This window comes from Notamacropus eugenii, chromosome 1 (assembly GCF_028372415.1).
Source record: "Notamacropus eugenii isolate mMacEug1 chromosome 1, mMacEug1.pri_v2, whole genome shotgun sequence".
NCBI classification, from domain to species: Eukaryota; Metazoa; Chordata; class Mammalia; order Diprotodontia; family Macropodidae; genus Notamacropus; species Notamacropus eugenii.
In genome coordinates, this window is record NC_092872.1 from 362664625 (window position 1) to 362808803 (window position 144179).

Consider the following 144179-nt stretch of genomic DNA (forward strand, 5'->3'; position numbering starts at 1 on the left):
ATAGCACAATAGTAATCCATCACAATCATATGCTACAATTTGTTCAACCATTCCCCAGTTGATAAACATCCCTTCAATTTTCAATTCTTTACTAACACAAAGGTGTTAAAAGTAATTTTTTACATGTAGGTCTTTTTCTTTATTTTTCAAAATATATTTGGGATACAGACCTAATAGTGACTTTGCTGGGCCAAAAGGTATGCAGTTCTATATACCTTTGGGCATAATTTCCAATTCCAGAAAGGTTGGAACATTCCACAGCCCCAACAGTAGTGCATTAATGTTCCATTTTCCCCCACATCATCTCCAGTGTTGGTCATTTTCCTTTTCTGCCATATTAGTCATTCTAATAGGCATGAAGTGCTACTTCAGTTATTTTAATTTGTATTTATCTAATCAATAGTAATTTAGAGAACTTTTTCATATGACTTTAGACAGCTTTGATTTCTTTGTCTGAAAACTGCCTGTTCATATTCTTTAACTACTTATCAATTAAGGGATAAATTATGTTCTTAGAATTTTAGCTCAGTTCTCTCTAGATTTGAAATATGTGGCCTTTATCAGAGAAACTTGCTGTAAAATTTTTTCTCCAGTTTTCTGCCTTCTTTCTAATCTTGGCAGCATTGTTTTTGTTTGTGCAAAACCTTTTAAATTTAATGTAATGAAAATTATTCGTTTTACATCCTGTAATGCTCTCTAGCTTTTGTTTAGTCATAAATTATTCCCTTATCTATAGATCTGAAAGGTAACTCTTTTATGGTCCACAATTTATTTATGGTGTCATCTTTATTTTTCAAGTATGTAACTGTTTTGACCTTATCTTGGTATATGGTCTGAGATGTTTATCTGTATCTAGGTTAAGTGTTTTCCAATTTTCCTAGCATATTTTTTGTCAAATCATGAGTTCTTAGTTCTTTAACCCTCCCAGAAATAACTGATTATCAAAAATAGGATGTATGAATTCAAATCAATATGCAAGAAATGCCATGTCAGGCAATGAAACAAAAAAACAGTCAACAATGTAGTGGTGGAAGGCATTTTGGGCAGAGTTAAGGGAGACAACATATAGGAAAATGAAAAAATCTAGTTCTTTTCCCAAATGTTTGTGCTGGTGCATTTATCAAGATGGTCATCTTTAATGTTGATTTGCTACTCTATTTCTTAGCTAGTCCTAAATTTTTTTTATGATAATCACTTTCTTTATTCAAAATTATTATTTATTTTTAGTTTTCAACATTCACTTCCATAAGATTTAGAGTTCCTAATTTTCTCCCCATCTCTCCCCTCTTCCCACCTCAAGATGGCATGTAATTTGATATAGGATCTACATACACATTCATATTGAATGTATGATTACCACTTTCTAATACAGATCTGGCATAGCCAGGTCACTTCACATTTTTTTTATTCATTAATTTCCTTGATATTCTTGACATTTCATTCTTCCATATAAATTTTGTTATTTTTTCTAGCTCTATAAAATAATTTTTGGTAGTTTTATCAGTATGATATTGAATAAGTAAATTAATTTAGGTAGAATTGTCATTTTATTTTATTGGCCTAACCTACCCAGGAGCAATAGATATATTTCCCATTGTTTGGATCTGACTTTGTTTATGTGAAAAGTGTTTTATAATTCTGTTTGTAGAGTTCCTAGGTTTGTCTTGGCAAGTAGATTCACAAGTATTTTTTTTTTTTATTGTCTATAGCTATTTTAAATGGAATTTCTCTATCTCTTTCTACCACTTTTTAAAATAATATATAGAAAAACTAATGATATCTTTAGGTTTATTGTGCATCCTGGGAGCTAGGTGGCTCAATGGATAGATTGCTGGTCCTGAAATTAAGAAAACCTGAGTTCAAATCCAGCCTCAGAAACTATCCATGTGATCCCAGGCTAGTCATTCAACCATGTTTGTCTCCGTTCATCATCTGTAAAATGCACAGAAGGAAGTGGCAAACAACTCTAGTATCTTTGCCAAGGAAACCCTAAAGGGCATCACAAAGAGTCAGATGTGAATGAAATTACTCAAGAACAAAAATTTTACATCCTATAAACTGAAGTTGTTAATTATTTCAACTAGATTTTAGTTGGTCCTCTGGGATTCTCTGAGTATGCTATTATATCGTTTGTAAAGAAAGAAAGTTTTGTTTCCTCATTGTCTATTCATTCCTTCATTTTTTCCCTTTCCTATTCCTACAACTAGCATTTCTGGTACAATATTGCATGACAGTGATGATAATGGGCATCTTTACTTCACCCTTTATTTTATTGGGAAGTAGTTTATGCCTACTACAGAGAATGCCTGCTGATGGCTTTATGTAGATATTGCTTATCATTTTTAAGGACAGTTCCTTTTATTCCTGTGCTAGTTTCTAGTGATTTTTAATAAAATGAGTGTTGTATTTTGCCAACAGTTTTTTTTCTGCATTTATTCACATAACCACATGATTTCTGTTGTTTTTACTATTGATATGGTCAGTTATACTGATAGTTTTTCTAATATTGACCAAACCCTACATTCTTGGAATAAATCCCACCTGTTCATAGTGTCTGATCTTTGTGATATGTTATTATTAAGATCTTCATCCTAGAATTTTAGTTTAAATTTTTGCATTATATTAGGGAAATTAGTCTATAGTTTTCTTTCTCTGTTTTTGCTTTTCCTGGCTTGGGTGTCAGCATCATGTTTGTGTCATAAAAAGAATTCGGTAGAACTCCTTTAACTATTTTTCAAATAGTTTATATAATGTTGGAATTAATTGTTGTTCAATTGTTTGGCAGAATTTGTTGTGAATCCATCTGGTCCAGGGTTTCTTCAATTTCTTTTTTCTATGAAAATGTTGCTTAATTATTCTATTTCCTCTTCTGGTAATCTGGGCAATTTATATTTCTGTAAATATTCATCTATTTTACTTTTATTGTCAAGTTTATTGGTATGAAATTGGGTAAAACAACTCCCAGAATTGCATTAATTTCATTTTCACTGATAGCGAATTCTTCTTTTTCAGTTTTGATACTGGATATCTGGTTTTCTTTTTAAAAAAATCAAATTAACTAATGGTTTATCTATTTTTTCATAAAACCAATGCCTCATTTTATTAATTAATGCAATGCTTTTCTTATTTTCAATTTTATTAATCTCTGATTTTTCAGAATTTCCAATTTGATATTTAATTGAAAATTTTCATTTTTTTCTACAATTTTTTAGTTGAGTGTCCACTTCTCTTCTTTCTCTATTTTACTTATGAATATTTTGATATATGTGTTTAGATACTGCATCCTGTGTCATCTTCAGTCATCTTGATGAATATTAGGCCACTGGACCCAGATGGCTCTGGACAAGAAAGTGAGATGGGTGACCTTCCGCTGCCTTCCCTCCCTCCCTCAAATCAAAGTCAATTGCAAGTCATGTAATCATCTTGATTTCATGGTCCTCTTCAAGAATGAAGGACAAACACAGCTGCAAAAAAGTATTCCTCTGTTACTTTGACTGCATACCATAAATTTGCTATTTTGTTTCATTATTGTCATTCATTTTATTTAAATTATTGTTTATTTCTACAATTTGTTCATTCACTCATTAAAATTTGATTATTTACTTTCCAATTAATTTTAATATGTTCCCATGTCAGATTATTAAATGTAATTGTTATTGCATTATAATCTTAGAAGGATGAATTTAATATTTTTGCTTTCTACATTTGCTTGTGAGGATTTTATATCTTAATATATGGTCACTTTTCATGTAGGTACTGTATACCGTCGAGAACAATGTATTTTCCTTTCTATTCCCATTCAATTTTTCCTACAGGTCTATCATATCTAAGTCTTCTAAAATTCTATTCCTCTCCTTAATTTTTTTGGTTATTTTTGGCTAGATTTACCTAAGTCAAAGAGGGGAAAGCAGAGCTCCTCCAGTAGTGTAGTTTTACTATTTCCTCCTGTAATCCATTAAACACTCATTTTAAGAATCTGGATGCTATACCATTTGTTGCATTTATGTATAGCATTGATATTAGTTCACTGTCATCAGTCAATTAGTTCATTTTAACAAAATATCCTTTCCTTATTTCCTTTAATTAGATCTACTTTTGCTTTTGTTTTGTCTGAGATTATGATGATTATTCCTGCATTTTTTTTAACTTCAGCTGATGCATAATAGATCCTGCTTCAGCCCTCTATCTTTACTCCATGTGTCTCTCTACTTCAAGTGTGTTTAATGTAAACAACATATTGTATGATTGTGGTTTTTAATCCACTCTGCTTTCTGCTGCTATTTTGTGGATGAGTTCATCCTATTCACATTCACAGTTATGGTTACTAATACTGTATTTCACTTCACACTGCTTTACTCTTTATTTGTCCTTCTCTTGATCTTCTTTACTTTATAGTACCTTAAAAGTGTTTTGCTTCAGACCATTGCCTCCAAGTTTTTATCCCTTCTTCTGCTACTTCTTACAGGAAAAGATAGATTTCTATATCCAACTGAGAATGTTCTTCCCTCTTCCAGACAATCCTAATGAGAGTAAGGTTCAAGCATTGCTTTCCACCTCCATTTTCCTCTCAAAAGTTCTTTCAAATCTCTTTTATGTGAGATAATTTAATCATTTTACCTCTTCCTTCCTCTTTCTCCCATTGAACTGTTCTTTGCTTTCATTTTTTTATATTATTCCATGATAACTCACCTCCCTGTCCTGCTTATATGTATGTGTATACACACACATACATGTATATATATATATATACACACATGCATATGTATGTATATATGCTCCATATATGTGTATATATTACAGATAGATAGATACATACACATATTCCTAACTGTCCTGATTATGGGAAAGTTGTTGGAATTCCAAGTATTATCTTCCCATGTAGGAATGTAAGCATTTTAATGTATTAAATGCATCATGCTTTCTATTTTCTGTTTACCTTTTGGTGCTTCTCTTGAGTCTTGTATTTGGAAATCACATTTTCTATTAATTAAATTTTTCTTTCATCAGGAATGCTTGAAGGTCCATTATTCCATTATACATCTGTTTTTCCCATGAAGGATTACACTGCTTTGCTGGGTTGGTGATTCTTGATTGTAATCCTAGATCCTCTGCGTCTGGGATACCATATTCCAAGTACTCTGATCCTTAACTGTAGAAGCTATTAACTCTTGTGTGATTCTGAATTTGAATTATTTCTTTCTGGCTGCTTGCATTATTTTCTCCTTAATCTGCGAGTACAGCAATTTGGCTATAATATTCCAGGGAGTTTTCTTTTTCAGTTATATTTCAGGAAGAGATCAGTAGATTCTTTCAATTCATATTTTACTCTCTGGTTCTAGAATATGAGGACAGTTTTCTTTGATAATTTCTTGAAATATGATGTCTAGTTTTTATTTGATCATAGATTTTATGAAGTCCAATATTTCTTAAATTACTTCTTTTTAATGTTTATTTTTAGTTTTCAACATTCATTTCCATAAAATTTTGAGTTCCAAATTTTCTCCCCATTTCTCCTCTTCCCCAACCCCCAAATGCCATGCATTCTGATTATCTCTTCCCCCAACCTGCCCTCCCTTCTATCACACCTCTCCCTTCCCTTATTCCCATCTTCTCTCTTTTCTTGTAGGGCAAGATATATTTCTAAACCCTATTACCTGTATTTCTTATTTCCCAGTTACATGCAAAAACAATTCTCAACATCGGTTTCTAAAACTTTGAGTTCCAGCTTCTTTCCCTTCCCCCTTTCCCACCCATCCCCACTGAGAAGGCAAGCAATTCAATACAGACTGTATATGTGCAGTTTTGCAAATGACTTCCATAATAGTCATGTTGTGTAAGACTAACTATATTTCCCCCATCCTATCCTGTCCCTCTATTTATTCCATTCTCTCTTTTGACCTTGTCCCTTCCCAAAAGTGTTTACTTCTAATTACTGCCTCTTCCCATTTGCCCTCCCTTTTATCATACCCCCACCCCACTTGTCCCCTTCTCCCCTATTTTCCTGTAGTGTAAGATAGGTTTCCATGCCAAATTGAGTATGCATATTATTCCCTTCTGAAGCCAAATTCAATGAAAGTAACCTTCATTTTTTCCCTCTTACCACCCCTTTCCCCCTCCATTGTAAAAACCTTTTTCTTGCCTCTTTTATGAGAGATAATTTTCCCCTTTCCATTTCTCCCTTTCTCCTCCCAATATATTCCTCTCTCACCCTTTAATTTCATTTTTTTAGATATCATCCCTTTCTATTCAACTCTCCCTGTGCTCTCTGCATATATACATATATATGTATATATGTATATGTATATGTATATATATATATATATATATACACATGTGTGTGTGTATAATTCCTCCAAGTACCCAAATACTGAGAAAAGTTTCAAGATTTACAAACATTATCTTTCCATGTAAGAATGCAAACAGTTCAACTTTAGTGTGTCCCTTATGATTTCTCTTTCCTGTTTACCTTTTTATGCTTCTCTTCATTCTTGTGCTTGAAAGTCAAATTTTCCATTTAACTCTGGTCTTTTCATAATGCTAGAAAGTTCTTTATTTCATTGAATGACCATTTTTCCCCCTGAAGTATTATACTCAGTTTTGCTGGGTAGGTGATTCTTGGTTTTAATTCTAGTTCCTTTGACTTCTGGAATTTCATATTCCAAGTTCTTCAGTCCCTTAATGTAGGAACTGCTAGATCTCGTGTTATCCTGATTGTATTTCTGCAGTACTTGAATTGTTTCTTTCTAGCTGCTTGCAATGTTTTCTCCTTGACCTGGGAACTCTGAAATTTGGCTGCAATATTCTTAGGAGTTTTGCTTTTCAGATCCCTTTCAGTAGGTGATCGGTGGATTCTTTCAATATTTATTTTGCCCTCTGGTTCTAGAATATCAGGGCAGTTTTCCTTGATAATTTCATGACAAATAATGTCTAGGTTCCTTTTTTTCATCGTGGCTTTCAGGTAGTCCCATAATTTTTATATTGTCTCTCCTGGATCTATTTTCTGTGTCAGTTGTTTTTCCAATGAGATATTTCACATTATCGTCTATTTTTTCATTCTTTTGGTTTTGTTTTGTAATTTCTTGGTTTCTCATAAAGTCATTAGCTTCCATATATTGCCTTCTAATTTCTAAAGAACTGTTTTATTCAGTGAGCTTTTGAACTTCCTTTTTCATATGACTAATTCTGCTTTTTAAAGCACTGTTTTCCTCATTAACTTTTTGGACCTCTTTTGCAAATTGAGTTGGTCTATTTTTAAAGGTGCTATTTTCTTCAGCATTTTTTGGGGGTCTCCTTTAGCAAGCTGTTGACTTGCTTTTCATGCTTTTCTTGCATCTCTCTCATTTCTCTTCCCAGTTTTTCCTCCACCTCTCTTACTTGATTTTCAAAATCCTTTTTGAGCTCTTCCATGGCCTGAGACCATTGAATATTTTGGATGTTTGGGATACAGAAGCCTTGACTTTTATGTCTTTCTTTGCAGGTAAGCATTGTTCTTCCTCATCAGAAAGGATGAGAGAAGATATCTGTTCACCAGGAAAGTAACCTTCTACACTTTTATTTTATTTATTTAATTTTTTTACCCCTTTTTTGGGCATTTTCCCAACCACTTACTTGACTTGTGGGTCCTTTGTCAAGAGTAGGGCATACTCTGGGAATCTGTAAGATCTCAGTTCCTCCAAGGTGGCACAATCAAGCGTGTACACTGGTCTGGGAGCAGGGAGAGATTTTTGTGGCCAGAATCTTAGCAGAGTTTCCTCTCCACAGCCACCTGGCCTCTAGTTCTGCCAAGCCAGCCCTGCAGGCTGAGATTCAGATAAGCTGCATGGGCAGATCACCATTCAGTGTGAGTTAAAGATCAGCTCCCTCAGGGCCTCTACACAGGGTTGAGGTAAGAATGGGCTGTTCAGTGCCCCCAGGGCTTTACTATCCAACAATGGCTACTGGCTGCTGTAGGGGCTGCTGTGGGAACTGCTATCACCTCCTCAACGCGGCCTCTGTGGCCACTGCTTAAGGCCAGAGCTATGGGGAGGCCATTCTCCCTTCCCAGCCAGCTGAAAACCCCTGTCACAGACCTTTGGTGCCTGTGGGTTGAGGTATATGTGAACTACTGTGACTGGAGATTCTGCCACCAAAGGCTATTCACCAGCCAAGTGCCCAAGACTGGGATCTGCTCTGTGTCCAGTGCAACAGACATTTCCTGTGGGCCTTTCAGATCACCCTGGGCTGGAAATCTCTTCCACTCTGTTGTTCTCCACTTCTGCTGCTCCAAAATTTGTTGAGAGTCCCCCTCTACAGGTATTTTATGGGCTGTGTGGGAAGAGCCAGCATATGTGTGTCTTCATACTCCCTAAAATGGATTTTTTAACCCAGGTGCAAGACTTCACATTTATCCCTATTAAATTTTATCTTACTAGATACGTGAGAATACTGTGGCTGGTCAACAACAATGGCTAGCATTTATATATTTACTGCTTTAAGCATTGCAAAGCACTTTGTATATATTAACTCATTTGATCTTCACAACAGCCTCGTTAGGTAGGTGCTATTTTGCTGGACCTCACTGTGTCATCCAGCATGTTAGTTATCCTTTCCAGTTCATGACATCTGAAAATCTGATGACTGAATCATTAAGAAAAATGTTAAATGACAAATAATTACACACAGATCACAGTGGTACTCCACTGAAGACTTCCTGCTGCTTTAATACTGAACAATTAACAATTGTTTGTTGAGTCTGGCTATCTAATCAATTCAAAATTCCAATGTGTTCCACATCCCTCTGTTTTCTCCATAAGAACTGCCAAGATACCTCATCAAGTGTTTTGTGAGGATCAAGATAAAATATACTTCCCTCATGTACTAGTTTAGAAATTCCAGCAAAAAAGGAAATAACATTAGATTTATATGAATTGCTCTTCATGAAACTATGCTGCTTCTTTGCAATCACCACTTACCCATGCAGATGCTCAACAGTAAGTAATCCCATTAATGATCCCTTCTTGAATTCCCCAGATTTCAAAGTCAAGGCTTATGGATTACAAATTCTGCTTTTCTTTAGAAAAAAATCAAACTAGTAACCCTTCTCCAATCTCATTTTCAACAATCTTTCAAATATCACTGTTTGTGAGGTCAGTAACCATGTCTGCCAGTTCTTTCAGTACCAGAGAAGGAAGTTCTTTTGGATCAAATGATTTGAATTTATCAAGGGAAATTCATTGCTCTTCTGCTTTCTCTTCACTTATCCTTAGCATCCATTAATCATTTTTGTTCTGTCATTTTCAGTGCTAAGACAATTTTCTTTGACAGATAATATAAACAAAATAGTAATTCAGCATCTCTGCTTTTTCTTCGTTTTCAGCTATCATCAGCCTTGGGAAAAAAGTTCCCATTCCTTATTTGAACCTCATTTTTCTCCCCACATCACTTTAAAAAGTCTACCTCTTCTTCTTGTCCTTTACTTTCCTCAACAGCCTCAGCTCATTCTGAGATATGGCATTCTATTTTTACAGAGCCTGGCTCAATCTTGCACCTGTTTTCTTGTGTTAATTATGTTTTTTTTTTTTTTTATTTTCAGTTTCAAATTCTCTCCCCACTTCTACCCCTGTCTTCCACCCATTGAGAAGTCAGGAAATATAGTACTCATTGAATCTATGTCACACAAACACATTCCTGTATTACCCATGTTGCAAAAAAGCAAGAAAAATAAAGTGAAAAAAATGCTTCAATTTGTGCTTGGAATTCATCAGCTCTCTCTCTACAGTCAGATAGCATTTTTCATCACGAGTCCTTTGGGATTGTTAAGAATTATTATACTAATCAGAGTAACTAATTCTTTCAGAGTTTGTTATCTTCACAACATTGCTCTTACTGTGTACAGTGTTCTGGTTTTGCTCACTTCACTTTGTATCTGCTCATAGAAGTCTTTCCTGATACTCAATTTGTTCATTGACCTCTTTTCAATTTTCTATACTTTAAAAAAATCTGTACATTTCTTTTAAAATCTAATTTGGTTGGTGAGTTCCTTATGCATTTATATCAGTATCCTAAGACATAACCCATTGTTTTTCCTCATGGAAGCTGTTTCCCTCTGGGACTTCAGAATTTCATTCTTGAGCATCTCCCATCCACCCTGGGCTGAATTCTCCTGAAGCATTTGCCTATCTTTCTTCTTAATTCTTTGAAATCTGATTTTAAAAAATCTAAGATGCATGTGTGACTATGCCTATGTAGCTGGAATTGCAATGAACATGTACAGAATTGCTCCTTCTGCTTCCAAATGGCCACATGTGCATGACTCAGTGCCAAAATGACTCTTGGGCTATAGGAATATTCTTCTCATTGATTACTGAGCTGAAAAATCCATTGATGCAAAGGACTCAAAGGTGAGTGACTCCATTTCCCTTCTTTTATATATTATTTCTCCCTATTAAAAATGTGAAATCTATGAGAATTTTTCTATTTATATTCCCAGTACTTAGCATAATAATTTGCAAATAGTGAGCACTTATTAAATGCTTTTATCTTATCTTAAAATTATCTCTAAGGTATTTATTCACTCATCATCTTTTGAGTTCAAGAGGCTCAGAAATACTGGGATCTTTAGTTAGAGGTGACTGTCTGAAAGGAAAGGAGTCTGACTTTTAAAGTAAGTCTTTGGGAGTACTCTTGGAGATGATAACTACTGGTCACAATTCTTGGCCTGAATTTCCAAAAAACATGAGGGAAAGTGAGGTTGTACAGAATACAGGAAAAATGTGAAATACACAATCAACATTCACAAAAGAAAATGAATCATGTTCAGATGGCATCAACCTCTTGGCAGATATAATAGAGGTTAGAATTGTAGTTTACTTCATGGAAATATTTGTTTATCAATGTGACCTTGGATTTTATGTTAAGCCATTCTATTATGGTTAGGAAATGAATGTCTGTCTGATATCTGATTCATATTGTATAGTAAGTACCCTTTCTATTCCTCCCCTTTAGGAACACCCTAGACCTGGACCATAACCTAAACTTCAACCAATTGTTTCCAAGATTTTTAATGAGCTAATGAGGGTGACAAAAGGAAGCCCACATCTTTCAGTTTCCAGGAGTGAACCCAGTTCAATTAGGCCTTGAAATATATACTTGAGTATGGAATCAACCTTGGACAGTGAGTGACCTTTTCCCTTCTTCCCACATCTCCAGGCCTTAGGAGTCTGACTCCATCACAGTAGAACAGTTCTCCTCTGTCATCAGCTCCTACTCCACCATAAGATATTCAATAAACATGACACTTTTCTTAGACAAAGACTTGAAGTTTGCTTGGGAAAGTGGTTCTTAGCAGGGTTATAGGATTCTCACTCTTTCTTGGGGAAGGAAGTGTATACAAGCAAACTAAAATTTGCATTGTGTTCAAATTATTCTTGGAACAAATTTATGTTTTCAAAGCAAGCACTGTAAACAGAACTGGCTGTATTTTGACTTATCATGTTCTTCCAGTCTTTTCTAGGAATGTGTTTTGTTTATATAGAGATCATTTGTTCTTTTAATGTTGTTGTTTTTGCTCCTCTTCTTTCAGTTAAACTCCTACTTAGAATATTTTGCACTCTCAATCTGTTCTCTCTTTTAATTTTTAGAGAGATGCATTTACATGGATTTAAGTTTTTCTATCCTCCTAATTGTTTCTGCTGTGCAGAGCATAAATTCTGTCATTTGCTCCTTCCTAACTTGACTCAAGGTTCTGATTTCTATCTTGAACTGTTCTGGAAAATCTTTCTGTAGCTATATTATGCTCCAATGTGAATTCACTGGGTTCCAGATCTTCTCTTTTTATCTATTTTTACTCAAGGTTTTTGCTTGAGTTTTATAACTTTTGAGATCTTTGGTGACTTTAGTGTCTTTCCCCCTCTTATTCCCTCCTTTTGCCAAGTTTTTGATTCTCTTCTCTTTCCCCTTGGTTTCATCTTGAGATTGGATCTCAAAACTGTCTCAGTTTCTGTCCACATTGGGTCATTTTCTTTTCATTTCTCTATTTCCTTTTTTTAATTTAGTATTTTATTTTCCCCAAGTTACACGCAAAAACATTTTTCAACATTATCTTTGAAAACCTTGAATTCCAAACTGTCTTCCTTCCTTCCTCCTCACCCCCCCGCCATTGAGAAGACAATCAACTTGACACAGGTTATACATGTGTAGTCATGGAAAACACATCCTCAGTAGTTATGTTGTGAAAGAAAACAGAGAAAAAAACAAAAGAAAGTAAAAAAATTATGCCTCAATGTGTATTGAGACATCATCAATTTTTTTCTCTGGGGACAGATAATATTTTTCATTTTAAGTCCTTTAAATTATCTTGGATCATTTTATTGTTGAGTAAAACAAAATCTTTAATAGATGATCATCTTACAATATTGCCATTACTTTGCACACAGTACATTTCACTTCACATCAGCCCATACAAGTTTTTCCAGGTTTTTCTGAGAGTATCCTGCTCATCATTTCTTACAGTTCAAAAATATTCCATCATAATCACATAGCACAACTTGTTCAACAATTTCCCAATTGCTGGGCACCCCTTCAATTTCTAATTCTTTGCCCCCAGAAGAGATGCTATAAATACTTTTGTACGTATAGGTCTTTTTCCTTTTTGTTTTTTTTTGTTTTTATCTCTTTTGGGATAGAGACCTAGTAGTGGTATTGGTAGGTCAAAGGGTATGTATGGTTTTATAGCCCTTTGGGCATAGTTCCAAATTGATCTACAGATGTTTGAATCAGTTCACAACTCCATCAATAATGAATTAATGTTTAATTTTTCCCACATCCCCTCCAATATTTATCACTTACCCATTCTGTCCTATTAGTCAATCTAAGAGGTATGAAGTAGTATCTCAGAATTGTGTGAGAGCATTTTTTCACATGCTTATGAGATAATTTTGATTGCTTGTATTGCTTGTATTTCATCTGAAAACTGTTCATGTCTTTGATCATTTATCAATTGGAGAATGGCTCTTAATTTTATAAATTTGACTCATTTCTCTATACGTTTGACAAATGAGGCCTTTAACAGAGAAACTTGCTTCAAAATTTTTTCCAGTTACTATTGCCAACTGCATTTCCCTCCATCATGTTCCCCCTATTTATTCTATTCTTTCTCTCCTTTCACCATACCCCTCCCAACAGTGTTTGCTTCTGACTCCCACATCCCCCAGTCTGCCCTACCTTCTATCAACACTCCCCTTCTCTTATCTCCTTCCCCTCCTACTTTCTTATAAGATAGATTTCTATACCCAATTGAGTGTATATGTTATTCATTCTTTGAGGGAACTCTGATGACAGTAAGACTCACTCACTCCCCTTCACCTCTTCTCTTTTCCCTTCCATTGTAAAAAATTCTTCTTGCCTCTTTTACTTGAGATAATTCACCCCATTCTACTTCTCTTTTCTCTTTCTCCCAGTACATTCTTCCCTCTCACTTCTTAATTTTATTTTTTAGATATCATCATATTCATATTCAACTCACACCTGTACCCTCTATATGTACTCCTTCTAACTATTCTAATAATGAGAGAAGTCTTAAGAGTTACAAATATTGTCTTCCCATGTAGGAATGTAAACATTTTAACCTTAAGTCCTTTATGATTTCTCTTTCCTTTTTACTTTTTTTTGTTTCTCTTGAGCCTTGCATTTGACGGTCAAATTTTCTATTTAACTCTGATCTTTTAACTAAGAATGCTTGCAAGTTATCTATCTCATTGAATGTCTATTTTTTCCTCTTGAAGGATTAAACTCAGTTTTGCTGGGTATTAGATTCTTGGTTATAATCCCCTAGCTCCTATGCCCTCCAAAATATCATATTCCAAGCCCTTCAATTTTTTAATGTAGAAGATGCTAAATCTTTTGTTATTCTCACTGTGGCTCCATGATACTTGAATTGTTTCTTTCTGACTGCTTGCAATATTTTTCCCTTGATCTAAGAGGTCTGGTCTTTGGCTATGATATTCCTGGCAGTTTTCATTTTGGGATCTCTTTTAGTAGATGATTTATGGATTCTTTTGATTTCTATTTTACCCTCTAGTTCTAGAATATCAAGGCAGTTTTCCTTGATCATTTCTTGAAAGACCATGTCTAGGCTCTTATTTTGATCATGGTTTTCAGGTACTCCAATGATTTTTAAATTTTCTCTCCTGGTTCTGTTTTTCAGGTCAGTTGTTTTTTTAGTGAGATATTTTGTGGTTTCTTCTATTCTCTCATTCTTTTGGTTTTGTTTTATTGTTTCTTGATTTCTCATGAAATCATTAGCTTCTATTTGCTCCACACTGATTTTTAAGGAATCATTTCCTTTAGTGAGTTTTGTATCTCTATTTCCACTTGGCAGTTCTGCTTTTTAAGACATTCTTCTCATCAATGACTTTTTGGACATCTTTTACCATTTGGAGTAGTGTTATTTAAGGTGTTATTTTCCTCAGTATTTGTTTTGTCCATCCTTTAGCAAGCTGTTGACTTATTTTTCATGATTTTCTTGCATCACTCTCATTTCTCTTCCCAATTTTTCCTCTGCCTCCCTTACTTGATTTTCAAAATCTTTTTTGAACTTTTCCGTGGTCTGAGACCAGTTCCTATTTTTCTTTGAAGCTTTTATATGTATGAGTTTTGACTTTGCTATCTTCTGAGGGTATTTTGTTCTTCCTTCTCAGCATAATAATTTTCCACAGTCAGAGGGGTTTTTTTTTCTGTTTTCCCATTTTCCCAGTCTATTACTTGACTTTTAACTCTTTGTTAAAGTAGGGCGCTGCTTCCAGGGTGGAGGGCACACTGTCCAAACTTCAAGAGATTTGTGTAACTGTTTTCAGAGATACTTCTAAGGACTTAAAAGTTTTCTGTTCTTCCAAGTGGTATGAGATAAGGTCTGTGCTATAGTCTGTGAGTGACCACAAAGACTCTTTTCTGTGAGGAGGGTCCTGCCTCCACTGTGACCACAAGCACTACTATGCTAGTGCTCCTTCTTACCCTGGGACTGCCACCCAGGACTGTGACCTGGTTCCAAGGATATGAAAAGCAACAAAGTCTTGCCTCAATGCTAGCAAAAAGACCCTTGTATTCTCTTTCTTACTAGTTATTTGATCCCTTTACTGTTTGTTGGTTGGGAGTTCTGGAAGCAGCCACTGTGACAGCTGCAGTCACCTGCATAGCCTTCTCTTGGTTTGCTGTGGTCAGGTATGTACTGACATGGCCTGAACTAGCCTCTGGTCCACTTTTACCCAGGTGGGACAGTACTTTCCTGTTCTTCTTCTAAGCTGTCCTTGGTATCTGTGGGCTGAGAGGTCTGGAAACTGCCACCGCCACCAGTGAATAAGTCACCCTGATTCATGTTCCTGGTTTGCTGGGGGCCCGGTTTGTGCTACTCATTGCCTCTAAATGGCCTGCATTCCTCTCTCACTCTGGTTCAACAGATTTTTCCTGTCAACTTTCCAAGTTGTCCTGTGAAGAAAATTTTTTTCACTCCTTTTTATGGGTTCTGCTACTCTAGAATTTGTTTAGAGTCATTTGAAAGGTATTTGAAGGGGTTTGAGAGACAGTTCAGATGAGTCTGTGCTTTTACTCTGCCATCTTGGCTCCTCCTTGGGATATTTTCTTTTCACCAGTCATTGTCTCTGTCCCAAGTAGCTTTTGGTCAGAGAGGTACAGACCTGGATCCAACTGAATTCTGGCCCCATCTCCTCAAGGTTCACTCCTGGCTCATTCACTGATTCTACTTCCCTCAATTTCATTTTCTGGTTGGGTTAAATCATTATCTGCTATGGTTTTTGCAGGTTTGATCTAGGGCAGAGTGTATATTTTGGATAAGGTTTCTGCCACCTTGAGGTTTCCTATCCTAGGGACCATAATAAATTTTCTCCAGAGATTCAATACTTGACAACAGGAGGTTAGAGGAAAGCATGCGGTGGGAAGTGTATAGGTAGAGACTGAAGAAGGAAGGAATTCTTGGTTAGATTCCAAAGCACAAATCCACAGGTTAGTTTGTGTAATCTGATAAAATGGACAGTAGAGACTGATGGCTAAAGATGGTGCTGTGAGTGGTGAAGTTTATCGTATTTTTAATTCATAAGACTGTTATCTTCTTGGACTTTTTACTTCCTTTTCATGTGAGAATAACTAGTTGCTCTATCTATATCAAAATATTCTCTTTTTTGATAATTAGTGAAGACTGGAGAAAACATCTAATCTTCCATGATTTTTTGTCACATTAGTCTCTCAAATGCATTCTTTATAGCAATTGTTAGGCACCATTTCCTTTCTGACCAGAAATTTGTAGTTACTATATTTTAAACTGAGGTCCAGAAGTACATATCTCATTCTCATATACTATCTTCTTAGCAGCTGTCCATTTCTCTAGTTAATTTTTCTTTTCTGCAGCACTTAGCTTCAATGGAAAACAGGAAGGAAAACCAAACTTCTGCATCCTTGGTCTTTAGTTTCTTGCCCAAGATTTCATAATGGTTGGTAATATTTTTGGGGTTCCTTTTGACGGCATCATTTGTGCTGAGAATCACCAGAAGTTGGCAGTTGTTACTCATTTTGATAGGTCTTCAAAAGTTGTGATCTGATGAATAGAAACTTCTTATTGTCTCTGCTAGTTTGTGAATTATGAGGGTGACTTGGCACAATGCTCATTACAAGGAAGAGAACTTGCCAATAAGAGACTAGGGAAAAGCAGAAGATGAAAGGTGAGCAATACAAGATCCTTTCTTTGCTTTAAGGGCATACTGGCTTATTGCATGTATGTCTCAAATCTACAGATTCTTAGATAAATGAAATTTTACACTTAGAATGACAATAAAATACAGTTCCCTTTGTGGGACCTTTGTTCTAAAAGAAATTATTTACCTTGCCTTAGAATAAAAGAAGTGGAACTAGAAGCTATTAAACTAATGCTTCCCTCAGACCATTGCTTGTTTGATATTTAGAAAAAATTGTGATTTGTTGTTTAATTTTTTTATATTGGCAAGAATAGTAACTACATCATGTGTTGACATATAAAAGAATGTGTCTTTCTTAGCAAGATATTGTATACCTATATCCCTGACCAAATTGCAAATGCCCAAGATTCCTTAAGACACATTAGATTAATTATGTAGAGAAAAGAATTTTAAATTGACTTCTATTTCTGTGATTAATTTCTATTTGGAATCTTTGGTCTTTATGTTATATGTAGACTCTCTACATTACTTGTATGCTTTGTAATTTGTATGATAGTAACAGTTCTCTAGTGTTGCCTTTTCCTAGAAGTAAGAAAGGAAGTGCACAGTATCTATACTGCAGGTATCTCAGGTAAAGAGTATAAGGAAATAGAAATATGGGCCTCAATTTATCCTTAATACTTGTAGCTAGCATTAAATAGTGTTTTAGGATTTGAAAAACACTTTCCAAATATTAATCCATTTGACTCTCACAATAACCCTGGGAGGTATATATTATTATTATCCAGATTTTACAGATGAAGAAACTGAGGAAGGTTAAATGATTTGCCCGGAGTTATGCAGCCAGTAAGAGTCTGAGGCCAGGATTGAACTGAGGACTACTTGACTTCAAGTCTAGTACCATTTAGCTGGTTATACACCATGAGGTTGAAAAAAATTATTTTCAGTCATAACATTTTTGGCATTCATATTATCAAAGTATCTATTTTTAGATACTTCAAAATACAACTACTTTTTTATTTGTTCCCTTGTATTACTGAATTAACATATAATCTAAATGGAGATTACTGAATCTTTGAATTATAGCTTTATAAGTATTACACTTAATTTTTATTATTTTCTTAATGCTATGACAGAAATTGTAGAATTATTGGCATTCTCTAAATCCCCCTACTTGCACTATATAATAGTCCTATAATATTTGGAAATACTAGAGAATAATGAAATAAGAGACTGCCATTATGTCTTTGTGTATTATGAGTTTTCAATTTCTATGAAACATGAATGCTTAGTGTTAAGGACCAGAATATCTATTCCAGGCCATTGAAAAGAGAAATCATACAGAATCTTTCTGGCAAAGACCTCCAACAGGTATCTTAGATCCAGATGACCAACATTGATGTTGAATTTAGAACCTTCAACCTTGAGTCAAGGGTATCATTTTAAAGACTCTTTTCCCTCTAGAGGTTAATATTACAACAGAAAAGCAGGATGCTTATGCTGATAATCACTTCTCTGTCTGAGAATAGAAAAAAAAATGCAACCCTTGCAACCTCAGAGACATTGAGCCATGTTGCTAATCTTAACCAGCACTTTTTTGTTTCTTTTGAATGAACCTCCATCATTTTATAAAAGCTCATAATATTGTTTTATTTTCTGATTATTTTTTAAATTCATATTTGCTTGAAAATACATTACAAAGGAGCAACATATAAGCAATTAAAATATAGGTTAGGAGTAGTAATACTGAGGAACAGGGGTTAAAGTGTGCAAATCATATTATATGTGCTAAGTGGATACAAATATGCTTTCAATATTATATTTTCATGTATTGTCTTATAATTGTAAAGCACTCCCCATACCTTGTGTTATTAATGCTAATACAGGAATAACTATATTTAAGTTGTAAGCAGTACTACTTGCAGTGTGAAATAGAACATATTGGCACTATTTTTTATTATTTAGCAATGTCCCTCTTCCCCTCTTAGTATAAATTCCTTTGACCAGTGAATGTTTTATGATGTTTCAATGTCACTACATATTCCTGAATTTCTAACAAACAAATTTTTTCTTGTAAAATGAGTCATTTTCTTAGTTATTTTATTTACCAATATTTAAAGTGATTCCACATGCCCAAGGATATTGATATGGTACATAAAGCTCATTTAAAGAAAATAGCATGTGAGTCTCAGTCCATGAACAAGTTCAGAGGAAATTAATAAATTATCTCTTTCTCTTAGAATATCAACCTCTAGCCAGTGTCAGAGGTGGAAAAATAGTAGTTTAAATCTTTTTTTTCTTTCAGGGACCTGGTTACTCCCCTTAATGTTGCATCCAAGAACTGATATGCTAAACTTAAAAATTAATTATTTTTAATAACATAAAATTGAAGGCAAAGATACACATAAAACTTCAACACATGGGCCTTAGTCACTAAGAGAAGAGAGACTGTGGGGGGAGCTGTGAAATCAGGAAGTTGTTAAAGAAACAAGGGAAGTTCCCCTTTGTGTCATCAAAGAGCTTAATAAAGGCTTGTAATTTTTTTTTCTTTAAGGTCCAGGGCAATTGATCTCATGGGTTCTCATTAGACCTTTCCCTTTGCTAATTTTGGGAATCTAGTTATGTCAAATATTTCTGGAACTTAGAAAGTTCAGAATCCTCCCTAGTCACATAGAAGAGATTGGCCTAACTGCCCTCTAGAAAATCTCCACTAGTCACTCAATTTCTTTCTCTTACCCATTCTTCTAGTTAGCTAATTTTACCCAGAAATAAAACCCATTGTAAAAGTGTAATCAGCAAATAAACAGAGCTAAGAAAAACAATGAACTTTAAAGTGCTGTTGGTTTACAAGGTAGGGGAAGTGGATGAGAGTGAAGAGTAGATAAATTCACCAGGTCCCAGATATATTATAAGGCAAGAACATTCAGGCATGCAGCAAGTTCAGATAGATCACTCCTTAAGTTGATCAGCAAGCTAGATAAAGCTCACCTTTCATTTTTAATGTGCTCTCACTGGTCATATATATCTATACCCTGCAACTCTCTTCACTGAGCTCCCATATTCCTGCATCTCCTATATCTTATGATCTTCCAGTTTCTCCTTTAAGCTACAAAACTACAATTCTCGGTAGCTCTTGTTCCCAATACAGGGCTAGATTAGGCAATGAGGAAGTATAATGTGAATTATAATGCCATAATGCTGTGGATTATAATGAAGTTCCTTAGCGATAGACGTCCATATTTCTACTCATCTCAGGATCACACACCAGTAATTCATCTTGCACTACTCCACTCTGATTATCTCTGCTGGCTTCTGCTCTTCACTACTCTTTCTCAAAAGGTTTGAAAAACTATACCCTGCTCACTATTTCTATGTGACCATCTCAAATCTCTCCAGTCCCAACCTTCCATTTTCCATCTCACACTCCATAAAGTTGTCTTCTTTTCTCCAAGAGCTCTGCTATTCTCTTCTAAACCTCCAAGAATTAGAAACAGATGAAAGCTTCCATCTCCAGACAATCAATTCCCACTAGTCTAGGGATAAAGGTGTAATATTCACATGCTACTTTTCTACCATCTGATTTTGCCCAGATATACCACTGGTGCTGATAGAGGACTAATTAATCTGATATTGTGAACTGAAGGTTGAGAGCTTTCTCTGAGAGACAGAAAAGCCTGTTTGTAGAGTATATTGATTTGCTGTGGTGAATTAGCTAAAATCTATATCTTCTTGAAAATTATCATAAACTGGGCCTCTGTGGTATATACCTATATTCAACAGCCATCCATTAGTTACCTGACACAGGCAGAGAACTATGCTAGATGATGGGGATACAAAGATAAATAAGATACAGAGCATGAAATCCTGGAATTTATAATTGAATCAGATAATAAGATCGATACAAAAGTGAGAATATAAAATAAAATATGTCAAGATCATAAAAGGACTAGAAAATTATATATACTAGGAAATGATATAGCAACTTTATTTTATTTTTCTATAGCACTTTATGGTTTACAAGTACTTTCTTCACAAAAATACTGCGAAATATCCTCATTTTACTTTAAAGTGAGATTTGGGGCTTGGCCAAAAATACAACATCTAAGCAAGAGGGAGTCACTGCTGACAATAGATATGCTTAATAAAGTCAAAATAGGCTAAGTAGGTAGAGAACAATGACCTTGCCCCTTTAGCTGATCTTTTGTTCTATCTCAAATTTATTTGTATACTAATCCAGAGAGGAGCTTGGGGATCTCAAACCCTTAGTTAGACAGTTATCTTCAGCCAAGAGCTCTAAAATACGTGGAGGTTTAAAAGAAAAAAACAATCTCAGCCTGGAGGCTATTTGGTTTCTGGCTCTTTTCTTTTTGTTAGCTGTCTTCAGAAGCTATGACTAAAGTTTTCAGCTGACTGGTGCTGATATCAGCAGAGCAATGCCTAGGTGAGAACATGTGTTCAACATTTACCGAGTCATCATGAGACCCATAGAGACTAGTACAGTGATGCTCCCAGTGGGGATGTCATACCCGAAAGAAATCAGGTCTAATGAGAAGGGAGTATTAATAGTAATATTAATATAATTAAAGACATAGATAATCCTGCAATGTCAGATATATGTGTTGTTGCTACATATATGTGTCCTGACCATAGCTATCTCCTATGTGTGCACACTTCACGAGTGATTTCTACTCCTGTACACTCTCCCCACTGATGGCAGATATGTATGTGGGAGTTTTTCCTGAATTTATGGAGAGAATGTTCTATTGTAACTTTTCTTATGCTATTTCATTAAATGCCTTTGCCTTGAACCAATTATTTTCCGACTGTCTAAAACTGTTATGGCATTCCCTGGGAGTATCATTGGAGCTTTCACGAAGGAGGGAGCATTAAATAGGATTATAGAATTCAGAACCAAATCTCTAGAGGTCTATCCAACTTCTTCCTTTACAGATGACAAAAATGAAGCTAGAGAAGTGAGGTGAGTTACTCAAAACCACATAGGAGGTAAACATAGGAGCTAGATTTCAAACTTAGAATTTTTGTTTTCAGATTCAATCCGATTCTGAATTTTATGCTTCTTTTACTAACCAACACTGGCTTTGAACTGGGTTGTATTCAATCAGTAGGGGAAATCAGTAGGAGAGATAGTTCCTATAAAGGAGCAGAGAAAAGAAAGGCACAGTAGCAAGAAGGTAGGAGACATGTTTAGAATTCTTTTTGGCTGCAAGATAAAAGGAGATAAAGTCAGGAAAGGCTGCTTGGGGCTGTATTATAAAAGACTTTGGAGAAAAAAATGGATTTTTATTTTAGAGAAGAGGAAGTACATGGAATGTTCTTAAGCAGGTGGAGAGACATGAAGGGTGCTAAGTGGATTCTTTTGATAGTTATAGTTATACTACTATCCTTTTATTTGAGAATAGGGTAAGATGGGAAAAGAATCCTTTAAGGGCAGGTATAGCCCCATTAGTAGCCACATAACCTCTTTCTTACCTGTTTTTGACTTATTTCCTACAATGTGATGATGATGATGATGATGATGATGATGATGATGATGATGATGATGATGATAAAAGCATAAAAGGGTTAGATCCCAGCCCAACTCTAACTAATGTAACTACTGAGATGCTCTAAGCCCTGAAAACTTTGTTTGAATATATCAGGGTATTTATACCTCTTTGAGTTACAGGGAAAAAAATCAATCACAAGAGTAAGATAAGCAGAAATAATTCCTAGGTACCCCATTGGACCAATCAGTTAACCAATCCAAGGCATAAACTAAGTGGAAAAACACCCTGGTTTATTAATTTAGGAAGTAGTGAAGGGTTTGAAGCCATAGGCTAAAATCAAATAATGGAATGTATTGAGAATCATTGAAAGAATTACTTATACTTCTGGTGCATTGTATATAAGAGGAAATTCCAGCAACAGTAACACTCCTAGTGGTAAAAGGCCTTGCTGGGATCTTCTAACTTCATCCTGTGTTCTTTCAACTTATCAACACTGCTTTCCACAGGCCTCTGATAAGTCCCTGAGGTGAGTATGACTGTTTCTTCAGTCTACTAGCTGAAGGATCATGGAATGGCTGGAGTACCCTATTCACAAAAATAAGACAGAGATCTAAAGCTATGATTTTTGATGCAGTTTTTTTTAATAAACTGTTGTTTGTATTTGAGCATAGCATAACTAGTCCATTAAAGTGAACAGAGAAGTTTCATAGATACACCTACACTTGTATCTGTGGCTAATGACACTGTTGTGAGACATTCCAAATTATTAGTGAAACTTCAGCACATTTGGCCATCATAGCCCATAGCTATTTTTTCATGGGTAGCTTGTCCCTTTAAAACTGCTCTGGCTTCAAGGTGGAGATAGAAGGAGAGCTATTGCTGGATTTGAAAATAAGCAGCAAGCTCCCAACTCCCCAAAGAATGTCCTTGATGAAAAAATCTCTTATTTGCTGTACCAGATAAATGAAAAGTCCAGGCTCCTCCCTAGCCTAGACTAGAGACAAAGTTGTATAATATGGTGGGAAACAAGCATTACCTTTAGGGAGAAAGGGCCCCAACATAAGCTCAATACATGACCTTAGAGAAGTCACTTACCTTTTCTGGGCCTCAACTTCTTCATCTGTAAAATAAAGATGATAGAAATACTTGCACTACTTACCTGTCAGGAGTGTTGTGAGGAAAATGTTCTGTAGGTCTTCAAAAATGTAATTAAAATGCAAGTTGTTAATAACAATAAATAAGTTTCTTAAGAAGAGAATGTCAACCAGGGTGGCTGGTTTGCATTAAATATTACTACAGTTAAGGATATGATGTAAAAATATATGTGTATGAAGGGTGGAGACTTCATATAGAAAGAGATCAAGGACTTTAGTCTCATTTCTTAATATTGGTGAAATGTTGGGGAACTTACTTTTCCTCTGTAAATGTCAATTTCTTTTTCTGTTGAATGGAAATAATAAAATTTATACCCTCAAAGGGTGGTTGTGAAGAAAGTGTTTTATGAAATGGAAATCACCATAAATATGATCAATTGTTATAGAAAACTGAATTCTGAGCATTCCCTTGTAACTCGTCAGCACTCCAGGTAGAACAAACAATCTCTTTATCATAGACTCTTCACACAGAAGTAGTACTTTCCTGATTTAAAAAGAAAAACTAAAACAAAAACAAAAACAAATTGAAGTTCATTGAGACTTAAATTCTTCCTGTTCTGACTGAGGTGAACAGAAAGATGCCTCATCTGCTCCTCCACTTAGGAAAAAAAGGTTCACACTCAGTTAATAGTTGACATTTTCAAGAGAAAAAGGAAAATTGGAACCCATTTGAGAATGTGTGTTGAAACAGAAAATCATTATTAAATCAGTAGCAAAGATTATCTAGTCCAAATTATCTAGTAGAGATTATCTAGTCCAAACCCATCCCCCTCCTCATTTGAGATGGGATTTTCTTCTACAGTAGCCCTAATACAGCTGATCTGGCTTCAAAATATCTCATGAGAGTTGTGTTGAAAAAAAAATCGTGATATGCATATTGTTATTTTTTCCCATTGCACCTTTATTTATTTATTTTTACTGTAGTTTGCTGTTCAGCATTTTTACATAGACTTTCCATAATCATATTACATGTCCCTCCTCTTCTCATTCAGTCCTATTCCTAATCACTGTTTATGGATTACTGCTGCTGATTTTCATGCTATTCTTTCAACATTTGTACTGTTCCCTGGATTTGGGTTGGAGGTTTGGGGTAAGGAGAGTCAGCCCTTGGTAAAACTGTGAAGTAAGTGAAGTTTGTCTTTTAAGCCTGTCACATCCCCTTTCTGAGTCTTTTCCTCTACTAGTTACTGGAGGTTGGACTTTTTGTTATTGTTGCTATTTGTTTGGTTTTTGTCTTTTTTGTTTGTTTTATATCACCCAGGCACTTGTTAGGAGAAAAGCCACTAACACCTTAGTATGAATTAATTGAAGACTGAATCACAGTCTTAGAGTGAGTGATTATTTAGTTCAATCCCTTCCATGTGTCAAAATTCCAAGAGCATTTGCATTAAAGAAAAAATCTAGCTGGGAAAGAATCCAAAGGAAAAAAACATCTCTTATGGCAAAATAGCAGGTATGTCCCATGCGCTAGATGAGTTATTTTTGGGTAGAAGGACTTCTTTGCTCCCTAAAAATTTGACTGTGTAAGTGATTGCCAATTTCACTGACATGGAAGGTCAACCTTAAGTGAGGGTGAGGTGTCATTCTTAGGAAAATATTTAAATACTAGGAGAGATTGATTAATTAGTGTAAATACATCTAAATTCTGTTCGAGAACAAGCTTTTGGGGTGTGAAATCAGGCATTTTACAAGTGTATGTTAGGGCATTAGTGGGTACCATTTAATGTGATGGAGGAGTCATTTATGTAAATGGTCCCCTGAGTGAGTTAATATATGCCCCATGGTGCGCAGAGACCTCTCAGGGAGATTATTGGCAGGTTCTGGCTGACTACCTTTATTTAAAATTTTTTGCCATTTTTTCATATATGTTCCTGATACATCCGACTGACTTATCTCAATACATTTGTAATTTAAATCATGATATGTTAAACTGATTGTTGCAATGATGGAATTGTAAATTATTAAGAACTGGATATTCTATGTGGGTACTCTCTCTTTTTTAAAAAATGTTCAATTAAAGATCTCCAAACAATCATGTCTCTCCAACCAATCTTCAGTGTTTGTCTCTGATTGACACAGGCCTTGTTCATGCATAATCCTCAGTCAAGATAGCATGCATCTCAGGTCTGCATGCCCATGATATTTGGATATTTCTGACAGTTCCACAAAAAACCTCACCATAGACAGTTTCATCTGAAGTCATGCACTAACCAAGGCTGAGGTTGATACTGTTTAAAAGTGGTTTGGAACAGAAGTAAAAGATTAAAGAGGAAATAAATAGTCATAACTTTTAGAGGAAGGGACACTTATCATCAAGTGATCTTTTCAGAAAACCAAATCAAGCTTTGGACATCCAAGGGAACCTCTCCAGATATTTGGTCCATGCTAAAAAAAAATAACACATTTATTAAAAATAGAGATTTGTAAACACCAGCATGAACTGATACATATGTCAGGCCAATGAAAAAAAGAAAAATAAATTTTTCCCCCCTCCTCTCAGTATCAAAGACTGAGACACATGGTATTAATGGGATTGTTGATAAATAATTGCTCCAAATTTATCCTCACTATATGGGCTCTTCAGTTATGGGGCAAAGAAGCTCAAAAAGTTTGACTGGTGATGAAGACAATGTTGATTTTTGAGAGGATACAATCTATGTTCACATAGTCATATGTTGGATATGTTCTTCTTTTTTTCTGCTTTGTTAATGAACTGTTCTGCTTGACACCATTAATCCCACGAGACTTCTGCTATGGCCCATCCTCACACACAAGTTTTTCTTGATGCTGCTCAGACAAGTTTTACTGAATTCATTGTGCTTTTGTGTCTGCTGTTTGCAGATTGGTGTATTTTGTTGATAACCTGTTTGAAGAGTTCAAAGGGCCATCTGATCTTGCAGGATGTGGACAGGTATGTTGCTTAGACTTCACTTAATAGCCAATTTCTTTCCCTGCAGGAGTCTGTGGTGTCTCAGCAGAAAGATTCCCTCTCTGCTCTGCCCTTCACAAAGTTGTGTAAATATACACAAAAATGATGACAATGAGGTTTAGGATGGTCCCAATAATTCCTAGCATGGCTAGGATACTTTCTTCTTTGTTTTCCTTTTCTTGGCTGCCTCTGTCTTCTTCATTACCACTAGTGATTACCATCTTGGCGGCCAATGTCTTTATCCTCCTCCTTAGGCTAACCTGGAATCAAAGAAACATCAAAGGATATCACTCTTTCGCAAAGGCTTTTACTTGGCTAAAAATACTGCATAATTATGGTCAGTTCATGGAAGGACATTGGATAGAAAGATGTATAGAGTAGCTGGGCAGAGGAAATGAGTCAATTTGGGATGGAAGACATAACCAAATATTGACCAATTTGGGGGACACACATTTTTTGACCACACAGATACCACACACACACACACACACACACACACACACACACACACACACAAACACGGGGGTGGGGTGAGCACTGGACTGATGGATTCCTTGGTATACAAAAGTCTCACTGAGAATGCAGATTAGCTGTATTTCTTGGATTTGAGAATTGAACACATGTCCTTGATTTGGAGGTCAGCCATCTATCTATTATTCCATATACCACCTTTCATAATGGCATATAATGATAAACATAGGATAACAAACTTAGAAGCATATTAAAAATTACATATAATTACTAATCAAACACTGATTCTATTACTTCATTGTTCATATGACTATGAACAAGTCACACGTGTTATGAACCTCTTTTAACCTCAATTTTGTCATACCTAAAATGAGAAGGCTCTAAATGCTATAACACTGTGAGTTAGATACTCCTCTAAAGTTATTTTCTCAGGAGCTATGAACTTAAGAGGGATGCGTAGGCCCTTCTTTATGTGTCCCTGTAGAAGTCATACTTGCTGGGCTATCCTTTAAAGTGTCGTGGCCACAGAAAATGCTGAAAATTTGGGCATTGGTGACTCTAGTCATTATGTCATTGACAGTTTCAAACTGGAACCTCCATCAATTTTCTTGGGAGTACCTCCAGCAGAGATAGTGGGACCTTGGCAATAAGACTGTTTATACAATATGTTACTCCAATAACTAAAGAAAAGAATGAAAAGTGGTTTGTGTCTGAAAATATTTTCAATTTACTAAACTGAATTTAGTCTATTGGAAGTATTTGTTCAGAATTCTCAATATTATGCTTTGATGGAGGAAGATCAGGTCACTGTTACTAAGAAATTTAAGAAGTATGAGTCATATCTACTTTCTAAGTAATTTCTTCAGAACCTAGACATTTACAAAGATATATAACTAATTCAGGGTAAGAGCTCTGTCATAATCATTACCTAGCAGATACAAAATATATCCCAAGGTCGTAGAAATCATAGGCTTCAAAAGCTGAGAAAGACCTTGGAATCATGTTATAGAATTTTAGAAGTCAGAAAGGACCCTAAACATCATTTGACATAGAATTTTAAAGAGAAGTAAATGAAGCACAGATGGGAAATGACTTGTCCAAGGTTTCACAAAAAGTACAGTACTTGGGACTAAGACTTTAATGCCCTGCCTCCTAGGTCAGCATTCTTTCTTCTATATTAGAGGGACATAAATATACTCAAGTCTATCCTATTTAGTATGCATCTCCAACTAAAGAAGCTTTATTTGTTAGGATGAAGGCTTTACTCCTCATACATGCTTATTTTTCTGCAGTTATTGCCTCATTCTTTTTGCCTGAATGCCAGCCACATTCAGAGTTCCATATCACCCAGCTATTTTTTTCTATACATTGCTCAAAACTTCCCCTTGAAACCCTGAGTCCTTGAGCTTAATTCTTTTTCTTCCTTCTCTGTTGCCTTTCCTATCAATCAGGTTGATTGATAGAACTAGATCTAAAAGAAACCTCAGTGGTCATATAATCCAACCCCCTCCCCAGTTTTTAGGTGAGAAATGACCGATTTTATAAAGAATAACAGATTGAGAAGGTTGACCTTTTGACCAATATCTGAAAGGTTAAGCAAACTCTACACTAAATATTTAATTAATTAATAAATATTTATCAAGCTCCTACTATGTGCCAGGCATTGTGTTAAGTGCTGGACATCCAAAAAAGCCAAAATTATTCCACACTCAAGAAGCTAACAGTCTGGTATCTACATGGTACAATGGATACAGCATTAGCCCTGGAGTCAAGAGGACTTAAGTTCAAATCCAGCCCCAGGCACTTACTAACTGCGTGACCCTGGGCAAGTTGATTTACTCCAATTGCCTCCAAAAAAAAAAAAAAACAAGCAAAAACAGACACTAACAATCTAATGAAAGAGACAATGTGCAAATTAGTATATACAAAACAAGCTATATACAGGATAAATAAGAAACAATTAACTGAGGAAAGGCACTAGAATTACAAGGGGGTTAGGGAAGGCTTCCAGTAAAAGAAGAAATTTTAGTTGGGATTTAAAGGAATCTGGGGAAGTCAGTAGGCACAGGGGAGGAAGGAGAGCATTTCAATCATGGGAGATAACCAGAACAAAAAGTCAGAGATTATAATGAAAAAGTGAAGGTCTTTAGCAGTACTTATATGTTTTCAAAATTGCCCCCAAAGGGTCAGAATGATGTATACTCTTTTACATTATTCCTGTTGAGAAAGTGACTTCCATTCCAAGTACATATTATCTTGACGATGCTATTTTTTATTCAATTACTCTAAAGCTTTGCAAGTGAAAACAGGAAATTATGAATAAATTCCTTTTCAACTCCATTTAAGTCTTACTCTGATGCCTCATTGGCATGGAGGTGACCCTGATATTTCAAAGGCTAAGCCAGCAGGGTTTAAGAAGCTTCCACCACACAACAAAGCTTCAAGTACAGTTCTTGTGATAGCATCTGATGTCTGAGGGCGCAGTAGCACGAGGCCAAGCCCTAAGTGATAAATTCACCAAAGTCCACAAAGCAAGTAAAAATATAAGCTGGCCCTTAGACCTCTGTAAGGACATCAGTAGCCTACTGGACCACTAATGGAAGAAGCCAGATAAGTCCAAATCCCCTGTTTGAGGCTTGAAGGAATGACCTGAAGCCCTGTTTTCCTTACAGTGATGAGTTTTAATATCAACTGGCCCAGCATAAATCAGCAGCAGTCCCTGAACTTTGACCTGCCCAAAATATCCAGGATTCTCACTCCTGTATCTTAAGGTCTGATCCTGCTTGACCCTGATAAGAATCTTATCAAATCAAAGCAAGTTCTATTTTACCAGGAATCCCAGGGGACCTGACCTGTTTCTATGCACCCTGATTGTTTTTCTCATACTGTGAGTATTTTCCCCTCAAGTTATCATCTTTCTTGTTCTCTGTTCTGTTGTGGAATGCTCCACCTCCCCATAGGTCAGCGTTCTTATTGAGAAGCATCTGCTGTTGTCCAGAGTTGGAAATAATGGTCTTGGAAATGTTCCCTCTTTCCCAAGCTCAGGCAGATCTGGGAACTCTGTGCCCCAACAATAGGATCTACCCCCTTCTCCCTGAGATGAAAGTTGTGACTGGGGGTCAGCCTAGAACCACTTACAGCAGGGTCTCTTCCCCTGACAACCTGAGGGGCAATTAATGGAAACGGCTGATGCTCTTTTTTTTTTTTTTAATTAACTGTACCTTGAAATCCCTAATCTCTCTCAAGCTGCATTAAGAATTCTTTTCTCTTATGAAAGGACACGGTAGCATGGTAGCAAAGGATGCTAACAATCAGTTCCATCTGTAGACATCGACTTAAATGATGATACCCTTGATGTGAAACTTTTAGTCTAATGACTAAAAAGGGACATACTACTCAAGAACTTTGATCATACTAATGTTGACAGAAGCATGAAACCAAGAGATGGAAGGAAGTTGCTGCTAACTGGAAGGGAGGCAAACACGTGCTCCTTGGAGAGACAAATAATAGAGTTGATTTTATTTTTTGTGAAAAGGCACCCATCCTTTAAAAGAGATAGCACTTTAGCATTGGATCTATAGGCCCCCAAGGAGTCTGTGAATAGAATTCAAAAGGTCCGTGAACTTAGATGGGGAAAATATTAGATTTTTATTTTCACTAACTTTGAACTGAAATCTGAAAGTTAGCATTTCCTTCAAATATTTACTCAGGGATGGAGTGCTTAGGCTTTACCAGACTGCCCAAAGGGTCCACACCATACAAAGTTAATTATTTCTGCTTTAAAAGCTATTTCAAATTCTGCTTTCCTTGATTCCCCAATTTGGTAACAACCTTTAGTTTGAATCTCGAATAACACTTCTTTGTGTAGTTCTCAAATTCACTTATTATGCTGCATATTTATAGAGATCAGGTGAGATTATTTTCTCACCCTAATAGTCTATAAACTCCTTGAGAGCAGAAACTTCACTTTATCTAAACTAGGTATAGTAAATAACACTATGCTCTAGAGGCAATTGAAACTTGTCAAATATTTGTTGTTTTGTACGGAAATTTACATGATGCAACAATAAGTAGTGCCGAGGTAAATGAAACAAAAGGAGCCACTTCATTATGTTTTGATGAGGCCTAAAGTCTTCCTAGAGAAATATACTTGTTACTAGTTAAGTTACTAAATCCTTTTAAAATGATTTTGTATATGCATATATTGTCACAGGACTTTTCAAGAATTAGCATTGCTGCCTTGCAAGAACAAATGACATTCCCTACTTGATTTATATTATGCACTGGATCCCTCTCTTTTCAAAATTCCCCCCCTTTCAGGATCTCTCCATAGATTTTTGAGCCATAATTATTACTGTATTTAGCAACTTTCTCTGAGACTGCAGAAATGAGGGCTATGTGTTGATGACTGTGAGAACGGAGAGACCAATATCCTGAGGAGAGGTCGAACTTTTCCAAACTTGAATCTGACTAAACTAAAATTTCTGGGTAAATGTCTTATCTTTCTTTGGTATCATCTCCTACTCCTCCTCCTTCTTCTCCTCCTCCTTCTCCTCTAGATACCTTGCATACTGATCCTTCCAAGTCCTAATTATGGTATTGCCTCCAGCACCAATCTATTCTCTGCATACTTCATCTAATTTGGCTGCCTTCTCCACATTTGTTTCCTTTATTACTATTTCTTTCTTCTGTAAGTTCTTCAGAGACTGTGATGTTAGGATTCAAGTAATTTCACTATCCTTGATAGAAACCTGTGATACTAAATTTATAAATTAATATCATTTCTATTGTATTGACTTGATCACTTTGTACATTCTAGAATTATAGATCTGGAGGTGGAAGGACCTTAGAGGCCATCTAGTTTAGTCCTCCTCCAATTTCATAGATCAAGAAACTAATGGGAGGACTAACCCAGGGTCAGAAAGATAGGAATTGTCAGAGGTTTTTGACTCCAGCAATCATAATCTTTCAATATTACACTGAGTACCTATAGACTACCTACACCTATATTTAAGCACAGTACTGGGACACATAGAAGGCATTTAATAAATGCTTGCTGATGGTCCAACCATGGACAGTGAATATTTTTCCAATTGTTTAAATGTTCCTTTTTTTTCTGTAAATGTAAGAATATTTTGTATTTGAACATATTCTATTAAATGTTTTTGTATTCACGTAAGTTTTGAGTATGTCTTAGTAGGCTAATTTTCAAATACTGATGCATCTTATAGTTATTTTGAATGGAATTTATTTTTTTTATATCTCCTCCAACTGGATTTTGCTAATAATAGATAGGAATAGAGACTGAACCTGTGATTTCATTAGTTTAGGGACTATCTGGATGAGTAAGCTCCCCCTATCAATTCAGGTCACCTTCTTTTTTGCAATTTAGTGTCTTAGAGAGGTGTGAGAGTCATTATGTGTCAGAAACAGGACTTCATCATCACCATCATCATAACAAACACTTATCTGGCACTTTAACGTTCATAATGCGCCTAATATATTTCATTTCAATTTATAATCAATTTTATTTCAATTGATCCTCACCACAATTCTTTGAGGCAGGTATAATTATTATTCCCATTTTATAGATAGGGAACTGAGGCTGAAAGAGGTTTGCCTAATTCACCCAAACAGATAGTCAATTTCTCAGATGAGACTCAAACTCTAAATCTTGATTTAGTTTTCTCGATTCCAAGTCCAACACTCTATTCACTCCACCAGGCTGCTTCCTATTATACATAAAGATCAATTTTTGTTATTTTTCTACTATTCTATATTAACTCAGAAGCACTGAACTTGAGCTGACATTCTTGTGCTTGGCACAAAACTCTCTATACAAGAGACATTTACTAAATGCTTTCTATTGTTCTGATCTTATTTAGTTTAAATATGAAAGAGGACAAACCACTTCTCCATCTGAGGATCCATTCTGTTATATTTAAAGCATTATAAGGAAGTTGTGTTTAATATTTCAGAGAAAATGAATGCACACTGCAAGCCATGATGTTCTTACTCAGATTCCAAATTCTCTTCTAAATCTATTATCCAAAGATTCTGTGATTTTCATCTATAAAATAAGGTGCAGGGGGGTGGAGGAGGGTGGTAAGACTAGATGGCTACCAAGATTCTTTCCAGGATCATAGATTTTAAACTGCAAAGGGCAATGATCATTCCAACTTCTTCATTTTAAAAAATGAGGAAAAGTGAGGTCTAGAGAAGGGAAGTAGATAGTTCTCAGAGTCAGGAAGACCTGGGTCTTCTGATATAATACCTATGTGAATCTGGGCAAGTGACTTAGCTTCTCACTGCTCTAGGAAACTATGATTATAAGGTCCCTGAAATGCATTAAAATTGTTCCCTCATCTAGGGATACCAACATTCAGTTTCTATCTTTAGGCCCATTAAAGATACATAAGGAACTGACACAAATATATAAAAACACCAAAAGTCATTGCTCAGTAATAAATGACAAAGGATGCAAATTCTTTTTTAAGGAGCATTGCAAATTAAATTTAAATAATTTTGAGTTTTCACCTTCTATCATGAAAATTAACAAAGATTAATACACAATATACATCTCAGTGAAAACCCAAGAATCATCAATGTTAGAGGCATTGTAAAAGCAAACACCCTGACACACCCTGACCTGCTATCACAGGTTCTTTGATTTGCTTTTCTAAAAGGAAAGGCAACTTTTGAGGGGTCAACAATCACTTGAATCAAGCACGTATAAATTATTCACTTAGTTCAGGGGGGAAAGTCAGCGCCCTGAACTTCAGAGAAAATACAAAGCAATAACAATCAACAGACAGGGCTTCCAGCTGCCTGACCATAAGTACTACATATATCATAGATCAACAGACCAATCCAACTGTCTGACCATACATACATAGTTATCAGAGAGAGAAGCACCAACATCTGGGTTTTTAAAGTCAGGGGGCTCCTTTGCAGCTGTCCAGAGTCTCATCTGGCCAAACAAACATTTTCAATGAGTAAGCCCCAAAGTAATACCTCACCTCAGAGTATTTATACACTTTTCAGAGTGAGAGGGCATCACAACCCTTAAGAACTAGTGTCTCATTTAACAAAAGCTGTGGACCTTCCTAAAATCTCCCTTAATCAAATCAAAGATCTTCCCCCACCCATTAATGCGGCATTAATGGGTGGGGGAAGATCTTTAATCTCATTAGCATTACAGGCAGCTATGAGAAAAGATATAGAATAATACATTGATTGTGGAACTGTGAATTGATCTATTTATTCTGTATACCATTTTGACATTATTCAAGAAAAGTCACTAAATTGTTAATGCCCTTTGATTTAATAATCTCAAAACTAGGCACTGATCTATAGAGAGTCAATACCGAGACAAAGGTCTAATAATTACACAATATATAGCAATCTATTAGACAATATATAACAATTGTTATGTAAGCAAATAACTAAAGATAAAGTAGGTACTCATCAACTGGAGAAGAGTTTAAAAAAATCCCTTTAGTATGTGAAAGTAATGTAATATATTTATCCTGTAAGTAATGACCAATATAAGAAATTCAGAGGAAAAAAATGAGAAATTTGTAAGAACTGATGCAGAAAAATTTACCAGAACCTCCTCCCCCAAAACAATAGTCTAGGCATTGACTATGACATTAAAAATGAAAAGGAAAAAAAAGAATGAAGGCTCAGAAGAACAGATCTCTCTTCTCATTGAGAGAGGTATTGGACTACCAGGACAGAAAGGTATAGATGTTATTAGATTAGATATTTTAACTTTCTTTCTTTGTCACAAAGAAGACTCAATCTGGAGAGTGGAGATGTGCTCTCTTCTCCCTCAAGTACTGGCATATACAGCCAAAATATATTTTTTACAAAGAGGTGGAAAATATGCTAGGAAATGTAGGTGACATAAAAATAAAATATCAATAATTTTTTAAAGGAGTTTGTAAAAGAAGAAGAAAAAAAGCCTACAGATCTTAGCTTCATTAGAGCTATGCAATTAGCCAGCTGGTTATGATCAACTCAGTTAACCTAACCAAGCCTCAGTGTCCTAATCTATAAATTGAGGAAGTTGAAGTAGATGATCTCTACAGTCCCATATATTACAAATTTCTCTGAATCTGATGTCACGTTTCTTAGCTATATTATAAAATATGATAGTGGTGATGATAATAATAATAACACCTTCAAAATCCAACTTAAGCAAATTATTTATTTTCTTCCTGGAGCTACTTTGACTTTTGGCATTAACCTTAATCTACTAATACTGATTTTTTTTTCCTGCCAATTGGTGATTAATAGAATTTAGAATTTCTAATGTTTTTATTTTCCAGATTTGTTTCCCCAGGTTTCTTTTTTGGGGACTTTGATAAATAGTTCTTTGTTTTCAACTTTGCGTTACAGTTAGATATTGATGTAGTCTTTCACTGACTTTACATAGATCATCAATATGTCTCACATTACTTCTGTCATACTGAAGTATGATTCCTGACTTTATTGATATTTCTTGAAAATTCTACTTTTTCTCCTATTTTACTTACCCTAGCATGGCGATTAAATATACTGTTATATGTCAGTCATGATACTGTTCACACTTTTTGTCAAAAAATGTAGAAGAGTATATTTTTTCACAATAATTCCATGCAGACCTCAAAATATCTGGGGAAAATTAACTAACAAAGTGCACTGACCTCACTATTATTTAGACTGAACTATAGTTATTGCCTATAATCATTCAGACATAATATTTATCCATAAAAACTTAAGAAGAATATTTAAAAAGATAATGACATGGATCACAACTAAATGTGGCAAGTTCTCAAAGGGATGGGAGTAGCAGATTACTTTCTCCTGAAGAACCTGAATGTGAGGCAAGAAATAACAGAACTGAACATGGAACAACTGATTGGTTTAAGATGGAGAAAAGAGTATGAAAAGGCTATACATTGTCAACTTATTTATTTAACTTACATGCAGAATATATCATGCAAAATGCCAGACTGGACAAAGCAAAAGCTGGAATTAAAGTTTCTGGGAGAATTATCAACAATCTCAGGTATGTGGATGATACCATTCGGATGTCAGAAAGTGAAGAAGAATTAAGCAATCTCCTGATGATGATGAAAGAGGAGAGTATAAAGGCTATCTTGAAGCTTAACATAAAAAAAAAACAAACAAACCTAAGATCCTGGCAATTAGTCCCATCACTTCCTGGCAAATATAAGAAGAGATGTAAGCATTGCCAGATTTTATATTCTTGGACTCAAAAATCACTGCAGATGGCTATTGCAGCCATGCATTAAAAAATGCTTGCTCCTTAGAAGGAAAGCTATGGCAAATCTGGACAGCATGCTAAAAATCAGAGACATCACCTTGTCAACCAAGGTCCATATAGTTAAAGCTGTGGTTTTTTTTTCAAGTAGTAATGTATGGCTGTAAGAACTAGACTTTAAGGAAAGGTGAGCGCCACAAAATCAAAGCTTTCAAACTGTGGTGCTGAAAAAGACTTTTGAGAGTCCCTTGGATAGGAAGTGGCTCATCAGTCATTACTTAATTCAGATTATTTATTGAAACAATAAATACTAAAGATAAAGCTCAAATAATATGGCCACATAATGAAGAAAAATACTCATTGTAAAAGATCCTGATATTGGAAAAGTCTGGGAAAAAAGGAAAATGGGATGGCAGAGGATGAGATGGCTAGCTATTGTCATGGAAACAATAAATGTGAGCTGGGATAGACTTCAGGAGACAATGAAGGATAGAAGGGCCTGATGTGCTCTGGTTCATGGGTTCATGAAGAATCAGACAGAACTGAAAAAATGAACAACAAAAAACAACATACCAATTACTCATAATCTCCAAGCTATGTGGAATCAAATGTTTTCAAAATGTAAACACCCAGCAGAGGAGATCAAAATCATGAAGCATCTATGGTGGTGCAGTGAATAGAGTAGAGTTAGGAAGACCTGAGTTCAAATCCAGCCTCAGATACTTACTAGCTGTGCCACTCAGGGCAGGCCACTTAAGTCATGAAGACACTTAAGTTTAACACTTAGAACAATGCCTGGCACCTAGTAAGTGCTGTATAAATATTTATTGAATGACTTAATGACTGACTTAATCACTGTCTATATCAGTTTCCTCAACTTTAAAACAAATAGTAATCACACCTATTTCATAGGGATGAGATAATATTTGTAAAGTGCTTAGCACAGTGCCTGGAATCTAGTAGGTGCTTAGTAAATGCTTTAAATGTGAGAACAGATGGAATTATCTGTCTAGAACTAAGGGACTCATCTCTATGGCCATGGACTTTGAGTGGTGAATGTTCACCTTCATATGCCTGGTCTTAAGCCCAACATCCCACTTATCAGCTCTCTGCATGTCACATTATGAAATACTTTTTCATTCATTCATTCACTTATTCCTTCATGAGGGACGTATCATCTCTGTCTGCTACTAGAAATGTAGCAATAATGCTTTCAAGAATGAAAAATGTAGTCATTTTATCCAGTTGCATAACAGTCCTTAGAACAGTTAGCCATGGTGGTTCATACCTCTAAGCCAAGTAACTAGGGAAGTTGAGGCTGGTTGATCTCTTAAGCTCAGGAGTTCTGAGCTGCAGTGGGCTATGTTCATGAAGAGTTTTCACTAATAATAATTTTGACATTATTATGGTGGGCTTCTGGGTTTATAAGAAGGAGTGGATCATTTCAGGTTCAAAATAGGTTAAAACTTCTCATGCCAATAAATAATGGCATTGGGCTTATGTTTAGCTCCTGAATATCCAGCCTTATCAAGTTGAAGACACTTAGATTTTGAAAAAAAATTCCTTTTTAAATTTAGAACATTATGTCTAAAAGAAAAATAGCTGGATAATAACTTACCCTAGAACTATTTCTAACCATACCCTCCCCAAAAAGATGGAAAATGAGATAATAATATTAATAATTATATATGATTACATACAGTTATATAGTTAGTTACATATGCTAAAGGATAATTGTTAATAATAATTTAGTGTTTTAAAGATCTGTAAAACGTTTTACATATGGTATCTCATTTGAACCTTACAACAGCCTTGTGGGGTAGGTACAGATGGTACTATTATTCTCTTTTTATAGATAAGGAAATTGTGGCTCAGACAACTTAAGTGACTTATCCATGGTCACACTTCTAGTAAGTCTTAAAAGAAGGGACTGAAACTATATGTCTTGACTATGTGTCCAATACTATTTAAATTCCATAATCTATTCATATGAAGCTAGCTTTCTTCATTTCCAAGTGATTTAGATCAATGTGCACTGAATTTGAAGTCAGAACACCAGGATTTTTACTCTGTCTTTACGATGTACTCTAAGTAATTTTATGCAACTCACTTATTTTCCCAAGGCCTCAGTTTCCTTATCTGTAAGATAAAGGGTTGAATTAGATGATTTCGAAGTTCCATTCCAACTATAATCCTCTTAAGTCTAAACTTGTTTCTACTATTACTTCTTCCCAATTTGGACTCTTCTCTGTCTCTGGCTTTTGCTTTGCAGTACACTTAGTAAAGTATGTTTTCTGTTTTCCCTTTTTAAAGTTCCACTAAAAAAATAATAATTTTATTCAAGAAAACTAACATCACTGTCCTTGATCATATTAGCAATATAAGTATTGAAGAAAGTCCAAAGGAAATTATTTTCACAGCTCTTGGAATTGGATTAATAAAGGACATCAGAGACTTGGCCAATTTCCCATGAACTGTCATCTAGAAAATGAAACATTATGGAAATGACCTAGAAGTCCTAGATATAGTTGTTTGTACTTTTCTTGATGAGGATGCAGTCTTCATCCATTCATGTTTTCTTTTGATGACAGGTACAATTCCAGGGAGGAAATAATGCTAGATTTGGAGCTGGAAGCTTTGGATTTGAATTACAGCTCTGCTATTCACTATTCTTGTGACTCCTTGGACAAGGTGTATCTCGTCTTTGCACCTCAATTCCCTTGTCTATAAAATGAAAATTAGGTGATCTCTCAGGGCTCTTCTGGCTCAAGACCCAAATGAATCTTCATGCTTTCAGAGAGTTCAAATATAGTAAACCCTTTGTTTTGACCTTGGAACATGTTTTCACATAGAACTAGAACCACAGAGTATCTTATTTACAAAGAACTATGAGATAATATAGCCCAATCTCCCCTGATTTTATAGATGAAAACTAAGAGAGACCAAATATTTGCCCAAGTTCAGCTAGCCCAGTAGCAGACTTGGGACTTGGTCTCAGGTTTCTGATGCCAATGTGTAGTTTTCTTTCTACAGCATCAGTAATTGCAAATGTTACAGTTTTCAGGTTTTACTAAGTAAACCAGATAGGTCCTTCTTGCCTTGGATAAGCAGCCTATATTTCATAAATATATTGCTTTGGAGTGCTGTACCCATCAACAGTTCACTTACTCAGAAGCATTTGAATTTTTACATGATTTTTCTCTACGACCAGGGTAGTTTTTTTGTTTGTTTGTTTGTTTGCTTGTTTGTTTGTTTTTACCATATCTTGCCTACAAAAACTCTCATCATCTCTACATATGGAAAATTCATACTGAATAACAGAATCTCAGATTTGAAAAGTACATTAGAGCTCATATCTATTTCAACTTATATCTGTATCAGAATCCCCTCCTTACATCAAGTCCAAATTTAACTTTCAAAATTTTACTGATTTTTTTTCCCCACCATGGCCAAGCTGTGAATCACAGTATCTTGGGAAGGGGCAGAAAGTTCCCAAATATATAAGAAAAATGTATTCCTGCTTCTAACACATAGTAGCAATGTGACAATGGATAAGTCCTTTAAACCCAAGACACCTGAGATAACCTGTAAAACTATAAGTTACAGACAATTTACTGAATTCAATTGGTGGAGTGAGTTTCCATACCAGCAACTCTCCATACCCAAGTCATATGTCTGGACCAAAAACACCTAAGTTTTCTTGGTAACTATTTACATGTAAGTTAATTCATTCAATGTGAAAATATTATAATAGCCTTCTCTCTAAGTCCCTATCAGGATTCTTTATTTTTTTTTTATTCTGAAGTTGAAAAAAATCAATAAAAAAATTAACATTTCCATATTGAAGGAACAAAAAATGAAGATTGTATATGAAACCACAAATCTCTTGGTTCTTTTTAAAGTATAAAAACATTTAACACATTAATTTCAAAGCTGTTCTGTTCTGTGTCTCTAAATTTCATTTTGCTCTCTTCTGTGATTTTTTTTGGTAACTATTTCAATTATTCTCTTTTGTATTTTGCTTCTTTTCAAATACCACTATCACGACTGACCCTCTGTTCCCCAAAACCACTCCCATTTTAAAAATTCTCCCTTATAACAAATAAAACAAATCCATGATCAAAGACATATGGATCATTGCACACCATCATCTCTCTCTTAGGAAGTAGACGATATGTTACATCATTGGTCCTTTAAAGTCAAAATTGGTCATAGCTGTGAATGCGAATGTGATGAACTCTCCCACAAAATGGAAGCAGACAGCAGAATGGATTAAAAAAACATAATCCTACAATATGCAGTTTATAAGAAGCACATTTGAAGCAGAGAAATACACAAAGAATAAACCCAAAAGACTGGAACAGAATCTATTATGTTTCAGATGAAATATTAAAAAGAAAAAAAAGCAGAGATAGAAATTCTGATCCAAGGCAAAGCAAAAGCAAAAGTGGTTCTAATGAAAAGAGATAAGGAAGGAAACTACATCATAGTTCTGAAGTTTTTACAAATCTGTCTTTATTTACAATGTTACAGCCATTGTATAAGTTGTTTTTTATATTCTGTTGACTTCACTTCATATAATTTTACATGTCTTCCCAGGTTTCTCTGAATCCATTCTTTTGATCACTCCTTTCAGTGCAACTCTTTTTACTTTTGGCAAAATATAACAGCCATTTCTATTTTTTAAAAAACAGTATAAGAATAACCAAAGCTTTCTTTAATTTGTTAATATCACCTATCTAAAACTAAGAGCAGCATTACAGGTAATGTAGAAATGCTAGAGGCTCTCCTATTAAAATTAATAGCTAAGCAATGATACACATTATTAGCACTAATATTTGTGATAGCATTAGAAACAGTAGTTACAGTGGTAAGCAATTGTTAGCACTTACATAGAACTTAAAGGTTTGTATATTTCATCCTCACACTAACTCTGAGGTAGGTGCTATTAATGCATTTTATAAATATATATTTTTATAAAAAGGAAAATTAACACCTAAAATTCACAATCTTAGACTCAACATGTCCAAAATTTAACTCATTATTATTCCCCATAAATCTTTACCCTTCAACATCCCTGTTACTGTCAAAACCATTCTTCCAGTCCCTCAGGCTTACAATCCATGTAACTTGACTCCTCACTATCTCTCATTCCTTATATCCAAGCTATTGCCAAAGCTTGTTGATTTCACCTTTGCAACAGCTCTGGAATATATCCCTTTTGCTTTACTTACAAAACTTCCTCCTTGTTGTAGAACCTTGTTACCTAATGTCTAGATAATCATAATAATGGGTTTCCTTTCCTCAAATATCTCCCACCCTAATCAACCACCACCTCTAGTCATGTGCAAAAAGTGATTTCCATCAAGTGTAGGTCTGACCAAATCAACTTCCTTACTAAATAAATTTCAGTGGCTCTCTGTTATCTCTAAGATAAAATACAAAATGTTTTGTTTAGCACTTAAACCCCTTCATAACTTACCTCTTTCCTACCTTTCCAGCCTTCTTACATCATATTATCTATTATGTTTTTTTGATTCATTAACACTAGCCACCTTGATATTCCATGAACAAAACATTCTCTCTCCCACCTCCAGGAATTCTCTCTAGCAGTCCTCCTTGGCTAGCATGCTTTCTTTCCTTATCTCCATGAACTGGCTCCCCTGCCTTTCTTCACATTTCAAATGAAATCTCATCTTCTATGAGAATTCTAGTCCCTTCCCTCTCTTATTTATTTCCTAATTATTTTGTACATAGCTTATTTATAATATACTTGCTTGTTGTCTCCCCCATTAGATTGTGTGTTCCTGAGGGTAATTATTTAGTCAGTTAATAAATATCACTAACTGCTTCCTATATGGCAGGCACCGTGCTAAGTGCTAGGGAAACAAAAAGAGGCAAAAGACAGTTTGAGCAATTGCCAAAATAATCTTTCCAAAGCATAACTGTTATTGGAGCCTGAGTTAGAATCCTAATTTTGCTACTTAACACTCCATTCGACCTTTGATAAATGATTTAACCTTTCTCCATCTCAGATCCTTAGATGTAAAATGAAGAGGTTGGGCTAGATGGCTTCCACAGTCTCTTCCAGCTCAAAATATATGATTTCATGCTCTTAGGATAAAACACAAATTCCTTAGCCTGGTATTCAAAGCCTCAATAATCTGGCACCTCTCAACCTTTCCAGTCTCATTTCACATTTATTTCCTTTCATTCAGCGTATGCTGCAAGCAACTTGACCTTCTTGCTGCACCCTAAAGTAGAATTTTCTCTTCCCTCTGCATCCCTTCCCTTCAATTGGTCCTCTGTACCTACATATATATATATATATATTTCCTCTTCTTCTTCACTTCTAGACCTCTGTTACTCTCTCTCCTCAAATTATCTTGCTCTTGTTCACGTGTACATATTGTTCTCTCCCCTTCCTGGTAGAATGTGACATTTCTTTTTCATTTCTGTATTTCTATTCTCTTTTAAAGAGGTAGATTGGGGGAGGTAGAGCCAAGATGGCAGAGTAAAAGTAGGGACTTGCTTATGCTCTCCCCCCAACCCCTCCAAATACCAATCAAAAAGGACTCTACACGAATTCTTGAGCTGCAGAACCCACAAAATGATGGAGTGAAACAAATCTCCAAACCAAGACAGCCTGGGAGGTTGATAGGAAGAGTCTATTGCACTGAGCTGGGAGCAAAGCGCAGTCCGGTGTGGGTTGTGACAGCACAGACAGGATCAGAATAGGCCTCAGGGGACTGAATCACTGGCAGTTGTGTCAGTTTCCAGATTTCTCAACCCACAAATACCAAAGATAGCATAGAAGGGCATTGGGAAAACTCTGTGGGACCTGTTCTGGCTGGGGTCTGGCCCCAGTCCCAGGGTAGAGGAGGAGGTGGTGCAGGTGGCAGCAGCAGCAGCAGTGGCAGTGGCAACTTATTCTGGAGCTCTGGGCCCACAGACAGTGGGGGATCAAGAGGCTGATCCAAAAGCCCTGAACCCTGGGACAGTACACCTACCCCTCCAACCCACCCCCACCTCTACTGGAAGCAGAGTCCTACCTTGACAAAGAGTTACAAAGTCAAGTATTTGGCTGGGAACATGAGAAAATAGTGTAAAAAACACTACAGAATCTTACTTTGATGACAAAGAAGATCAAAACATACAACCAGAAGAAGACAACAAAGTCAAAGCTCCTACCTCCAAAGCCTCCAAGAAAAATATGAATTGTTCTTAGGGCATGGAAGAGCTTAAAAAGGATTTTGAAAATCAAGCAAGAGAAGTAGAGGAAAAATTGGGAAGAGAAATGAAAGTGATGCAAGAAAATCATGAAAAACGAGTCAGCAACTTGCTAAAGGATCCCCCCCCAAATACTGAAGAAAATAATACTTTACAAATAGGCTAATCCAAATGGCAAAAGAGGTCCAAAAAACTAATTAGGGGAAGAAAGTCTTGAAAAAACAGGATTGGTCAAATGGAAAAGGAGATCTGAAAACTCACTGAAGAAAATAATTCCTTCAAAAGAAGAATGGAGCAAATGGAAGCTAATGACCTTATGAGAAATCAAGAAATTATAAAAGAGAACCAAAAGAAAGAAAAAATACAAGGCAATGTAAAATATCTCATTGGAAAAACAATTCTCCTGCAAAATAGATCCAGGAGAGATAATTTAAAACTTACTGTACTACCTGAAAGCCATGACAGAAAAAAAAAGACTAGATATCATCTTTCAAGAAATTATCAAGGAAAAGTGTCCTGATCTTCTAGAACCAGAGGGTATAACAGAAATAGAAAGAATTCACTGATTGCCTCTTAAAAGAGATCCCCAAAGGAAAACTCCTAGGACTACTGTAGCCAAATTCCAGAGTTTCCAGGTCAAGGAGAAAATATTGCAAGCAGCCAGAAAGAAACAATTCAAGCATTATGGAAAAACTATCAGGATAACATAAGATCTAGCAGCTCCTACATTAAGGGATCACAGGGCATGGACTATGATATTCCAACAGTCAAAGGAGCTAGAATTAAAAACAAGATTCATTTAGCCAGAAAAATTGAGTATAATCCTTCAGGGGAAAAAAGTGGTAATTCAATGAAATAGAGGACTTTCCAACATTCTTGCTGAAGAGACCAGAGCTGAATAGAAAAATTAACTTTCAGATACAAGAATCAAGAGGAGCATGAAAAAGGTAAACAGGAAAGAGAAATCATAAGAGACTTATTAAAATTTAACTGTTTATATTCCTACATAGAAAGATGATATTTGTAACTCATGAGACCTTGCTTAATATTAGGATAGTTGGAGGAAATGATAGATAGATAGATAGATATAGATAGATAGATAGATAGATAGATAGATAGACAGACAGATAGATAGACAGATAGTTGTGGGGCACAGGATAAGGTGAATATGATATCTAAAAAATAAAATTAAGGGATGAAAGAAGAATATATTGGAAGAAGAAAGGGAGAGTCAGAATGGGGTAAATTATCTCAAATAAAAGAGGCAAGAAAAAGGCTTCACAATGTAAGGGAGGAAAGGGGAGGTAAGAGGGAACGAGTGAACCTTACTCATACTGGATTTGGCTTAAAGAGGCAATAACATATACACACAATTGGGTATGTTACCCTAAAGGAAAGTAAGGGGGAAAGAAGATAGGGGTATGATAGAAGGGAGAGCAGACTGGGGGCAGGGGTAGTCAGAAGCAAACACTTTTAAAAAGAGACAGGGTCAAAGTTGAAAATAGAATAAGTGGGGGGTGGGATAGGATGGAGGGAAATATAGTTAGTCTTTCCCAACACAACTATTGTGGAAATATTTTGCACAGCTACATATCTATAACCTATATTGAATGGCTTGTCTTCTCAATGAGGGTGGGTGGAGAGGGGAAAAGAAAGAGAATTTGGAACTCAAAGTTTTAAAAACAAATGTTAAAAATTATTTTTACATGCAACTGGGAAATAAGATATATAGGTAATGGGGTATAGAAATCTATATTTCTAGACAGTAAGGGGGTAGGGATAAGGAGTGGTAAGAAAAGGGAGGGTAGACTGGTGGAAGGGATAATAAGAATGCATGCCATCTCAATGTGGAGGGGAGGGTAGAGATGGGGAGAAAATCTGGAATTCAAAATCTTGTGGAAATGAATGTTGAAAACCAAAAATAAATTAATAAAAAGAGGTAGAGTGGACAGAGAACTGGGCATGGAATTAGGAAGGCCAAGGTAGTCACTTAACCTCTGAGGACTCCAGGCAGCTTTCTAAGACTATAAACTGCAGAACAATTGCCAATATACATTGGTGGAGAGATTTTTTCTCACAAGAGGGAGAAATGAACACAAAATGAGTGAAATTGACTTGCTAATTCAATCACTTTTAACAATCACCTACCCATCTAATACTGAGAGATAGAAGTGTAAGACACAGGGAATAATCCTCATTCTCAAGGAGTTTAGGGGGTAGCTGTTGAGATAAGACTAATACATGAAACAACAATAAACAATATAAGACAATAGACAAGTAAATGTTAAATTGTTTGGTATAGACATAAAGTGCTATGGAAATTCGGAGAGGAAAGGCTACAGTAAAATTTAAACTATGCCCTTGGGGCTTCTCATCAATTCCTTTAATCTTCAGTGTCTTTCTATTGCCTTTAGCATAATTTATAAACTAATGTATGTAGACTGGCACATTGCCTTTTATTAGCTTCATGTTCCAGCCAAACTGGAGGACCAGATAGTCTTTAATTTCATCTTGCCCTATCTTGTCTCCAAGCATTAGTGCTGGCTTCACCCTATTTCTGGAATGCTCTCTTTCCATACTTCTACCTCTTGAAATTCTTTATAAGGATCAACTCAGGTGACCCTGCTCCATAGAGCCTTCTCTTAATCATCCCAGACCAAAGGCCCTATCCTATTCTTACTCACACTATGCTTATTTGTGCACAAACTACCCCTCTGTTATGAGAATTTATGGTATTTGAGGACAGGGATTATAGCTCAGATCATTTGAGTGAAAATAATGAATTCTCCTGAAGTGGTTGCATTACATGATCCTCATTGCATATTTCCATTGAAGTGGAACTAATCATTACATCTTACATAATTATAATTTTGAATAGTGCAAATCTGAATACATGCAACTATTTCAGATGACCTATCATTCACCCATTATTGGGCCTAACTATATAATTTTTCATTTTTATTTTACCAGTACATAGCACAAATCTTGCAAATAGTAGATGCTTAATACCAATGGGGTACAAGCCCAAGCCAAGACCTTTTTCCCTTGGATAGGGAGGACTTTTGTCCCATTTGTCTGAAGGGCCCAGGAAAATATGGCCTTGGGGGGGTTCCTTGGATTCCCTTTCCATTTCTCCCAGCCCAGATATTTCCTATCTTACCAAAATCCTGTTGTCCAGAATATTTAGCATTCTTTTGATATTCCTCCCTTTGATCCTATTACCAACCACTCCCATCAGGATCTTCCCTGGGTTTGATCTGTAGAGACCATCCCTAGGACCCGAGACTGCTTGGCCACATCTGAATTCTTCCCTCGGTCTTTTTCTGTATTTAAGTTCTATCTCACCTCCATGAAGGTGGTCAGGTACAATCTAGCTCAGACTCTATCCAGCTTAGATTCTATCCGGCCCACTTGTTAATACACACGTTACAAATGCTTAGGCTCCTTAAGAATCAATCCAGTATGGTGAATCTTTAATAAACTTTGTTTTTCTTTGACTTGAAGAAGACGTGTGAAATCATTCAAGCAGTACCTGGCATGTCAGTATTTCGGGGTCCCCAGCACCCTGAAGCTCAACATTTTGGTTCCCTGACTGGGAAGAACTGCTAATCTCAAGTTCTGCCAAGACTAGAAGGTATGTAAGCCTGCCCCTCTCCCTATCTCCTTCTCCCTCTCCAAGCACCTTGAAAGCTGTTCTCTGACCTGACCTCAGGTCCCAGTAGGTTAGGCAGCTAGAAGGCTGTCTAGCACTCAGATTTTCAGTCCAGTGGCTGTGTTTGAAGCTATGGACCTGGGCACATGTTCCAAACCACAGAATACGGATGCCCTATCGGGAAGTACATGCCCAACTCTCTCAATTTCCTCAGCGCTAGGGAATTAGGAAAACATTAGTTACCTTTTTTTCTCTTTTTTTTCAAGACTCTCACGTTTTCCTTTACAGAGGGAGGGACTTCTATCCCCATATCTGTAACGAGTCAATCCTCTTCAATCCCCCAAAATTCTCCTTTGGGTTGTCTTTTACAAAACTGGAAAAAAATTAGCTTCCCTAAAGAACTTAAGAAGAAAAAGTTAGTGTTATTTTGCAACACAGTTTAGCCTCAGTATCATCTGGAGGACCATGAAATATGGCCCATTTTGGGGACCTTACAATGTAATACTCTTTTACAGTTAGAGTTATATAGTCACCAAAAAGGAAAATGGATAGAAATACCCTACATAATGGCCTTTGTCAAGCTCTCTCAGGTCCCCATTCTCAGAAAAGATTGTAAGATGCTTGTAGTCAGAGCTGCCCCACGAAAGGGCAATGGGGGTGAACTGGACCTTTGATTCTCAGCTTCACCTCCTTCCCTATCTCTGCTCCCACCATTCCAACCCCTATCCTCACCCCAATCTCCCACAACTCCTTTTGCCACTCCCTTACCTCTCCCAACACTGGCCTACCCATCCTTGACCACCCCTTCTTTCCCTTGATTTCCCTTCCCTTTTCCTCTACACCAACCCCCCTCAATTCCTGCCTCATTTACCTTCCACATCTCCTATCCTATATCTCTTCCCATCGCCCCTCCACCCTCAGCAACTCCTGCTCAGTTCCTAGCCATGGATCTTGCTGAGGTGCCTCCCTCTGCAGCCCCTCTCCCCGGGGTAACATCTACTCTGGGCCCAGGCTCTGCTCCCACTGCACTCTCTGGAGTATCTCTCCCTCTGATCACTTCACTTCCTCAAATACCAGCTGATCTTTCCCCCTGCAGCCAGATGCCCTGGCCTTGCAGCCCAAACCAGTTGAGTCAGCATTCCTCAGCCTCTCCCTCACAAAAACTGGGACTTCCTGTCTCTTTAATCAAGCTCCTGACCCCACAGCCTTCAAGGCATTTTCCCCTAAGGGAAGTGCCTGCCTCTAGTGGGGCTATTAGAGTACATGTCCCATTCTCCATCTCAGACCTCATTCAGGTTAAGGAGAAACTAGGGAGATGCTTGGAAGACCCCAATAAGTTTACTAACAGGTTTTGGAACATATTCCTACAATTTGAACTTTCTTGGAATGATCTACATATTCTTTTCTCTGCCTGCTGTACCATTGAGGAGAAGAGGACTTTTTGGGAACACACCCAAAAGTTTGGGGATCATTTGGCTAGCAATGATCCCACAAAATACCCTCCAGGAGCAGCTGTTGTTCCCACTAGTGACCCAGGATGAAATTATCAAAAGAATGAGGATAGAGGAAAGAGAAACCATATACTAATTTGCCAGTTAGAAGGCCTAAAAGCTGCATTTCAAAAAACAAGTAAATTTTCAAAAAGTTAGGGAAATTACTCAGGGAGAAAAGGAAAACTCTGCCCTTTTTCAAGACAGGCTAGTAGAAACTATTAAAAAGCATACAAATTTGGATCCTGACTCCATAGAAGGGGCAGCAATCCTTAGGATGTCTTTTATTAATCAGTCTGCCTCAGATATTAGGAGGAAACTGCAGAAATTGGCAATGAGACCCCAAACACCTCAGGCCCTGTTACTGGAGACAGCCTTTGGGGTCTTCAACAACAGAGATCTAGTCAAAGCAGAGGAAAAAGAGCTCAGAAACAAGGCCAGAGACAGAGAACATGTTCAATTCTTGGCTGTTGCCACGGCCAGGAAAAAGCTAGGGAGCATCCCTCCAGGACATCCCCTTGGAGGAAGGTTGGTTTATTGGGAAGTGGGGAAACCTGCTTCTGATGTCACACGGAGGGTCACTGATCCAAGGAGTGCCCTCCCACAGGGAACTCCAGGAACTGATGCCTATGAATTGCACCTATGTGACCAGAAGGGACATTGGAGGAAGAATTGTCACCAAGGTTGGAAAAGTGGTGGAGCCACTCCCTAGTACCTAGTCCTCCAATATTCTCAAGACTTGGAAAAACAAGGAAGCCTGGGATTTGGCAGTGCTCCCACTTTCTCCACCTCTCTCTTCAAGCTCTGGGCAAAAATCAAAGCTGAAGGTAAGGTTGCCCGCTTTAACTTGGCTACATTCTCTGTTTTAATTAATTACTCTGGCCCTACCTGCCCCTTGACTCCTCAGGTCATAGGCATTGGAGGGGAAACTAAGGAATGTCTCCAGACATACCTCCTCCCCAGCCTACTCAAGGATCTGTTGTTTAAACACTCCTTCCTTATGCCCTCCTTTAGCCCTGCCCCCTTGCTGGAAAGGGACCTGATGGTGAGATCGGGGAGCCAATTTTCTCTAGTTAATCCTCTCATTTCCTTTTTCCCTTTGTTCACTAAATCTCCCCATGTTCGCTTGACAGTGTGGGAGACAGAAGAGTTAATTGTTTGGGATCCAGGAATTCCAGGACAAGCTACATCAGTCACCTCAGCTGTTGTTAACCTCCCATACCCTGAAATGTTCCCACATTTCTGTCAGTATCTGATTAAGCCTGAGGTCTGGGAAAGACTACAATTTTTAATTGAAAAATTCCTTAAGTATAAAATCCTTGTCCCTTGTTCATCTCCATGCAATCCTTCCCAGAAAAAAACCTAATGGATAATGCTCACAATTTATTTTTGCCTTTGAATGGACTCTTCCTGGGGAATCAAGTCCATGTCAGCTAACAAGGACAGTCTTGCCCCAAGAGTTTCAAGATAACCCTCATTTATTTGGCCAGGCTTTGGGAAGGGATTTAAGGAACCTGAAACTAGCAGATAGTAGCTTAATAAAGTATGTGCATGGTGTTCTTATTCGTAACCCCACCTGGGCTGCTTCTTTAACTGCTGCCACAGAAGCCCTTAATTTCTCACACTCAAGGCTATAGGGTCTCTTTGAATACAGTCCAGATGGCATGCCAGTTCATAAAGTATCTGGGTCATGAACTCATGCCCACCTCTCTCCCCTTAACCTCTGAGAGCAAAAGCACTAAGAAACAAGTTCAAGTCTTTTTAGGCATGGCTGGATTTTGTAGACTCTGAATTCCTAATTTTGGTTTTATTGCTAAGCCCCTTTATGGCTCTACTCAAGGCCCTGACTTACTCCCTCTAGAATGGGGTCTGGGTCAGGCTAAAGCTTTTGAGACTCCGAAAAATAATTTGACCACCACCTCAGCACTAGCCCTACCCAATCTAGAAAAACCTTTCACTCTGTATGTTGATGAAAGGAGAAGACAGGCTTTGGGAGTCTTAACCCATTCCTTGGGACCTGACCCCAGGCCAGCTGATGTTTTTATTTACTCAAAATATGCTTTCCTTGTTCTATATGCCCATGGAGCAATTGGGAAAGAAAGGGAATATCTGACAGACAAAAATACTCCCGTATCAAACATGGCCTTCTATGTTTTGGCCTTGCCATAGTCTTCCTAAAATCTCTTCCAGGGAAAATATTTTTCTTTTTACTTCTCTCTCAGGAAACTGTTTCCTTTTGAATGGGCAATGATAGTGTTAACCCTAGTCCTCCTCCTCCTCCCTGACACTTCAAATACCCTTGGCCTCTGAAATTGAGAGGATAACTCCTTGGTCAAACTGGGAAACTCATTGACAGGGGGGCTATTTTTGTGAAAGCTCCCCTCCCCAACATGACTTCCTCAGAGGTCTGTGCCACCCCTTTTATGTTGGCCACCCCTCTATGGGCTACTCTTTCCATCTCAACACCTTGCTCACAAGTGTATCAGGAATTTTACATCGGCCAGCTGTACCAATTGTTCCGAGGGAGCATTTCCTACTTAGACTGCATCCCTCCCTTTATTCTCCTGGTAGGTTTCCCTTTTTTAAGTTTTACTACTAAGTTAAGGCACAATGCCACAGCTCCTTCTAGTTACTATACTCTTATTGATCTCTTAAAGACACTCCTCTCAACTGGGAACTTAATGTGCAATCATTCTGATCCTTGGGGCACCCAAACTCAGACCATAATAACTTAATGCCCCCAAATCATCTTCTTCATGGGAATCCTGGCTTCTTTCTACACTTACCCCTAGTCTTATTCCTCTACTGGCTATAATCCTTTTGTGTCTGTTTGGTCTTTGTTTGCTTAACATCCTTGCCAGGTTTGTCTCCTCCAGGTTTGAGGCATCAACTTTCAGATAACAGCTCAACCTCTGACTAAATCCAAGGTCTCCAGCCCACAGCATCTCCTAGGTTCTGAAGTCTGACCCCTTGAACAGGACCCAGAGAGGCAGGGACAGCTCTACACCCCTTGCCAGCAGGAAGTAGTTTTAGAAGCTGAGACCTTCACCCCTTACCACCAAAGAATTTGGGTCCCATATGTTTGAGGGGGGAATGATGGGCTACAAGCCTAAGCTGAGACTTTTGTTTCTTGAACTAGGAGGGTTTTGGTCTCATTTGTTTGAAGTGCCCTGGAAAGCCCGGTCTTGGGGGACTTCCTGGATTCCCCTTACTTGATTTAGCATTCCTTTGATATTCCTCTCTTTGATCCTATTACCTGTCACTTCTTAGCATCCACCTGAGGTCCAGTTGCCCAGCCAGGATTGTGGATTGTCTGGACTACCTGTCTCTGTCATCAGGATTCTCCCTGGGTTTGATCTACCTCCCCTATCAAGACCACCCCTGGGAGCCCAGACTACTTGGTGACACCTGGATTCTTCCCTCAGTCTTTTTGTGTATTTAAGTTCCATCTCGCCCCCATGAAGGCACTCAGATTCAATCCAGCTCAGACTCTGTCCAGCTGAGATTTTATCGAACCCACTTGTTAATACAAGCGTTACAAGGCAAATCTTTAACAAACTTTGTTTTTCTTTGGCTTTCAGAAGGCTTGTGTCGAATTCATTCAAGCAGGACCTGGCATGTCAGTATTTCAGGATCCCCCAGCACCCCAACCTCAACAATACATTTGGTGAAGTGCATTATAGTTTACATTGTTTTCCTTGAATACTTCCCACTGTGATTATTCCAGATTAATAATAACAAGAGACAGGGATAACAGATAGATTGCTCTTGTGTCTCACTGATGCCCAGGAAATATAAAAAGACCTGGAAGGTCTCCAAGATGTTCAATTGACTCTTTTTAGAGAATCTATAGAAGAATATGGACAAGAATTGCATAGGATGAGAACACATAAAGGGATTGTGATCTGTACTAATGGGGAGTATATTCGGATTCACAATTCCAGGAGAAGCACTCAGACTACCACAGAACGAGTCATTTTACTAAGATCATCAAAGGAGTTAGAAACATTATTAATGGAGAATATATGATGAAAGTTGGACCCAGTGACAACTGGACTAGGCTCTCTGTGCTTCTTAATCTTTCATAATGGCAGTAGTCTGGGTAAATGTGGTAGATCTCAGAAGGTTAGAAGAATAAAGATGCCTTCACCCCAGACTGCTTTTATCTCTCAAATACTATATGACAAGTTAGCCTGTTGGTCACTTCAGCAAGTGTCAAACCTATTGTCTATGTGACTCTAGGGCATATGTTTCTAAACTTTTTCCTTTCTCATTTACAACTGTGTTTTTCACATAGTAAAATTTCCACTGTGCTGCCCCCAAAGAGGTATTTCCATATCCTGACCATGTAAACAACTGGGACTTGGGGATTACAGCAGGGCCTGGCTTAAACTCACTTCAGTGAGATCACAGGTCAATTAAAGAATTCAAATGAGGTAAACCAAGGCAGGTGCTTTCAATTATTCCATGCAACCATTTTTCATAATGAATTCAACAGATAAAAATGAAAAAAAAATAATAAAATAGGTAAAAACTATTGATTTAATAACACTTGGTTTATTTATCTCAAAATGTTATTCATAGTCCTTTATTTAAAAAATGAATTATATTGTTAGCTTTTGACTTAACACCATCTAAAATTCTCCTATTCCCTCTTCCAAAGAGTTGATTTATATATACCATAGAATATTTTTAAAGAAAAAAGAGAAGAGAAAAATCAGTCTGCAAGAGGAAACAATGTACTGGAAAACAATCTATGAGATATGTGCAATGTTGTACAACTGTAGACCTTCCACCTCTGTAAAGGAATGGGGAAATAGGGATGTATCCTCTCATGTCTGTTCTTTGAGGCCATGTCTGTTCTTTATAATTGGACAATATACATTTTTATTGTTTTGTGGTGGGGTTTTTTGTTTACATTTTGGAGTCATGTATGGTTTCCTTTGCTCTGTTTTACTTCACTCTGCATCAGTTCATGTAAGTCATTCTATGGTTCTCTATATTCGCCATATCTTTTGTTTCTGAAAGCATAGTAATATTCCATTACATTCACATTCCTCATTTTGTTTGGTTCTACCCCACTTAATGGGGCATAGCTGTCCCCTGTTAAATCACACTTAGTTTATAGACCTTTGTTATCACAATAAATGTTTCAGTGTGTATAGGGACTTTCTTCTTATCAGTAACATCCTTGGGGATACATGGCTAGGAGTTGAATCTATGGACTAAGGACTAAAGATATTTTAGTCACTTTATTTGTATAATCCCAAATTGTTTTCCAAAATGATTATAGTGATTCACAAGGCCAGCAAATACGTTAGTGCGTCTATCTTCCCAAAACCCTTTCAGATTTGACTATTATCATCTTTTGTAATCTTTGCAAATTTCTAGGTGTGAGGTGAGTTCTTTTGATTTGTATTTCTCTTATTATTAGTTTGGAGAAGTCTTTAATATGGAAATTAATTACTAGCAATTCTTTTTATAACTTTGTTTATATCCTTCGGCCAGTTATCTACGAGGAATGGCTTTTGGTCTCATGTATGTGTGCATATGTTTATATATGTATGTATACACATATACATAAAACATGATATATGTACATATACATACATAAATATAAACATATGAATGTGTTAGTTCTCTATTTATTTTGTATACTAAACCCTTATCTGAGAAATTCGATACAAATTTTTTTTCTCCATTCATTTGAACTTTTTATCCTGGATACACGAATTTTGTTTGTGCAGAAAGTTTTCAGTTTCATGCAATCAAAATTATTTTATGTTTTGCAACTGCCTCTTTCTCACATTAAGAATATAACTGCTCATATCTATGAAAGACATATTATCTACTTTTCTTCTAATCTTTAATATTATAATAAGGTATTAATTTTGAATTTATTGTGGAATATGAAGTAAGATGTTATTCTAAACTTAGCTCCTGCCAGACTATCTTCCAGTTTCTCAACCATTTTTTATTATTATCATTAAACGGGGAGGTTTTTTTTTGGAGTTTATATTTTGAAGTTTATTGACCACTGGATTATTGAGTCCCATTGTTTCCAGTTCTCTCTTTTATGATCTGGTTCATTGATCCACTTCTCCATTATAAAACTAATATCAAATGCTTTTGATGCTGCTTTATGATACAGTTTGAGGTCTGGAAGTTACTTCCTCCTTATTCCTACCTTCTTCATTATTTCTTTTAATATTCTAGATCTTTAGTTGTTCAAGATGAATGTTATTATTTTATCAAGTTTTTATAAAGCTTCTACTGTATCCCCAAAGCATATGATGCTTGATTTTATATGGCTAATTTTATGATATTAGAAAGGTCCCTCTTTGCTTGTACTTTGTAGGATTTTCACACAAATTGCTGCTGTACTTTGTCAACATTTTTTCTCTATATTTGTTGATAAAATCATGTGATTTTAGATGTTTTTGTTTTTAATTCAATGAAGTGCTGATTGTTTTCATAATGTGGAATCATCTTTGTATACCTGGTATAAATCCAACTAGCTCATAATGAATGACTTCTTAGATGAATTTCTCTAGTATGATAACATTTTATTTAAATTTATTGAATCAATATCCATAATGCTATTGGCCTATAATTTCACTTATTTGCTTAATCCTTTCTGGTTTAGATGTAAGATCTATATTTATCTCATAAAAAGAATGTGGTATAAGGTTTCCTCTCTCAATTTTTGAGATTAATTTGTGTAGTATTAGTATTAATTGTCTTTAAGAGTTTGATCGAATTCCCAAGTGATGCTATTGGCACTAGAAGTTGCTTATATCCTCATCCTTATTTTCTGATATTCAGTAATTTAGCATTTCTCTTTGGCCTTCTGTTAGTTTGGATTTTAAAATTTTAAATGCATTTCTATTTTTTTTTGCATTTTAATCTTTATTAGAATGATGCATCATCAGTTCCCATAATTCTTTTAAATTTTATTTTTATTGTTATTCTACTTGTTCATTTGCTATTTTGCTGACCTGAATTTTCTGGACCCCTCCCCCTTTTCTATTTAGGTTGCCTAAAGGTTTATCAATTTTGCTACCCTTTTCAAAGAACTAGCTTTTCATGTTTATCATTTTTATAGGCTTTTTGATTTCTACTATTTCTCTTCTAATTTTCAAAATCTCTTTTCCTCTGTGTGTTTTAGGTTAGTGTATTTTTGGCTTTCTAATTTTTAAAATGTACATTCAGGTTATTAACTTACTTTTTTCTATTTTACGAATGTGATTTTCCCCTTGAGAAGTGTGTTAGCTGTATCCCACAGATTTCTGGCCTATTGTTTTTGTCATTGTGATTTTCTTTCACATAATAATTCATTGTTTATATGATTTGTTCTTTGGCCCACTAATTAATTAGAATTCCATTGTTAAAACTTCACTTGGGTTGAGTCTTTTCTGTTTGTACTTCTTGAACTAATTAATATTTTTGTTTCATGATGGTCTGTAAAGGATCTTTTTAAAATGTTTTTTTGACTTTTTACATTTATTTGCAACACGTTTGTGAATGAATACATGGTCAACTTTTGTAAAATTCCATGTGGTCCCATACTGTTTAGCAATCCCATTTAGAAGATGACATAAGACTTTTAGTTCTAGTTTCTCCTGTGATTTGTTTAAATCTATACCTTCTCTGTTGTTTATCGTTCTGTTGCATCTGTTCAAAACTGAGAGAGGAACATTAAAGTCTCTTGATATTATTGTATTATTGTTGGCTGTATATTTGTGTGTTAGTTTTTCTTTTTCTTCATGAATTTAGATGCTAAGGCATCTGTAGTCCTGAGGGACTCTAGGAGTTATTTTCCCCTCATTATTTACCATTGATATGATTAGGGTAAATTGCACATCTACTTTTTAAAATTTAATTTGTTTTTAATTTATGGAATAAAATAAGCATTTCCATAATGTAGTACAATAGAAAAGATGACTGCACACAAAGCTGCAGATTTACTACGTACAACTATTTCTATTCCTTTTAAACATATGACAAATATATCATATAAATTTCTCTTTTTTCTTTTTTTTCTTCCCTCCCCCTCCACCTTGGAGATGACCACCATCACACACATACACACACACGCACACACGCATGCACGCACGCATGCACATTAAATTATTATCTACATATTTCTATTTATCAATTCTTTCTTTGGATGCTGGTAGCTTCTTTCTTCATATGTCCTTTATAGTTAATTTGCATATTTATAATACCTAAATATTATATAAGTCTATTATACTAGACTATTTATAATAATTTATATGTATAATAATTTATATTAGACTATATTATAATAATAGACTATTAAATAATAGTCAAAATGACTTATTCACTCAAAGTCATTCTTAAAAGACTTGCTGTTACTGTATACAGTAGTCTCTTGGTTCTGCTCATTTTGCTCTTCATTGTTTCATGCAAGTTTTTCTCTGTTATTCTAAGATGATTGAGCTCATTATTTCTTATCCCACAATAATATTCCATCACAGTCATGTACCACAACTTGTTCAGCTATTCTCCAATTTTCAGTTCTTTGCCACCACAAAGAGAGTTGTTATAATTGTTTTTTTACATGTGGGTCCTTTTCCTTCTTCCTTAATCATTTTTGGAAATAGACCTAGTAGTGGTATTGCTGTATCAAAGGGTAAAAACAGTTTAATAACTCTTTGGGCATAATTCCAGATTGCTCTCTAAAATCACCGGATCAGTTCACAATTCCAGGAACAAGGAATTAGCATCCCGATTTTTCCATATCCCCTCCCACATTTGTCACTATTCTCTTCAATCATTTTCGCCAGTGTGGTAGGTGTGGAAAAGTCTTTTATTATTCTACTTTGCTTTACTTTATACAGGACAGTCTTTCTTCTATTCACATACAGAATTTGTTATTTGTCCTTGGAACTGTTAAATTTAATAAATATTTGTCATGGAGTTTGCAATTTTTTTCCCCCTAAAGACAATTTCTCAGGAAAAAGAGCCCCACCTGTACCTGCTTTTCTGGTGAAAGGAATTGAAAACTGACAAATAGCTACACAAGTTGTGGTATATTATTGTAATATGAATTTCATATTTTATATGAATATAATGTCATTGTACTATAAAAAATGACAAGCAAGATGATTTCAGAAAAACCTGGAAAGATTTACAGGAACTGATATAAAGTTAGGTGAGCAGAATCAGGAGAACAGTGTACAGAGCAACAGTATCGTAACAATGATGAATGATGAACGACTTAGCTATTCTCAGCAATACAATGATCCAAGACAATTCCAAAGGACTCATGGTAGGAAATGCTACTCAGATGCAGAGAAAGAACTGACAGTCTGAATGCAGACAGAAGCCTACTATTTTTCACTTTATTTTTATAGGGTTTTTTTGTGCTGGTGTCATCTTTCACAGCATGACTAATATGAAAATATGCTTTACGTGATTCCACATGTGTAACCTATATCAAACTGCTTGTCATCTCAGGAAAGGGGAAGAAGGCAAGGAAGGAGAGATTTTGGAACTCAAAGTTTTGAAAAATGAATGTTATAGATTATGCTTATATGAAATTGGGAAAAAAGAAAATGCTATAAAAAAGACAACCTGTCAATTCTTTCAATTGGCATTACATTTTCTATCTTCAGAAGTTCTGGGCAATTATCTTGTATTATCTGTTACATTATTTTGTTCAATTTTTTAAACTTATGCTCCTCTGGGAGACTCATGCTAAAGTTTAAGATACAGCTTGTCATCAAAATAAATGTGTTTTCCATAGGCAGGGATCATTTATTCTTTTAACAGTATTGCATTTTTTTCTTCTTCCAGATTGTCCTTTATTTCATTATTTTTTGTATTTCCAATATGTTTTCTCTTTTGTTTCTTTGGAGAAATTTGCCACCATGGATTCAAGTTTTTCTATTCTGCTAATTATTTCTGCTTTGCAGACCACAAATTATGCCCTTTTTTCTCATTTAATTTCTGCTTTCAAAATTCTTGTTTCTCCCTTGAAGCATTTGGGAAGATCCTGTTGTGGCTCCATTATCCTTTGAAAATCTATATTCCTCTGCCTTATTGGGTATTGGGTTTAATTCCTTCGTCGTGCAACATTTATATAGAAATGTTTGTACTTGTTCAGATTTTGCGGGGGCTACCTTCACTGATGATTCATTTTCTTATGCTCTTAGTTTTTAACTTGATTTCAATCTTTCTGTGAATTTTGGTAATTCTAGTCTTTTTTCTCCTTACATTCCCCAACACTCACTTTTTGACACCTTCTCTTTTGAAGGTGAATCCCCCAGGAATTGGACCCCAAAACTCTCTTCCTCCTATGTTGGAGAATTTACATTTTATCAGCTCATTCCCCTATCCCAAGTAGATTCTGGAGGGGCTGAACTGATGCTGGGCATCCTTTCTTCAAGCGTGGTACAGGCATACAAATATAATGGCATATTATCTCAGTTATCTCTATTCTCTGGTTCTCTAGATGAGGGCTGCTTTAGTGAGCTATCATCTCAGTCAGAATAAGCTTCTCTTTTCCTATATGGACCCCTCTTCCAGAAGGGGATGTGCAGAGTTGAAGTCTGCTGCTTTTTGCCATACAATGGTGACATTAATATAGAAGCAGAGTCAGAAACAGCAAGATACCACAGAAACAGCAAGGAAAATGTCAGAGCATAAGTTGGTTTCTCAGGTATGCCAGAGTATAGGTTAGCCTCCTCTGCTCTATTGTTAGGCTTCTTATTTTCTTGGTCTGTGGAGACAGCTATAACTGTTTTACCTCTTGTGCATAATTCCTATTTCAGGGATTTTGAAGGTTCATGGGAGCCAGAGAATATATCTAGTCTACTATCTTATTGATAACATGTCCTGGAAGACTTCCATAGTCTATTTTAAAGCACTAGTACCCACTTACTAAATGCTTGCTTATTTGAACTGAATTATGACCTTTTTCTAATGATCTAGTTCATTCAAATGGAGAACAGAGTGACTGTCCTGGCACACAAAGGTATAGCTTTAGGGCCTATGAGCACCTGATCCCTGCTTTAGAGAAGCCCTATCTTCCTTATGGAGACTCATACAATCTCAGCATTGGAAGAAGCAACTGTACACTCCAACCCATATCTGAAAAAGAATACTATCTCCTATATGCCTGATAATTGATTGCTCTCTCTCTTTCTGAAGATCTACAATGAGGGGACATCCATCACTTCTCAAAACAGCCCATTCTATTTTTGGCTAGTTACAAGTGTTGGGAATTTTTGAAACACAACAATAAAATATTTGAAAAATAAGATATGGCTTCAAGAACTGAACAAAATATTTTCTCAGTCACTATTCAATATTTTACAATGTAGCCTTCTACTTTATCACTCAAATGAAACTGCTTTCTCAAAAGTTACAATGATCTCTTAATTTTCCAATTTGATTGTCTTTTCAGTCTTTATCTTTCTTGAATTATCTGCTTCATTTTCACTGTTGTCCATTCTGTCCTCTTAGATCTTCTCTTTTCTCTAGGTTTTCATGATGTTCTTCTCTCTTATTTCTCCCACCTATGAGACTGTTCCTTCTCAGATGCCTTTGTAGGAACCTCATCCACATTATAAGAATAATGTGGGTAATCCCTAAGACTCTTCCCTGGGTTGTCTTCTCTTCTCTCTATATGTGTTTTTGTGTGTGACTTCATTAGCTCTCATTGCATCAACATATATCCGATTCAGAGATTTGTAAATCCAGCCTCATCTCTCCCTTGAGCTTTCTTCCTGCATCACCAACAGTCTGTTGGACACTTCCAATTGGGTATCAGAGAGACAACTCAAACTCCACATATCTAAAATGAGTCTCATTATTTTATCCCCAAATATATCTCCCTAAAACTTCCCTATTTCTGTCAAATGCACCACTCTTTTTCCAGTCTCCTAGGTTCATAGCCTTGACATTATTCATAGCTCCTCTTTCTTCCTCATCACACCTACTCAATGAATTGCCAGTGTTAGACTTAAAGTCAAGAAGACTCACAACTCTAGACTCTAACACTTAGTGGATGCATGAACTTGGGCAAATTACTTAACTTCAGTTTGTCTTAATTTCTTCATTTATAAAATGGGGAGAATAATAATAGCACCTGCCTCTCAAGGTTGTTGTGAGAATAAAATAAAAAATTCATAAAGTGCTTTGCAAATTTAAAAACATTGTATAAAATGTTATTAGTAGTATCATTACCAATTAGTATCACTATTACCAATTCTTGCTATTTCTATTCCTACAACATTTCTCACATCCAACTCTTTTTCTCTCCTTACACAGTCACCACCTGAGTTAAGGCCCAAACAACCTCTCCCATAGATTAATGCAATAGCTTCTTCATAGATGAATTGGACTCTGCCGTCAAACAGGTCATCACACATACCTGGGATGCAGTCAAGGATGTACTGGAGCCAGCTCTAAATGGTTTGAAAATGATTGTTAAATTTTATTGTGAACATTTACCTCCCAGAAATCAACAATTCCTACAAATTGGGGGGTTGATTTATGGCTTAGTTGATTTTCTAGACTTCAGAAACTATTAATAATGCAAATTAAACTTGAAAGTATGTGCGCACACATTTTTCTCATTTGTTAGACATTTACCAGCACATCCCTGTCTTGGTTTGTAAATACTACTTGAACTCAGTAGGAGTGCAGTGAAAGACTCAGGGAATGCAGGTATCACCAGGCTGGAGGATAATGACAATAATTATACTCTCTGACATTTATGTGGTGTTTTAAGGTTTGCAAAGGGCTGGACATCAATTATTTCATTTGAATCTCACACCACAGGATATACTTCTTCACCTCCACCTTATGGAATTATGCCCAAGGAGTTATAAAACTGTACATATCCTTTGACCCAGAAATACCACTATTAAGTCTGTTTCCCAAGGTACATCAAGGAAAAAGAAAAAAGAACCCATATTCTCTCTTTGTGGTGGCAAAAAACTGCAAATTGAGGGGATACCCATAAAACGGGAAATGGCTGCAAAGCTGTGGTATACGGTTGTGATAGAATACTACTGTGTTGTACAAAATGATGAGCTGGTTGATTTTAGAAAATCATGGAAAGACTTACATGAAATAATGAAGAGTGAAATGAGCAGAACCTAGATCACACTGTATACAGTAATAACAATAATATTTGAACACTATGAATGACTATGCTATTCTGGGTATTATAAATTACAGAGGAGCTATGAAGGAAGATGTTATCCTCCAGAGAGAATGACCTGATAAACAGAATATGTATAATATGGTTTCACACACATGCACACACACATACATTGGTGTCTAATGGTGGCCTTCTCTAGCCATTTATGTATATACACACACACATATGTATATGAAATGTCCCCTACAATTGAATAAGTGAGTGACATGGCCAGATCTGTCCTCAGTGTCAATTACATGGGCAGCTGTGGGGAGGATGGGTTAGTATGGGGATTGACTTAAGACAGGGAGATCAACTAGATAATGCAATAGTTGTGAGGAGCAAAACCAAAGTGGTTGCTGTGTGAGTAGGAAGAAGGATTCAGATATGAACAATATGGGGTAAAAAGAAAATAATTGGACAACTTATTTGATATATGGAGTGACAGAGAGCAAATGGGGGGCAATGCCAAAGCTGAGATCCTAGGAGTCCAGAAGGATGATAATCCCTTTGACAGAAACAGAAAAGTTAGGAAGAAGGGTAGAGGAGATATGTTCTGTATCTGATACAAGGGTGTTTGTGTTTGAAGTATCTGTCAGATATACAGTTTGAAATGTTCACTTGATTGTTGGTCATGTGGAATAGAACCTCAAAAGAGAACTTGGGTTTGGGTACATAGATCTGGGAGCTATCTACAGAGAGGTGATAATTAAATCTATGAGACCAGGAAGTCACCAAATAAGAGACCATAGAAAGAAAGAAGAGAGCCCAGGACAAAGCCTAGAGGTATACCCACAGTTAGAGGGTGTGATATGGATAAATATCTCCACAAAGAAACCCCAGAAGTGGTCAGACAGGAAGAGAGCTGGGAGAGAATAGTATCACTAAAACCCAGATTAGAGAGAGTATCTGGGAGATATCAAAAGTGTAAAATACCCCAGAGAGATCAAGAAAGATGAGGAATGAGAAACAATCATCAGATCTAGCAATGAACAGATGAGTAACTTTGGGGAGAAAAGTTTCAGTTAAGTGATGAGGTTGGTTGTTGTGCTTGTCCTTTGCTCTCGAAGAGAATCATGACATCAAGATGATGACATGACTTGCACTTGACTTTGATTTGAATGAGGTAGGGATGTGTAAGGTTACCAGCCTCATTTTCTCCTCCAGAGCCATCTGGGTCCAGTGGCCTAATATTCATCAGGATGACTGAAGATGGCCCAGGATGCAATGTGGGACTCTGGCCATTTTAGGCTAAAGTGTTGTCAGATTCTCACGTTGAGTGATACACAGGCATTCAATGAAGAGGCTTCTTTAAGTAGTCACTCAAAGGATGACCCTTTTTAATAAAAAGATAAATAAAAATCAGATGGAGAGGGGAAGACCCTCAGGGTTCCTGGATAAAAGACAAACAGTTACATTTTACTATTTACATTCACTCTGTGCTAGGAGAGCAGGGAACTTTTGTCTAATCTACAAGGTCCAGAGTGAATGAATTTGGGCTAAAGGCTTGGTTTTTGAGCAAGAAATCTAGCCAGTTAACGCAGAGGAAAAGAGGAAACTTTTGTCCATGGCAGGGTACCTGCCTTTGGGTAGAGCACCCCAGACAAGGGTGGTGAGGGGAGGAGAGGAGAGGAGAGAAAAGAAGGAGCTGCCACTCACTCACAGGTTGTGTTTGTCCTTTGTTCTTGAAGAGGACCATGGCATCAAGATGATGACATGACTTGCAGTTGACTTGTATTTGAGTGAGGGAGGGCTGTGCAAGGTCACCAGTCTCCCTTTCTTTTCCAGAGTCATCTGGGTCCAATAGCCAGATATGAATCAGAGCAACTGGAGAGGTGAGGGGGAAAGTGACTAAAATGTCCATATCATCTGATTGGGACATCCTACTGAGGTTGGTAGTCAGATTGGAAAGAGGTGGAAAGGATCATTCTTTTCAAAATAGAAAATCCAAGATAAATAAGCACTTCTTCATTATTTTGTAGCCATGCTTTATTCCCTGCCTTTGTTTCAATCTTCAAAGTAACCCATCATCCAGAACTTGCAGTAACTAGGTTCAATACTGGGCATTACTCCAATAATCATCTCTCTCTGTGGTTCATTTTGCCCCCAGCTAAAGTTGCTTCTGGCAATCACAGAGTAGAGCTTTAAAAATAGCTCCTTTGAAGGAGTGTGTGTGTGTGTGTGTGCTCATGTAAGCCCATGTATTTAAAAGGTTTGCTCCATTGTATCCTCAGTGTAATCAAGTATAGGATACCCTTCATTGTACTTCACAGGAAATATAGAAAACAAATAAAGGGTTAACGTTAGCTTACCAAAAACAGCTACAATTCTGTTTCTTTTCTTATAGTCCACCAGACTCATAGCACCAACTATATGTGATTCATACTTTCACAAGGAAAACAAACTTAGGATTGTTGTAGAGGCAACCACCTTTACCACATACCTGCACTATCCAAATAATTCACTGTAGTAAGGAAGGGCACTATCCAAGGTTTTTACTTCCCCATGCTATGGCTCTATTGCCTTTCTTCCTCTCCAGATATATGATATGTACACTCTTTTTCATTCAAGAGCTTGAAACCTACTACTCAACTACTACTCAAAACCTCTCCCTCTCTCTAGAAGGCTAGGTCCATGACTAGGAAATTAGGCATATAGAACCTCAATACATCTATGCTTAAGGTAGCTATTAACTACTCCTAATGGCTAGAAGAAAGCCCAGAGGTTATTGGCTCTGTTGCTCTCTGATATGTCTTCCAAGAAGAGAAAAAACCAAAATAAGACAAATATACAAGAAAGATTCTCTTTTACAGGTTTATTATTACAGATTCTCTTCCACAGTGGTCCCAACCAATCACTTTCTCTTCAATAGATGAGCTATAATCAAACTTTCAAACAACAGATCAGTGCAATCCAAGATCAGCAAACTGATAATGGAATTAAACTTGGAGCTAATCAGTGAGTTTCCTGGATAGCTATATCAGAGTCTTTAGACACCTTTCCTTTTGAATCCTAAAAATAATTTCTTCCTGGAACTTTTCCATATCTGGGATTCTCTCTTGTCTTATCTCCCCATCTTAGTTTCCCTGGATTCAAAGTATTTAGCTATTTCATTTTACTTAGTCTTTCACTGAATACTTTAAAATCATCCCTACCTTAATCGGAAGTATGTGTTAGAAAGCGTTCATGTTGTCTCTCTCACAAAATTTATGAGGAGATGCCCTCCCTCCACAAGATCAGGTCTAGTATAAGATTTTACTTCAGACTAACAACTACAATAACTATAATAACAACAATAATTAATATTTACACAGTTCTCTTAAAGTTTATAAAGCACTCTACCTATACTACCAAATTTAATACCTTGCACAGTAGGTACTACACTTATTGTTACCTTAGTTTTACAAATGAAGAAACTGCCTTATACAGGTTACATGACTTACCCACGATGACATGGCTGGTAAATGCCAGAGTCAGGATCATAATTTGACTCTAATTTCAGAAATTAATCCATTAGTAAATATTTACTCAATACCTCTTGTGTGCTACATACTGGGAATATATCACCAAAAAGAAAACAGTTGGTGTTCTCAAGGAGTTTATATTCTAGTAGAGGAAAAAATGTACACTACAGAATCATAAAACTGAGAGTTGGAAGGGATCTCAACAACCTTCTATCCCAACTGAATCACAAAAGGAATCCTTATTACAACCCTCCCCCTGAAATGTGCATTGAGCCTCTGCTTAAAAACTTCCAGAAGAAGGAACCCACCATCACTTGAGGCAGTCATTCTACTTTTGAACAGCTCCAAGTTATAGAAAGTTTTTCCACATATAAAGCCTAAATTTGTCTTTGAGGATCTTCTACTTATCTCTCCTACTTTTATCTTGTAGGGTTAAACAGAACAGGTCCTGTTTCTCCTATTCATGACAATATTTCAGATATTTATACACTGTTATCATTTATCCTCTCAGCCTTCTTTTCATTACACTAAACACTTATAGGTCTTTTTTTGTGTTTGTCCTTCATTGCCGAAGAACACCATGCCATCAGCGAAGTGATGACGTGACTTGCATGTGACTTTGTTTTGAGTGAAGGAAGGTTGTGTAAGGTCACTAGCCTCACTTCTCCTCCAGAGTCATCTTAATCTAGTGACCAGATATTCATCAGGATAACTGGATATGACCCAGGACGTATTGGGAGACCTTGGGCCCTTTAGGCCAAGGTCTTTGCAGGTATTCACTTAGAGTGAGGTAATATTCATTCATTGAATAGGCCTGTTTAAGAAGTAGCCAGGGCATGGCCCCTTGAACGAGACCAAGAAAAAGAAAGACATCAGACTGGGAGGGAAACAGCAACAATTGCTACTGATAATCACTAAAGCCAGGAGGGTCCAGAAGAGCCCTTAGGTAAGGAATGTCTACTGTCTCCATTTTATCAGGTCAGCTGTCTTTCAGGGTATGTTTGAAAAACAAATTGGACTCCCCTGTACTCCCTGAAAACACCTTGTGTGTTTCAGCTTCTATTTTCCAATGCCATGGCCTGTGCTCAACATGTTCCCTATCCATCTTTGCCTTAAAGCCCAACTCAAATGCCACTTCCTTCATGAAGCCTACTACGATTTTGCACCTATGTCTGCTTTCCCCTTTGGATTTCACATTATACTTGATTTGAAGCCTCTCTGTTGTATTTAGCCTGTAATATTATAAATAAATATCAGGGCAACTAGGTAAGGCAGTAGATAAGAGTGTCAGACTTGGAGTCAGAAAGACCTGAGTTCAAATTGAGCTTCAAACATTAGCTGTGTGACCTGGGCAAGTCACTTAAACCAGTTTGCCTCAGTTTCCTCATGTGGAGAACAAAATGCAAACCATTTCAGTATCTTTGCCAAGACAATCCCAAATCAGATCATGAATTCAGATATGATTCAAATCTATTACCTGTGTCTATTATCCCTTTATGATACTGTTACATGAGTAGGGATAATGGTTTAACTAAACTTTATCTGTTCTCACTTCCCCAACTGCCAAACACCACTAAATTTCATAAATATGCCATTCGTGCCTAACTTATATGTTAAAATGTTAGACTCTGTATAATATCAGACAAATCCATGAGAAAAATTTATCAGTCAAAAAGCTTTTATTAAGCACTTGATATCTATCAGTCACTATGCACATCTTTGGTTTGGCTTTTATTATGGTTTGAGTATTCTCATTAGTCTTCATCTATCTCTTTAAGTCCACTGATCTTTCAAAACCTTGCTCCAATACCATCTCCTGGATGAAGTTTTTCCTTGATTTCTCTCCATAACAACCCTTAACTTAGCTCTTCAAATCTTTCTCTCCTTGGACTCCACACAGGACCTTTACACTTCTCCAGTTCACTTAAGGTACTTGTGTTCTATTTTGTACAACAGTTATCAGTATCCAAATAGATAGAGAGTTTTATGGGACAATGGGGTGATTTCATTTAATCTTTATAGAAGTCCAACACAGAGCAATGTGAAATTGTAGTGAGATCACTGGACTTGGAATTAGAGTTTGATTGAATTTTAATTCAGAGTCTTCTACTTCCTACTTTTGTGATGCTAGGAACATCTTTTTGTTTCTCTGAGCCTTGGTTTTCTCATCTATAAAATGGGAATAACACCTGAATTACCTCCTCCATAGCTGTAGAACAATGTAGAAATGTGAGCTTTCATTAAGACAGTTGTTTATTGTTCATTAAATTGAATTGTGTTGCACTGAAGTGCTTAGTCCTGAGTGAGACTTTTATCTCCTGAAAAAGGTAATGCAGTCTCCCCCAAAATGTGTAATTGACTTTCAGGGATTATATTACTGAGTGATATAATCTAGCCCCAAATGTTTCATTCTTTAGGTAAGAGGTACGGTGAGATAAAAAGGCAGCCCCTTTCAATATCATCATACTTTTCTACCAGTCCCACCTTGATATCTCTTGAGGGGAAAAGACAGTTCAGATACATGCAGGACTTGTTTTTAGGAGCCCCATGTTTCAAAAAAAAAAAAAAAAGAGTGAAAGAGATTTTTTTTTCTTGTTCTGTATTTTTTTAAAAAAGTATTTGCAAATAAATAGATGTGAGCCTGCTTTCACTTGTGGGTTTTATCCAGACTTTATCTGTGATCTTCACTGACCTCTTTCAAAAGTCGGTCATCTCCCCAGTGAAGTAAAAGGGAAAAACATGCTGTTAATGATGTGCCATTCTGCAGCTCAATAGAGCAGGCAAGAAGTAGTGTGGGGGAAGGCAGCACTTTATAGTAGAAATATCACTTGTCTTCAAATCAAAAGACCAGTGGTTTTTGCCACTAACTGTGTAAGTCTGGTAAATCCCTTCTCTTTCCTTGGTCTTAGTTTCTTCAACCATAAAGTGAAGCAATTAGGATCGACTATTTGTAATGCCCCTTCTTACTCTAATATTTTACAATTCAGTGCTTCTCAGTAAAGGCAGCTCGGTATAACTAACAGAGAGGTGACTCCAGAGTGAGAAATACCTGGGTTCAGATTCTATTTCTAACATATCTTGGCTATGTAACTTTGGGAAGGTCATTTAACTTCACAGTGTTCAATGCAATCTTCTAAAGCTATGATAGAGAGGGTTTCCTTGCCCATGAAAATGATTCCCTATACTAATGAAATCATAAGTCCAAACCTTTTCCCTGTTTCCTGTGATTATTTGCAGAGCTCTATTGGAAGGGCTTTAAAAAAATCAAAGAAATAAAAAAGGAAAATCCAGTATTTTTAGAGAAATCATTATTGGTCTATTAGACTCCTACTGTTTTTCATGGCTGCCCCAGGTATTTCTCCCTTTCTAGTCTATTATTTACAAATAGGTGAAAACAGATTCCAAATCACCTTTGCATGAATTAAGAAAAATCTATTGATAGAGAACCACAGGATTTAGAGCAAAGATTCTTAACCTGAGCTCCACAGACCCTCCAGGGGTCTATGAATAGATTTTGGGGGGTTTGTGAACCTGGATAGAAAAAAACACATATCTTTATTTTGATTTACCTCTAACCGAAATGTAGTATTTCCTTCTATTACAAATTTTAAAAATAATTCTGAAAAGGAACTCAGGCTTCACTAGACTTCCAAAGGGGTCTATGACGCAAAAAAGGTTAAGACCTCTGATCTAGAACACCTCCCTCTTTTACAGAGGGAATTAAGGTATGAACAGAAGTATGTGACGTGCCTACCATTACAGCACCAGAAATGGGACTGAAAATAATTCTCTTGAATCTCTAGCATTCTTAGACACCATGACCAGTCTTTAATTTTAATGGCAAGCTGGAAATAGTAACTGTCTCTACACAAAAGAAAAACGAGAGACCTCGTTCTTGGTTTCCTCTAGTGACACAGTGTCTAGAGGGCAAGGGAGGAAGACAAGCTTCATTTGAAGTGGAAAGGACACTTAGATGGAATGTTGGAGCTCAAAAAGTCCTTTGCGACCATCTAGTTTCTAGTCCATCCCCATCATGTTATAGACAAAAAAAAATAAAGTCCAGCTAGAAGAAACTATTGGAAGGAACAGGACTAAAGTCCAGAGTTCCTCAGATTCTCAGATTTCACATAACACATGGCAAGTCATTAGTAAAGCTGGAATTCTAATAGAGGGCTCCTGGCTTCAATTCTTGTGTTCTTTCCACTATATGATTTTTTTTTGAGGTACTTGAGAATTTTTCCTGTTCCTTTTCTTTTTATTTCTTAGCTCAATTCTTTCATTAAAATAATAGTGAATAAGGTAGGTGAAGCCTGAAATTTTCCGACAGATAGATTAGTTTTATCCAAAAGAATGGTAATTTATGGGTCTTTTAAGGACATAAAATTCACCAAATTTGGGAATGACAAAATCTGAAAACTTTGCTGCCATTTCTTCTACATTTAGCACAGAAAAAAACGTATATTTTATATGAGAATGCTAGCAGGACTTCCACATGTAACTAACTATTAAAGCTTCAGGGTTCCATTAAGTGCCATCTAATATAGACATGGGCCAAGCTCTGTATTAGATACCCCACAGTGCCTAAATACAATGGCAAAAAATAATAACAGTCATTGAAATGAAGGAACTTCTAATCTAGTAGGGAAAACATTTATGCACATATATGATAAGGACAAAGCAGGAATCTAGGCATAATGTTCAAAAATTTGTTGAGGGTGAGGTTATATTCAACTGAGGAATCTGAGAAGGATTGATCTAGGTGGCGGTATCAGAGCTGAGCCTTAAAGACAGAATTTCAAGACAACATATTTCAGTTATGGACAATTACCTGTGTAGATATAGAGAGATGGAAGAAGGGAGGATGAAATTGGGCAGCAAGTTGTTGGAATTTTTTTAACTAATTAATAACATTTTCATCAACCTCTCCCTCATTTTACACAAAACAGATCAGGTGTACCTGACCACTCTGACTATTTCCACTTCTCACAGGAAGTCCTAGAGTTACTTGATGTCACCTGGAGGGTTGAAGGAAATAAGATGGAGAGGTGGAGTCACTTCCTTTTCTAAAGGTCCTCCTTAATTTATTAGTTCCTTCTGGATCACTGCCTTGTCATGATGGTGGGGCTTGTGTAGCTCAGTAAAACTAAGAGTTATACCATGTAGGGTTACCCAAGATGGATAGGTCATAGTGGAGAGTTCTGACAAAAGGTCATCCACTGGAAAAGGAAATGGTAAACTAATCCAATATCTTTGCCAAGAAAATTCCATGGACAGTACTAAAATGATAAAAAAAAAATAATGATACCAGAAAATGAACTCCACAGGTTGGAAAGTATCCAGCATATTACTGAGGAAGAGCAGAGGACAACTACAAGTAGCTCCAGAAAGAATGAAACAGTTGGGTCAAAGTGGAAAAGAAGCTCAGTTGTGGATATGTCTGGTGATGAAAAAAAAAAAGGAAGTCTAATGCTATAAAGACCAATATTGCATAGGAATCTGGAATATAAGATCTATGAACTAAAGTAAGCTGGATGTCATCAAATAGGACTTGGAAAGATTAAGCATCAACATCTTAGGTGTCAGTGAAGTTAAATGGTGGAAATGGATTGATTTAATTCAGGGGAGCATTACATGTACTACTATAGGTGAAAATCCCTTAGAAGAAATGGACTAGCCCTCATAGTCAATAAGAGGGTGAGAAAAGCAGTACTGGTATATAATCTCAAAAATCTCAAAAATGACAGAATGATATCTACATGAATCCAAGGCAAATCATTCAACATCACAGTAATACAAATCTAGGCTCCAGCCACTGATGCTAAAGAGGCCAAAGCTGATCAGTTCTATAAAGACCTACAATTAGAAATAACATAAAAACATCAAAAATGATATCATATTCATCGTATTGTTACAGTAGGAAATCAAAAGATACTTGGAATAACAGGCAAGTTTGACCTTGGAGTACAAAATGAAACAAGGAAGATACTAATAGGGTTTTGTCCAGATAACTTGCTGGTCATAGCAAATACTCTTTTTCAGCAACCCAAAAGGTGGCTATACACATGGACATCATTAGAGAGTCAATATCAAAATCAGATCGAATAAATATGTTGCAGCCAGAAGAAGCTCTAACTCAGTTTATGCCCTGAAAGTGAGATTCTACCCTCTGTCTTTCTTCCCCATATATGGAATGTTCTTTTTCTTTATACCTCCGTGTCTTAGAATGCTGAGGTCACATTTGAACTCAGGTCTCAGAGCACACGGAATCGACGAGTCACACATTTAGGCATTCTGGGACAAATTATAAGTTCATATGTACATAGATTTCATACTATGGGAAAGTCTTTCTGAATTCAACTGATTTGAAATATTTGAAGCACCGTAGTGGGGCAAGATCACCCTCATCAAGAAAACTATTCACAATTAGATTTTGTATTAAGGTTTAGAAAGTATTTTACCTTCCCTCAACACATTTTGAGCATTTTTATTATTGTCATTTCATAGATGAAAAAATGAAGACTTAGAGGGTGATTTAAGTGACTTGCCAAGGTTCATATAACTAGTATCAGAATCAAATTTGCTAAATGAGAATGTGCTAGTAAATGTTCAAAATCAATTCTCCAATAAATTATGTTCAAAGCACACTTTTAATTTTAATCTTCACTATTAACATTTTCTTTATCACTTTTCTACATCTAGACAACAATAAAAAATAAATTCATCTGAACTGAAATCTTCAAATTTCATTAAGTACATACACAAACCACAGAACAAGTGGCAGAAGGTGGTGAAATTTAGGGGCAGTTTCTTTATCCAACAAGCCTGTTTATCTTTAATATGTCACCAGACCTGGGTTCCAAAAGAAGAAAGTCCCTTCTTTTTTCTTACTTTAAAGATGTGAGGCAACCATTCCAGAAAGCAATTTGGAATTATGCAAATAAAGTAGTTAAAATGCCCCAAACTTTGACTCAGACTTTCTACTGCTAGGCATGCATCCCAAGCAGATCATTGACAAAACAAAACCTCATATAAACCAAAATATTTATAGTAGCACTTTTTGTGCCAAAGAAAGGAACTAGAAACAAAATAGATGTCTGTCAATTAGGGAATGGCTAAATAAATCATGGTACATGAATGTAATGAATTATTATTGTGCTGGAATAAAGAACCAAACATGACAAATACAGAGAAGCATGGGACGACTTCCATGAAACAACACAAAACAACCACAAAACAAATGAAACCAAATGTTGTTGAAATTACAAATAATTAACTTGGACCCAAAGAAGAGATATAAGTAGTCATATCCTTTGGAGTCTATGGGTATGGGACATTGCATATAGTGTCACATTATTTTTGTATGTATTGACTGGGTTTGCTGGATTTTTTCTCTCTTCTCTTTTAAAACAAAATTATTTGTTACAAGGTAAGGCATTCTGTGAGGAGGCAGAGGTAGATAAAAAGAGGAAAAGTCAGGCATTATAAAAACAAGAGATATCAGTAAAACATCTATTTTCTATTTTATTTAATTTTTTCTCTTTTAATAAATTTATTTTAGACTCAAAAGCCAGAACACAAGTAGAGAATAGAGAAAAGAACAAAAAATATATCATAAACTTTAATACAAAGATAAAAAGAAAAAAAAGCATGCCATATACATAGCAGAATGAAAGGATTCAAATTATGTAGCAATAAATATTCATTTCAAGAAAGCCTGTATGATAAATAATACTTGTGTTGAAAATTATCCATTTTTTCTTTGCTTCTTTGTTAGTTCTTTTGTTTTCTGCAATGCACTTTTTTTACTTTGTTCTCTTCCCCCTCCCCCAACTCCCAGAAGGCTGCAATAAAGTTTAGATAAATTTCTCTATAGTTATAGATATATACATACACATATAGACATACATATATAGACATATGCTTTCCCAAACATATTCTACTCCTGATCTGTTTTTATGTTTATGTATATCTCTTCTTCCCTATCCCTCCTGCCTCCTCTACTTTACTTCTACCCACTACTTTGCCTTTTTATTACTTGGCTACCCCCTTCTAAAGATCTCTCCCCTGTCCTCCATTCCCATAAATCTAAACACTCTCCTATATCCGACTTTTACCTATTCCCTCCCCCTCCCCTCTAAAAATTCCTCTCTTGTCCTCTCCCTTCTCCCTATTCCCATACAATTTTATTTCTTCTGAATTTAGAAGACTTTTACACTCTTCTAAATATATATGTATTTTTCCCTCTTGAACTCATTCCCCACGAAAGTAGGTTGCCAGAACTATCAGTCCTCCTCCCCCATCTAATTCCTCTATATGGATTCTTCCTCTTGAACCTCATTCCTATAAAATGCTTACTCTTTTTAGCTGTTCCTAAATGGTTTTACATTTAAAATTCATGTACTACTCAGGTTTTCCCCAATCAGTCTGTCCTTATGAATCAGTCTTTGGTATGTACCTTATGTTTTTCTTGGTTCTTGTGTATCACATTTTTTTTAAACAAAGTCTTGAAAGTCTGAGAGTTTATCAAACGTCAATTTTTTTGCATTCAGGATAATACTTAATCTTGCAGAGCATGACATTTTCAGCTGGAGCCCCAATTCTTTTGCTCTTTGATATACTATGTTCCAAGACCTGCGATCCTTTAATGTCTCTGCTGTTAGGTCTTGTGCGACTCTAATTGTGATATCACACACCATCATATTTATATTACTTTAATCTTGATGCTTTTAATATTTTATCCTTTATCTGGGGGTTTTGAAATTTGAGTATGATATTCCTATGAATTTTCTCAAAGGATCTCTTTTAAGTGGTGATAGATGAATTTTTTTCTATTTCTCCTTTCACCCCTTGTTCTAGTGCTTCAGCACAATTTTCTTGAATTATTTCTTGTATTATTGTATCAAGATTCTTTTTTATCATAACTTTTAATTAGTTCAATTATTTTTTGTTTTCTCTTCTTGATTTATTCTCCAAATCTGTTATTTTTCTTATAAGATGTTTTGTGTTCTCTTCTATTTTTTCATTATTCATATTTTGTTTGATAATTTCTTGATGTCTTATAATTTTACTGGCTTCACTTTGCCCAATTCTAATTTTCGAGGTTTCATTTTCTTCCTTAAGATTCTGGATTTCCTTTTCTAATTGGTTGACTTTCCTTTCATAACTTTCTTGTTTTTTGCTTTTTTGGTTTTTTTTTTGTTTTGAATCAGTCTTATTTCTTTAGTTTTTTTTCCATTTTTGCCATTTGGTTTTTAAACTCTTTTTTAAGAGTTTAAGAATCTAAGAATTCTTTTTGGGCAAATGACCATTTGACATTATTCTTTGGGGGTTTCCTTATTTCAATACCCTCTTCTGAAGCTGAACCCCATCATCTCTGTTCCCATAATAGCTTTTTATGGTTGGATTCTTTCTCCTTTGCCTGTGCATTTTTTATGGTAACAACTTAATTTTTGTAATCGCTTCTGGCCCTGGGTATGGGAAATGGTGCCTCTTGCCCCAGATCTTCAGTTCTCCACTCCTGCCTGGAACCAGAGCCAAACCTCCAACCTCCTGTAGGTGCCTGCAGCCAGAGCCTTTCTGTCCCACTGCTTCTGCCCTCACCAGGCCTTTGGTGGCTCCTTCTCACCAAGCCTTCCCTGCCTCTTCCGCAGCACAGCTGGATCTGGCATTCCTTATTAGCAGAGGTTCCCTCAGTCTTCTCAGGCTGAAACTCACTATCCCAGGAATGAAAGTTCCTGTGGCTGGTGCCAAGGTAACCTGTCAAACCAACTGACTCCAGGGCTTGCCATTGGTTATTTAAGAGGCTTGTCACTTCTTAAAACGGACCTAGCCTGGAGGTGTTTACTCTCACAAGGACTAAACCTAATCCTGGTATTTTTCTCCTGATCTTCTCAAACTGTCCCAGGAAGACCCTGGTTGTATTCCTATTTTTATCTCCACCCACACTTTGTTCACCCTAAGGTGCTATTTTAACTGTTTTGTGGGGAAAAATCTTGAGAGTTTGGAATTTTCTGACCTTTTTCACCATCTTTCCAGAATCATCTGCAATAAAAATCCATTTTAAAGAAAATGAAGCAATGTAAGAGATACAATTTCTAGATTGCTTACCACATTTTTATCCAGATGCCTCTTACATGCCCTACTGCTAACAACTTACTAAGGTCATATCCAATTGTGGCAAAACAGTGTTACAGGACTAATTATTATAGCAGACCGACTCTTTTGGCCAACTTAATGACCCATCTGTAGCAAGTGTTCAGTTGGGCTGCAGCAAAAATCAGCAGCATGTGTAGGCAGAATTGTAACAAACCAAATATCTTAGTTCATCTATACCAGGGTTTGGTGGTTTGCTCCATATGGAAACAGCCAATGTGAAAAGGACGGTATTTCTGAAGAGTCAAATTTCTGGAGGGTAAGAAGAGTAACAAAATCCTTGTCAGGTGATCTGGGGGAATCTCCCCCCTCTTTTCAGTGGTTAAAGGGAGATAGAATGTAGTTTGCAGTTACTGGACTGCAAAACACAACATGCTGATTATAAAGAAAAAAAATTAACAAGTACAATATAATTTTTTCCTCATAAATGAAACTCATAGCTCACAGAGGCTCATATGGGTTACTATTGGATGGAACCTTAAGGGTCATCTAATCCAACTCTCACTTTGCAGCTAAGGAAAGTCAGTCTCAGAAAGGGTACTTGCTGGAAGTCACACAAGCAGTAAGCCTATCTGGGCATAAAGCCCAATTCCTCCGACAGCAAATACAAGGACCTTTCTATTATACACTAGCTCATAGCTTTTGTTAAGTGTTAAAGAAGGTGCTCCTGTCACTCTGAATGACAAGCCCCCTAGCCAATGGGCAAGAGGGTTGGATCCAGATTGATGAACTTTTGAGCTATGAGATGATATTAACTACATGGATAAGAGTGACCAACATAAATTCTCCTCTTCTATAATACAATCCAGTCATTCATGAAAGGCAACTTCTTTGATTTTCAAGAGCCTTCCACTTGAAAATGCTGTAGGAATGACTTTATTGTTTTCTTCCATTAGATTATATTCTGGGCAGAGGATTTTTATCATTAATGTTCAGGCACAGCTATCACCTAGTGATCCTCATTTCTGATGGAAACTGGGTCTTGTTACAATTGCTGGTTTATTAGCAATTTAGATGGCAGGCAGATCATTGTTATATATGTAAGTGAGGAAAGACCAAGGAATTTATCTATAACAAATACTCATTATTTTTGTTCGCCTGTCTACCAAAAACATGTTTACATATTGACTCTCTTATTTGAATGTATATTTCTGAGGGCAGCTGGATTTTTTTGTTTGGTTGGTTTTTTGCCTTTCTTTATATCTCCAGTGCTTAGCACAATGTCTGGCACAAAGTAAGTATGCTTATTGACTGCCTGTTCTCTCCAGACTGTACACAATCATTCAACTTCTACAGAGAATAGCCTATGGAAAGCCACACAGAAGAGAAAGAAGAACTGACCCGAAATTTTGGGTCCTGGTTCTATCTTGGCTATTAACTTGCTATGCCACATTGAGCATGTCACTTCCCCTTTATGGGCCTAAGTTTCTCCACCTAACATAAAAGGATAATATTTAATGCTATCTAAAGTCTCTTGTAGTTATAGGATTCTATTTGTGTTTCTATCACTGTTCATTTATCTGTTTGGCCCTCTTTCTCTCTATCATACTTAACTGTGGACCTACTTTGACAGCATTATTTTTAGGCTGAGACTGTACCAAAGGATTTTCTGAGAAATCTGGATGCATAGCTCTATGAATCATGATGGGGTCAATGCACACCTCATTTTAACATTAGCTGTCACTCCTCATAGCTATGCAGGCATTTTCAAAACAATTAAGTCTATTACTCTCTCTTGAAAACCTTATAATGCCTTCAATAGTTGAAATTAGGGGGTCTAAAGAACAATAAGCAGCTCAGGGGAACTGGTCAGTTAATTCAGGCATAAATCTACTGACAAGTGGGGACCTGTGTAGGAGCCAAAAGCATTTGGGGAAGAGATATGACCCAAAGGCACTTGAAACTGAGGAAGGTGAACCATATTTATAAGCATTTCTCCACAGTATTTATGACTATGTATATTACATAAGTATTATGCATTATAAGTGAATCACAAGCATAGTATGAAGTTATTCTTGTCTGGGCCTGATTCAGGCTGGTCCCCTGGTAGTTTTGGCTTGATATTGCCAAGGAGACACACGCTATCCAACAGTTAACAAACGGATATTTACTTAGTTGTGGCAGGAGGAAGATATTACAAGGATAATAAGGAGGGACACTGAGAACCCCTTGAGTTGACTCAGCTGAATGAAGCTCCCATTGCAATCCCCTAGCGAAGCATCAGAGCACCTCTGAAGAGCTCCTTGTGGCTATTTTGTACTCAGATGATGAGGAAGTGACATTAATGATCTGAGTTTAGTCTGTTAAATCTCAAAAATAGCTTCAATATATTTTAAGGAAAAAAACAACAACTAGTCTAACCTATACGGGCAAAAGGAGGGTAGCAAGGGGAGATATGGAAAGATTAGGATATTGCTCCTAATGTAGAAAGGAATTTTAAAAAAGAATTTTCAGTATCTGGGGGGAGGGGGAGCAGGACACAAGGGAGACAGTTGATGGGAGGACCACCAGTATTAGAATCAGAAGGCCTGAGAACTAAGTCAAATGTACAAGAATATAAGTCATTCCCCAAATGATAAATGGTCAAAGGATATGAACAGGGAGTTTTTAGAGGAAGAAATTGAAAATATCTATAGTCATATGAAAAAATGCTCTAAATCACTATTGATTAGACAGATGCAAATCAAAACGACTCTGAGGTACCACATCACACCTGTCAGATTGACTAACATGACAAAACAGGAAGATGATAAATGTTGGAGAAGATGTGAGAGAGTTGGAATACTAATTCATTGTTGGTGTAGCTGTGAGCTGATCCAACCTTTCTGGAGAGTAATTTGGAACTATGTCCAAAGGGCTACAAAAATGTGCATACCCTTTGACCCAGCAATATCACTTCTAGGACTGTATCCCAAAGAGATCATAAGGGGAAAAGGTCCCAATGTACAAAAATTTTGTAGCAGCTGTCTTTGTGGTGGCTAAGAACTGGAAATCAAGGGGATACCCATCAATTGAGGAATGACTGAACAAGTTGTGGTATATGAATGTAAAGGAATACTATTGTGCTATAAGAAATGATGAACAGGAAAACTTCAGATAGGCCCTGAAGGACCTATATGAACAGATGCTGAGTGAAAGGAGCAGAACCAGGAAAACTTTGTACACAGTAACAACCATAGTGTGAGAGGAATTTTTCTGGTAGACTTCGGACTTCACAGCAATGCAAGGACCTGAAAAATTCCCAGAGGACTCTTGAGGCAATATGCCTTCCACACCCAGAGAAAGAACTCTAGAATTGAATCACAGAATGAAGCAGATCATTTTCTCTTGTGTTATGTTTTGTTTTGTTTTATTTTCATGGTTTCTCTCATTCATTTTAATTCTATGCAACATGACTAAGGCAAAAAGGTATTTAATAAGAATGTATGTGTAGAACCTAAATAACATTGCATGCCATCTTGGAAAGGGAGGGAGGAGAGAGAGGGGAAGGTGAGGAAGGGAGGAGGAAAATCTAAGATATATGGAAGTGATTGTGGAAAACTGAAAACAAATTAATTAATTAATTTTTAAAATTAATTAATTTTTAAAAAGAACAATTGACACAACAACAACAACAACTTGGTAAAGGACTCATGATAAAATATGGCTACCATATATTTTCCAATTTCCAATGCAGGGAACTGTTTTGCTTGTTTTAATCAATGAATTTTGTTTTTCATGTTTTTTTTTAATAAGGAAAAGAGGGAAGTGAGAGAAAGAGAATTCGGACTTGAAAATAAAATAAAATTGATTTAAAAAAAGTCAGAAGATCTAGGTTTGGTCACTTACTAGATCTGTGATGAGGGGCAAGTCATTGAATCTCTTTGAGTTTCAATTTTCTTTTAAAAATGGAGCTACAACAGGGCTTCAAGGAAAGTGCTTTATAAACTTTATAGTACAACCAAGTGCTGAGCTATTATTATCGTCAATTAATGCCATTCAATATAACTCTATTCAATATAATTCAATGAACTCTCTTCAGTATAATTCAGTGAACTCTATTCAATATTCATTTCAATAATTGAATATATTGTATTCAATATAATCCATGCACTTAATACCATAATAATAGCTCACCTTTCTCTAGTACTTTAGAGTCATCACAACAATCCTATGAAGTATGCTGTAAGAGTAACAGTAATAATAGTAAGAAAAATAACTAAGACTTATTTGGTGCCTTAAAGTTTGCAAAGCCTTTTACATACATCATTACTTCTTTTGATTTAAACTAAATTCTATAGATAAATTTTCCATGGATCTTAGATTTTGTCAATATGGAGAGATCCAGTTGGAGAACTTCCTTTTTCAATGGAGATCAGGGTCTCCTCTGTAACTAATAGACTTAAATAATTGCCTGGGACCCCTAAGAAATCAAATGACTCACCTTGGCTCACAAAGCCAGTTTTGGAGTCAGGGCTTCAGCCTAGGTCTTTCAGATTCCCAATCCATTAGCCCATGCTGCATCTTGCTCTAGGTGTTATCTCCATTTTATAGATAATCTAATTGCATCCACTGTGAGTTGGCCAAGGTAATATGGCCAGTGGCTGTGGTGGAATTAGAATCCAAGCCTATATGATTTCAAGTCCCAGGTATTATTTTCATTTTGGAGATGAAGAAATTGAGTCATATAGAGGTTAAATGTCTTAGTATCATTAGATTTGGGGCTGGAACAAACTTCAGAGATTGATTCCAATCTCTGATCAAAGATCCTGAGAGCAGAGTGACTTGCCAATGGTTTATATTAACTGCTAAGTAGTGTCATTAGGATTCAAATTCATTTCCTCAAATTCTAAATCAAATCTACTAAATCATGCTATATGGTGCCTGAGGATAATACAGTAGCTAATATCCATTTCCCTCTACATTTAGAAAGTATCTGCTACTAATTTTGCCAAGGACCTGTATAGTGGGCTCTGTTGAAAAGTTTGAAATTCACTGCTTGTTCTCTAAATTTAATCAGGAAGACTGGAGAATCTCTGTCAAGTAAGCTAGTTTCTGCCACCTCCCCACCCCCTCACCCAAGGCAAGGAAGGCAGCTTTAAAGCCTGATTGGTCCAAAGGGATAAGGCTTGAGATATTAGTGGAATTTGTGATCACCTAAGTTCAGCATAAAAGGAGTCAATTTATTCCCTGTACATGAGATTCCATCTTATGCCGATGTTTCTTTGCTCATGTTCTTCCCCACACTTGGACTGTTCTTTATCCTCATCTCCACCTCTTAGAAGTCTTAACTCCCAGTGAGCCTGAGCAAAAATGCCAGCTCCTTTGAGAACACCTCCTTGGGCTTCTACTGCTTTGTCAAGAGTCGAAACTCTTTCCCCTGGACATGGCCAGAAAGAGCAGTGAAGATCTATTCAGTCAATAAGTCTCCTTTGCATACTGTTGTTGAATAAATTACTTTGAATAAATTACATCTTGAGATGGTCTAAGAAAGTGATGTCAAACTCAGAAACTTATACCTGTTGGCCCACCTATTGACATTGAAAATCACAAATTAACATAATTTATGTTGTATTCTATTTTTATTTATTTTGTTAAACATTTCCCAATAACATTTTAAGCTGCTCTGGAGGTAACACTCTGGGGATTTGCTGTTCATGAATTTGAGAATTCTGATTTAGGAATAAATTATTTCACAGTTCCAAATCCAATCCTATAACACTGTTCCACCCAAAGTTGGGCTCAAACCTGAATTTAGACTCGGGGTGGGGATGCAGTGGGGTGAGTAATAAACAATTCTCTTTAACAAGTGAGACCTAGTTGAGTCTGAGAACAGTACTCTTTCACTTTAATGAATTACTCTGTAGGCAGAATCACCATTGGTTTCACGTGTTGTACAGTATATATCTAAAAGGCTCTATTTATCCTCCCCACAACTCACTTAACTTATTTCAATGGTAAATCTAAGCAGAGTATGAATCTCTATCCCTTTAGAAATAGTAAATATTTCTGTGCAAGGATTCATCAAAGGAGAACAGAGCAGAGAAATATTCACATCTTTTACTCAGAAAGCTGCCACGGTTTGCTTTTATTCATTAAGAACAACAATAAAAGGAACCCAAAACATTGTATAGTATTTGCCATACTCTATATTTCTACTTATTTGGAAGAGATAAAGCAATAGGGTTAGAGTGGTAAAAGATGGCTTAGATGATCACCTAACCTATGTCCCTGCAGAAAACTGCGCCTAAAGCAAATAGGGAAATGAAGCTTTTGTCTTGGAATTTTTTTTATTGGGTAAATATGTTGGAAAGTTTTAGTAAATTGTCTTTTTTCCTCCCTTACTTGTTTATTATTTATTAAAAGGGATAACATACTGGATAAAGGATGGGGAGGGATAGATTCAGAGATAAAGTATGGAAAAACAGAAGATATTATTATTCATTTTAAAATTAGTCAGAGATTCCCAAACCTCCTTGAAATAAATCATTTTTATGTTTAACAGTACCTAATAATGTAAGATTTGGAGACTCGGTGTCAGTAGCTTTTAACCACATTTGGTTGGAAATTCTGTGATAGAAAGATCCTTGCTTATGCCTGAAATCTATTCTTCTTCCTCATTTGCCTCCTCTAGCTGTTAGGCGAAAAACCATTCTGCCAGCCAATTTAGTTCACAGCCTCTGAATCATCCTCAGTTCTTTGCTCTTCCTCACCACCCCTTTTAGTCCCCTCCCCCCTTTATATTCAGTCGTTTGCCAGGTTTTGTTGATTCTATCCATACAACATCATTTTCATGTGTCTTTTTCTCTCCTCTCACATGGAGTTCATATCCTTATCACCTCTTGTCAGACTCTTGGAATAGTCTTCCTGCTGCCAGTCTCTCCCATCTCAAATTCACCTCTCATAAAGAAGCAAATTGAAATTCCTAAAGCCCAACTGTAGCTCTGTCACTCCTCTGCTCATGAAGCTTCAGTGGCTCCCTAATGATTCTAGGACAAAATACAAAATCCAACATTTAAATCTCTTCATAGTTTGACTCTAACCTACCTTTTTCAGACAAGTTTCCCATCATTTCCCCTCACACATTCTATATACCAGTCAGTTTATGCCCTGCAAGTGAGATTCCACGGTCTTCCTGCTTGTTCTTGAACAGGTTGTTCCCCACATATGGAATGTCCTTTTTCTTTATACCACCATGTCTTAGAAGGCCTCACTTTCTTAAAGGCTCAGATCAAATATCATCTCCTCCTGAACACTTTGCTTGGTAGCCTCATTGTTGATGTTCTACCTCCTATCCCTAAATTACTTTGAAGCATTCATGCAGCAAAACAGTTTCTGAACCTCCTGACCCTACATGTACATAAATACAGAATAAGACAAACACATTTATTCAGCACCTACAAAGTGCCAGGCACTGTAGTAAGTGCTCTACAAATATTATGTCACTTCATCCTATCTTGAAAGTATAGATATCATTATTATCCTCCTTTCACACTCGAGGAAACCACATCAGAGGTTACATGATTTGCCCAGTCACAGAGGTAATAAGTGGCTGAGGTCACATTTGAACTCAGGTCTCAGAACACATGGAACTGAATAGTTACACATTTAGGTATTCTGGGACAAATTATATGTTCATACATACATAGACTCCACAGTATAATGGGAAAGCCTTTCTCAATTCAACTGATTTGAAGTACTTGAAGCAAGAAAATCACTTGCAATTAGTTTTGCATTAGGGTTTAGAAAGTATTTTACCCTCCCGCAGTACATTGTGAGCATTTTTACTATTGCCATTTCATAGATGAAAAAATGAAGGTTCAGAGGGGTTACCAAGGACTTGCCAAGGTTCATATAACTAGTATCAGAACCAGGTTTGTTAAATGAGAATGTACTAGTAAATGTTCAAAATCAGTTCTCCAATAAAATATATGCAGAGTACACTTTTAAGTTTAATCTTCATTATTAACATTTTCTTCATCACTTTTCTACATCTAAGCAACAATAAAACAATGAATCAAGCCCTGATTTGTAGCATTTGCTGAATTCTGGGGTTTAAAGACTCACATTGACAACTGACTCTTGAGCCTATACTAGCTGACTCTAGCACAATGCTTGGTTAAGTTAAGTCAGATGACTTTCAGAGTTTCTGATTCAGCTCTGAACCAAGAATGATGCTACGATGACTCCAAGTCCATTTGTATTTTTATTCTGCTATACTACCTCCACAAAGAGGATTTGCATTTATTCTGGTCACATCCAAAAGAGATAGTTAAGCCCATTATGTAGAAGTTATATGGAGGTAGTTTCAGTTCACTCTAAAGAAGAATATGCTAGACTAAAGAAGAGCTATATGGTAGACTACATTGGGAGGTAGTAAGTTCCCCATCAGTAGAGATATTGAAGAAGAACAGGAACACTTTGCCAGAATTGTTATAAAAGAAAACTACGCATAGGACAATGACTTGGACTAGATGCCTTTTCAAACTCCTTCTAACTTTGAGATCTGATAAACATGAGAGAAAAAGGATGTTCCTGTCTTTGTCTCACCAAGAACAGTAGCATGTTTGTTCCATATCTGAAAACTCCATCACAATATGTGATGGTCATATCAAATATCCCCCAAATCAAAACAAATGAAAACCAGAAGCTTTGAGTACTATTGCACATGAGTCAGGAATCAATCACAAAAAACACAAAATAGGATTACTGCTAGTTCCTGGTTCACATGTGATGGTAGCCCAAAGCACTTTGGTGCTGTTTTTTTAGTTTTGGGGGAGGGGGTGATATGATTTATCAGGATTATTTCCAGTGCATTATAAAGGAGTAGGGCCATACTAATAAATTTATATGACACTTTAGGCTTTAAAAGTGCTATACTTATATTTTCTTATTTGATCTTCATAAAAAATGTTCTGAAATAGTAGAACGATGACTGAATTAAGAACAAGAAGAGAGTTTAGAAGTCATACAATCCACCCTCTTGGTTTACAGATAAGGAAAATGAAACTTAGAAAGATGACGTGAATTATCCAAAGTCACACAGTAAATACCAGAGCCATTTTTACACAAAGAACCTGCTGCTCAAAAAGGTCAAGTGACTTGCTCAAGATCCTACAGTAAATGTAATTACTGGTCCATGGCAGAACCTGCATTCAAATGCAATTTTTCTGGTGCTCTTTGAAATAGCCCACTTTACCTCACCACCACTCCTATTCCACAGAAGTGTTCTGCATTAGGAATGCCTTCCTCATTAACTCCATGAAGCTCTTCCCGATTTCTCTAGCTGTAAATGATTTTTCCCATATCTGATCTCATAAGAATTTATACTCATCTTATACACGTAAATATTATACAGATTTAAATGAGTTAGCTATATGCCTGTCTTGTTTCTCCCCGTTAGATTTAAGCTACTTGAGGGCAAAGCGCCTGTCTCATTTTTATTATTTTCTCTCATAGTGCATAACACAGTAGATGGCACATTGTATGTCCTTAATGAATGTTTGTTGAGTGAATGAAATCTCATAAAATTCAGGAACTATGCATAGACTCTGTTCTTTCTATACATGATGTCAATTACATTTAGAATTGAAGTGGCACTTTGCAGCAAAGGTATCCCCTTTTATAGGGAAGGGGACCCTTGTTTTCAAACCATTTCATCATCAAACTGTTTATTTTTTATTTTACAACTTACTCACATTAGCATAGCACATAACACAAACTCATAATTTTAATCTATATCTTATGCATGAAAGTGTCAGGGTATAGTTGTACTATTTAACATATAAATTAGTTAAATATGGATCATTAAGACAAGAGCAACAACATCAACCTGTGCAATTAACTTTTTAAAAAACACAGAATTAATCAATCAGAAATTCTATGGCTCATTTAGCCAAAGACCCTTAAATGCTCCAATGCCTCATTATGGTATAGAGAGTGATCAAGGGTCCTCAAAAGGCCATGTCAAAGGAAGACTATCTCATCAAGGCTCCACCAAGTTAGAATGATTTTGGGAAAGGCTTAGTAATGGTTTCATCCCCAGAAAGTTGTTTATTAGTTGATGATGTTTGGGGGCACAACAACTCATAAAAATCGCCAACCAAGATGAGGAGAGAATTGGCAATGAGGGTTAATTTGTGAAGGCATCAAGAACACTCAGACTAATGAAATCATTGGCTTTTTGATGTGGTAATGGCATCTCCAATTAAAGAAATGATTCTTGTCCATTAGATAGTGAGCTCCTTGAGGGTAGGGACTCTTTTGCCTCTTTTTGTATCCTTAACACTTAGCACAGTACCTGGCACCTTGCAGGCTCTTAATAAATATTAATTGACTTATTGTCTGACTAGTAGTATAGTATCAGCACATAGTATTGGCAACAAATAGGAATTTACTTGGATTACAACAAATGCTCCCAATATCTGGAACACCCTCTCTTCTTCTACCGCAATCTGGAGATTTTTTATCCGTTTTTCAAGGGCCATCCCAAATATTGCTTCTTCCATGAAGTATTCTTGGTCCCCTATCTTGAAAAGTGATTAATCCCTCACACTTTATGCTTTTCTACCTTTAGATTCTATAAAAATTAGAGTAGCATTTAGTGATTAGAAAACTGGCCTCAAAGTCAGGAAGAAATGGGTTCCAGATCAGCCCCTGACACATTCTAGCTGTGTGTAAATTACTCAGACCTCTAGGAAATCCTCTAGGACGATAAGTTGCAAAGAAGGTGCTGACAATGTTTTGTCACTAGGTAGTTTCCTGTAACGATGAAATAGCAGGTCCAGCTGCTGCTGCTATCCATGTATAGGTCTCATACGCCCCTACTAGGCTCCATAAGAGCAAGAATCGTGACTTATTCATGTCTATATTTCCCCCAAGCACCTAGCAGAGTTCATCTAGCATTATATATCCTTATTTCAGCTTTAAAAGACCATCTAGTTCATCAGTGTGGGTACTCATGGCACTAATACAGACCTCAGTTTGATCTTCATAAGTTACTATAGCAAAAAAAAAGTAATTTCTTGGTGGCCAGTTTTTAGAATATGAACTTCTTTCCACTTAGTGAAAAGTTATTCCTCAAACAGCAGGTACAGTCAGCCAGAACTTGAACTCCTTTGACAATTACAGATTATTTCCACACTACGATGAAATCTTAGAGGAAAACCTTAGAGGAATTGTCATAGGCTTCTCATAAACCTCTGATGAATTACTCAATAGCAAAATAAAGATGAAAAGATTAAAAAAGGTAAAGAAGAATAAAGGTAAAAAGAAATATACAAAATATATCTAACACTATGTATAGTCTATTTTACAATGCATATTTTGTGTGGACTAATAGTATGCATAGCCTTTTTAATTTATTTTGTTTATGATGCTAATTGAAGCATGATCCTTTACTTAAACTGTGTTAGAATTCTACACATATCTGCATTTGTCAGAAGAAAATGAAAAATAAACACAAATTGGTAATAAATATATCAAGCTTTTAATTAACAGGCTTTCTTTGTTAACAGCCATGAATGATATGTGGCCAGCCTATTGAAATAATGATAGCTAGCATTTCTATAGTGTGTTAGGATTTGCAAAGCTCCTTTACAAATATCTCATTTTATCCTTATAAATCTGGGAGACTGGTGCTTCCCCTATTACAACTTCAAAGAAGTATAGGAGCTCAACCCCTCTTTCCCAACCCCTCTTAATTCTAATGATTTCCACTTGTTAATTATTTCTTATTTATCCTGTATATAGCTTGCTTTGTAGAGATAATCTTTTTGCATCTTGTGTCCACGTTAGATCATAAGCTCCTTGAAGTCAGGGATTGTTTTTTTCTCTCTTTTTGTATCCCCAGTGTTTAGTATGGTGCCTGGGACATAGTAGGTGCTTAATAGATTGACCGATGGATTCTGTGCTTCTTGCAATTTTTGCCTTTTTGCTGTGCTCCCCTTACATCTATTTGGCACTTAACACTTTTCACATTTTTTATCTCATTTGAATCTTACAAAAACATTGTGAAGCAGTCAGGGCAGTTTTTATGTCCTAGGAAAAAAAAAAACTGAGGCTCAAAGTTTACATGATTTTTCTAGTGGTCACATAGAAGTAAATTGTCTACCCTGGAATAAATTTCAGGTGCCCTGATTTCTAAGCCAATTTGCTTTTTAGTCCCAAAACCATTTCCCGAATAACTATTGAGGTCAACATGACATCAAAGATTCTCCAAAATTGTCCTTCAACCCTATGTTGAAGAACCTCCAGTGCTTGGGAACTTACTACCTCTCAATGCAGCCCATTCCATTAGTGGACATCACTAAATTGCAAGAAGTTTTCTGCTATTGGGGGTCAAAATTAACTTCTACACAATATGCACTCCTTGCTCTAAGTTACACATTCATGGCTAAAGCAGTATAAATCCAATTTATTTTTTAGTGACAGCTCTTCAAATATTGTGAGATAGTTTTCATGTCCCTTAATCTCTTCTTTATCAGATGAAACATTCCAAGTTCCTTCACCTGATTCTAACATGGCATAGCTGCCATACCCTTAATTTGTCCTGGTCAGTTTCTTGGTGTTCTTCTTCAAATTCAGTGCCCCAAATTGAACAGTCTTCCAGATATGGTATGACCAGGGTCAAGTACAGCAGGACAGTCACCTCTCTCTCACCTTCTTTTGGAAACTAGAACTGCAAACCTCTAGCTCTAAGTGAATTTACACTATTGGCTGTTATCAGGAGGCTTATTCTTGACTGCTGAAATTATAGTGATAAAATGTGTCTTAAGGCATATTCCAATAATCTCCTCCTTTTTTGATAATATAAATAACATGTCTGATGGAGAAATTTGTGATCTCCCAGGCCTTGAATAATTAAACTCATTAGCTAGGAAAACACACTTATGATGTGAACTTCCATGAACTTGCAGTAATTATGTCAGATAGAAAATCAAATATTTAAAGCAATGTCAGAAATGAAATAGACTTCAGAAATCACATATACACAACTCTTTATTTTTGGAGAGAAACAGTAACCCAGATAAGGGAAATGATTTGCCTAATGTCACAAATCATATTTATAGCAGACCTAAACCTAAAACCTTTGTGTCTTACTTCTCAAACTATTCTTCTATTTTTTTTCTTTTTTTGTGGCCTTAAAAACATTTTTAAATATATATTTTCTTCCACTGTGACTTGCATTGTGCATGAATTTATAAACACTTTTCTGCTCTTAGTGTTTTTCTTCTCTGCTTCATGTAAAAGGAATAACTTGTAAACTTCTTAAATAAGAAAACATACAGTATGCTTTGAAGGGGTTTTGTTACATAACATGGCCTGTGTTTCAATATGCAAGCCAGGTTGCATTATCTATAGTAAAGCCTTCCAAAAAGTCCCACTCATCAACATGCCCCAGAGAATCATTGAGTTAGAAACAGAGCTGTACTCAGGATTTTTATATCAGTGAAGTCCCAGAAATTGCTATGAGGCACATTAAAAAAAAGAGAGAGAATTAAAGCTCTTGTAAGAACACACTTTTCATAACCATCATTTTGGGGAGGCATTGTCAGTACTATTATTCCCATTTTACAGATGTAGAAACTGATACTTATAGAGGTGATGGGGCTTGCCTAACCCACATAATTTGTAAGTGGGAGAACTCAGACTTGAAGACACAAGTCCTCTAGCTAAAAGTCCAAGGGGGTCAGAGCAGGGAGCTCCTAGTTGGGATCCAGAAAGCAAAAGGTAAGTCCTCCAGGTCAAATGTAAGCAGGGATTATTTTTCTTTTAATCTTTCCAGCTTCAGTCCTTAGTGCAGTCTTTGTCCATGGGAGATTTTTAATAAATTGATTTATTTATAAGTTTATTCATTTATTTATTAATAAAATTATTTAATAAATATTTGTTGAATTGAATCTGAGCATCCCTAAATGGGGCCCTTCTTTTTATACAAATGGTATGGTTTAATTAGGACTATGAATATAAAATACTTAATACTTATTTCCCCTCCCTCCTTGCCTCCAGAAAACTAATTCACCTTTTACTGTCCCATGACAGCCTTACAGATGTAAGGGTAGCAAAGCAATGAGGCAATGGCTTTCTCTAATCTTCAATATCCTTAAAAAAAGGATATGCTTGGGGGGAAAGCTCACTGTGCTGGGGAATACCAGGAAATGATGGTGAAGTACAAAAAAAAAAGGGACAGCAATGAAGAAAAATATTGACTTCATTCAATAATGAAAATCAACTATCCCAAAGAAAATTTCTGTCTACTTGAATATATATGACATATCCAAGTGAATCAAATGATTTACTAGTTTGGATGTAGATTTTGGATAAAATACAAAATTCAGCAGTCACCTATATTAAAGCATTGGTGTAACTATGAACTATTTGTATTTAGCTTACTTATTCTACTTGTCCACTACGGATAAACAGGAGTGATGTGTGGCATTTGTGAAAAGACAGTAATCTTGCTATAAGGAAAACTTCTTAATAATTAAGTCCTATCTAAAAATGTAATGGCCCATCTCAAGAAGTAGCAGAACCCCTCCTCCCTGGAGGTTTGTAACAAAGGGTAGATAAACACTTTTGGGGTGTGATATAGAAGGGGTTCTCACTCAGGAATTGGGCTTTATTAGATGCCTTGTTAGGTTCCTTCTAACACTAAGATTGATACTATAATAGCACGTAAAAGAAATTTCAGCATTATTCTGACATCTAAGTATGTATACAATCCACTATCAATTCATTTTGTTATTCATTAACCTTTAAAAGGTTATCATGTATATTCAAGTTGTCATAATGCTTGCCATGGCCATTTTCCCATGGAGCTAAAAGTTCTGAGTAGCTCTGACATGTTTTCCAAATGGTATTTGTGGTATTACTTATAGGACTGCTCATCTTCAAAAACAATTGTGTATATTAACAAATGAAATGCCCTCCCCACCATGTCATCCAGGAACAAAGTAATGCTGACATAAAAATCACTGAGTTCCCTGGGTAGAAGTGTGTCTAAATGTAATATTCCATTATTTGTACCCTCATTGAATCAAAGAGCATCAAGATCCCTAGAAGTCTTGCTGCATATGTCTCATTTGTAAAAACTGTCTGATCTATAGAATGCAACATTATTCTATTATACGATTATACAATTGGAGTATCCCATATACTGGACAATAATTTCTCTTGAACTGAAAATGCGGAAGGGAAACAGTCATGGACTGCAGAATATTAGAACTGGAGGGGGCCTTAGAGCCCTTCTAGCCCAATCCCTCTGATGCCCATCATACCAAAGATTATTCAGTGTACTTGAAACAGCAGTAGGTTTACAAAAATAAATGCCAAAATCATCTTCCTAAAGCATAGTTCTGACCATGTCACTCTTCTATTCAAAGACCTTATTTGGCTCCCCATTGCCTCTAGGATAAAATAAAATGGTATTTACAGCCCTCTATAAATTAATTCCAACCCAACTCTCAAGATGTATTTCATTGTGCCTCCCTTCATATGCTCAACATTCCAGCTAAAGTGGATTGCTAAGCTGTTCCCTAAACTTAGCATGCTATCTCCTCCATCTTTGTTTTGCCTTGGAATGTACTCTCTTTTCATTTTCAATTATTAGACTCTTTTCTTATTTCAGGTCTCAGCTCAAGTGCCACTGCCATGATGTTATTCCTGATATACCCTGTTGCTAGTGTACACTCACTATTCGTGTATTCTTGCTCCTTGAGGGCAGAGACTGTTTAATTTTTATCTTTCTATCATCAGTTCCTAGTCAGCACCTTGCATACACTAGGCATTTTTAAAAATGTTTGTAGAACTTGAACATATCTATTTGGGAAAGCTATGCAATCTTAAGGAAGGATGCTTCAATGGCTATTTGCTAATATACTATTTGTATTGGTATGACTTTGAAAACAATATAGTAAATGGTGAAGTATAATAGTGAAGATTGCTTTTTCCAGGAGAGTTAATCATTGGAGTCTATGAATTGAAGGTAATAATGAGAAAAAATATTTCTAAAGTAAAGGGCTAAGTGCCTCTAGTTGAGTGCATCTATTTCGGTGTTGGAGTCTTTCTAGAAGAAGTGGGTCTTAAAGAAAAGTAAAAAATTGCAAAGGGAGAATACATGATGAAGTAAAAAAGGAAAAAGAAGATTCAGAAATGGGAGAAAGTTAATGAAAACAATCAGAAGATGAATATTAGAAGCTTAGTACATTGGTCAATTGGCTGTCAGAACACTAACATTAGAGCATTTAATATCACAGAAAAAATCAGTCTCATTTTATAATGACATGTCCTTATCATTTATATTTTCCATAAGTTGTTTCTCTATCCTAATATTTACTCAAAACACAAGTGATCGAGATTGAAAACCAAACTGTGTCACATAATTTACATGCTTGTAAAAAATGCAAGATTTCCTATATGCAGGAATTCTCTGTGAGATAGAAAGTGTAAAACATAGGCCCACTCTACTGACTTTTGGGGATGGAACAATTATATAATATGTCCCAGCTAGTATTTAGACTTTGTGAAATACGTAGGACACTGATGTATTTAGAAGTATCATATTTCATTTATAATTCAATAATTCTTCAAAGGATTTATTAACTCAACTCTTAAAATTAGCTATAAAAACAATCTTAACTCTCATAGGTCAAGTTGATTAATTTAACTGTAATCAATAGCCAAGAAAGGAGATAATGAACTAAAAGATTTTATCTACAGTTCTAAGATAACCAGGGTACCTCTACTTCCTTGGTAGAATGAATTAATCCATTCCTAAGGTAACTAGTAAACAATAGATGTATGGAAGTGTTTGAAAAACTAGCTTCTTTTTTTTTTTAAACTCCTACTAATTATTTGACCAAAAAACAGTCTGACCTGTGCAAAGAAAATTAATTGTGATTAGAAGGAAAATTCAAAGAGTAGCTGCATTCATCGTTACACATTCTATCTCCTTTTTCTAAATGGATCTCTGTGGTACACATTTAGACAGGTTCAAAGTATATAACCAATTTCATTTAGCACCATGGTATGCTAAATTGAACCCCTTGAAGCACTGGATAGTTTCCACCTATCTCTTCTAGGATGGACTTTTAAAATATGTTTGCCTTTTAACCTTCTCTTGTTATATCATACTTGACTCTTGTAATCTTTACTACATCCTTCCTTCTCTTTGGAAATCAACCACTTCTTCATTTTGTGACCCCTGGCCTCACATGATTCTGCCCCATTAATTCCCTAGCACAGAGCAGTATAGGTACACACAGTTCTTCCGATTTCCCCAAAATAACAATGCAAATTTCACTTAGTGAGCTGAATGTGGTCCTCTAAGACTCCATAGTCATCCAGTCTAAATTTGAACTAGGGATTCTTTTAATAAATTGCCTTAGCTTTACAGTCCAAGATCTAAATAAACTTTTCAATATGACCTTGCTTTCTTATCTACCTAAGAATGACCCAAGGATGTGTATGAGAACATTCAAAAGAGGGGAAATTAGGGGCCAAATGAGGAAATCCAGTGTACCATGTTATATTAAAGTGGCCTTTCCCCTCTGAAAAGTAGGAAGTGTCTCTTGAAATACGGAAATTTATGACAAGCATGCATTGAGGGACCATTATCAACAGGGCTTGTAATTTTTACGCTGTCTATTTGTGATCATAGTGATAATTGGCAGAAATGACTAATTGCAGAATAAGAGCATCAGCTGACGTGAAGGAATTGGCTTTTCCAGCTGAGATCTGACAGACGTATCCAGCTTGGGGGCAGAAAACATGTCAAACAAAACTAACATACATTCACATGCTAATTACAGGATAGGCACATTAGAACAAACCAAATATTGCATGTTACATCATTCAAGAGGTCATTTGTAAAGACACAATTCCAAGCAAAGCCTCAGATCTTGATTAAAAGAAGTATTAGGCATAAGCTTAAATTCAACATTCACTGTAGTTTAGAACCGGTGTTTTGTGCTTTTTTTTTTTTGAAATAAAAGGAAGGAAATGCTCATTTAATCTGTTTGTTCAATACTTATTAGAACATGTATTTGACCAGACATACATACACTCCCCTTCCCCAATTCCAAAGTAGCTATATCTAGAAAAGATGGGACATACCTGTGTCTACTGGGGGCCAGGATAAAGAAGAAAATTCATTCCAATTTGAATATAGTGTTGTTCCTACCAAACAGCTCTTTCCCTTTTTCTTTTTGGTGGACCGTGGGTGATTAAACCTGGTTCAGTATACCAGGTGTCTTCAAACACGCATTAAATATGCAGGGGTATGAAGGAAGCTACAAAATGTTAGTGGAAACTATACTGTCAATCAGGTGTCCTCAGCCATGGAAAATGACAACTCCAAAAACAAACAATCTAACAAACAGGTTATGAGGCTGAGGGTGGAGGGGAATAACAAAAAGAGAAGCCTTTAACAAAAATGAAGCAAAGGGGCATTATTGCAGAGGCAGAAAAGGGCCTTACCATGCAGTGCATCAGGAAGAGGAGAAGGGCAGGGAGCATTCTGCAGACATTGGGCTGAGCATGGCATCCAGGTATTCTGTGAACTGGGCAGGCATCTTCAGCACCATTCTCCTGGACAAAGCGACAAGTTTTCAGTGGGCTTCAGATGGCTATTGGGCACCAGATCCCTAGAGCTCATTTCACTTCCTTCTCCTGGAAAGATTTTTCCTCCAGTGAAGTCTCAGCTCAGCACTACCATTTCCTTGCTGCTCCCAGGGGATCTTCATGCCCAGTTTCTGGGGTCATCACACAGACTTTGGAGAAGCAAAAGAGAGAGACCTTGTTGAAGCCCACGCACTGACTACGGTTTTAAAGTGGATAGAGAAAGGGTGGGCAGGGAGGCCTTAGAAGGCAAAGAAGAGTAGCCTTAGGAGAACCATCCCCACCCATGAGGGCTTCTAGATTTTCTGACGACTGGATAATCTTCGGAGAACACCGAAAACTTTCCCACGCGGCGAGTTCGTATGGCTGCTTCTCGGGGTGCGCCAACAACCTAGGTCCATTAAAAGATTTTGGGAACCATCTTACCGACGCCAACAGCAACGGCAGCAGAAGCAGCAGCAGCAGCAGCAGCAGCAAAGGCGGCGGCAGCAGCAGTAGAGGCACCGAAAGAAGCAGGAGCGACCACCTCAGCTTGCGCCGGCACAACTAAGTTGGGGGAACTGGCAGAGCTATGGGTGCCAGACAGCTTGGGAGGGAGCTTTGCAATGTCAGGAGTCCTCCCCCCACCCCAACCACAGGGGTGGGGATAGGGTGGGTGGAGGGACCCTCTTGCCTTCTCTCCAGAGGGCTTGGGGAAGTGGAGCAGGTCAGTGCATAGGGAGAAAGGGGAGAGGGAGCATGCTTCTGTGTTTGTTCATGGGTGCGTATGTGCCTGTGTGCTTGTGTGCTTGTGTGTGTGTGTGTGTGTGTGTGTGCGTGCGTGGGCACGCGCGTATCTGAGGTGGGGGCAATTCGGGAGTGCCTGGTTGGAGATGGAGGGCGCGGAAGAGGGGTGGTTCCTGCGCCCCCTCCTGCCTTCAGGGTGACGAGCAGCTCGGGCTTCCCCACTTCTTGGTCTGCGGAGCTCGGTTACCTAGCGACTCACTCCGGGGAGCCCACGCTGACGCCTGTTAGCTGGAGCTGCGGCAGTGGCCAGCCAAGAGGAGGGGGAGATGCGGAGAGGGGCGGGCTTATAAATTCACCATCTTCTGGGCTCCTTTCCTCTCCTCTCCACCTTCCTCCTGCCGCCCCTATCCTTTTCTCTTATTCTTCTAGGTTAACGGGGGTGGTGGCAAGCCCTCACCTTTCAGTCAGGAAGGGGAGAGGGCACACAGGGCAGCAGAGGGCATTAAAGCAATCTTACCCTCCATCCTCTGCACCTCAAGAAGCCCTGCCTCTTTCCGCTACCTACCCCCACCCCGAGCCTTGCGCTGGCTAGATGTGGCCAAAATGGGGGAAAAGGGGTTGGGGAGAGAATAGGGGAATTGGGGAGGGGGCAGTCATTGGAGAGGGTGACAAGGGAGGGGTGAATACTGGAGAGGAAGAGGATGTTCTTCAATAGGAGGGTAAGCCTTCCTCCAACCGTGGACTGGTGCTACTGCACTGGTGCTCCCACCCAGGGTCCGCTCAGGGTGGCAGGAGAGAAGCAGCAGGTGGCTGCGCTCCTGCCCGTGGCGGGGGGAGGGAGGGGTAAAGGGGGGCGCAGGATAAACTGAGTGATGGGAATGAAAGGAGTGGTATCCTACCGGAGCTGTCGGTGCATCTGGACAATGGGGCCAAAGAGAGATGGGCCCAAGGCTAATCTGGAAGCTTGCAGAATGTAGGCACTTGGGTGTGAGTGTGTGACACACAAACACACCTAAAATCCACGTGGGTTAAATGGGGCCAGTTCTGTCGCTGGCGAACAGGCCTGCAATTTGTCCACCCTTTTTCTAACAGGGAAGGTAGGGAGTGTAGGGCAGTATATTTTCCCTGATGGGCTGTCTTCTCCCTTTCCCCTACATCTTCCTCCTCTATTCCTGCTCTGTGAGAAGACCAGCTCTTAGCCCAGTGCCTAGCACGTAGCAGGTACTTAATAAGTGCTTGTTGACTGTACTTTCTGAGATCTTTATCCAAATCAAAGAGGACCAAGTCTCTTATCAATGACCTGTTACAGTCAGTTTCTCTGAATTCAGAAGCTTAGTTTTTCAGAGGAGTATTTGCCTTCTGGCTTCATCAATCTTGACCAGCCTGAGAAATGATCCTCTTTATCTAGCCATCTCACCTTATTCTATACCTTGGCTTCTTATTTTCCTTGATGTGCTCATCTTGCTTTTTCTTTCCCTTATGGATTATGGGAGTGGGGATGGGAAGGTTCACCAGAGAATCAGGAAATGAACTAACTAGATTGGAGGTAAAATCAGGTCACTGCTGTATGTCGATCAATCTGTAAGCACTTATTTGGCATCTACTTTGTACTAGGTAACTGAGAATGAAACAGGTTCTATCTTCAAGAAACTTTCTTGGAGAAACAATATCTATATGCTCTTGAAAGGAGGGATTGTTTCACTTCTTTGCAATTGTATCCTCATCTCCTAGCACAGTGCCTGGCATGTAGTAGACATTTAATAAATGCATATTAATTGGTTGAAGCATATGCAAAATATATCTCTTCTTCTTGAAATTAACACATTCTTGAAAAGGTTGTAGATTTTGCACCTTGTAACGGTACCTTAGTTTTAATCAAATTTTGCTAGATAGAGCTCAACTCCTATCCAAAGCATCTTTCTGTCTTCACACGTATATGTGGTTTGACTAATCTAGAAAGAGTTTTTCTTCTGGACTTCCTGTCTGGTGTGTGTAACTGGAGAGAGATAGACAGAGACAGAAAGGAGAAAGGGGATAAGCCTTTCTGTAACTCCTACTATGTGCCAGGCACTGTGCTAAGCACTTCTGAAATATTATCTCATTTAATCCTCACAACCATTCTGTGAGAAGGTGATATTATTACTCCCATTTTTCAGTAGAGGAAACTTAATAAAACAGGTTTAGTGACTGCCCATGTTCACACAGCTAGTAAGTGCTTGAGGTCAGATGTGAGTTCAAATCTTTCTGACTCCAAGCCCAACATTCTCTCCATTCCACCACCTAGCTTTAGAGTAGATATAGGAAATAAATATATGTCTCATATCAGATTCATATTGCACATTTGACTTTCTATTTCCACTTTTTTTGAAGGGAGACTCTACACATAAACCAATGCTGAAGCTATAGCTATTTTTCCATGTGGCTGTTGGATGGGTAAGTTGGGTACTGAGAGCCAAAGAATATGAGAGAAGGAGAGCCTAACCTCCATTCCTCCCATATGCCCCATTAGAGGCCAGTTTTCCCTAGTAGTGAACTTGGTCAAGTCCATATTCTTGAGGGTCATCAGAGCAGATGGGCCCTTGGAGGAGAAGGGAATAGCAGTTGCAGTGTCCCACTTGATTGGGCTCAGCAGTAGTTCTTAGAGTTAGAAAAGAATGAAAGAAAGAAATCAAATACACTGGAGCATGCTTTTGTGAGATCCACTATTTCATCTTGACTTGGGAAGACAAGAATTTATTGTTAGAAAGGGAGATTATATCCCTGAAAAAGAAGAGAAAATATAGACACATCACCTGAAAAAAATGCTCTCTTCTTATGTAGTAGGTATGGGCTAGGGATTTCGCAGAATATGAAGTTGGAAGAGACCTTGGAGACGAAGCAATTCAACAAACATTTTACTGATAAGAAAACTGAGTCCCCACATAATAAGATTACTCTTCCAATATCACACAATTAGAATGTAGTTGAGACAGATTTTGAACTTATGTCATCTGGATCCAAGTTTACTATTTAGAGTCAGAAGACCTGGGTTCAAATCCCATCTATCCCACTTCTTGCCTGTGTGACCTTGGGAAAGTCACAACCTCCCTGAGTCTCAGTTTCCTTATCTGAGGAGTTTTTACTATATGACCTATAAGGTTCATTCCAATGCTAAATTTGTGATATTACAAACCATTCTTTCTCTAGTAAGTGTTTTCAGTTTAAGGGAAAGTACCTTGAAGAAGAATTTTTCTAATGACATTCTCAGCTGAATTCAAAATGGCAGCCTAACATCAGGAATTCAAAATTGCCCCTCAGCACAGAAAAGGCACAATAGGTGCATTTTTGGAGCTGCTTTCCAAATATGTCTTCATTAATGACACTTATGGTTTGCTAGGTCAGTCCAGAGTTTAGAATAAATAGAAAGCAGAACTCTCCCTGAATTTCCAGTGGGATCTACTGTTTTGCCATGATATTCCTTAGAGCAATGTATTTCAATAAAAGTAACATTTGACAACAAAAGTACTTCATACATATATAGCAAAGATTGGCTAAACATTGGTCCATGAAATTTATAGCCTATAAATCACAAAAAAATTTCACAGATTTTGAGATTCCTTCATCTTTCTCACCTACTATATTCATCTTCTCCTTTCTTTTAAAAATGAATCTGGAAAATCAATATAGAATTAAGAAATATCAGAAATGCTTTGTCAACAGAGGCTCAGTATATTCACCTAGAATGTAATTTTGATGTGTATATCACTTGTGCCTGGGATAAACTTATTTACAAGTCCAAGAATAGCAGAAAATACTTTTGCAAGATCCACTCTGCCCCCTCAGCTGGGAGTATATGTTTATACCCTTAGGAGGAGTTTTTGCCTTAAGAGAAGAAAGGAGCAAGAAATAACCACATTGCTTGGGAAGAATTACTTGCTGTAGAGATAATATCTTAGAAAATATTCTAGTCATACTTTACTCAAAATATAAAAGATTTTTCTAAGTTTCAGACAAAGGCCTGGAAAGAATATTTATCAAGTTTGAAAGTAATAATAACTAACATTTATATAGAACTAACTATGTGCCAGGCAATGTTCTAAGTACTTTGGAAGTATTAATCTCATGTGATCCTCACAATAAACCTGGGAGGTAGGTGCTATTATTATCTCCTTTTTACAGGTGAGAAAACTGAGGCAAACAGAGATTAATGACTTGCCCAGAATCACTCAGATCTCTCTGACCCCAGGACTTGCACTCTATCTGCACCAAACCTGTCAAGAATTGCTGGTATGTTGGTTGACAGGACCAACATCCCCAAATGCATAGAAAGAACTGAAATATGGTCAATGTTGAATAAGATACAATTTAATAAAGATAAATGCAACATTTTACACCTTGGTTCAAATGATCAGATGTATAAATATGAGATAGGGAAAGTGTGCCCAAATGCCAGGTCATGACAAAATCCCAGGGAAGTAAAGAGTACAGCAAACTCGATGTGAGTCAATAATGTCACATATGGCCAACCAAAGGTAATGAAATCTGAGGCTACCCTAACAGAGGGCTATAATCCAGAATAAGGCATTTGATAGCTCAGTTACACTTTGTCCTAATACTTTGTTCAGTTCTAGGTGCCAGAGTTTAGGAGGTCCATAGACAAGCTTACACATATCCAGGAAAGGGAGTCCTGGGGGTAACAGTGGTGTTGAATATCTCATGAGACAAATAATTCAAATGCTAGCTAAGAATGACTATAAATACAGTTCAGTGCACCTGTGAAAAAATTCAAATAATTTTAAAAAGCAGAGTGAGATATAGACAAGCCTTTATTCTGGTGTAATAAGAATAGTTTCAATCTCTATAAAACATATGAAGATACTTCCTCAGAAGGGTGTGGGATAGGTCTGCTGGATCCATTAGAAAACCCAACCTAAAGGCAGATATAAAGGCAGAGAAGCATCACTGACCAAAATTAGGAACTTTCTCAGGAAAGAACTCATTTTTTTTCTGGAGAACAACCACAGAAAATCTTATTACAGCCATACATTCAATTACAGAACTGGAAGGTTTCTGACACGATAAAGGATGGTATGATAGAAAGGCTCAATGGAAAAGCTTATGTTTTTTATGTGGGGATTCACGTGCGGGGAGAGGTATTGATATCCGTTAATCCAGATATGACATAGGAAACTTGTTTACAAAAATGTGAAAATAATTTTGAGGTGGTAAAAAGCAAAGTATGCATATTCTACGTCTGTAGTATCTACATTTCATTACAGGTGGGAGAAGCCATATGACTTTCTAATTCACATAGATATCAGAGGCTGGGGACATTAAAGACCAAAGATGAGGTTAGTATCAGGTTGGGAAACGCATACAAGGTTCTTAAATGCAACAAACTAGTAGGAACAGAATTGAGTAGCCAAGACTATTTGGAATCCACCTGAAGAGTTTAGTACGTAAGATTTGGCACAGAAGATGGAATAGGCCTAAAGATGTTCAGAGGAATCCCCATTGGCAAGATCCAACTACAAAAAGCTCAGGAACATTTGACCAAGCATGGGCTAAGGAATTAAGATAAAACAGTCAAAATAGGTACACAGAGCCTAAAACAGAAGTCTGTAAGAATTGACTCTTAAAGGCAAGTACCATAGACAGTAACAGTATCCTTGGAAAAGTACTGGAGCACAGGGATTGAAAGTAGGCTAATATATAATCATTATCATCTGGGGGAAAAAAACAGAGAGAGTGCTCCATTGTGAAGTCACACATAGCCACACAAAGACTGCACGCAAGTGAGCAGTATATATATGTGTATATATATATATATATATATAATATATACACACATATACGTATATATATACATATGCATATATTCTCTAGGTATATATACCTATGTATATATTCTCTAGGTATATATATATATACATATATATATATATATATATATATATATGTATATATATATATACACACACACATATGTATATATTCTTTAGGTATGTATACATAGACAGATCACTCAGGTCCCCATGAGAAATGACCATGACTTCATTAACAATTCCTAATGGATTTTTTTTTTCTCCCTGGAGTCATAAGACCTCATATAGAAGTGACTGAAAATTGAGAATGTGTACTGCACTATTTCCTGGGTAGTGTAGCACAAGTAACATTGTGTTCCAATCATTCTACAAGAAACATTTGAAGAAAATACCTTTAAAGGCTTTTGAAGACTTTGGCCTTGGAGAACCAAATGATAACCATTACCCATATTTAGGATACATTGCATGGCTAGCTCTTAGTACTTTGACATCACCTCTTCACTTCCTGGCTTGTATAACTTCACACAGCAGTCCATCAACCATTTGCCCATTTTGGCAATCATCCACAGAACTGTGGCAAAGAAGGTTGGTTCAATGAAGTGAGGGTTACATAAGTTTACTGTCATAATCTCTGATAGAAGTTTCAACTTTTCAACCATACTACCATTTGCTTATAATCCGGTTCTTTGGCTATTAATCTTTTGTCTTTATTCCTTCTTTAGCTGTCATCATAGTTTCAATGTCCCACATCCTTCTGGAATGGATATCTGCACCCACATTTATTTTCCCTAATTGGGATTGAATTCTGAGTTATTTGGTTAGTGCAGCATCCCATCTCTGACAAAAAGTATTTAACCTGACACAATGTCTAGGATATGTTAGAGGATTATTGTCAGTCCACATGTGTACCTTTGCTCCATATGTTTGGTCTTTGAATTTTTTAGAAACAGCTCACTTCAGAGCTAGAAAATCTAGCTTGTGAAGTTAGTAATGGATCTTGCTGTTAGTCAAGCCTCTGCTCATAAACTCAACAGATTTTATTTGATCATCACAACTAAGATATCTCTCCACTGAAAGAGAAGCTAATAGAAATATCCTATCTATCTTTATCTTCAGCTTAAAGTAATGCTGAAAACAATAGTATGATCACCTTGCTTGTTTACAAAACCTTCAATGGGGCAAGAGTTCTGTAGAGAAATATTGTTATTGACAGGTCACATAAGTTAGCTGACTCATGGAAAGTTACTCTATGCCTAGCTGTTGAGAGATGAAACAACTTGCAATTGTACAAAATAGCTCCAAAGACTGGTATGGACTCTTTAAAGACAAATAACCAAAATCCCTTATTACTTCTTGTACTTCCTGTACTTTCTTTTGGACAGGTTGAGACTGATGGATGCTGACCTCAGTGGGCTGTACAAAAAAGAGACCACTTTTCAGTGATTTAAAAACTTTCTGATCCATAAAATTGATCAGAAACAGCTCTTTCAAGCGAAGACTCCATTTACTATACTCATCAAACCAGTTCAAATGATCAGTGACTACTGATCCCAAAGTTATCACCAGTCCTGCTTACAATTTAATCAATAGAGTATAATAGGGTACAGACACTGTCATCAGAAGGTAGTAACAGGGCTTGTCAGCCTGGACCTTGAGCTCAGATTTAGGTAAGCAAGACTATAATTTTGATGAGGACTGTGATCATCTGATATCATCAACCAGCACAAGTATAGAGGTAGTTAGGTCAAAAGATCATAGGAAAGCAAGGTCTATCCAACCGGTGACCAAACGAATTTATGGTTTTTGAGTTGAAATTGGTGAAATAAGGTTACTTATTGCTGGGTGTTGTGGCACAGGCCTCTAGAGGGAGTCTAAGTTGTTGGATTTCTTGAGTTCAGAGTTCTGAGCTGCAGTAGGGTCAAAGCAAATTGGTCACTCATTCTAACAATAGCACCAATTTGGTGGGATTCAGGGAGTGGAGGGCCACCAAAATGCCCAGGGAGTGGTGAACTAGACCAGGCTGAAAAAAATGGAGCAGGTTAAAGCTTTCATGGCAATTTTTATTGAGAGCAAGACAGTGAGTGGCTATACAACTCCCAATCCAAGTAATAGGGAGATATGGTTTCAAAACAAATAAAAGAAATAGTTTAAACATAAACTAGGAAATAATGCTAATTTTTGATGATGCAGTATAGGCCTTACATGTAATTACATTTGTTCATTAGTAAATGTGTCAATTACTGCATATTCAATGGTATTTCTTATTATATTCTAGTTATGCTTATATGCTTAGTATTGTCATTTTGTCTGTGTTATAAATATCATTGCTAACTTTTCTTAGTCAATCTGTTGGCTATGTGTGCATAGTTATGGTATTTTGATTACTTCAAAGGCCTGCTTTAGATAGGCTTACAGTATAAGACATTTGCTTTTAATTTATAGATATGCGTCTGCTATTTTGGCATGTGCATATAATGTTTTCTGCATGTACCATAGATCTGTGGTCACTGAATCAGTCTGTCAAGTAATAGCTTGCATTATTCTATATCTGTTACATATATTGTTGATGTATATTTGCAAAAAAAAAAAAAAAAGAGGCAACTTAAGATGACTACCTAGGGTGCAGAGTTAAACATACTTGTTCTGTTATGTACTGATATACATTTGATATTTTGATGCATTATTCCTGATGCCAAACATCTGATTTTTGAGGGGATTACAAAATTCTAAAACCCAGGGAGGAATGTAGCACTTTATCCCAGGGACTGTCAAGGATGAAGGGTGGAAGGCAAGAGAAGAAAGAGATTAAGTAGGCTTTAGATTGCATGAAGATAAGCCTTTCAAACACTGGCTGATCATCATGTTAAATGTAGTTCATTATGCCCACAGAATGACTGTGTGATTTAAACCCACAGAGCAAGATTTGGACAAACCTGTGAATGAAGGAAATGATGGAGCTAGAGAGGGAGAAAAAAGAGCAGAGGAAGTAGTGGCATGCCCTGTCCCCAGTGGTATCAATGGCACCATAGAGCAAAAATAAGGACAGTGTAGGAGAGTTAATAGTATCCAGGTTTACTCAGAATAGTCACTGCTATCCTCTACAAAAAAAATGATGTATCAGAGACAAGAGGGGGCGATAAGACTGAAGTTTTCTTCTCCCTCTCCTGTGAATCCCTGTGACTGAGCAAGGGTTTTTTCTCTCTTTCCACTTTCTTAGTTTTACTTTCTTCTGTTTTAAGATGAAGACTTAAACACAACATATCAAATTTCCCCTTTAAACTGTTTTTTATTAATGAGTGAATGAATAAATAGAAAGACACTTATTAAGTATTTATTATGTTTTGAGTACAATGTTAAACTCTGAGAAAACAAGTAAAAAAAATATGAGATACTCTCTGCTCTGAGGACACTCAAATTCTAATTGGGGTAGACAACATATACAAGAAAGTTGAGCTCCTGAGTAGATGAAAAGGGCTGGAATCTTAAAAGTACTGTAGTGGGGTGGATGGCAAAACTTAAGGCCCTCCAGTCACATGAATAGGTAATATCATTATGTTAAGGAGTTGCAAAGCATAGACTCATGGAAGATTTTAAGGCATGAAGGACAATAGGAAGCAGAGGCAAGGCAGACGGTAAGGACTGGTGATCACCCATTGCTGAGTCTCATCTAATTTAATTTAAGCCCAAGAGAAAGGAGAATACAAGAGCAATCCCAGTGGAGGCATGTGTTCGTCTCCTGGTTGAGCTCTAGTACCTCTCAAGGTGAGGGGAACACTTGAGGAGGGAAGACAAGGTGAGTAGGGCACCTAGTAGGAATGGGCCTTCCTAATGCCCACCTGGATGGGTTCTATGATTTTAACAGTATTGTGAAGTCTAGTTCCTCTAGGTAACTATTGGGCTCATTCCCATTGTTGTCTCTATGTATTTAATTTTATGTAGAATATATGAGTGATACAGGCTCAGAGAGAGGTTTAGCTCACAGTGGTAATTAGCTGGAAGTCTCCTTTTCTCCTATTGGTGGCTTACAGGCCACCTGGAGGCAAAAATGAGCTAATGATATGGATATATTTTTTTCTCACTACCCAATAAATCTAACAGGCAGAGATAAAATGAATTTAGGTTTTTCCTCTGTCTTGATTGAGACAGTCTTCATTGTGATTGTAACCAAAAATGCCTGGAGCTAAGTTATCTCCTTTGTTCTGAACTAGAAGAAGGCAGGGGAAGGCAAAGTTGGAGGAGAAGAAGGGAACCCTCTCTCTGAGCCAGTCCTAGTGGTCAAAGATAGATGCAATCTGAGTGCATTCTGTCCCTTTGTCCTGTCAGGGGTACAGCTAGGGACAGAGTGAGTCGTGCTTAGCCAGCTGTTCATCATTTACTGCTTCCACCATCACTTAGTGCTTCCACCTGCATGGTGAGAGGGTTGAACACTTTACTATCAAAGAATCTATTGAAGCAGCTAGATCTGTCTAGTATGAAGAAGAGAAGACTGAGGGGACATAACTGACTTCAAATATTTGAAGGGCTCTCATGTGGAAAAGGACTAGACTTGTTCTACACAGCACCTAGAGGTATTATGAAAGTTATTTTTGCTTATACATGAGTTGATCTAGATAAATCCTGAAGTCCTCTGCACATCAGATTCTGAAAATAAGAAAAAAAAAGCTATGCATGATATACTATAACCAAATATGTATATACAGGGGAAATTGTTCTGTGTAACTACTTTACCAAAGGCTGGTGAGAAAACCCCCTCCCCCCCCCCCCTACTAATTAGTTGGCCTCTTGCCTTAAAAAGAAAAGGGAAAACAGACTACCGCATGTAGTGCTGGTGAAACAACTCATTACATTTGATGTATCCTAAGCACCCCAGAAAATGCAGTCTGAGATAATGGCAGTGTCTAGACAGCAGACACAACCAGACTGTAATACAACAGCAGTTGTGAGTGTGCAGTTCACTGCTGCCCATATGCTAAAATTCCTCCAGATATGATACAAAACACACTCACTGCATCTAGATGAGGCGTTAAAGAAGTTGTTGTAACTGAATACTTTGGATATTCCATGACCCATTGACTGAGCAGTAATACACTATTTCTTTGCTCATGGCAGATACTCAATATATTTTTTATGGAACCTCAGAGTTGGAAGGGCATCAGAATCTCTGGATGCCTAAAGTAATTTAATGCAACCTCTATATGAACAGGAATATTTATTCTTCTCCCCCACAAACCATCCTGATGTAGAGTTAAACTACCTTCCTTTGGAAGGCTACCATTAATGGAAAACTCATATCTTAACTCATCCTTTCCAGATTTGAATAGCTTTGGGAAGTTTCTTTTCCCTAAAATCAACACAAAACATCTGCCTTTCAAAAATATCCACCTATTACTCATAGTTCTGTTCATTTGGTTCAAGCAGAGAAAGTTAAATCAACAAGTATTTATTAAGCATCACTGTGCTAATTGCTAGTCTAATGCATGACACAAATAGATAATTTTCATCATTCTGGCATTTTGTCTTTATTATTACAACCCAAGATTGTGTAAGGTATCTTTTTTGCTGTCATGTCATACTTTTAATCAATATTGACGTTATGCTTATTCCAATGAGATATTAAAAAAAAAATGCTCAGCACAATGCCTTACACATAGGTGCTATATAAATGCATATTCTCTTCCCTTTTCTCCAATGGCTTTTACACAGGAACTCTTGTCTAAATAGGCATCCCTTCGTAAATCTGATTTTTTGAATTTCAATATAGGATGCTACATTTATGTCTATCACACTATATCATATTAGATTTAACCTATTTTTCCAGCTTGTATGGTTCTTTTGGGTTGCCTTTTCTTTCATCAAATGTGTTGACTACTGTCCCAGCTTCATCCACACATCTGATAATAATTTTGGCCTTTACCCAAATCATTCATAAAATCACCAAATAGCATATAGGGCCAAAGACAGACCCTCAGCAAATGCTACTGGACCTCCCTCAATCAACAAATTTTGTATCTTGCAATTCAGCTGAATTCTCCTAACCATTCCTTCATTCAGACCACATCTCCACCTTGTCCACATGTATATTATGAAAGGTTTTGCCAAGCAACCTGTCAAAATTGAGGAAATAGATTTGGAAATCCAGGAACTGAAATGTGTCTTGGCATTGCCTAGATTGAGGGAAAGGGGGAGAAGTTACAACCTCAAGGCCACATATAGCCCTTTAGGTCCTCAGGTGTAGCCCTTTGACTGAATCCAAACTTCATGGAACAGATTTCAGTCAAAGGGCCATACAAATGTGATTTCTTCTATGAAGTTTGGATTCAGTTAAAGGGCTGCACTTGAGGACCTAGAGGGCCACATGTGGCCTCAAAGCTGCAGGTTCCCCACCCCTGGTCTAGTTTAAAATTACATAGAAAATGACCAATGCCCACATAAACAAAGCGAAAGAAAATTGGTTTTAAAAACTGAAGCAATTTCACCCAAAGGAGAAAAGATGTAAGTTGGATAGGAAAGCTGCCTTTCAAGTATTAGTAGGGTTATCTTGGAGAAAGATGAATAAGTCTAATTCCCATGGCCTGAGGGAGGCAGAATTCACCTAACTTAAAGGAAAAATGATTCATTTGTTCAGCCACTTCCTCTCTGTAAAACCCAGTTTCCTTGTCCTTCAAAGTAAGTGTTGGACTAGCTGATCTCTAAGGTTCCTTCCAGCTCTAACATTCTAGGATTCTGAGTTCCTCAGTTCTTTGTTCTGCTCAACTCTCCTTCTTTTGATCTACTGCCTAGGTGGCATAATCTTTGCTTTACAATTTCATCAGCAGCATTAAAGCACAAAAGGCAACATGGAAAAGTTTTGTTTTTTTTTAAAGTGGGGCAGAATTGGAATTAGAAAGACCTGGATTCAAGGAGCGTCTCTTTCATATGCTGGCTGTATGACCATGGATAAGATATGTGATTTCTCATTGTCCTCAGACAATTTTCTAATATAAATTTACAGATCAATGACCTGCTGATGTGCATTGGGAGAGGGGCTTCCCATACTGGGAGTTACTCATGCTGATGGAATAACAGGTTCAGACTCTCCCCAAAATGAAAAATACATTAGAAACCTATTTTACAGCTTTTTAACCAGCCAGGATATATATGTAAATTTGAAGAATCTCAAGGGTAAACATCTGCTATAAATGCTTTAATCCATAAGCATGTTCCCACTAGGAAAAAAAAAAAACTCTGGCATGTATGCTTTGGCAAAGCAGCAGTAACTGCTGATGAATAACTATCTGTATCATTTCTGAACCAGTCTATACCCATAGGGCAAGAGCATTATAGCATGTTAAAAAAGAATTAAACAGGCATCAGCTAAATTAGCCTTATTCAAGTTCTGTTAGTTTCTCTGGTGTATATTTAATAACATTACCAAGGAACACTATTAACAGAAATTTCCTTCTTTCAAGTGTTATTGAAATGGAAAGTAAAATGGTTTCTTAAAAAAAGAAACTACCAACATTTTACTATCTTAAGCAACAGAAGATTACTAAAACAGGTTAAATTTCTTCTCCTAAAAGTATCACTAACAACTGAAAACAAATAAATTAATTAAATTTTAAAAAGTTTCTCTAACACAAAATAAACAGTTAAAAAAACTACTTCTTAATATAATCCATAGTCTGTGTACAGAAATTCTGCCAAGGTTTATGGAATTGTTTTTCATGGATAAAAGTGACAGGGAGCAAATCTTAGGAATCCTGTCTTTGACTTATTTGCAGAAAAGTTTACTGTGCTTATCAAAAAGTCTAGCCCAAAGCACATTTTAAGAAATCCCTCCATCATTTTTTAAAAAGTAAAAATGTTAAATTTTAATATTATCCTTTCCAAGATCAAGGGGTTTTCTCCCTAAAAGGACCTTAATTAAGTTCATATTATTATTTTCTCACAGGAAGCAAATGTGTCAAGTTATTGGGGTTCAGGTTGAGGTCTTCAGACTTCTCCAGCCAATAGGAGACATATTTTAACTACATCTCTCTACAAGACACTTAAACATCTTTTATAGTCTAAAATGCCAACATCCTGGGGATTCCATCATTCTCCAAGCCCATTAGAGCTAAGGTTTTTCTTTTACTCAAATTATGTAAAACATTAGTGTTCTGTTAGGTTTCCACAAAGGTTTAAAATAAACTGCCAAGATCTCTAAGGTCGCTTTGAGATCTAAGGTTCTGTGATTCTATTATGTATAGTGATGCTCTCCAGGCAACAAGCAAAAATAATTTAATATAAATTGTCCCTATGATGTTTTCACATTTCATGTTATACACTTTTAAAGTAATTCTTTCTGCATTCTTCCTTTTCTCTTTTCTTGCTATGGAATGCACAAACATAAAATTCCTTGTCAAGGTGGAACTTTATTCATAGATCTTCCTAGCACTTCCTATGTCTTGTATTTTAATTCATAGTAGTCTATACCTATCTTAAACTCATTCTATTTCCATTATACCCCTCATTTATAGATTGAGTCATTTTGAGTTTTCAATTGGAAGTTATTTTTCAGGTTTTATTTTTCATTTATAGGATGAAGTTATATCCTAAGTTACTTGTAATTAATATTTTTCATATTCTTAACAATGAGGCAAATAAGTAAGTAGTCACGAGTAATGTAAGTAAGCTGAATTTCTGTTCTCATAACCAATTGGAATGCAATGTTTAAATGAAGTATTTCATGTATACTAGGGCAAACACTACCATATTCAAAAGATTAATATTAATATATTAACTCAAATCTCCTGGGGACCTATTCACATTAAAAAAAATGCTAAAAATATGAAGAGTGCCCAAGTCATGCATTCCTTTCCTTACTGTCAATCATATATAATATTAATTGCTCTAAAAGTTGGTAAATATCCTCAGATAACAGGGAGTCTATGGTAATTAAGAGATACAAAATTGATTTGTCATCAAAGAGACTCCCTTAAGACATTTCCCACCCTCCCCACACCTCCAGTTAACCTGCTTACCTTAGAAATCAGGAACTCTAATGTCAACTCACTAATATAAAGCAAGAAATCTCTTGACTAGTTGAGAGAAAGGAATTCTCTCTCTCCTTGCATTTCCAGTAGAGAGCCTTTTGGAGAGCTTTGTTTGTTACAGCATTTCTGCCAGAGGCAGACTTGTTTGAAAATTTGTGGAAGAAAATTCTAGTGTAGGGAAGCTAGTTTTTCCACCAAGTCATCAGATTTAAAAAATGTTGTAAAATGTTCATGCACTGGTCACGTCATAGAAAATACATTAGCACTGAATTATTTGGGGATTAACATTGCCAACTGATGTGGGTAAATTTCCAAAGGAGATTTTTCAGAGAATAAAAAGCTGAGGCATAGGGTAAGAAGCACCAGGATATGTAGAGTACAGTGCTGAGCACAGAGTATGGAAGAATTGGTTTCAAATTCTAATTCTGACATTTCCTCATCAGTGAGTTGTAGTTTCTGGCAGTGGAGATAGTAACCTAGTAAGAAACTATGAACCCTGCAAGGAGAAGGCCTAGTGAGTCAAAGCACAAGACCCAAGGAATTTTGTGAGTGGAGAGAGTCTTAGCCATAGTAATCAAGAATTTGTATGTGTTCATCCTTTGTTGCTAAAGAAGATCATACCATTAGAGAAATCATGACATGACTTGCACTTGACTTTGTTTTTAGTGAGGGAGGGCTGTGCAGGTCATCAGCCTCACTTTCTCCTCCAGAGCCATCTGAATCCAGTGACCAGATATTCATCAGGATGACTGGAGATGACCCAGGATGAGGCAATTGGGGTTAAGTGACTTGCCCAAGGTCACACAGCTAGTGAGCGTCAAGTGTCTGAGGTGAGATTTGAACTAAGGTCCTCCTGACTCCTGCACTGGTGCTCTAACCACTGCACCACGCAGCTGCCAGTCAAGAGTTTAAAAGAGAGAGGAACAGCTAAAGAGGAACATCAGGGTTAAAAAGGCCAGTTAATTAACTATTGATCAGACACAGTGAAGCCAGGAGCACTGTGAGGACACCATGAGAAAAGAAAGGACATTGGACTCCTGCCATGCTAGAGGTTTAAGTTACCTGGGCCATATGTGTTCCCTACATGAGTAACTCTCCACTTGCATATTCTATGTGCATGCTCACTCTTCCCACTGATATTTTGTGTGGTTATGGAAGTCTTGTCCATACTTAATGAGAATTGTTCTATGACTATTGTTCATCTGATTTCAACTCAGTAAATGCCTCTACTTTGACCTGTTAGTGCCCTTTGGCTGATTATTTAAGGTAAATGTGTTGGTGAGAGCTTATGAACTATGGTTTTAATAGTACACATTCACAGAGAACCGTGAATGTAGGAACAGCCATCCTCTTGAAAAAATAATGTGTGAAGAGTATTCTAGTGGAGGCATTGCATTGTGGGAACTCATCTAGGATATGTTTGGTGCATCCTATACATTGGCAAGGACTCATCAGAGAAAGACAAGTTTTTGTTTTGTTTTCAGACAATGACTAGAAATCATTTTTTCAGGTGTGTTTCCTTTAAAGTAAGAGCACTTTGAGATAAGTTATGCACAGTTGAACATTTGTATACTGAAGTTTGTTGTATTCCTGTGTTCATTATAAGTATGGAAGCTGATAAGAGCATCATGGATGCTGCATTCCTAGAATACTAGTACCTAGAAATTCAACTAGAGTACACTGTGGTAGCTCATTTCTGTTAGGCTTTCTTTCTTTCTTTCATGGGCAGATCTAGACTTCTTGCCTTACTGTAAAATGAATATGGGCAGGTTGCCTGAGGTCCTTATGGACTGTAGGTCCTTAGGATCAGGCTCATCTAATGTCCTAAAAACCCAAGGTAATGAATCTGAAGTGTTTAATCCCTTATCAGATTTCTTTTCAAGTGAGCCTAGTTTTTCTAGTGAAAGGTGAGTCCAAACATCTACTTAGAATACCCCATGAGTTGCAGTAGTCCATTAAAGAAATTTTAGGTGTAACATGTGTCTCAGGGATGTATTGCAAATTTTTGTCTGAACCTCAGGTTGGAATGTCTTGTGTGTTGTACACATTTTCAGTGACTTGTGTGTTTTGGGGACCCAGAGAAATTTTCAAATACAACAGTTTTGCTTATCAATTTAATGTGAGAAGGTGACTTTTAGTCAACCCTAGGTCATCAATCCATCATGGGAACATTGCTGGGATGAGATTTCTCCCTCTGAAGAACGAAATATGATTTTTTTTTATCATATTTCCTTTCTTTGTTGTCTTTGAGTTAAGGAGTTGATCTGTAAGCATAAAAAGAGGTAGCAACCTCTAAGAATATTGTAAAATAATGTTTACTGAATTGTAGAACCACATATTTTGCAATAAGTGTAATCTCCAAGTTCACCTACCAACTATGATAATCCTGGAACTTCATGTAAGATTATTGAATTTTAAATTTTCTAAGACCTGTACCACATATAATTTGCTGACACACTTTAGTGCAAGATAGTGATGAAGGTGCTTTAATGGATAATACTGAGTATCCCAAATCTGAATAGATTACTATTCAGAATTGGGAATAAAGTAGGACAAAATAACCTCAGTTGATTTCCCAACAAAAATTTAATTGTGTGGAGAGTGTACTGAGGAGAAGGGAGTTTATGAACTGACTTTCCCCTGGTCCAAGCCAAACTGATGCAACTATAGAGTACAGAATATGGGGCAAAGTACAGTTAACACATACAACTCTATGTTCAGAGTTACATTAGAATCAAGAGTGATAGAGGAAATAGTTGGGAAAGATGTTTTAATAATGTGAGATGAGGAGGAGGGGAGTAGCTTCTTGAAAATGACCTCAGTATTTTCAGTGAAATATGAAATGTTTCCCAATTGAAAGGTGGAAGAAGGTAATGCCATAGGAGGATTGTGGTTGGATAAGAAAGTCTGGGATAATCACTTTGGTGAGTGGAATTACAATCCAGTCAAGGAGGTATCAAATGGTTTCTTTGCTGCTGTGAGGGCCCAGTTGAGATTATGTAACATAAGTTTTTAGTGGACCCATCCAGTATGGTTTTATGATTTTTCTCCAATTGTGTTCATTAACCTGTCAACAAGAGATGAAGGAGTCAGATGGTGAGAGCAACCCAAAGTTGGAATTTGGCAATGCATGATTGACAATAAGACAGGGGGCAAAGGAAGAGTAGAGGATGATGTTGAGTTGAATATGTTTATCAAAAGGTTAATATGGGAAAAGAGAAGAGCACAGCTAGTGCATGTATGATAGCATGAAAAAATACTGAGGGACTGAGTGAATGGAGGTAATAGTGAAGATAAAGAATAGGTTTAGGGGTTTTAAATAATAAGAAAAATGGAATGATTAAAATAATATAATCAGATAAAAGAATAGCAGAGTTCATAAAAATCATAAAACAGTTGCGGGTGATGACAAAATAGATGGTATGACTATGTATGTAGCTAAGATAAAATGAAGAAGACAGGCATGAGAACTGAATAGAATGAGTAACCGAAAAGTTAGGATATGTTGAAGTTATCTAGTACAGGTAGGAGTTGGGCTGAAGAGAAAGGCTGAGACCAGCACTGATTTTTTGGGGGAAGGAAGGAGAATGTTCTGGAGAATGAGAGGTAATGTCTACCAGGATCTGGATATGATGATAAATTGGTGTAGCATATCTCAAAGAAGGTAATGTTACTGAGTGATAGTTGTAGAGAAAGAGTATGGAAGTGACAATGGGGAATAAGTAGTAGTCTAACTTCCTTACCATGAGCAGTGAATGGAGGTGAGGAGAGAAGAAGCAACTGAAAGTACAACTAATAGTGAAAGGATGGTTAAGGATTCATTGTTAGCAGGAGAGTCATGTCTCAGTGAGTGCTAGCAGATAGAAAGAGTGAGAAAAAAAAAACTTCAAGATGAAATGAAATTTGTTCATCATTGAGCAAGCATTCCTGAAGAATACAGTGAAAAACTGGAGTACACTGGAAGAAGTGGGAAGATCTAAATTGGAACATGGGGAAGACATGAGGGTTGAGATGTATGAAAGTAAGGAAGCAGGTAGATGAGAACAGAGGATAAAATTTACATCTTTTACATCGTTTTTCACAGAATAAACCTTTTGGATCAACTAAGATCTCTTAACAGAGAAATAAAAAATATCAGTTTCTGGGTTAAATTTAAGTATTCCAATTGAAACGTAAATCATTTTCAAAGGTTATAATCTGCATTTAGGAATAAATATTACAGAGGAGAAATAGGAGAAAATCCAAACTTTTTACAATGATCTGGAGAAAAGGATGTTCTAAAGTAATATAAGCCAATTAATATGTATCACAATCAAGTTGGGGGGTTAGCTGTGATATTTGATACAGAATTTTTTTTTCTAAGAAGTCCACACACTAAGGAACTAATTTCAAGTTGTTACAACCCTATCAAGGTCTCTAGAAGTTTTCATGTTTGTTGTGGTCCAAAGGGGAATTTCTGGGATCATTCCCATTGCCATTGCAGAATTGAGAACAGAGAATTTTAAAACTCAAAGCAACATTAAAAATCACCCTCATTTTATAGAAAAAGAGAACAGAGGGTCAGTACTCAAGAATTTGAAAAGCTAACATTTGGAAGAGTGATTTCGCTTGTTCTTGTGGAACATACAAATGGAAGATATAAATGTAATATAAAAAACTTCCAGTGATAATTTTAAAAAAAATGGAACATACTGTCTTTGGAGTGACTTCTCTGGAGGAATCACAGTTGAATAACCCCTTCTCAGGGGTAATATATAGAGGAATCATGACACCAGTAGAAGCTGAACTAAATGACTTCTCAGATTTTTTTAATTCTAAGATTCATTTCTGAGTCACATTTTATAAATGAGGAAACTGAAAGTGAGAGAAGTTAAGTGACTTGCTGAAGTCCTGGACTAAAACCCAGCAAACTGGCCCTAAAGATGGGATATTTTCACTCCTAGTCCAAAGCACTAGCCGATATTAACTATTCAAATGTGTAAGGGAGACACTTCGGGATAATTTAATCATACCATTGACCAATTATAGATCCATCATGTCTTCTATAAAGCTAATGCTTTGAACTTCCTTGTCAAAGTTGAGAATCCTAAGAAAAGACAGATAGCTCAATGGAAGGAAATCCAGTGTTCTTTCAATCAGTTAGGTGCCATTACTAATGAACAAGTATCAATAATGCCTTTGATACTGGTAATCCAGCATATGGAGAGGAAAAACCTACCCATTCCTTGTAGAATTGGAGCAATGTGAGATGTTTTTACATTTGCATAGCCCCATCTAGCACCATAACTGGCAAATAGTAGGCACTTAGATCAATTGGTTATTTGGATAGTTTCGTGAGGGACTTGGGAGTGGTCATTGTGTGGACAGAAAATAGAATGTGATCTCATTTGAGTGCATATAAAATAGGATTAGAATATTGGGGAATGAAGATGAGAGAGAATGGCATCCGAACCTATCCTCAGAGTAAATTCCACTTTAGCTTCAGAGTCTAGAGCCAGGCAAAAGAAACCTCTGCTTGTGAAGATAATGAGAAAAACCTTGGTTCATGTGGTTATCAATATCACACTTGGAGAATTTCTTAATTGGGACCAGAAATTGGATGAAGTTTCAAATTCATCATGAGGAATTCCAGAAATGGGTGTCACCCCACAGTTGCTGCAGTTGTCTGAAAGCCTCATTCAATCAAGAGCTCCAATAATTTTAATGTTTGACATAGGATCAAATTAAGTCAGGACAGTAGAAAAGTACAGGTTTTCTGTCCTTACTTATATATTTTAAAACCATTTAACCTAAATAATTCTATGCTGGAGTCCTATCACTACAACATTAAACAATATATTTCAAAAATCACAGTTATCACACTCAGATTCCTTATCTGTAAATGGTGGCTTGATGACACATCCTGTACATTACAAGATTATTGTGAATAAAGTGCTTTAATGAGACTCATTCCTTTTTGTTTGAGACATTATGAGAGTAAACCTGTAGTTTTTAATGCTATTGTCAGAAAAAGATTGGTTGATCTGGAATTGATTCAATTACCCTTGTTGTAAAGATGAAAATACTTAAGTGCAAAGAGCTGAAGTGATTTAATTCTCCAGGTCACATAAAGCAAAGCCATAATACAAACTCAGGTCATTCTCACTCCAAATCCACTTCTCCAAACCCAACTTTCTTTCTTTCTATTATATCGCTTTGTCTCTTACTTATAGCTATTGTTCTTTCCATCTCACCATGCTTATTGATGAATTGATCATTAAGGTGATATTCTTTCATGTTATTATGCAGTAACTACTAGTTATAAAGGCAACCAACAGACAAATAGATTAGCACTATCTCAAATTTCTATAGCTCATGTATACTTTGAGATTTGCTGTTATTTGTGTGTTCTTTCTTTTAGTTGGGCCATACTCTAGATTTCTACTATGCACCAGCTCTTTATCCTGAAACCTCTCTTCACATTGGAATTCACATGCTGGAAGTATTCTTTACCCTGTTGCCTCTCCCTCTGATTAGATGACTCCTCCCAGAACCTCCGTTTAAGGAGGGTATCTGAGACAGCCATGTATTACTCTGCATTACAGATTTCTTCCATGCTTCCCCTGCTGGATATATTTGTCACACCCTCCCCATCCCCTCTTTGAGCTTCCTTTTATGTGTTGACTTCTCTCATTAGTATGTGATCTCTTTGAGGGGAGGGATTGTCTTTCTATTTTTATTTGTATTCCCAGGACTTAGCATAGTGCTTGGCGCAAAAGCAAACATTTAATAATATCCATTCACAGACTGTTAAAAAGTGCTAGCCGTTAATGTTAGACTCCATGAATTATAGAATTGAAATTGGAGTGTTTGACACTTTACAAATAATGTATGAATATGGATAGAGGATAGTTCTTGTAACTGTGACTAGAAGACTGCTTAACCAAAAATGAGGTAGAGGAAATAATCATAAAAATTAAAAAAAAAGATCGTTTTGATTACATTAATTGTAGTTTTGCAATAATAAATCAGTGCAAGTGAACTAGGAATGGAAGGTATTGATTGGGAAACCTTTCTTCATCAAAAATCTCTTATAACGGCCTAGTAGCAAAGATCTATGAAATTAATAGAACTACTTAAGACAAAGACTTATTACTTAAAGGATAAGTGGTCAAAGGATATGAAGAAAGCATTATAAAAATAATTTCAAACTACTAATAAACATAAGATCACTCCAAATAAGTAATAAAAAGGTAAATGAATATAACAAATGACTCGGATTTCACCTCATACCCTGAAAATTGGCTATTTTAAATGATGGAAATAGTCCATGTTTGAGGGGCTGGAGAAAGATAAGCATGCTGGTACTCTGTTAATGAAGCTGTAAATTGGCTAAAGCTTTCTAGAAAGCAATTTAGAATTAAGATAAAAATGCTATTACAATGTCAACAACTTTTGAGCAAGAGATCACTCTTTAGGCAAATTCCCCCAGGAAACTGAAAGATAGAAAGGTCCTGTATACATCAACATATAGCAATACTTCTCTGGTAGCAAAGAATTAGAAACAGAGCAGGTGTCAATTGATTGAGGAATAGCTAAACAAATTGTGGTACATAAGTGTAATGAAATATTACTGCTATATGAGAAAAATCAATATAAGGAATTCAGAGAGACACAGGAAAATTTATATCAATTGATGAATCAAAAAGTAATGAGAACCAGGAAAATAACATGCACAGTGACTCTAACAATGTAAATGGAAAGAAAAATAACATGAAATCAAACAGCACATAATGTATAATAGTTATGATGACCAAGCATGGCCCTAAAGAAGAGCGAAGAAAATATACCTAATTTTCGTAATTACAGAGATATGGAATTCTGGGTGAGAACTGTTGTATATGCTACTAGAAACAATCAACGTATTACTTGGTATTGTTGAACTTTTTTTCTTTTTCAATGAACATTTGGTCACACTCCTCCAGGGGACCAGTGATCCAAGAGACTTGTAAAGAGGTGCCTGCTTGCATTGGGTGGAATGGCCTTTCCTTGAGACTCAACCTTACTCCCCACACACACCTTTTGGGGAGCCAGAAGGAGGAAGACCTAGAAAATCAGTGGAATTGTTGTCAGTTATAGTCAAAATATTTATTAGTATCATCTTGCAGATTCTAACCATAGGGGCAATATACTTATGTATGTGTATATGTAGTGTGTGTATATAGTACATATACATATTTTATGTATATATATACATATGTTCTTTATATTATTAAAAAAAAGAAACTTGGGACATCTTCCACAGTTATAATAATATATTTTATATACACATACGTAATCACCTTGCACACAACGTGTTTACATACATTTGGCTGAAAAGCATTCTTGGATCCTGCAGAATCATGCACATTTCATCCTGGTTTGGTTGACAAAATCAAAAGAGGGAAAAGCCTTGCTTTTTCCAATATATAAGCAACGTTGGTGGACTTTGATGTCGTTGCAATGGCCTGCAAGGAGCTTTCTTTCCAGCATATAAAATGATAATTAACTGTCTTTTCTAGTGGTAGAAGATTGGATGCAAACACATTCAATTGAAAAAAAAAACTTTCTAGGTGACATGATTTCATGACAAATATAACAAATTATGAAGTGCTTTTAAAAGATATTAGTTTGGTGCTGTGTAAATGCATCACTCAATTTTTTAAAATACTAGTCAAAAGTTAATAGTTCATATAATATTAAAGCCTAAAGGGTCCTTAGAGATCGTCTTATCAGCATGTAGCTTGGGCTAAAAACTGTCAGGCTTATAAACAAGCTATAGGTCCCAAATTTGTAAAATGAGCATAATAATATTGTTCCTGTTTGTTTTATAGGGTTATTTTGAGGATCAAGTAAAATCAGTGATTTTAGGGCTAAAAAGACATCTTAGATATCAGCAAATCCAACACCTTCTTTAAAAAAATTTGTTTGTTTTTAGTTTTCAACATTCACTTCTAAAAGATTTTGAGTTTCAAATTTTCTCCCTATCTCTCCCTTCCCCTGCCCCGAAGATGACATACACTATACATTCATATTGAAGCTATTTTCACATTACTCATGTTGGTAAGAAGAATTAGAACCAAAATAGAGGCATCTCCTCAATTTCCAGTTCTTTGCCACCACAAAAGAGCTGCTATATTTTTGTACATTTGGGTCTCTTTTCCATTTATATGATCTTTTTGGAATATAGTCCTCAAATGGTATTGCTGGGTCAAAGGGCATGCAAAGTTTTATAGTCCTTTGAGCATAGATCCAAATTGCTCTCCAGAATGGTTGGATTAGTTCACCAACAATGCATTAGTGTTGCAATTTTCCCACATCTTCTCTAGCATTTATAATTTTCCTCCAATACCTTCTTTTTACAGATAAGGAAGCTGAGGCATTGAGAAGAGTCATACAGTTAATAAGCATTTGAGTTGGGATTTGAAATAAGTTCTTCCTGTGCTCTATCCACTATATGGTACTATCTCTTCCCTTTTTTTAGAAAATTGCAGCATCTGCCTTTCTTTACTACTGTGATTTCATTTTCCATGATCTAAATGACTGACTAGTCATATCTAAAAATGACTCAGTGAACATTTCTGTTCATACTTTCAGATTCACATCCTCCACATCTATCTCAAACCTGCCTTCCTAGGCATGTGTTCTACTATATCCCTGACAATCAATTGAATTCAAATTGGCAAGTGTATATTGAAAACTTACTGTGGGAATGTGGCATAGTGAACAGAGTTCTGGATTTAAAGTCAGGAGGACCTGACTCACTGACATTTAACCTCTGACCTTCAGACTACTCAAATACTAAAAGTTATAGACTAGAGCTTGGTGTGGGTGGAGGGAGCTTCCATACTGATGAAATCCCAGCAGAGAACTACTTTGACAAAAGAGCTCAAAAGTCAAGTATGTGACTAGGGAAATAACCAAACACCAGAAAAAGAATCAGTCTATAAAATCTTACTTTTTTCAATTTGTTGTTTTTTTTAAGGTCATGGATGGCCTCATTTTTTTTTTTAACATTATTTCATTTATTTTAGTGTTCTACAATCACTTCCACACATCTTAGATTTGTCCCCTCCCTCCCCCCCCTTTTCACCTACCTTCCAATCCCCTCCCTGAGATAGCACACAGTTTTATATAGGTTCTACACATACATTCCTATTAAATACATTTTCATCTTAGTCATGTTGCACAGAAGAACTCAAATGAATGGGAGAAATCATAAAATAAACCAAAACATAATAAAAAAGAAAATGATCTGCTTCATTCTGCAATCAAATTCCATAGTTCTTTCTCTGGATGTGGAAGGTATTTTGCCTTAAGAGACCATTGGGAATTATTTAAGTCCCTGCATTGCAATGAAGTACTAAGTCTACCAGAAAAATTTCTTTCAAACTGTGGTTGTTGCTGTGTAAAAAATTCTTCTGATTCTGCTCCTTTCACTCAGCATCAGTTCATATAAGTCTTTCCAGGACTCTCTGGAATCTTCCTATTCACCAATTCTTATAATACAATAGTATTCCATTACATTCATATACCACAATTTATTCAGCCATTCCCCAATTTATGGGCATCCCCTTGATTTTCAGTTTTTGGCCACCACAAAGAGAGCTGCTATAAATATTTTTGTATATATGGGACCCTTTCCCATTTTTATGATCTCTTGGGGATACAGTCCTAGGAGCATTATTGCTGGGTCAAAGGGTATGCACAATTTTGTAGCCCTTTGGGCATAGTTCCAAGTTGCTCATCAGAATGTTTGGATTAGCTCACAACTCCACCAACAATGAATTAGTATTTCAACTTTCCCACACCTTCTCCAACATTATCATCTTCCTGTTTTGTTATGTTAGCCAATCTGATAGGTGTGAAGTCGTATCTCAGAGCTGTTTTGACTTGCATCTCTCTAAATCAATAGTGATTTAGAGCATTTTTTCATATGACTATAGATAGCTTTAATTTCTTCCTCTGAAAAATGCCTGTTCATATCATTTGACCATTTATCAATTGAGGAATGACTTGTACTCTTGTACATTTGACTCAGTTCTCTATATATTTTAGAAATCAAGCCTTTGTCACAGACACTAGTTGCAAAAATTCTTTCCCAGTTTTCTGCTTCCCTCCTAATTTTGGTTGCATTGGGTTTGGTTGTGCAAAAACTTTTCAGTTTAATGTAATCAAAATTATCCATTTTGCACTTCATACTTCTTTCTCTTTTGTTTAGTCAAAAATTCTGCCCTTCTCCATAAGTCTGATAAATATCCTATTCCTTGCTCCACTAATTTGTTTACACTATCAATTTTTACACCTAGATCATTTACCCATTTGGACTTTATTCTTTTACATTGTGTCAGGCATTGGTCTACGCCTAGTTCCCACCACACTGCTATCCAATTTTCCCAGCAATTTTTGTCGAATAGTGAGTTCTTATCCCAGAAGCTGGCCTCCATGAGTTTATCAAACAGTAGATTGCTATATTCATTGAATACTGTGTCTACCTAACTTATTTCACTGACCCACCCTTCTGTTCTTAGCCAGTACAAAGTGGTTTTGATAATTGCTGCTTTAGAATATAATTGGAGATCTGGTAGGGCTAGGTCACCTTCCCCAGCATACCTTTTCATTAGTTCCTTTGCTATTCTGGACCTTTTGTTCGTCCAGATGAATTTTGCTATTATATTTTTTAGCTCTAGAAAATAATTATCTGACAGTCTGGTATGGCACAGAATAAGTAAATTAATTTAGGTAGAATTGTCATTTTTATTATATTAGCTCAGCTTACCCATGAGCAGCTGATGTTTTTCCACTTATTGAGGTCTGACTTTATTTGTGCGAAAAGTATTTTGTAATTGTGTTCATATAGTCCCTGGATTTGTTTTGGCAGGTAGACTCCCAAATATTTTATAGTGTCTGCCCTAGCTTTAAATGGGATTTTTCTTTTTGTCTCTTGCTGTCGGGCTTTGTTAGTTATATATATTAATGTAGAAGATTTGTGTGGGTTTATTTTGTAATCTGCAAATTTGCCAAAGTTGTTTATTATTTCGAGTAGTTTTTTTGACTGAAGTCTCTGGGATTCTCTAAGTACATCATCATATCATCTGCAAAGAGTGACAGCTTAGTTTCTTCTTTGCCTATTCTAATTCCTTCAATTTCTTTTTCTTCTCTTATTGCTGTAGCTAACATTTCTAGTACCATATTGAATAATAGTGGTGATAATGGACATCCTTGTTTCACCCCTGATCTTATTGGAAATGCATCTAGCTTATCTCCATTGCATATAATGCTTATTGAAGGTTTTAGGTAGACACTGCTTATTATTTTATGGAAAGTTCCATTTATTCCTATGCTCTCCAGTGTTTTTAATAGGAATGGGTGTTGTATTTTGTCAAAAGCTTTTTCTGCATCTATTGACATGATCATGTGGTTTCTATTAGGTTTGTTGCTGATATGATCAATAATACTAATAGTTTTCCTAATATTGAACCTGCCCTGCATTCCTGGCATAAATTCTGCCTGATCATATTGTATTATTCTCATGATAAGTTGTTATATTCTTTTTTGCTAAAATCTTTTTTTTTTTTTATTTTTTGCATCTATATTCTTTAGAGAAATTGGTCTATAATTTTCTTTCTCTGTTTTGGCTCTTCCTAGTTTGGGTATCAAAACCATATTTGTATCATAAAAAGAATTTGGGAGGACTTCTTCTTCCCCAATTTTCCCCAAAATCCTTATAGTATTGGAGTTAATTGTTATTTAAATGTTTGATAGAATTCACGTGTAAATCTATTCATCCCTGGAGATTTTTTCCTAGGGAGTTCATTGATGGTTTGTTCAATTTTTTTTTCTGAGATGGGATTTTTTAAGTATCCAAATTCTTCTTCTGTTATTCTGGGCAATTTATATTTTTTAAAAAGTCATCCATCTCATTCAGATTGTCAAATTTATGGGCATAAAGTTGTACAAAGTAATTTCTAATTATTGTTTTAATTTCCTCCTCATTGGAGTTGAGTTCACCCTTTTCATTTTTTATATTGGTAATTTGGTTTTCTTCTTTCTTTATTTTAATCAAATTGACCAAAGTTCTATCAATTTTATTGGTTTTTTCATAAAACCAACTCTTAGTTTTATTTATTAGTTCAATAGTTTTCTTCATTTCAATTTAATTAATCTCTCCTTTGGTTTTTAATACTTCTAATTTGGTACTTACTTGGAGATTTTCAATTTGTTCCATTTCATGCTTTTTCAGCTACATGCCCAATGCATTGATCTTCTCTTTCTCTATTTTATTCGTGTAAACATTCAAAAATATGAAGCACCCCCTAAGAACTGCTTTTTAAATTTCACATAAGATTTGGTAGGTTGTCTCATTATTGTCATTCTCTTGAATGAAGTTGTTGATTGTTTCTATGATTTGTTGTTTAACCCAGCCATTCTTTAGGATTAAATTATCTAGTTTCCAATTAATTTTTAGTGTGTCTTTCCATGGCCTTTTATTACATATAATTTTTATTGCAAAATGATCTGAGAAGGATGCATTGACTATTTCTGCCTTTCTGCAGTGAGTTGTGGGGTTTTTATGCCCTATTACATGGTCAATTTTTGTATATATGCCATGTACCTCTGAGAAAACAGGATATTCCTTTCTATCCCCATTGAATTTTCTCCAGAGATCCATCATATCTACCGTATCCAGAGTTTTATTCACCTCCTTAACTTCTTTCTTGTCTATTTTGAGGCTAGATTTATCAAGTTCAGAGAGGGGGAGGTTGAATATATATTATGCTCCAACTTTTTACCTTTACCCTGTGTGTATCCCCCCACTTCAAATGTGTTTCTTGTAAACAACATATTGTTGGATTATGGTTTTTAGGACATTCTACTATCCATCTCTGTTTTATGGGAGAGTTCATCCCATTCACCTTCACAGTTATGATTACTATCTGTGTCTTTCCTTTCATCCTCTTTCCCACCATTTGTGCTTTTAGTTCTCCCTTCCCCTCCACAATAGTTTTAATTTTTGACTACCACCTCCCACAGTCTTCACTTCCTTCTTTCAGTCCCCCCTTTTACTCCCCTTTACCCTCACTATTTCTTCCCTCTCTTTTAACCTCCCCTCCCCTTTCTTTCCCCCTTCACCTCCTACTGCCTATAGAGCTAGTTAGATTTATATACTTAGGTTTGTTGTTCCCTTCTTGAACTAAATCAGATGAACGTACCTCTCAAACAATGCTCATCTCCCTCCCCTCTTTCCCTCTACTGTAACATGATTTCGTTACTCTTCCTGTGATGTAATTTACCATTTTCTCCCTCCTCCTGATCACATTTCCTTTTACAATCTCTTTGTATCCTTAAATCACATTTTTATCATCACATCATTTACTTTATACTGTTCCCTCCATCTATGTATATTCCTTTTATATTTCATAATAGATACATAATTCTCAAGATTACCAAGTGCCATCTTCCTTTATAGGTAGGTAAACAGTTTGCCCATATTGAGTAACAAGTTTTTATTTTCCTCTGTTTACCTTTTTTTGCCTAGCTTAACACTTGCATTTGAAGATCAAATTTTCTATTGAGTTCTAGCATTTTTTATTAGGAAGGTCTGGAAATCCCTTATTTCATTGAATGCCCATCTCCTTGCCTGAACTATTAGGCTCAACTTTGTTGGGTAAGTTATCCTTGCTCATAGTCACAGCTCCTTTTCCTTATACAATATCATATTACAATTCCTTCAATCTTTAAATGTAGAAGCTGCAAGGTCCTGTGTGATCCTGATTGTAGCTCCTTTACATCTGAATCATTTCTTTCTGGCTGCCTGTAGTACTTTCTCCTTCATGTCACTGTTTTGGAATTTTGCAACAATATTCCTTGCTGTCTTTAGTTTGGGATTCCTTTCAGGAAGTGAATGGTGGATTCTTTCGATGACTATTTTGCCCTCTCGATCTAGCACTTTTGGGTAGTTTCCCTTGATGATTTCTTGGAAGATATTGTCCAGGCTCTTTTTTTCATCATGGCTTCCTGGTAGGCCAATAATTCTTATATTTTCTCTCCTGGATCTATTTTCCAGGTCAGTTGTTTTTCCAATTAGATATTTTACATTTTCTTGTATCTTTTCATTATTTAGATTTTGTTTGACAGATTTTTGATTTCTCATAGAGTCTTTAGCTTCTGCTTGTCCAATTCTAATTTTTATCAAATTGTTTTCTTCAGTTAACTTTTGCATCTCCTTTTCCTTCTGTCAGGATTACACAGGTCCTTGCAGCTTCTTCATTAAAAGATCAAAGGAAAATTTGAAAGTCTCAGGAGAGGAATAAAAGGTAAACAGGGGAAAAGAAAAATTTGTTATCCAATAAGGGCAAATTGTTTCTTCCCCTATAAAAGAAGATGGTATTTGTTAATCTTGAGAACTGTATATCTATTATGAAATGTAAAAAGAACATACATAGAGGGAGGGAGCAGGTATAAAATTAATGATGTGATGATAAAAATGTGATGTAAGGGTGTGAAGGGATTGTAACAGGAGATGTGAAAAGGAGGAGGCAGAAAATAATAAATTACAAAATGGATATTCAATGAAATAGAGTATTTTCAAGCATTCCTGATTAAAAGATCAGAGCTGAATAGAAAATTTGACTTTCAAACACCAGAATCAAGAGAAGGATAAAAAAGGTAAATAGGAAAGAAAACTCATAAGGGACTTACTAAAGTTGAACTTTTTACATTCCTACATGGAAAGATAATATATGTAACTCTTGAGAATTTTCTCAGTATTAGGGTAGTTGGAGGGATTATATACATATAGACAGAGGGCACAGGGTGAGTTGAATAGGAAGAGATGATATCTAAAAAAGTAAAATCAAGGGAGAGGGGGGAATATATTGGGAGGAGGAAGGAGAAATAGAATGGGGTAAATTATCTCTCACATAAAAGAGGCAAGGAAAAGATTTTTCAATGGAGGGGAAGAGGGGGGAGGTGAAAGGGAAAAAGTGCACCTTACTCTCATCACATGTGGCTTAAGGAGGAAAATTACATGCACACTCAATTTGCTATGAAAATCTATCTTACACTATAGAAAAGTAGGGGGGAAGGGGATAAGTGGGGTGTGGGGGAATGATAGAAGCAAGGGCAAATAGGAGGAAGGAATAAGTAGAAGTAAACACTTCTGAGGAGGCATAGGGTCAAAAGAGAGTAGAGAATGAGTGGGGGAAGGAGAGCATGGAGGGAAAGCGAGTCTTTCAGATGATTTTTATGCAAGTCTTTTGCATAACTGCATACACATACACTCAATTGCTTTCCTTTTCAGTGGGAATGGGTGGGAAGCAAGGAAGAGAGAGTAGCTGAAACTCAAAGTAATAAAAAAAAAAAACTTAAAAATTGTTTTCACATGCAACTGGGAAATAAGATATAGAGGCAATGGGGTATAGAAATCTATCTTGCCTACAAGAAAATAATGGAGATGAGGATAAGGGAAGGAAGGGGTGTGTTATAAGGAAGGGAAGATTGGGGAAAGGGGTAATCAGAATGCATACTCTCTTGGGGGGGGCAGAGGGGAGAGATGAAGAGGAAATCTGGAACTTAAAATCTTATGGAAATGAATGTTGATAAATAAAAATAAATAAATAAAATTTCAATAGAAGTTAAGACTTGATTTGAACCTCAAATCCTGAGAAGGAACTGAATAGAATTATAAAAATATTTGAATATTTTTGGTAAACACAATTATAATTTTGAGGTACTTCTCACAACAATTAACAATATCTAGCTAAATCCTAATAATCCCACTCATATAGTCCTTTACTGTTTGCAAAGCACTTTGCTCACACTTGATATAAAGCTCAGAGAGATTTCACAACTTGACTAAAGTTGCATACCTGAAAAGGCAGAGAAGTGGGATGAAAATACAAAGCTTCTGACTTTGAGCCTCTTCCTCTCTTCTTATGCCACATTCCCAGATCATAAGTAAGGGTTTCCCTTTAAAAATAGATTTTTCTTTTAACAAATGGGTCTAGATTCAATAACCAAAATGAAAGAAGCTTTGGATAGGTCCAAGTTGAACTAGAGGATGCCTGAGTCCTTTTTAACTCCGTAACCATTTCCTTCCTACTCCACTACTAGTTTGCTTGTTTTTAGCATAAATTTTATTTTAGCTTTCACTGAATACCATACACATTTAAATATATAAATCTAATACCTAATACAAATATATAATCCTAACTCCTAACAAAGTCTAATAAAATCATATTTACCTCAAATACAATCTAATCAAAAAGGTTTTACAGCCCTAATAAAAGAAAGATGGAGAAATGTATACATGAACATCTTACATATAGCCACCAAACTAAATGCTGTAAATAGAAACTATTATGTAAGAAGAACACAAAAAACTCCCAGAAATTCACATAAGACAAATTCCAAAAAGATAGTAAAAAAGAAAACATGAAAGTGACAAATTCAGAAAGATATTGAGAGACATGAACTGAGGTGAAATGAGTGAGTAGTAGCAGGAAAATAATGAATACAGTAATGTAAATGGAAAAAAAAACAATAAAATGAAATAGGACATTTTTAATTATAATGACCAAGCTTGACCAGGGAGAAGAGTTTTTAAAAAATCACCTTTCTCCCTTCATTGTGGAGGTGAGAGATAGGAATATGAAACACTGCATATATGGCCAGATATGGTCACTGTGCAGGCTTTGTTAAACTGCTTTTTTTCCCCTTAAAAAATCCTTATTACAAAGGATCAGAGATACATTTGGAAATGAAAGTAATTTAAAAATAAAAGGAAACTAACATTGCCTCTATGCAACTATGAGGAACTGGAGTAGGAATTTTCCTTTACTTCTTTCATTTTAAAGTACTTTTTTTTTTACAACGGTCATTCAGCTATACTCCCTCTCTTCATAATAGAATCTTGCCTTGTCACAAAAAGATACAACTAATCCAAATGAACAATTGATCAGCTCTTGTAGTATATGCTTTATTCTATTCCTACTTGTCTCCCCTCTTATACAAATGTTCCTTCTTTACTCTGGTCAGCTTTAGCAAAGCATCTACAATTCATTCTACCTATTTTTGGCTCTATGCCCACAACCAGAGACAGCTTTGGAAGAGCACCTCGTTACTTGATTTATCTCTCTTCATCTGAGTATACTTCTTCCTAAATTGTCTCCTGCTGGCTGTGTACTTAATAAGTACAACTAAATGAGCCACTGCTTTTGGTGAATACTGCTTGTAAAGAAAAAGTTAATATTTTAAACAAACAAATAAAGATAAGAAGATTTTCCAGAGGGACGGGCTTAAGGCTTTTATGAGGAAGTCTAAAGCAAGAAAAGACATACAGAATTATTGCTGTGGGATTTGTGGTGGGGGGTAGAGAAGAATCAACAAAACAGCATCTGTCCTAATAGCCTTCTGCCAGTTCAACTCATACAACCTCATTCCCAGAGTCTTGGCCTTTCTCTTTGTAGTGGCTGCCTCTGCTGGTACATGTGGCTTCTCACAGCATCCCCTTCTTCAGCTCTGTGTGTCTGGTGTGGAGCTGGGATTCTCTTCAAGTCTGACTTCTGCCTGAATGACTGAATTGACTTCTAAAGAACATCTGGGTATGTTTGTCTTATGCCCTTGTTTTATTTTAATTCACTCAATAGATTACTTATCCCTCATAAAGGATCACCTGAAATGGTTGCATTTTTACAGTTTACTTATAATCTATTTATTTTGCCCTCCTTTTTTGGTAATTAGACCTTGTGCTTTCAAGGATCAATTCTTTTATAAGGTCGCATACACCATATACACAATTTGTTCAATAATTTCCTAATTGATAGGCATTTGTTACCTCAAACTCACTGATATAAATATTCTGTTATCTTTGGGATGGTTACCCTCCCCCTCATTTTTGGCTTCCTTGTGGTGTACATCTAATAGGGAGGCAGTGGGATCAAAAGAACAACTGAAATAGCTTTTCTACTACAGTTGCAAATTGTTTTCCAGAACAGTTGAACCAATTCACAGTTTTCACAATACTGTTAGCATGGCTGTCTTCCTGTGGCACCTCTAAAATGGAATATCTTTACCTATATGCAAGGAAACTTGGAACATTTTTAGTGTGGTTTTGATGGTTTGCATTTTTTGTTTTTGAAAAGTGTTCAATTCTGACCACTTATCTGTTTGGAAGAGTTCCTTGATATTGTATCAATTCTTGAGAGATCTTTGATATCAGATCATTATCACTGATATATAATGTGAAGTTTTTCCCCTTAATTCATAATGGTGCTACTTCTATTTGACATTATTACTAAAAAGAAACTTTCAAATTCCATATTATCAAAACTTCTTATTTTATGTATTGTGAACACCTTTATTTCTTGAGTGAGTGTAAATTTTCCTGAAACCATTGCTCTGAAAGACACTTCCTTCCATTCTCCTATTTTTTTAAAAAGAATATAAATTAAACCAGTTTCAATTTTATTAATCTTTCCTTTGGTTTTAATTATATCTAATGGGTATTTAATTGGGAATTTCCAATTTGTTCTTTTTCAAGCTTTTTCAATTGCACGCTCAATTCATTGATCCTTTCTTTCTCTGTTTTATTCACGTAAGCATTCAGAGATATAAAACTTCCCCTAAGAACTGTCATTACTGTCATTGTCTTAAATGAAGTTATTGATTGTTTCTATAATTTGTTGTTTGATCTTCTCATTCTTTAGGATTGGATTATTTAGTTTCCAATTAATTTTTAGTCTGTCTTTCCATGGCCCTTTATTACATATAATTTTATTGCATCATGATCTGAAAAGGATGTATCAATTATGTCTGCCTTTCTGCACTGTATTGTGAGGTTGTTATGCCCTAGTACATGGTCAATTTTTGTGTATGTGCTATATAAAACTGAGAAAAAGGTATATTCCTTTCTATTCCCATTCAGTTTTCTCCAGAAGTTTTTCATATCTACCTTTTCCAAAATTCTCTTCACCTCCTTAACTTCTTTCTTGTTTATTTGGAAGTTAAATTTATCAAGTTCATAGAGACGGAGGTTGAGGTCCCCTACTAGTACAGTTTTGTTGTCTATTTCTTCCTGTAACTCCTTTGACTCTCCTCTAACAATTTGGATACTACACCACTTGGTTCATATGTGTTTAGTAATGATATTACTTCATTGTCTATGGTTCCTTTTAGCAAGATACAATTTCCTTCATTACCTCTTTCGATTAGATCTAGTTTTCCTTTTGCTTTGTCTGAGATTAGGATTGCTACCCCTGCTATTTTTACTTCAGTGAAACATAATATATTCTACTCCAACCTTTTACCTTTACGCTGTGTGTATCCCCCTGTTTCAAGTGTGTTTATTGCAAACAACATATTGTAGGATTATGGTTTTTAATGCATTTTTCTATGTGCCTCAGTTTTATGGGAAAGTTCATCCCATTCATATTCACAGTTATAATCCCTTTCTGTGTCTTTTCCTCCATTCAGTTTCTCCCTGAGCCCAATGAATATTTATTTTGGATGTGTGAGATACAGAAGCCTTGACTTCTGTGTCTTTCCCTGATGGTAAGCATTGTTCTTCCTCATCAGAAAGGAAGGGAGGAGATATCTGTTCACCAAGAAAGTAACCTTCTATAGTCTTATTTTTTTTCCCCTTTTCTGGACATTTTTCCCAGCTTTTTCTTGACTTCTGAGTTTCCTCTCCACAGCCACCTCACCTCCAGTTCTACGCAGCTAGTGCTTGGGGGCTGAGATTCAAATGCTGCTCCCCAGCCTCAGGGCTTCTGTGGGGCAGGGCTGCTATTCAGTGTGAGATTAAGTTCAGGTGCTCAGGTCGGGGCAGGGCCGCCTCACGGGGCTCAGTTCCCTCAGGGGGTTTTTGCAGAGGCCTTCAACAATGGATCTGGGCTCCTGCTTGCTTTGGGAGCCCCAGTCCACTGCCACCTCCGCTGCTGCCTCCTGAGGGGGCCTGAGTCATGGGGACCCCTGCTCCCCTCTCGAGGAGAGGAAAAGACCGTCCCACCAACCTTTGGCACCTGTGGGTGGAGGGACCCGTGCGGCCGCTGGAGATTCTGTCCCTGAAGACTGCTGGGATCTGCTCATCTCAGTGCTGCGCACCCAAGGCAGGGTTGAGCTCTGCTCCAGGTCTGGTGTGCCATGGACCTTTTGTGTTGGTTTTTCAGGGCTCTCTGGATCAGAAATCTCTTCCACTCCATTATTCTGTGGCTTCTGCTGCTCCAGAATTTTTTGGGAGTTCTTCTTTACAGATATTTTATGGGTTGTGGGTTTGGAGCTAGCATATGTGTATCTTTCTACTCCGCCATCTTCGATGTTATGATTTTTAATATGATTATTATTCTTTTTATAATGTTGAACCATTCTTACATTCATGGAGTAAATCCAGTTTGGACAAAATGAATCCTTTCCTGGATAAATTACTCTACTCTTTTATTATTTTTGTCTGTGTTTTATTTAAAAATTTTGAACCAATATGCATTCATAATTTTGGACTATAATTCTCTTTCTTTGCTTTATCCTTACACAGTTCAGGCAAAAGATATATCATTTTTTCTCATTAAAGCAGTTTGATATAGAACTCTGTTAATTTTAACACTTTTCTTAGCATAGGTATTAATAATTCTTTAAAAGTTTGATAGAATTATTCTGCAAATTCATTAGATTCAGGAGGATTTTTATTTTCTTTTGGTAGTTCTTTTATAGCTGTATTTCCTTCCCGAGACAACATATTCAAGATCTCTATTTGTAATCCTATTACTTTGGGTATTTAATATATTTTTAAGACAACCCTCTATTCTTTTTAATGTTCTCAGTTTTGTTGGCATATACTGTAGATGATTGTCTATTATTTTTAGTTGCATTATTTTTATGTTTTCTGATTTTGTTGTGATTTCATCTTGTTCATTTTTTGTTTTGTTAATCTGATTATTAAAGGAATTTTGTTAATCTGATTATTAAAAATAATCCTATTTTTAACCAGATTGCCTAAGGGATTATCAGTTTTGTACCTTTTTAGAATACTAGCTTTCCAATTTATTTATTACTTCTATAGTCATTTTGGTTTCTGATTTATCTATTTTATTCTAATGTGTAAGAATTCTTTCATGCTTATTTGACTTTCTCATTTAAAATATACATTCATTTCATTAATCTTCTGCTTTCTGTTTTGTTAATGTAAGCTCACACACATACACATATATGTGTGGATGCATATATATATGTATACATATATACAGAGTGTGTGTTTGTGTGCGTATGCATATGTATATACATATATATTCCCTTTGGTGTCTTATCTGTATCCCAACTAAGAAAACTATTATTATTATGTCTTGTTTCATAATTATTAATAATTTCACTATGTTCTTTGAACTATCCATTATTTATATGTCATTATTAACTCTTTAAGTTAAATTTATGGTGTTTTTCTTCCTGAATTGAATATTAGTTTTATTGCGTTGTTATCTAATAAGAATATGGTTACTACTTCTGCCTTTTTAAATTTTTAAAATTTCTTTTTATGCTTTATTTAGTATTTTATTTCCCCCCAGTTACAGGTACAATAATTTTTAAAACTTTGAGTTCCAAATTCTCTCTCTTTCTCCCTCCTCACCCCCTCCATTGAAAAGGCAAGCAGTTCATTATGGGTTATACTTGTGTGGTCATGCAATATATTTCCAGAATAGTCATGTTGTGAAAGAAAAGATAGAACAAAAAAACTCAAGAAAAATAACGTTTAAAAAACTATGCTTTAATCTTTATTCAAACACCATTAGTTCTTTGTCTGGAGATGGATAGTATTTTTTATCCTAAGTCTGTCAGAGTTGGCTTGGATTGTTGTATTGAGAATAGCTAAGTCATTCACAGTTGATCACCTTACAGTATTGCTGTTACTTAGTACACAGAATATTTTTCACTTTGCATCAGTTCATATGGACTTTCCAGGGTTTTTGGAGAGCATCCTGCTCATCATTTCATATAGTATAATAGTATTCCATCATAATTATATGATACAACTTATTCAGTCATTTCCCAATTGATGGCATCCCCTCAATTTCTAATTCTTTGCCTACAAAAAAAAGGTTCTATTAATATTTCTGTACATACAGATCCTTTTCCTTTTTGTTTTTTATCTCTTTTGGGATATAGACCTCGTAGTAGTATTGCTAGTTCAAAGGTATTCAGGGTTCTATAGCCCTTTGGGCATAGTTCCAAATTGCTCTACAGAATGGTTGAATCCAAATACAATTCCACCAACAGCACATTAATGTCTCATTTTTTTCCATGTTCCCTCCAAGAATTGTCAATCTAATAGTTGTGAGGTAGTATCTTAGAACTGTTTAAATTTGCATTTGTCCAACTAATAGTGGAATATTTTTTCATATGACTATAAATATTTTTGATTACTTCATCTGAAAACTGATCATGCTTTTGATCATTTTAAAATTGGGGAATGGCTCTTATTTTTATAAATTTTATTCAATTCTCTAAATGTTTGAAAAATGAGACCTTTCAAATTTCAGAGAAATTTGCTTCAATTTTTTTCCCAGTTACTATTGCTAACTACATTCCTCTCTAATTATTCTATTCTCTCTATCTTTCCACCCCACCCCTTCTCAAAAGTGTTTTTCTTCTAACTCCTCCCTTCCCCAATCTGCCATCCCTTCTATAACCATACACCCACTTTTATCCCATTCCCCTCTTACATTCCTGTATGGTAAGATAGATTTTTATACCAAATTAAGTGTGTATATTATTCCATCTTTGAGTCAATTCTGAGGAGACTAAGGTTCACTCACTTTCCTTCAATTTCCTCCTCTCCTCCTCCACCGTAAAAACTTTTTCTTGCCTCATTTATGTGGGATAATTTACTCCATTCCACCTTTCCCTTTCTCCTACAAGTACATTCCTCTATCATCCCTTAATTTTATTTTTAGATATCGTCCCTTTATATTCAACTCACAACTCTGCCCTTTGTGTATAAATACTCCTTCTAACTGCACTAATGATGAGAAAAGCCTATGAATTACAACTATCATCATCCTATGTAGGAATGTTAACAGTTCAAACATCTTAAGTCCCTTATGATTTCCCTTTCCTGTTTACTTTGTTATGCTTTTCTTGAGTCTTATATTTGAAAGTCTAATTTTCTATTCTGCTCTAGTCTTTTAATCAAGAATGCTTGAAAGTCCTCCATCTCATTGGATGTCCATTTTCCCTGGAATTCCCTGGAATTAATTATATTCAGTTTTGCTGGATAAGTGATTCTTTGCTCTCGAGAATATTGTGTTACAATACCTAAGATCCTTCAATGTAGAAAACGATAAATCTTGTATTAGCCTCACCAGGGCTCCATAATACTTCGATTTTTCCTTTATGGCTGCTTGCAATATTTTTTCCTTTACCAGGGAACTTTGGAATTTGCTATAATATTCCTGGCGGTTTTCATTTTGGGATCTCTTTTAGGAAGTGATCAGTGGAGTCTTTCAATTTCTATTTTCCTTTCTGGCTCTAGAAGATCAGGACTGTTTTCCTTGATAATTTTTTGAAAGATGATGTCTAGGCTCTTTTCTTGTTCATGACTTTCAGGTAGTTCAATAAGTTTTAAATTATCTCTTCTGGTTTCTCCAATGATATATTTCACATTGTCTTCTATTTTTTTCATTCTTTCCATTTTTTTTCTTGGCTTCTCATAAAGTCATTAGCTTCTATTTGCTCCATTCTAATTTTGAAGGAATTATTTTCTTCAGTGAACTTTTGGAACTGCTTTTTCATTTGGCCACTTCTTCTTTTTAAGGCATTTATCTCCTCATTGGCCATTTCAACCTCTTTTACCATTTGGCCTAGTATGTTTTTAAGGTGTTATTTTCTTCAGTATTTTTTCTGTGTCCCCTTTACCAAGCTGTTGAGTTATTTTTCATTATTTTCTTGCATCACTCTCATTTCTCTTCCCAATTTTTCCTCTACTTTTCTTACTTGACTTTCAAAATCCTTTTGGAGCTTTTCCATGGTCTGAGACAATTCATATTTTTCTTGGAGACATTGGATGTAGAATTTTGACTTTATTGACTCCTTTGGAGTATATATTTTGATCTTCTTTGTTACCATAGTAACTTTCCATAGTCAGAGGGGTTTTTTTCTGCTGTTTGCTCATTTTTCCAATATACTACTTGACTTTTAGCTCCTTGTTATAGTAGGGCTCTGCTTCCAGGGTGGGGGGGGAGGGGGCGCACATTGTCCTAATCTTCAGGGATTTTGTGCAACTGTTTTCAGAGATACTTCTAGGGACCTGAAAATTTTCAGTTTTTCCAAGTTAGTATGATGTAAAGAGAGGAGTTTATTATGCTCAGGTCTGTTTATGATCTGTGAGGGACCACAAGCACTCTTTTTTGCCCTGGAACTGCAAGGATGGTCCCCCTTTCACTGGGGCTACAAGTTCTGATGTGCTAGTGCTCATCCTCACCCAGGAACTTCCACCCATGACAGCAACCTGGATATGAGTATGGGCAAAGCAACAGAGTTCTGTTTAATGCTAGAAAAAAGACCCATTTATTTTTCTTCTGACCTTGTTTGGTCCCCTTCCTGTCTGTAGGCTGAAAGCTCCAGAAGCAGTAGCTGTTGCCACTGCTACTGATTCAATTGAACCTAAAGTCTGCTCCTGATTTGCTGGGGCCCAAGTTGTACTGACACAGCCTGTTTTAGACTGTACTCCATTCTTACTCAAGTCCAACAGACTTTCCCCTCTAACCTTCTAAGTTGTCTTTGCTATCTGTGGCAGAGAGGTCTGGAAAACTGCCACTGTTGCCAATGATTCAGTCACCTCAAGGTCTCTTCCAGGTTTTCTTAGGCCCAGTCTGTGCTGGATCAATCTGTGATAGACTTCACTCCTCTCTCACTTTGGTGCAACAGATCGTCCCTGCCAACCCTCCAAGTTGTCTTGGACTAGAAATTTATTTCACTCTATCTTTGTGCGGGTTCTACTGCCCTAGAATTTTTTAGAATCATATTTAAAGGAAATTAGAGAGTTTTAGGAAGAGCTCAGGTGAATCCTTGCCTTTGCTCTGCCATCTTGTCTCTGCTTCTGTTTTTTAAAATTTCTCTATTCCCTAATATGAAGTCTTTTTTGTGGAAATGTCATGTGGAACAGAGAAATATATTCATTCTAGAATGTTTTAAGTCAGAAAAATCCATAGTTTAATTCTAAACTCTCTAAGTTTTCAAAAAATTTTATATTTCCCCTCATGTTTATTTCTATAAAATTTGTCCAATTCTGAGATAGATACATTAAAATATCCTCCTATTATTGTGTTGCTATGTATTTTTGCCACACATATAATTTATTCTTTTCTTTATGAATTTAAATACCATACTATTTAGAGTGTATAATTTAATATCAATTTAAGTTCATTGTTTATAGCTTAAAGAAGCGTAATGTTTACTTGCACTCAAGTCTCATTGAATTGTTAAATTCTGTTAGCAACATTCTATCTTTTTCATGAAGTCTAATACTTGGGTAAAGTATTACATTTTGTCCTTCTAAACTATGTATTTTCCCCTAACTTCCCCCCTCCAGAAGCCTTAATTTCCTTTCTTTTAATGTCTTATTTCCATTATTTTAATTACACTTGGATTTCTTGTGACAAAACCATTCCCCTCCCCCCAAATTTCTACTTATAATTTGTTTTGGAGTTATTACCTTCTTATAGGTTTGATTCTTACACTTCTCTTAACACATGGCATTTCTTCTTCATATCAGGAGTTTTTCTCTGTCTGTAATTATGTCTACAAGCTCAGTTCCTAGATTGGAACTTTATGCCATGATTACACTCTACCCTCCTTGCACATCATATTGGGTGGTTTGACCCTGGTCCTGTCCTCACTTTATCTGAATGCCACTGCCACTTCTCTATTATAGTTTATAGATGAAGTATCATATCTTGATCCTCTCCCTAACCTCTACTCTAAGTCTGGCCTGGGAGAATGAGCTGGATCCTGAATTGGGAGCTGGTCTCAGTCTCTGCTTCAGTTGGTACTTTCCATTTGTCTCTTTGTGGTTCACAGTGCATTTGTCCTCAACCCCATCCTTGCCTCCTCTTTGGACAGTCATCTACTGGGAGTGACTTTGTCCTGATACAGGCCTGAAAGTAATCAATTTAATACTGGAAATCCCACTAACTTCAAACCTCTTAGAGGTACTTTTGATGTAAACCTTTGGTGTGCCTCTGCTCCTTTTCCATTTCCTTGGATCATTACATTCAAGGAATTAACTTTGTGTGAGTTTAATGAAATTTATGTTAATGAGAGTTAAAGATCTTCCTCACACATTAATAGGCTTCAGGTAGAGCTCATTAAGGGAAGTTTGATTAGGGGAAGCTTGTTTTGTAGGAAGGCCCACACCTTTTGTTAATTTCTCATGAGGCACTGGAACAGGTGAGTCATGATGCCCTCTGGCTCTGAAAAATTTATATATACTCTGAGGTGAGGTTTTGCACTGGAGCCTATTCTTTGGAGGAAGGTTCAAGTGCCAGATGAGACTCTGAATAGCCATTAAGGAGGCCCCCCTGGCTTTGAAAATGCGGATGTTGGTGCTTCTCTCTCTGGTAACTATGTATATATGTAATGATCAGAGAGTTGGATCTGTCTGTTGATCTGTGATGTATGTATTGCTTATGGTAAGACAGTTAGAAGCCCCATCTGTTGGTCTTTATTTCTCTGTTTGTATTTTCTCTGTTGGTGAATGTAATTGAAGTATATTGTTGACCCCTCAAAAATTGCTTTCCTTTTAGAAAAGCATATCTAAGAACCTGTTCTTGCAGACCATCCTGGATGTGTCAGGGTGCTTACTACTCCATTTTGTCCCTTAATTTAGCTCTGACAAGCTAGAACTCAAAATTCCACTGATTTTCAGCCTTGATTTCAGGATATCACTTTGTTTTCAGGCCTCCACCTTGACCCTGAAACCTTAGACCAGAATGTCTGCGAATGTCTAGGTATCTTTCATAGTCCTAAACTTGATGGAGTAGCTTACTGGTGTTTATTACAGAACTGAGAATTGGGACATCAGAGGTCATTGAATCCAACCCATACATGAACTGAATCCCCACTATAATGTACTTGACAGGTAATTAACTATCCAGCCTTTGCTTGAGGATTTCAAAAAAAAAAGCTTACCAGTCCTAAAAGAAATCTATTCCATTTTTGGACAACTCTAATGGCTAAGGTAATCTTGGCTTATCTCTATTAACATAGGTATCAACATAGTTGTTTGAAAATACATGGACTCCAGGTTAAGAATGATTTAGATGACTTCTGCTATGTATTATAGTTTTGAAGTGTTGACATGCTATTTCTTGTTAATTTCTTCATTCTTTATTGTTTGCTTTGAAATTCTAGAGTTTTTGTTTTTCTGTACCAATGATTTTTTTTTAAATTCACTTATCTCTATACAGCATTCTGTTGACACTATGGTTGGTTGGTATAACACAAATTCTTTATATTGCTTTGATAGCATTGTCATTTTTATTATATTGGTATGGCTCAATGATAGACACTAGGTATTATTCTAGATGTTTAAGTTTTTCTATTTTTTCACTAACTGGCATTTTATTTTTGAATCTAATAAGCCCATATTTGTAATGATTCTGCTATTATGCAATGACTAGTACTTATGTCCCTAGTTAGAAAATAGACTTTGATATTAAGGGGATGAGGTGTTAGCTTCTAGCCCTATACTAAGAAAGGTCCCTCTCTCTCTCTCTTTTGTTTAGCTCTCTTTGATGTGCTATGTCCTCATGTCAGAAACAAAGGACACAAGCAACTTAAAGACAAGCTCAGTAGCACCCATTAATTAAAATAATATGAAAAATCTGTCAAATTCACCATAAATGAAGAGGAAATTAAAAACTATTTTGCACAACTGCTTGCCCATAGATTTGACAGTCTTAGTGAAATGGATGAATATTTATAAAAGTATAAATTGCCCAGATTAATGGAAGATGAAGTAAAATACTTAAGTAATTCTATCTCAGAAAAAGAAATTGAACAAGACCTCAATGAACTCCCCTGGAAAAAAATTCCAGGCAAAAAAGGAGTCCTACCACATTCTTCCTAGGATGCAAAAATAGTACTGGTACCTAAACTAGGAAGTCAAAACAGATAAAGAAAATTGCAGACCAATTTCCTTAATGAATATAGATGCAAAAATTTAAATAAAATAGTAGCAAAAAGATTACAAAAACTTATCATGAGAACAATACATGATGATGAGGTAGGATATATTCCAGGATGCAGGGCTGGTTCAATATTAGGATAATTAATCATATCAACAACAAAACTAACAGAAACCCAATAATTATCTCAATAGACTCAGAAAAATTTTTGATAAAAATATAACACCCATTCCTATTTAAAAAAAGAGAACATAGTAATGAATGAAATCTTTCTTAAAAATGATAAGTATCATCTATCCAAAACCATCAGCAAATATTATATGTAACAGTGATAAGCTAGGAGCATTTCCAATAAGACCGGGGTGAACCAAGAATGTCCACCATCACCCCTGTTATTAAATATGGTACTAGAAACATTAGATTTAGCAATAAGAGAAGAAAAGGGAATTGAAGAAATTAGAATAGGCAAAGAAGAAAAACAGCTATCACTCTTTGCAGATGATTTGATGATATAAAGAATCCTAGAGAATCAAGTAAAAAGTTACTTGAAATAATAAATAACTTTATCAAAGTTGCAGTATACAAAATAAATCCACATAAATCTTCATCATTCCTATATATTATTAACTAAACTCAACAGTAAGAGATAGAAAGAGAAATTCCATTTAAAGTTACTGTAGACATAAATTATTTGAGAGTCTACTTGGGAAAACAAATCCAGGAACTATATGAGCACAATTTCAAAGCACTTTTCACACAAATTGAGTTAATTCTAAATAATTGGAAAAACATTAGTTGCTCATGAATAGACTGAGCTAATATAATAGACATGACAATTCTACCTAAACTAATTTACTTATTTAGTGCCATACCAATCAAACTACCAAACATTATTTTATAGAGCTAGAAAAAATAATACAAAATTCATCTGGAAGAACAAGAGGTCCAGAATACCAAGGGAATTAATGAAAAGAAATTCAAGGGAAGTTGTCCTAACTGTACCAGATCTTAAATTGTATTATAAAGCAGCTATCACCAACACTTCTTGGTACTAAGAAAGAGAGCGGTGGATCAGTGGAATATATTAGGTACAAGAGACACAATATTCAATGACTATAGTAATCTACTGTTGATAAACCCAAAGATACCAGTTTCTGGGATAAGAACTCACAACTTGACAAAAACTGCTGGGAAAACTGGAAAATAGTTTAGCAGAAACTGGGCATAGATCAATGTCTTACACCATATACCAAAATAAAGTCAAATAAGTACACAATTTAGATATAAAGACTGATAATACAACCAAACTTAGAGAGCAAGGAATAGTTTAGGTATCAGATTTATGAAGAACAGAAGAATTTGTGAGCAAATAAGAGACAGAAAACATTATGTAATGCAAAATGGATAATTTCATAAAATTAAATTGAAAAGTTTTTGTACAAACAAAGCCAATGCAACAAAGATTAGGAGGAAAACAGAATACTGGGAAAGAATTTTTACAACTAGTTTTCTGATAAAGGTGTCATTTTTAAAATATATAGGAACTGAATCAAATTTATAAGAATACAAGTCATTCCCAATTGATAAATGGTCAGAGGATATTAACAGGCAGTTTTCAGAGGAAGAAATTAAAACTATATATGGCCATGTGAAAAAATGCTCTACGTCACTATTGAATAGAGAAATACAAATGAAAACAACTCTTAGGTGTCATATCACACTTGTCAGATTGACTTACATGACAAAACAGGAAAATTATAAATGCTGGAGATGATGTGAGAAAATTAGAACACTAATGTATTCTTGGTGGAGTTGGGAACTAATCTAGCCATTCTGGAGAACAATTTGGAACTGTGCCAAAGGGCTATAAAACTGTGCATACCCTTTGACCTAGCAATACCACTTCTAAGTTTGTATGCCAAAGAGATCATACAAATGGGAAAAGAACCCACATGTACAAAAATATTTATCACAGCTCTTTTTGTGGTGACAAAGACTGAAATTGAGGACATGTCCATCAGTTTTTGAATGGCTGAACAAGTTGTGGTATATGAATATAATGGAATACTATTGTTCCACAAGAAATGATGAGCAGGTGGGCAGACTTATGTGAACTGGTACTGAGTGAGAGAAGCAGAACCAGGAGAACATTGTACACAGTTATATTTACATTGTGCAATGACTAACTTTAATAGACTTAGCTCTTCTCAGCATGCAAGATTCTAAGACAACTCCAAAAGGCTCACAATGGAAAATTCTATCCACATCCAGAGAAAGAATCACAGAGTCTGAATGCAAATCAAAGTAAACTATTTTTTTCTCTCTCTCCTTTTTGTTTTGTTTTGTTTCTTCTTTATCACATTTTCCCCCCTTGGTCATAACTCTTCTTTACAATATGATTAATGTGATAATATGTTTAATATAAATGTATATGTAGAGCTTATATTAGGTTGTATGCTGTCCTGGGGAGGGAGTAGAATAGGGAGTGGGAGAAAATTTAAAATTCAGAAACTTGTGGAACTGAATGTTCTAAGCAAAAAATAAATTAATTAAAATTTAAAAATAAAAATAATATAGAAAGGCAGAAACATTAAATCCATCTTTTATGAACCACAATGCAAAAAATATGTAGTCAATAAAAGAAATAACAGTAGGTAAAAACTAAGCAATTATATCTTAAATAATGAAGGAGTAACAAATAATTCCTGAAAGAATACAAAATTATATTAAATAGAATGATTACAGTGAGACAATACACCCAAAAGTAAGAGATACAGCAATAGAACTCAATTAGAACAAAAATCTGTGTCTCTTAAACATGTATATTAATAGAAGAGAATACTAATTAATTTAAAGTGTAATAAGCAAAACTTTAAAAATGAGAAAATTCACATAATTAAAAAGGATATTATTTTAAGAAGGAAAAAATAAAATGAAAAATACAACATGATTGAATCGATAAATGAGATAGCTGATTCTCCAAAGATTAATGAAATCAATATACCATTAGCTAACTTAAGAGAGAATAAAAAATTCTCCCACAAAAATCATATTGTGAAGGAAATAAAAGCATTACAGTAGCTTCTATACTTAATGATATGCCAGCAAAACTGAGAATTTAAAATACAAGGATGAATCATTAAAAAAAAAAATTAAAAAACAGTGCAAAGGGATTGCATCTGTGGATTCTTTGGTATTGAGAATTTCAGATGAAGACACTTCAACTACCACTGCAGGTTATCACCTTTTCCACTATTTATCTTAGGAATTTGCCTAGGGCACTGAGAGGTTAAGTGATTTTTCCAGAGTCATATAGCCAATATATATATAAAGTGTTACTAGGGCTAAGATAATTGGTGCCTCTCCTTAAAATAAATCTGAAATTCCTAACTAAACAGGAATTAGATATCCTAAGTGGCAAAAACCAAAAATAGAAATTAAGCAATACACACATTAATTGCTAAAGGAAAAAAAAATCTTGTGCGGAAATATTTTCAAATAAATTATATCACAGATTCAAAGGCCAATTAGTTGTTCTCAAAAATACAGAAAGAAGATATTCTACTGAATTCCTTTTATAAGATAAATATAGTAATGATATCCCATCCTTAGATGGATAGAATAAAGAAAGAGAACTAAAGGTCAACTTCACAAATAGAGTATCAATTCAAAAATCTGAAATTATATTTAATGCCATTGTTATGCTAATGTAAGAAAAATGAGCTTATTTGTATTAGAGATGGAAGGATAATTAAAATTAGGAAAACAATTGACACATTAATATTTTTGTATAGGCTAATGATTTATTTTTTATAATTATATGAAGATTGATTATATATGTATATATAAATAGCAAAACAACTTGTTCATAACAAATGTTGCAGGAAAACATGCTGTACCAGGATCAAACACTTCCCTCTGACTTTTTTGTGTTTACTTTTTTCCTGATCTTCAGTAGGACAAGTAGACTGAGATAAAGTATTTAGGTGAACTTGTGAATCTCAAAAGCTCCAAAGATCCTGAAAGGCCTTGAAACTGGAAGCTACAGTACCACTGTACTGACAATGACTGATGGCAGGGGAAGAAGTTGAATCAGCAAGAAAGACACATATTGAAGGGAGGGGAGTGCAGAGAGAACCACCCAAAGAAAAGTAGCTTCATGGAGCATGAATCTTCACAAAAAGGTTCAGAGAGAAGTTCTGGCCGAAGACACAAAAAAGGCACAGGTCGTGGAATCCTAGCTGAGTAACTTTCCAAGCAGAGATTAGCATCTCTACAAAAGTAGAAACGAATTTTCAGCACTGGGAACTGAGGTACCCCTTTGTCACATGTGTTTTCTGTATGTATACCTCACCATATTGTACTTTTAGTTTGCAGTCACTCTCCCCATAGACATTGTAGGTATTTGCAAAATTTGCAAAACCTTTTGGGCATAATATTTTGTACAAATTGTTCTTACTATAGAACCTTAGTAAATGATTTTGCTCAAAAATTAGATTTTGAATGGCAGCTGCTGGTTAATTGTTAACAGGAAACATGCAAGTAGGGGCTCATGAACTATAGTGGTAGGTCTATTTACACTCATATTTACTCCTAGAAAGGGAGATAACAGAGCTCTTTGGGGAACCCAATCTTCCTGTGTAAATGCAAGTTTGAAAGAGTCATATCACACAGGGTGGTGCAGACAGAAACAAAGTACTACTGTCCCAAACTTGGTATAGTACTATTTATTTTTAATATCTAAAATCTGGAAATAAACTACATTTAAAATTTTGAATTAGAGAGTCAAACTATATAATCTTTAAGGTGCTTTTCTGCTATAAACTCTTTTATTTCTAAATTCCTATGAACAAGAACAATAAAAGGTGGAGTGTGACCAATATCTCTTTTATGAATGACTAAGGAAATTATGAACTATAGTTATTTGAATCAGTACGGTAGGGATAAAAATGGTTAATACTGATGTAAAGGAAATGATTTTTTTCCTCATTTCAATTGATATAGTCAAAGAGAACCCATGATATAACCTCAAAATGATATACAGATATTGGGGAATTTCCTTATGACCCCAAAATAAGATGTGAATAAGTCTTTACTCAGTTTGAGAGATTATGGGATCTTGAACATTGGATGAAGGCAACTGACATGATATAAATATATTTTGAAGGTCTTGTTTCTAAAATATAGAGAGAACTGAGTCAAATTTATAAGAATACAAATCATTCCTCAATTGGTTAATGGTCTAAGGATATGAATAGGCAGTTTCCAGAGGAAGAAATTAAAGCTATCTATAGTGATATGAAAAAATATTCTACATCACTATTGATCAGAGAGATACAAATCAAAACAACTCTGAGGTACCACATCACACCTGTCAGATTGACTGACATGACAAAACAGGAAAATGATAAATGTTAGAGAAGATGTGGGAAAATTAGAACACTAATTCATTGTTGGTGGAGCCGTGAGGTAATTCAAACATTCTGGAGAGCAATTTGGAAGTATGCCCAAAGGGCCATAAAAATGTGCATAGCCTTTGACCCAACAATACTGCTTCTAGGGCTGTATCCCAAAAAGATCATAAAAATGGGAAAAGGACACATGTACAAAAATGTTTCCAGCAACTCTTTTTGTGGTGGCCAAGAACTGGAAATTGAGAGAATACCCATC

General features: G+C 36.2%; 1 protein-coding gene across 2 annotated transcripts; it reads right to left on the bottom strand.

Annotated features, from left to right (window-relative positions):
- Positions 1–24223: 24223 nt before the first annotated feature.
- Positions 24224–94754, bottom strand: TUNAR (transmembrane neural differentiation associated intracellular calcium regulator). 2 transcript variants are annotated; one of them, XM_072630315.1, is made up of 3 exons: positions 94200–94754; positions 93633–93925; positions 24224–26529 (listed from the first exon to the last, which is right to left on the bottom strand). In XM_072630315.1, exons 2-3 carry the CDS (start codon positions 93669–93671, stop codon positions 26344–26346), a joined length of 225 nt encoding a protein of 74 aa, XP_072486416.1. In that variant the 5' UTR covers positions 93672–93925; positions 94200–94754; the 3' UTR covers positions 24224–26343. The 2 variants fall into 2 exon arrangements, with proteins under 2 accessions (XP_072486416.1, XP_072486417.1); XM_072630316.1 differs by lacking the exons at positions 93633–93925; positions 94200–94754 and adding an exon at positions 47137–47291.
- Positions 94755–144179: the final 49425 nt, after the last annotated feature.

What these genes read in the sequence shown, in the direction of transcription:
- TUNAR (XM_072630315.1), bottom strand. Translation starts at nt 93,671, where the DNA reads ATGCTCCCTGCCCTTCTCCTCTTCCTGATGCACTGCATG. An exon ending in TCTTCCTGATGCACTGCATG is followed by an intron (nt 26,530 to 93,632) that starts GTAAGGCCCTTT and finishes CTTTGATTCCAG; the next exon opens with GTTAGCCTAAGGAGGAGGAT.